The sequence below is a fragment of the Schistocerca serialis genome, chromosome 3 (genome assembly GCF_023864345.2).
Source record: "Schistocerca serialis cubense isolate TAMUIC-IGC-003099 chromosome 3, iqSchSeri2.2, whole genome shotgun sequence".
Taxonomy (NCBI): Eukaryota; Metazoa; Arthropoda; class Insecta; order Orthoptera; family Acrididae; genus Schistocerca; species Schistocerca serialis.
In genome coordinates, this window is record NC_064640.1 from 293,915,696 (window position 1) to 294,037,591 (window position 121,896).

Here is a 121,896-nt window from a genome sequence, read left to right on the forward strand (position 1 = left end):
CTAGCACTTGGTGTCTTCTGTGATTTATCCAAAGCGTTTGACTGTGTTGAACACCAGATTGCAAAAAGCAAAATTAGTAGGAATAAGTAGTGTTGCAGGCAACTGGCTACATTCGTATCTCCAAGACAGAAAACAAAAAGTTGTCTTGAATAGTTCAAGTGGAGTATGTGACGTTTCCTCACATTCTGAATGGAGTTCCATTACATGTGGAGTGCCTCAGGCCTCAATTCTTGGGCCACTATTATTCCTGATTTTTATAAATGATCATGTACAAGCCTGCTGTGTAAATTTACATTATTTGCTGATTATACCAAAATTTTTATGAGCAGTAGAACAGATATTAATCTTGGTAACTCATTAATCACACACTCTCAGATGTGGTTAATTGGTTCAAGGTGAATGGTCTCTCATTAAATTCCAGTAAGACCAGCTTTATTCAGTTATGTACAACAACAGAAAGAGAGAGAGAGAGATAAGTGTGACATGTGGTAATCAGCCAATAGAAAGAATGGAAACAACAAAATTTCTTGGAGTGCACATTCATAAGAAAATGAACTGGTCTTCGCATATTATAGATCTCGGTAAGAGGCTTAACTCTGCTACATATGCTTTACGGGTTGTCACTACATGTGTTGAACCTAACACTGCAAAAGTGGCATACCATGGCTATTTTTACTCACTCGTTGAATACGGCATTATTTGGGGGGGGGGGGGGGGGCAACCAGCCATTAGCAAGGAAAGTGTTCATTGCACAGAAGTGAGCTTTAAGAGTTATATGTGGATTGCGCCCAAGAGACTCATGTAGAAATAGCTTTCGAAAAGTTAAAATATACACAAATACATGCCAATATATTTTTTCTCTCATGTGTTTTGTTTGTAAAAATATAGAGATATTTAAGCCAAACAGTAATTGTAATGAGCATAACACACAGAGGGTTGGGTTGGGTTGTTTGGGGAAGGAGACCAGACAGCGAGGTCATCGGTCTCATCGAATTAGGGATGGACGGGGAAGGGGGCCGGTCGTGCCCTTTGAAAGGAACCATCCCGGCATTTGCCTGGAGCGATTTAGGGAAATCACGAAAAACCTAAATCAGGATGGCTGGACGCGGGATTGAACCGTCGTCCTCCCGAATGCGAGTCCAGTGTCTAACCACTGCGCCACCTCGCTCGGTAACACATAGAGGAAGAATCACATACACAGCGAGCATAGAAATTTGAGCTTGGCGCAAAAGGATGTCCACTACACTGGAACAAAACTCTTCTTTGTAGGGAGCACATTGTGCTCATGTGGGAGCAGTCTAGATGCTTGTAAAACAATAAACTGGTAGCCAAGATCGCAGGAATTCTGTTTATTCCATGATTACCGGTTTCGGCGAAACTACAGCCGCCATCAACGGATCTTAGGACACATACAGTTGATGTTGTAACCTGTATGTGTCCTAAGATCCGATGATGGCGGCTTTAGTTTCGCCGAAACCGGTAATCATGGAATAAACAGAATTCCTGCGATCTTGGCTACCAGTTTATTGTTTTACAAAACTTTTCAGTGCTCTTCTTCCTGAAATAAAGACAGAGAGTCATAACAAGAGTAAGTTTAAGAAAGCACTAAAAAGATATCAGCTAGAAAAATTTTTTTACAGTCTAGATGAGTTTTTAATTAAATAAATTGTAAAATTTTAATATTATATAATACAAGTTGACATAACGCCACTAAGAATGTTATTGAACGTGAGCTCTGTATCTGTGTGTTATCTGTATCTGTTTTCCATAGCGCTTTAATGCTTCTAAGAAAATATGTATTTTCTTTTATTTGTATTGCTGATCAAAGAATTTACTGTATAAATTTTTATATAATTATGTACTCAAATGTCTGTATATGCTATAAGATTATCATATTGTACTTGTAAAATACTGACTCGTTCCACGTCCTAGTGAACCCAACACAGTTGGATCTCTGGAACAAGAAATAAAATCAATTCAAATCAATCCAATGTTCCTATATGACTGTCACAGCTCTTATCACGATATTCCTGTAACACACGCCGACTATTCCAGCAAAGTAAAAGGATATGGGGAGTTTTCACCTACATCGCACCTGGCAGAAAAAGTGGGCAGGATATCTTGAACTATGATGGCTCAAAAATGGAGACGGAAAATCAAACCGGGTGTGCTTTCTTCTGTCCAGAATCTGCAGAAGAAAGAAAGATTCAACTACCAAGTGTTTCTTCCACATTTGAGCCACATGGCTTAAAAATGGGGACGGAAAATCAAACCGGGTGTGCTTTCTTCTGTCCAGAATCTGCAGAAGAAAGAAAGATTCAACTACCAAGTGTTTCTTCCACATTTCTTGCTGAAACTTTCGCTATTATAGAGGCAGTCAAATATGCGACATCTGTCAAACTCCCCAAGGCAGTAATAATCACTGACTCTCAAAGCGTTCTGAAATCCATTAGTTACAAGAATTGGGACAAAAGAACTAGTAAATACACCCCCGATATACTGGATCAATACCAGAAAGCTAAAAAGACTGGCCAAATTATAGAATTTGTATGGACCAAATCACATTCCGACATTCTATACAATGACAAAGCAGATCAACTAGCGAAAGATGCGATTAACAGTGGAAGACATATAGACATTAAACTCCCATGCACAAAATACCTCCTAAAAGTAAAACAAAAAGCGATTCTCTCATGGCAGAAAGAATGGAATGAAAGCCAACAAACAAGAGGTAAAAGCTATACACGTATACAGACATTTATACCAAGACAGACATGGTTTGCGAACTTCAAACATTCAAGGAAAATTATAACGTCCATTGTGAGAATGCGCCTCAATCATGGATCTTTCCCTGCCCGCTTACATAAAATCGGAGTCAGCCTTCTGTCAATGTGAACAGGAAACAATTGGTAACGTAAATCACATCTTATTTCAATGCAGACGCAATGAGAAAGGCGGAGTCGACTTTTTGAAGGAGCTCTTAAGACTTGGTCACTGCCAGCCGCTTTGTACGATCCTAATTCACGGAGACTCAACCGGGATACATATGATACCATATCCCGGTTTCTAGCGAAAGCAGACTTAATAATCTAAAATGAATTGAACTTAACTTAAGAACTTAATTAACAAATGAATTTTTAGCAGCCAACTGTGTTTTGCAATCTGATTACAATAATTTTCATTTGAAAACATAAGAATGTATGCCCTAAACAGTACGTATAACGAAGAAAAAAATTTTTACCTTGTTATGTGTGCCAGTACATTTATTTGTGATGGCGAAAAAGTTTGTATGATAGAAGCTAATTAAAAAAAATTGTAGAGACTGGAGATTATCTTTGTGTTTGTTTGGGTGTTGACATGTGACGTAGTGTGTTTACATCACGTTACTGATAAATGTGTAATTATTTTACAATATGTGTAATTTTTACAAATAATTTAAATCTTTTATGAATGTGTGGTAAAAATGGGCTGTGCTTGTTCAAGAACGAAAATTGCCGTCGGTGGAAAGACGTACACTGTCCAAGAACATTTGGCAGACGGGTATGTTGCCGTAATAGGATTATTTGTACAGTTGTCTGGTACAATAAATGAGAAAATGTACATTTTATATGAGCATACAGACAACGACATGCCGCAGATAATCAACATGCGAGCACCTATGTAAACTTAGCAATGATATAGTTATTGCAGTTTCTTCTATCGTACAACTGTATAAAATCGCTTCCTCTAACGCACAACCAGTTTTGTCCATTGTAAATTGGAAAATACCAGCAGTCTTTCTGTGTATTGCATTTTTCCAATGCCCATATTTTAAATCATGGTTATACATCTATAATCGAAATGTACAAACTGTTGTATAATACAGAAACATAAAAAAACAAATTTTACTCAGTTCGAAAGCACTAGTACTTAAAAAGATAAAAAAAATAATACGCAGCTCGAAACATACTCTGTTCTTCTCACAGATACGTTTATAACACAATGGATTGCTGCAATTTCTTTTCAATGTCGTATACTCTCCTCATCAAGGTATTGTTATCAAAAAGTAAAAGACCAAACCATAAATAATTTGCAGAAATATAATCACATTAATTCAGCACAAATCATAAGTACCTTCCTCTGTGTTATGAATTCACAGTTTGAACAACCCATGAGTTTGTTCTACAATTGCCGTCATTTCTTTATTTGTCTCCCACATTTGACTCATTTCTTGAAGCATATCTTCTTCCTTTCCAGCAACTGACGGGAAAGACTTAAGTGACAAATCATAATATTATGCCTTAACAACTACCCAGGCTCCTCTGTGTTTTAGCTGTGTGTATGCTCTTAATTGCATCGAAAATTGCCACTAATGACTGATTACTAGATTTGCCACAGTTATGCAAAGATCAGCTGACACAATTAATAATTTTGAAAGAATTTATTCATCCTCATGTGCGAGGAATAAATTTTGAATTCCTCTTCATTGCTTTGCACATAAGTTGATATCATATTTTATCACCCATTCTTTCATCAGACTGGACATTTGTTTGCTGTGGCACTCAAAAAATGCAGGCTACAAGTTTATTCACCAGATAAGTATGGGGTGGACACTGGCCATCTTCCAAGATGACAGCAGCTGCATTAACAGGACTGCATGTGTACATTTGTGGTCTGATGAACATTTGAGAATCGCATCATGGGTCTACTGACCCGTCCCGTAGAAAATTCCTGGGCCTCTGTAATAGTGGTAAAATACAGCCTGGTAGCTCTGTGGGTTCTACTCATCTGTGAGCAGCTTCAGCTGGATATAGCATGGCTCTACCTGAAGAAAATTTTGGACTGTATTCCTAGTCGAATGGTGGGCATTATGAGGCCTAGAAATGGTATTAGCATTTTCCCTGGGGACAACTACTTTTTTTTTTTAAAGTGATATGCAAATGCATTTTCTGCAAATTGTAGATGAAATGGTTCTTATGAATGTAGAATAAGTAAAGAAAACTGAAACATAGCCCATTTACTTATATTTATCACATTGCTGCCTGAAAACGCACGGAAGTCAGATTTCACTTAACACATAATTTTGTATTGTTAACAGTATTTACATAAACTGGTTCAGTTTAGGAATTCGTCAGTGGAGTAGAAAGAGTTAATCACCTATAAGCCCAGTAAGCTCCTTTGAAACTGATCTTTATTTATAGACTAATTTTTTATTACTTATCGCAAGTGATTGAAAATGTGTACTCATGAATAATGGAAAGCTTCCTGACCCAAAGTAAATTACTTAAAATCTTTAAGCAGTATTCATAGTATTGGTTCCATGAAGTGAGCTGTTGGCTTGATTAAGAAGTATATTATTTATGCCACATTTCATTAAGCAATAAGTATATTGGTAAGTTATAGTTAGTGTCCTCAATTGCGTGAACATGTCTCTGCGGGACATCACTGATTTCACACTACAAATAGTTTGTACTGCATGCTTTTTGACTTGGAAAACTTTAGCTTGCATTTGTGAGTTACTCCAGAAAATGATCCCATAGTACATTATAAGCAGAACATGCTAGCATTTTTGTATCACCTATGACCCCCCCTCCCCCAATGAACCATGGACCTCGTCATTGGTGGGGAGGCTTGCATGCTTCAGTGATTCAGATAGCTGTACTGTAGGTGCAATCACAACAGAGGGATGTATGGTTTCTGAAGAGAGGCAGCAGTCTTTTCAAACGTCTTGCGGTGCTGGTACTGCTAATGGCTGAGAGCAAGGGGAAACTAAAGCAGTAATTTTTCCTGAGAGCATGCAGCTCTGCTATATGGTTAAATGATGATTTCATCCTCTTGGGTAAAATATTCTGATAAAATAGTCCACCATTTGGAACTCCACTTGAGGCTACTTAGGAGGACATCGTTATTAGAAAAACAAAATGGCATTTTACAGATCGGAGTGTGGAATGTCAGATCCCTTAATCGGACAGGTAGGTTAGAAAATTTAAAAAGGGAAATTGATAGGTTAAAGTTAGATATAGTGGGAATTAGTGAACTTCAGTGGCAGGAGGAACAAGACTTCTGGTCATGTGAATGCAGTGTTAAAAACACCGAATCAAATAGGGGTAGCTTAATGCCGGAATAGGTCTAATAATGAATAAGAAAATAGGAATGCAGGTAAGCAATTATGAACAGTGTACTGAACACACAATCATACTCAAGATAGACACTAAGCCCACACCCACCACAGTAGTACAAGTTTATATGCCAACTAGCTCCGCACATGATGAAGAGATTGAAGAAATGTATCATGCGATAAACGAAATTATTCAGATAGTTAAGGGAGATGAAAATTTAAATGTCATGGGGTGACTGGAATTTGATAGTAGGAAAATGAAGAGAAGGAAAAGTAGCTGGTGAATGTGGACTGGGGTAAGGAATGAAAGAGGAAGCCGCCTGGTATAATTTTGCACAGAGAACAACTTAATCATAGCTAACACTAAGTTTAAGAATCATGAAAGATGGTTGTACATGTGGAAGAGGCCTGGAGACACTTTAAGGTTTCAAACAGATTATATGATGGCAAGACAGAGATTTAGGAACCATATTTTAAATTGTAAGACATTTCCAGGGGCAGATGTGGACTCTGACCATAATTTATTGGTTATGAACTGTAGATTAAAACTGAAGAAACTGCTAAAAGGTAGGCATTTAAGAAGGTGGGACCAGCATAAACCGAATGAACCAGAGGTTGTAAAGAGTTTCAGAGAGAGCACTAGGGAACGATAGACAAGAACAGGGGAGAGAAATACAATAGAAGAAGACTGGCTAACTGAGAGATGAGATAGTAAAGGCAGCAGAGGATCAAGTAGGTTAAAAGACAAGGGCTAGTAGAAATCTGTGCGCAACAGAAGAGATATTGAAGTTAATTGATGAAAGGAGAAAATATAAAAATGCTGTAAATGAAGCAGGTGAAAAGGAATACAAATGTCTAAAAAATGAGATTGACAGGAAATGCAAAATGGCTTAGCAGGGATGGCTAGTGGACAAATGTAAGCACGTAGAAGCATATATCACTAGGGGTAAGGTAGATACTGCCTACAGGAAAAATTAAAGAGAACTTTGGAGAAAAGAGAACAACCTGTATGAATATCAAGAGCAGAGATGGAAAACCAGTTCTAATCAAAGAATGGAAAGCTTAAAGGTGGAAGGAGTATTTAGAGTGCCTATACAAGGGTGATGTACTTGAGGGCATTATGGAAATGGAAGAGGATGTAGAGGAAGATGAAATGGGTGATATGATACTGCGTGAAGAATTTGACAGAGCACTGAGACACCTAAGTCGCAACAAGGCCCCAGGAGTAGACAACATTTCATTGGAACTACTGATATCCTTGGAGAGCAAGTCATGACAAAACACTTCCATTTGGTGAGCAAAGTGTCTGAGACAGGCAAAATACTCTCAGACTTCAAGAAGAATATAATAAATGCAATCACAAAGAAAGCGGGTGTTGACAGGTATGAAAATTAACAAACTGTCAGTTTAATTAGTCATGGTTGCAAAATACTAATATGAATTCTTTACAGAGTAATGGAAAAACTGGCAGAAGCCGACATCGCTGAAGATCAGTTTGGATTTCGTAGAAATGTAGGAATACTGACCCTATGGCGTATCTTAGGAGATAGGTTAAGGAAAGGCAAACCTACATTTCTAGCATTTGTAGACTTAGAGAAAGCTTTTAGCAATGTTGATTGTAATACTCTCTTTCAAATTCTGAAGGTGACAGGGGTAAAATACAGGGAGCGAAAGGCTATTTACAATTTGTACAGAAACCAAATGGCAGTTATAAGAGTCGAGGGGCACGAAAGGAAAGCAGTGATTGAGAGGGGAGTGAAACTGTATATTGAGCAAGCTGTAAAGGAAAAAAAAAGAAAAATTTGGAGTAGGTATTAAAATCCATGGAGAAGAAATAAAAACTTTGGGGTTTGCTAACAACTTGTAATTATATCAGACAGCAAAGGACCTGGAAGGTCAGTTGAATGGAGTGGACATTGTCTTGAAAGGAGGATGTAATATCAACAAAAGCAAAACAAAGATAATGGAATGTAGTTGAATTAGATCAGGTGATGCTGACGGAATTAGATTAGGAAATGAGAAATTTACAGTAGTAGATGAGTTTTGCTACCTGGGAAACAAAATAACTGATGATGGTCAAAGTAGAGAAGATATAAAATGTTGACTGGCTGTGGCAAGGAAAGCATTTCTGAAGAAGAGAAATTTGTTAACATCGAGTATAGATTTAAGTGTTAGGAATTCCTTTTTGAAAGCATTTGTATGGACTGTAGCTATGTATCGAAGTGCAATGTGGATGATAAATAGTTTAGACAAGAACAGAATAGAAGCTTTTGAAACATGGTGCTACAGAAGAATGTTGAAGATTGGACAGCTAGATCACGTAACTAATGAGGAGGTACTGAATAGATTAGGGAGAAGAGGAATTTGCAGCACAATTTGACTAGAAGAAAGGATTGTATGGTAAGACACATTCTGAGGCATCTAGGGATCACCAGTTTATTATTAGTGAGAAGCATAGAGGGAGACTAAGAGGTGAAAACACTAAGCAGATTCAGAAGGATGTAGGTTGCAAGAGCTGCATCAAACCAGTTTGTGGACAACAACAACAACAACAACAATATGACTGCAAATAATGATTTATTTAGGCAGTTCAGCAGTTCTTTGATATGCTCCTCCCCATTGAATTTATTATCAAGCTGCAATCCCAAGAATTTAACACTGTCAACCTCTTATATCTGTTTGCAGTCATATCATAGACAGATATTGTGAGCAAACCTCGTTTGGAGTGTAGGTCTTGGTCATTAAATATTCTGAAACATAAATTCTGTCAAGCTGGCTTTCAGAGTGGCTCGTGATGTGTGTGAAACTAGGTGTTGTCCTTGCGTATTTTCCCAAGTCCCATGTATGAGTTAAACACATTTCATGAATGAAATATTCCAGTTCTGCAGATTTGTTTAAGTTAGGTATCTGATCTCTTGGGCATAGCATGCAATTGAAATCTCTTGCTAATGTTATGTGGTCTTGGTTCTTTCCAAAAAAAAAAAAAAAAAAAAAAAAAAAAAAAAAAAAAAAAAAAAAAAAAAAAAAAGTTTAGTGACAAAGAATTGGCAACAAACGGTTTGTTAATGTAAAAGTAACTAACACCACTCATGCATTAGGCCTTAGGCCTTTTCCAACTGGCCAATGCTGCCCACAAGGCAGAACAAGGAGTGATCAATGACCATGGGAAATATGATGAGCATCTCAATTGCCTCTCCAGCTGCTATTGCCAGTATATGAAGCCTGATGATACTGCTGCATCTTTATTTAAGCAGCTCCTTGTTTGGCCTCGAAGAGGCTGAATGGACTTAGTATCAGGCCCCTGTATCTTGGAAAAAGTTTGAGGAGGCACCAGGAATTGAACTTGGGTCCTTCTACACCAAAGGCAGTGACATTAACTTTTTTCTGAATGAATTTTCTTCTCATTGTAGGGAAATGAGAGAACAAAATTGTCTTTTCCTTCTTGTCTCAGAAGTATCTGTTTGGTTTTCTAGCTAAATTGAATCTCTAGTGCCTTTTAAATTTAAGGTTGTTCCTTCCATGTATGTTATAACAATCAAGGATCTTCTTGATATTAAAATACAGATTTATGGAAAATGAAAATATATAAAAAACAAACACCACCCGAACAGGCTGTTAAGGCCCAATGGTACTGACTGACCACTGTGTCATCCTCAGCCCTCAGGCATCACCAGATGCAGATACAGAGGGGCATGTGGTCAGCACACCGCTCTCCCAGCTGTACTCATTTTTCGTGACTGGTGTCGCTACTTCTCAATCAAGTAGCTCCTTAATTGGCCTCACAAGGGCTGAGTGCACTCCGCTTGCCAACAGCAGTTGGCAGACCCGGACAGTGACCCATCCAAGTGCTAGCCAAGCCCGACTTCAGTGTACCACTTGTACTGAGATGTTAGTGCATAAGGTTATTAAAATATATCGCTTGCACAGTGTTCACAAGATATTGATGGTTTATTGTGTCAAATGCTTTTGAAAAATCAAGTGAAACGAAAGCACACTTGATTTTTATGCCACTGTAGTAGTGATTCCTTCTCTGTATTAACGTAAGAAGTGAAGGATCTTCCTGTCGATGTCTACACTTAAGTGGTACTAACCAATTATTGCATTCATTAGCATTTTAAGTCTGTGGGAAATGATACATGCCATGATTTTATGGTCACTGTTCAGTAACATAATTGGTCTAAAATCAATTAATCTGCTTCCTTGATGTTTAGGGATGAATACAGTGATTCCTTCCATGAGCTCTTTAGGAAGATTAAAATTAAGTTCCAGTAATTCACTACACATACATAATAGCTTAACTTCATTTGTTCACTGGACTCGCATTCAGGAGGACGACGGTTCAATCCCGTCTCCGGCCATCCTGATTTAGGTTTTCCATGATTTCCCTAAATCGTTTCAGGCAAATGCCGGGATGGTTCCTTTGAAAGGGCACGGCCGATTTCCTTCCCCATCCTTCCCTAACCCGAGCTTGCGCTCCGTCTCTAATGACCTCGTTGTCGACGGGACGTTAAACAACACTAACCTAACCTTCATTTGTTGAAATACATTGTAAAATTCCACACTCCGTCTGTTGGGTCCTGGAGATTTATTTTTTGGACTTCATGATACAGCATATTCCAGTTCCTGTTCATTGATTTCCTTTATAAGTGTTTTCGTTTCAGCTGTGCTTGATTTTCCTTGCAGGTTATGTATTAGTTCTTGCTTTATTCCTTCATTGGCATGGTTCATTGTCAGCAGCTCCTCCAGGTGTTCATAGACATTATATTTTATTTTGTTTTGCTGCTGGACTATGGTGTCATAATGTAGCTTTAGATATGTTCTTATTTTCCCTTTTCATTCCTTTATTTTTGCAGATGTCATGTAACATGGATTGTTCCCCTTCCTGTATTATGCTCTGTGACCTGGTTCTTATTTTATAGCCTCCTGACTGCTGTAGCTTAAGTTTTGCTTTCATTTTTTTTATGTGCACATAATTGTCTGTGACAGGGTCTAATTTGTATAAGGCTCTGAAACAAGTAAAATAAAATTCAGATGCTTTCTTTTGCTATGAATTTTTGTCTCTTGCATAAATTTTAAACATTTTCATTATTTTAAGTTTGACATGTTTTAGCCACCATTCTGTTATCAAGTTGTAGTATGCTAAATTCCTTTCACATTCCTTCTGTGTTGTGTTAAAGGTAAGCTGACATTTTTCATCTTGGCGATTAGCATTTCTGAGTTCCTTTGGGTTGAAATGTTTCTTGCTTACTCATGTTTACAGTGCATATACATGCAGCATGGTCGAAGAAAATTGTTGTCCAAACTTTGGAGTGTAGGTCTTGGTCATTAAATATTCTGAAACATAAATTCTGTCAAGCTGGCTTTCAGAGTGGCTCGTGATGTGTGTGAAACTAGGTGTTGTCCTTGCGTATTTTCCCAAGTCCCATGTATGAGTTAAACACATTTCATGAGTGAAATGTTCCAGTTCTGCAGATTTGTTTAAGTTAGGCATCTGATCTCTTGGGCATAGCGTGCAATTGAAATCACTTGCTAATATTATGTGGTCTTGGTGCTTTCAAAAAAAAAAAAAAAAAATCTGCCCTGCATTGCCTATTGCTACTTCCTGATGGAGTGTACACATTGATTATCAGTGTACGGTTAATGGTGACAGTGATCCCTCTGCTGGCTAGTAGTTTTGTCACATCTTTTGTCATAATCCCTTCTTTCGTCAAAAAGGCTGTATGTAAATCTGCTCCACTTCCCAGATTAGTGATAGCATTGTATTCAGTTATTTCTTGAGCTAACATAATGTCTAAATGTGTATAGTTGCAGATAAGGTCAGATCTTATTTATATTCAAAGTAGCAGTTCTACAGACTTAAGGCTGATTCATGTTCTGAGGTGCATGTTGGGAGTTAATGGTCCTTGCTTGCAAGGCAGTCCAACACAAGCCAACGTTCCAAAATCAGTTCTTTGGGAGTATTCTGTTTTGTAGATGATTGGTTCTCTTTTTGAGCTGACAGTGAATCTTCAACAAATTCTGGGATTGCAGCCATGTCATTATTCATGACTGTTTCTTCCACTTCTGCTGCTGCCAGTTCCCTGTTTGTGTGGTCCAGTACAAAGTGTCTTCTGTTTTTTCAGGCTCACAGTGATCTGACATAGGATGTTGATACAGGCTTCCAATAGAGTCATAGGGCACCTCGTGGTATTTACTCATTGTGAGGGTGTCTGTCGCATCAGTGTCCATCGGTCCTGACATAAAGTGGCTTGAGTCAGGATTTTTCTGGGTCAGCAGACTACTAATTTATTTTGCCTTTTCTTGAATTGGCAGTGCTACTTCGTTAGCATCCTTGTGTGCCAGTCTCCATTTCTTTTTTAGATGAGCTCCTTTTGGAATTTTATTTCTTTTCAGCATTCAAATTCGACTGTTATGTCAGGGTTTGTTCCTCTGTTACTTCAGCATCAGATTCAACCTTGGTCCCGGAGGCGTGAATTTCGTAGAGAACATCAGTCTTTTGTGGCCTTTCTCAGTTCAGCACTGTCAGCTCTGCATCATCCATGAGAGTTTCCAAGTTAATATCATCACTTAAAGTGCTGCCTACAATTTGAGATGCGGGTTTGAGTCTAGTGGCTGCTGCTGTGTGCAGAGCCATTTTCACATGGGGGGTTGTGGCTACACCGGCGGGTATCTGCACCACTCAATGTTGTATGCAGAGTGTGCAAATGTGGCCCAGCAAGCCACAGCCAGCAGACATGTGTGGTTGGCCATCATACAAGGGTAATCCCAAAAGTAAGGTATCCTATTTTTTTTATAATTACATAGACCTATTTATTTCTACAAAGGTTTACATCAGTTTACAGCTTGAACATTTAGCTATTTTTCGACATAATCACCATTTCTGTCGATGCATTATTGTAGATGCTGTGGCAGTTTTTGTATGCCCATGTCATACCAGCTCGCCACTCTGCTGTTCAGAAAGTTATGAACCTCTTCTTTCACATTGTCGTCAGAGCTGAATCGCTTTCTGGCCAAATGTTCTTTTAATCTAGGGAACAGGTGATAGTCACTGGGCACCAAGTCAGGACTATAGGGTGAGTGGGTTAGCATGTTCTACTGAAACTGTTGCAGGAGAGCAATGGTTTGCCGAGCAATATGTGGGCAAGCGTTGTCATGGAGAATGTGTACGCCCTTGCTCAACATTCCTCTTCTCAGGGTCTGAATTGCCCGTTTGAGTTTTTTCAGAGTCTCACAGTACCTATCAGCATTAATTGTGATCCCAGAAATTCAGCTTCGATGATGAGGTGAAAAAAGAGGTTCATAACTTTCTGAACAGCATGGCAGCAAGCTGGTATGACATGGGCGTACAAAAACTGCCACTGCATCTACAAAAATGCATTGACAGTAATGGTGATTATGCCAAAAAATAGCTAAATGTTCAAGCTGTAAACTGATGTAAACCATTGTAGAAATTAACAGGTCTATGTACTTATAAAAAAATACAAGACCTTACTTTTGGGATTACCCTCGTATAGTACTATAGCATGATGGCCACGTACTGTGATAAACGAAGATATGTGCTTTAGGAGATCCATCTTAACTGCCTAACTCTGTTAAGCACCAGGAATTTACGTACAGTTGACCACGTTTCTGCAAAATTATCGAGCACCTTGCCTTAGGACAATACTACATTTTTTATCTCCCATCTGTAAATTCAAATGGTAGCTCGAAAATTGTGACTGCAGATGCCAAGTCCTGCATGCATAACTGCTACATCGCTAACATTACCATCTCTGTGTTTGAATTTCAAGACATCTCCTCAGGATTCTATTATTCTGTCACTCATTTCAGAGATTTTCAGTTTAACGTAAACTATGTTGTCCACTGTAGAGTAATTCCACATTCTGGCCCTAGATGGACTAATTTGGCCCAACCAACCATCATGTTTTCCTCTGCCAGTGGTGTCATTGGATGCGGTTCTGTGACTGTATTGGATGCAAATTTCTCGACCTCCGCTATTGGATGGAGAATCGTAGGGTTGCCCTTATTAGGTCAGGGGTGAACTACAGCAGAAAGCAATTACTAAGGTAGCAGAGTACATATGGCATGCACACATGAGTTTTTTAGGTTAGAGGAACCCCCAACTGGAATCAGAGACAAATTGCCTGCCAAAATTGGAGATACATCAGCCACAATGTTCTCAGAGAATGCTTGTCCTCACAGATCAGATATAGAAAAGATTAGTATGATATTAGGAAACTGCCCGGGGCATTCAAGAAAAGATCCCAGAATTAGTGTCACTTACTGAAGGCTATGTGGCTATGTTGCCCAGATGGTAATAGGAATGGAAAGAGCAGAAACCAGAAGTGAGTGACAATAAAAGCCTAAGTTCAGATTGGAGTATTTATCATAAGGATAGGTTATTTACCAATGGTGGCAGTGTATTTATTGCAAAAGCATTTGATAATATCTGGCGAGGTCATCACAGATTCCAAATGTGAACTAATCTGGTTGAAGTTAAAAATCATAGGTCAGCCAAAAATGGTAATTGGATGCTTTTATAGACTGCCTGGTCCAGGAACTGTACTGGTTGAGTTCTTTAGAGATAACTTGCACAGTATCATTAATTACATTCCTGATCATGGCATTGTAATAGGGGGTTGACCTCAACTTGCCAGGTATATATTGAGAGAGTCATGCAGTCAAAACTGGTGCCAGGGACAGATATTTGTATGACCTTATCCTAAATGTTTTGTGTGAAAATTACTTTAAGTGTAACATCTGAGAACAAGTAACAAACAGACCTGAACGTATTGAATCAGTTAACACAGAGGAAAGCATCAGTGATCATAAGGCTGTAATAGCAATTATGACTACGAGGCAAGGATTGTTAAGAAAGGTAGGAAAATATGTTTGCTTAGCAAGTGTGACACGATACAAATTGCAGAATATCTGAGTAGTTAACATCAAATTTTCGGTGCTGGGGATGATGATGTGGACCACAAATGGGAAGAATTCAAAAGCATTGTTCAATATGCCTTAGACAAGTATGTCCTAAACAAGGTCGTAAGGAATGGGAAAGACCCACCATGATTTAATAGCCATGTTAGAAAACTGCTTCCTAAACAGAGAGAGCTTCAACACTGATCCAAATTAAGTCAAACTGTAGCCGACAAACAAAAGCTAAATAAAGCAAAAATGAGCATAAGGAGAGCAATGAGATAAGCGATCAATGACTTAAAATAAAATTTTGTCTACTGATCTGATTTAAAATCCTAAGAGGTTTTGGTCTTATGTAAAATCAGTAACTCGGTGTTGGTCGATACCAAAAGAGAGCAGTGAGAAAAGAATATTGGTGCTAGGTAGTAGCCATGGGAGGGATGTAGGCCAGATGGTGCAGGAAAAGCTAGGAGCAGGGTACCAGGTCACAAGTATTGTGAAGCCTTAGCCAGGTGACAGAGGACATAGGAAAACTGTGCACAGATTTTGGCAAAGAGGATCAGGTTATTATAGTAGGTGGAGCAGGAAATAGCCTGTCTAAGAACAGCAATTACAGCATTAGGCATGACCTGGATAAAATAGGAGTAGCAACTACACACACAAATGAGAGTTTCATGGAGGTCTTGCAGCACCCTGACCAGCCTGGGTTAATATTGCTGTGATCCTTGTTAACTCTGAGTCGAGCAGGTTACTGCTGACTGAAATGGAGTCTCATATGAGTGCAGTGCCTGTTGCTACAATTGTGAAATTGTGAGATGGGGTTATACTAGACATAGCCTGCACCTGAGTAGGAGAGGGAAAGATAGGTTGGCTGAACATGTACGGGGGGGGGGGGGGGGGGGGGGTACCATTACACAATACAAGATTCATGTGGTTACTGGTGTCTGAGGGACACCTTTTTTAGGTTAGAATCAAGTTTCAGACACCCTGTTTTGCAAGAAGGCACTATAACAGAAGAGCCCCACAAGAATGCACAGAAAAGTAAGGTTAGCTTATTCCACCAAAATATTAGAAGATTGAGTAATAAGATAGAAGAGCTTCTTGCCTGTGTGCAAAATTTAGAGGAAGAGAGAGACATCCTGTGCCTGTCTGAGCACCACATAACCACAGGGTTAGATAAGTTACATATAAAGGATTACAGTCTAGCAGCTTACTAACACAGAACTAATATGGGAAAGGGAGGATGTGTTGCCTATATTAAGACAGAATACAAGTTCAAAAGTGTTGACACGTATTTGTAGCGATCAACACATAGAAGTGTGTGATTGTGAATGAATACTGAAAAACAGTTCACCTTTAATTGTGACAGTATATAGATCCCCACTGGGAAATTTTGAATTATTTATGAGGAATCTGGATTCCTTACTGTGCTGTCTGTCAGACATCAGCAAGCAGTTGTCTGTTGTGACTTCAATGTAGATTTTCTAAAGGATTCTGATAGGAAAAATGATCTGGAAACCTTATTTGGATCCTACAATTTGATCTCAATAGCTAACTTTCTAACATGGGTGGATAAAAACAGTAGGTCCATAATTGATAATGTTGTCTTTGATGAGGCACAAAGCAAGAAAATAACTGTTTACACAGTAAGAAATGCTCTCTCTGATCTTGATGCACAGTTGGTCAGGATAAATGACATAGTACCCTACAATGTGGATACACCTCAGTGGAAGTAGTCAGAATCATTAATGACTACAGGGCAAATATTTTTAAGAGTAGTTTACAAGAAACAACCTGGTATGAAATTTATAAAGAATGAAATGCCAATATAAAATTTAATCTATTCCATGATAAATTCATATCAGTATTTGAAAATAGCTTTCCACATAAGCTAATCAGAAGAGACATTAAACAGCCATGTAAAAACCATGGATCACTAAGGAGGTTAAAGTATCTTGTGAAAGGAAAAGGGAAATATGTCTTTTGGCAAGAACAAGTAGAGACCCTGCTCACTACAAAAACTATTCAAAATTACTAAGAAAGATTATGAAAAAATCAAGAAACATGCACATAATGTCAGAAATTGGTACATTTGACAATAGAGTTGAGGCAATATGGAATATAGTGAAGCAAGAGACAGGGCAACCAACCACAGAAGAGGATAACATTACTATTGAATTGAATGGTATGGTCATAAATGACAAGTCACAGGTAGCAAATGTATTTAATAATCATTTCTCAAACATAGCAGAAAACACAGGGACCAACAGTTCAAGAGAAAGATCATAGCAATTTGTTGAAGAAGTAACTCTCATAAAATTATATTTTATGAATGTACCACCAACTTCTACTTCTGAAATCAAGAGGTTCATACATTCTCTCAAGAATAAAAGCTCTTCTGGTTTTGATGATGTTTCCAGTAGAGTACTAAAGATTTGTTCCCATATAATAAGCCCAGTATTGTCCAAAATATGTAATGCATCACTAACTCAAGGCATTTTTCCAGAGAGACTAAAATATGCCATTGTTAAAAGCCTCTTTAAGAAAGGTGATAAGAGAGATGTCAGTTACTACTGACCTATTTCACTGCCAACATCATTTTCCAAAATTTTTGAGAAGGTGATGTATTCTAGAATAGTATCTCACCTTGCCATCAATAATATCCTCAGCAAATCACAGTTTGTGTTTCAGAAGGGTTGCTTTACGGAGAATGCCATTTACATGTTCAAACACCAGATATTACAAGTATTAAATAACAAAATAGCACTGGTAGGTATTTTCTGTGATATATTCAAGGCATTTGATTGTGTGAATCATAGTATACTCCTAAATAAATTGAAGTATTATGGGATTGATGGTATAGCCGACAAATGGATCATGTCATACCTAACCAAAAGAATGCTGAAAGTTGTACTTAGTAGTAATTCAACCAACAGAATCCAGGGACATAATTCTGACTGGGGAGAAATCACTATGGTGTTCCCCGAGGCTCATTCTTATGTAGGTCCACTACTGTTTCTCATATACGGTATGTAAATGATCTACCATCTAATGCACAACAAGCAGAATTAGTTCTTTTTGCAGATGACATCACTATTGTAATCACTCCCAGTATACATACAAAAATGGAAGAAATGGTGAAAAAGTTCTCAAAAATATCATTGACTGGTTTTCTGCAAATGGTCTCACCCTGAATTTCACAAAGAGACATCTTATTCTGTTCTGCACCTCTAGGGATACTATACCAGTGATAAATCTAACACATGGTGATGAAATAATACATATGATGGAAACTTCAAAATTCTTAGGTGTCCATATTGATGAGAATGTAAATTGGAAAAAACACATTTTGGTACTCCTAAAATAATTTAGTTTAGGCACATTTGCACTTAGAATCATAGCAAATTTTGGTGAGAGAGAAATCAGTAAGTCGACATATTTTGCTTATTTTCATTCAGTAATGTCATATGGAATAATGTTGTGGGGTAACTCATCTTTAAGAAAGGAGGTCTTCATTGCCGAAAAATGTGCTGTAAGAATAATATGTGGTGCTCACACGCGATCATCTTGGAGACATCTGTTTAAGGAGTTGGGCATTCTGACTACTGATTCACAGTATATTTATTCCCTCATGAAGTTTGTAGGAAATAATCCACTACAGTTCAAAAGGAACAATGAGGTCCATAATTACGATACTAGAAGAAAAAATGACATTCATTACTCAACATTAAGGTTGTCTTTTGCACAGAAAGGGGTGCCCAACGCTGCAACAAAATTTTTTGACCACTTACTCAGTGATATAAAATGTCTGACAGGCAGCAAGGTAAAATTTGCAAATAAATTGAAAAATTTTCTCCTTGACAGCTCCTTCTATTCCATAGAAGAATTTCTATGTTTGTAAAGAGTAAAAGGTGATGAGTAGGAATTGCTAACTCAATCTGTATATCTTGTTTTCATTTCAGGGGGGAAATTAATAATAATTATATCATAATGTTTAGAGTACAAATAGATGTACAAATTAATTTGCAATATGAATGTAAAATGACTCGTTCCACATCATGATGATTTATCATGCAAAATGATTTGTGGAACTTGAAAGTAACTAAGTAACTAACTAACAAAATTGTTTCACTGTGGGAGAGCATAATACAGTCTTTCATTTCAATCGTTTTACGAACCTTGAAATGGCAGATATTGAGATAACCAATCGCGGAATAGAAAAGCAACAACAATTGCTTAGTAGTGAAATCAGATGACATACCTGTAAGATTCCATAAAACTTGTGTGAAAGAACTTGCTCCCCTTCTAACAGCAGTTTATTGTAGTTCATTGGAGAAACAAAAGGTACCTAGCAAATGGAGAAAATTGTAGGCCATTCCCATTTTCAAGGAAGGTCATAGGACAGGCGCACATAATTATAGGCATATATTGTTCGTGTCAAGGTGTCATAGAATTATGGTACATGTTTTTTGCACAAGAATTGTGACATTTTTGGAGAACGAAAATCTCCTTTGAAAAAATTGACATGGATTCCACAAACAGAGATCCGGTAAAACACAGTTCGCGCTGTTCCTATATGTGATCCGTAGCACGGTAGATAATGGCGCTCAGGTTGATGCCATGTTTCTTGACACCATCACACACTGCCATTTAGTGAAAAAATATGAGTTTACTGAGTATCAGACCTGATTTCCTTGCAGATAGAACTCAATATGTCACTGTTAACAAAACAAAACCAACAAATGTAAAAGGAATTTCTGTATTACCCCAAGGAAGTGTGATATTTCGTTACTGTCCACAATATATAAAAATGATGTAGAAAGCATCAGAAGTTCTTTAAGACCATTCACAGGTTATTCAAATGTCTGTAAGAAAGTAGCAACACCATAAGACAGTGTTGATTTACAGAATGACGAAGTGCTGGAAACAGTATCTTCTGGAAAACATTTAGGAGTAACTACCTAGAGGGGCCTGAAGTGGAATGACAACCTAAAATAAATAGTAGGAAAAGGAGATGTCTGGCTGAGATTCACGGAAAGAATCTTAAGGAGCTCATCCATGAAAGAAGTGGCTTACAAGGTGCTTGTTTGACCAATTCTTGAGTATTGTTGATAAATCTGGGGCTCTTACCAAGCAGGACAGAGAGAGAGAGAGAGAGAGAGAGAGAGAGAGAGAGAGAGAGAGAGAGATATCCAATGAAAAGCAATACATTTTGTCAAAGGATCGATTGGCTGGTGGGGGAGTGTTACAGAGGTGCTCAACAATCTTCAGTGGCAGATGCTACCAGAGAGACATTTTCCATCACAGAGAGGCTTACTATTGAAATTTTGAGAGATTTCTTTCTGGGAAGAGTCGGACGACACATTACTTCCTCCCACATACATCTCACGGAATGACCATGACAAGAAAATTCAAGAAATTTGAGCTAATACCGAGGTATTCTTCTCATGCACCATTCACAAGTTCATTATTCATATTTGTAGTATTGGTTCCATGAACTGAGCTATCAGTTTAATTAACACATTCCATTAAGCAATAAATACTGTATATTAGTAGGTTACAGTTAGTGTCCTCGGGGTTGCTTTAACATGCCTCTGCAGGACATCACTGAGTTCATACTACAAATGCTTTGTACTGCAGGCTTTTTGCCTTGGAAAACCTTAGCTTGCTTGGGTGAGTTACTCCAAATAGTATCCCATAGTACATTATAAGCAGAGCATGCTAGCATTTCTGTATCACTTATGTCTGACAACATCCACATTGCAAATAATGATTTATTTAGGCAGCTCAGCAGTTCTGTGATATGCTCCTCCCCATTGAATCTATTATCAAGCTGTAATCCCAAGAATTTAACACTATCAACCTCTTATATCTGTTTGCCATCATATCATAGACAAATATTTCGAGCAAACCCCGTACAAGCTATGAGCTGTATATAATATACCCTTTCAAAGTGTAGTAACAAAGAATTGGCAACAAACCATTTGTTAATGTAAAAGTAATGAAACACCACTCATGCATTAGGCCTTAGGCCTGTTCTGACTGGCTGACTGCTGCCTCCAAGGCAGTACGGGGAGTGATCAATGACTATGGGAAATAGCATGTCACCAATCACTCCAGCTGTTATTGCCAGTAGATGAACCATGATGATGCTGCTGCACCTTTAATCAAGCAGCTCTTCATTTGGCCTCACAAGGGCTGAGCAGACCCGTACCAGGCTGTTCCAGCTCACTAAAAATCTGAGTAGGTACTGGGATTGAATTTGGGCCCTTGTGCACTGTGGGCAGCGACACTCACCATTTGGTTATGGAGGCGGCCATGTCCTTGAAAATTTCATCAATTGTGCACTGGTAACCTCATCTTTGAGTGCCCCTAACCCACAAACACACACCCATTTCATTAAACACCCTTTCTAAAACATACTTGATTTGCTATTTATCACAATGTTTGTACCATCTGCCAACAAAACATCTTGAAAATTTTGTTGACATGTGAATCCACAACTCGGTATAGTTTTCAAAAGAAAACATTATGTGTTATGGGCTGTACAATTCTCATTTTCTTTGATATTGTCCAGTTTCAGCATTTTTAGTTACTATCAAACATCCTATAAACATACTAAACACAGATGGAATGAAATATTTAAGTAAAAAAAAAAAGCACCAAATTGCAAAATTGTTGGTTAAACATATAATACAGTCTAGTACTTATGACTAAATTGAGGTAACCTCAATGTGGCACACCATAACAGATTTCACATAAAAACCAATTCATCATCCCACATACGGAATTAATTTTTTGAGAAGTATAAGGGTACAGCTGATGTGGTGATAAACACATCGACGATAGGTTGGTTCTATTTAATGGGACCACTAATCAGATTGACTGCAATACTAATGCAACTGCACATATTGTTGTTGTGGTCTATAGTCCAAAGACCGGTTTGATGTAGCTCTCCACATGACTCTATCCTGTACAAGCCTCTACATCTCCAAATAGCTACTGCGACCTACATCCTTTTCTATCTGCATACTGTATTCATCTCTTGGTCTCCTACAATTTTTACCCTCCACACTGCCCTCCTATACTACCCTGGTGGTGCATTGATGTCTCAGGATGTGTCCTATCAACCGATCCTGTTTTTTACTCAAGTTGTGCGCCAAATTTCTTGTCTCCCCAATTGTATTCAGTACTCCATCATTAGTTATGTAAACTACCCATCTAATCTTCAGAGTTCTTCTGTAGCACCACAAAAAAGCACTCCAGACAAATACCTTCAGAAAAGACTTCATAACACTTAAATCTATAATCACTGTTAACAAACTTCTTGTCTTCAGAAATGTTTTTCTAGCCATTGCCAATCTACATTTTATAGCCTCTCTACTGTGGCCACAGTTATTTTACTGCCCAATTAGCAAAACCCATTTACTACTTTTAGTGTCTCATTTCCTAATCTAATTCCCTGAGCATGATCTGATTCCTTTCAACTACATTCAATAACCCTTGTTTTGCTTTTGTTGATGTTCATCTTACATCCTCCTTTCAAGACACTGTCCATTCTGTTCAGCTGCTCTTCCATGTCATTTGGTGTCTCTGAAAGAATTATAATTTCATTGGCAAACCTCAAAGTTTTTATTTCCCCTCCCTGAACTTTAATTCCTACTCCAAAATTTTCTTTGGTTTGCTTTACTTGAATGATATTAAGGATAGGCTACAATCCTGTCTAACTCCCTTTTCAACCACTGCTTCCCTTTCATGCCCCTCAAATCTTATAACTGCTGTCTGGTATCTGTACAAGTTGTAAGTAGGCTTTTGTTCCATGTAGTTTATCCCTGCTTCCTTCATAATTTCAAGTAGAGTATTCCAGTCAAACTTCCTGGCAGATTAAAACTGTGTGCCGGACCGAGACTCGAACTCGGGACCTTTACCTTTCGCGGGCAAGTGCTCTACCATCTGAGCTACCCAAGCACGACTCACGCCCCGCCCTCACAGCTTTACTTCTGCCAGTACCTCATCTCCTACCTTCCAAACTTTACAGAAGCTCTCCTGTGAACCTTGCAGAACTAGCACTCCTGAAAGAAAGGATATTGCGGAGACATGGCTTAGCCACAGCCTGGGGGATATTTCCAGAATGAGATTTTCACTCTGCAGCGAAGTGTGCGCTGATATGAAACTTCCTGGCACATTAAAACTGTGTGCCGGACCTTTGCCTTTTGCGGGCAAGTGCTCTACCAACTGAGCTACCCAAGCACGACTCACGCTCCGTCCTCACAGCTTTATTTCTGCCAGTACCTCGTCTCCTACCTTTTAATCTGCCAAGAAGTTTCATATCAGCACACACTCCGCTGCAGAGTGAAAATCTCATTCTAGAAACATCCCCCAGGCTGTGGCTAAGCCATGTCTCCGCAATATCCTTTCTTTCAGGAGTGCTAGTTCTGCAAGGTTTGCAGGAGAGCTTCTGTAAAGTTTGGAAGGTAGGAGATGAGGTACTGGCAGAAGTAAAGCTGTGAGGATGGGGCGTGTTTTATGCTTGGGTAGCTCAGTTGGTAGAGCACTTGCCCGCGAAAGGCAAAGGTCCCGAGTTCGAGTCTCGGTCCGGCACACAGTTTTAATGTGCCAGGAAGTTTCATATCAGTGCACACTCCGTTGCAGATTGAAAATCTCATTCTGGCTCTATTCCAGTCAACATTGTCAAAAACTTTCTCCAAGTCTACAAACACTACAAACATAGGTTTGTCTCTCCTTGGCGTATCTTTTGGGAGAAGTTGGAGGGAGAGTATTGCCTTGTTTGTTTCTACATTTTTCCAGAATCCAAACTAATCTTTCTCATGGTTGGCTTCATTTGTTCCATTCTTCCATTCTACTTACTGAACAAATAGTTGGATAATATTCACACCTGTCAGCACCTGAATTCTTTGGAATAGGAATTATTATGGTCGCCCTGTAGTCTGAGGGTATTTTGCGTGTGACATACACCTTGCACAGAGGATGGAATAATTTTGTCATGGCTGGTTGTCCCAAGGCTATCAATAGCTCTGATGGAATATCACCTACTCCATGGGCCTTGTTTCGACTTGGGTCTTTTAGTCCGATGTGAAATTCTTTGTGTTGTATCATATCTCCCACCTCATCTTCATCTACATCCTCTTCCCTTTGTATATCATTATCTCCAAGTTCATTCCCCTTGTATAGACTCTCTACATAATCCTTCCTTCCGCCTTTCAGCTTCCCCTTTTTTGCTTAGTACTGGTTTTCCATCTGACTCATAATATTCATACAACTGCTTCACTTTTCTCTAAAGATCTCTTTGATTTTTCTGTTGGTGGTATCTATCTTTCCCCTACTGAAATATGCTTTTAAATCCATACAGTTGTCCTCTAGCCATTCCTGCATAGCCATTTTGCACTTCCTGTCAGCCTCGTTTTTAGAGGTCTGTATTCCCTTCCCTCTGCTTCATTTGGCTGCGTTTTTATATTTTCTCTATTCATCAGTTAACTTCAATATATTTTGTGTTATCCAAGGATTTCTACTAGGCCTTGTCTCCTTACATATTTGATCCTCTGTCGTCTTCACTATTTCACCTCTCAAAGCTACCCATTCATCTTCCACTGCATTCCTTTCCCTTTTGTAGTCAATCATTGCCTAATGCTGTAATCAGACTGAAACCTTCTGGTGTCTCCAAGTCTCTTCCACATATAAAACCGTCATTCATGATCTTTAAACCAAGTTTTATTGATTAAATTATGCCCTGTGCAAAATTCTACCAGGCTGCTTCTTCATTCCTTTCTTTCCTCCCAGTCCATATTCACCTACAATTTTTCCTTCCCTTTCATTTCCTGCCATAGAATTCCAGTCCCGCATCACAACTAAATTTTTATCTCCCGTAACTATCGGAATAATGTCTTTTATCTCATCATACATTTCTTCAATCCCTTCATCGTGTGTGGAGCTAGTTGGCATATAAACTTGTACTATTGTGGTGGGTGTGGGCTTAGTGTCTCTCTTGACTATGATTATGTTTTCAGTATGCTGTTCATAGTTGCTTACCTACATTCCTGTTTTCTTGTTTGTTATTAGAGCTACTCCTGCATTAAGCTACCTGTATTTGATTTAGTATTTTTAACACTGTATTCACCTGACCAGAAGTCCTGTTCTTCCTGCCACCGAACTTCACTAATTCCCACTGTATCTAACATTGACCTACCCATTTCCCTTTTTAAATTTTCTGATCTACCTGCCCCCCAGTTAAGGTCTCTAACATTCCACACTTCAACCTGTAGAATGCTAGGTCCCCCCCCCTCTCTGATGACGATGTCCTCCTGAGTAGTCCCCATCTGGAGATCCAAATGGGGGACTATTTTATCTATGGATAATTTTACCCTAGAGGATGCCATCATAATTTAACCATACAGTAGAGCTGTATGTCCTTGGGAAAAAAAACTTCACAAGGGAACTAGAAAAACCAACATATGAAAGTTATTAATTTTGGACAGTTCTTTTCCTTTAGTCTGAAAGTTAGAGCTTCAATGACTTGCTTTGACAGACTGTCTCGTACTGGATCATTCAGTCCTTGCTGGCAGACTGTTGACTTGTTGCACATCCATCATACTTGCTTCCACTGCTCCCATCTGTGTACTGCATTTCTTCTCTGTCTGACAAATGTACATCAGGCAGTGCAGTAAACAATGGTATCAGGACATCTTCACTATGTGGCATAGATCATCTTCCAAATCTGGGTATTCCCTCGTATGTTTGTTGTACCTATTGAACCGTTTCACATTCACTAAACAAATGTAACAGTCTTCATGGTGGTTTTTGGTTTCTCTCCACACCATTGGCACATCAGATTGTTAACTTTTTTTTGCTCCATTTTTCCGTTCAAACACTCCACACAAAGTCGTTGATATTTTTTATTTGTTTTTGCAGCATATGTTCACTGCATATGTAATAGAAGGCATCTGGCTGGTTCACCCAGACTGCAGGATGAACTCTTTTTTTACTTGCACAAAGAAAAACACAAATTTATGTTTATGTGTATGGGTCTATTTTGTGATAACCAATTACATACGCTTTACACGACAAAAATATCAGTGCTATGCTGTCATATGTTTGCATCTACACAAAACACTGAAGGATTGATCAACATATAAAATGGAGCTAATTAGATAAACCTAACGTCATATTCGAATTCAGTAGCCACAATATATCCTAAAAGTGTTGAAACATTGCATGCAATGAAAAAAAAATTCATTTGTTGACCAGTGTAATTTATGTAAATATGTTTGGACTGTGGCTTATGTAAATGCTCTCCCTATGTATGTGGTGGTTTTACACCCTATTTTACAGTAAAGTATGAATGATTTTATGTAGGTCAGTACCATGTCCTCATCTTTATTGTATTGTATCTGCTTTGAAATGTTTTAAGTCTGTTGTTAAACATTATATAAATGTGAGCAGTCCCGCCCTCCCTCCCCTTTTCTGTCTCCTGTTTCCTGTAACTTTTGTTCCAATCATCTGTAGACTCTTTTGTTTTATTCTCAACAAAGAAACAGTTAATGCAGAATAAGTTGTTATAAATTAATGTTTTAGCTGCATTATGTAATTGGTAATCCTTGCTTATGTACACTTTGGCAAGGTCCTAGAAGTCTTTTTGTTTTACTTGTGGTAACAGCCCTCCTGTCCTATTCCAGCCACGTGGAGTGGCCGCGTGGTTTGAGGCGCCATGCCATGGATTGCGCGGTCTCTCCCGGATGTTCAAGTCCTCCCTCAGGCATAGGTGTGTGTGGCTTTCTTAGCATAAGTTAGTATAAGTAGTGTGTAAGTCTAGGAACTGATGACCTCAGCAGTTTGGTCCGTTAGGAATTCACACACCTCTCCTATCCCTTAATTTTCCCTCCTTAACTGGATTGGTCCACTTTGATCTGTTGTAACACTGATGTGCCCTAAATGGTGTATTTAGATAGGCCTGTATTCAGTTCATTTAATTGTACAACATTGTTGATGTAATTGAAGTTTTATATGTGGGTGCTGTGCTTCTCGTTATAGTGCTGATAGCCTCAGTGTCGAGCCCCTGTAATCTCAAAACATATTCTTCTCATTGTACAGGGAATCTCAAACCTTTTGGATCAAATTTGAACAGGTGACAGTGAGACCACAACCGATTATGTTAAGATAGGGACCCAATGGTCAGAAATACATATTTATTGTATTATAGACATATGCAGTGTACAGAACATAATGGCAATATAACTTATAGTGGTTGTTGAATGTGATGACCACTACTCTCAGTGTATGCTTAGCTATGACACATCACATTCTGCTACATCTTAAAGATCCCTGTTGTCTGTTGTACCAGGAGACAGGCAGCTTGAACCATAGCAAGCAGGCCTTCATTCATTTCTATGAAGTTTTCATACACCAACATCTTGACGTAATCCCATAGGAAGAAATCCAGTCGCACTGGCCACGGGACAGGACTTCCCCTTCCAGTCCAACAATGAGGGTATGTGTTGTTCAGGTGCTCACAGATATAACGTTGAGGTGGGCTGGTGCACCATCATGTTGAAACAGCATCCTTTCATGGACAACAAGGAGTACAGTCTCCAAGAACTGTGGCGGCACATCTTGTAGGAACACCAGGTAATGTGAACCAGTCAAATGGGGAGGCAGCAGACAATGTCTTATTGGCTGATCTTGGACAATGTCCACCCTTATGTTGACAGAGAATTGTTGCTGGTGGCCACCAATTTGGGTGGTGTGGGGATTGTTCTAACTCCAGACGCGGGTGTTGCGGCTGTTGAAAATACCTTCACAGGTGAATGAGCCATCATTCAGGAACAGTACACACTGTACAAAGTTCAACACTACAGCACTGTGGTAGATAATCCATTAACATTCAAGCATTAACCCTCTGACTGCGGCCAACTGCTACAACAGTCCGAGCATGCTGTGCCCTGGGTGCAGATGACTGTCACAGCAGTACAGTGCTGCCATGCCCCAGGTGCTGCCAACTGCTATAGAAGTTCTGAGATATTTGCTTGCCTATTGTTTAGCTGCACTTGAATAAGACATCTGTTTGTTTACAGTGCTACTGGCAAACTCTCGCCACATTTTATTGTTTGCTCTAAGCGCAACAGACAGTGTTTCAATATGTGGAACAGGACTATATTTGAAGTCGACGTCATCGCTTTTATCGGGCCCTTACAGCATTTGTATGAGTAATTTGCTTTAGATACAACAGATAATGCTACTGAGATTTCTGTCGAGCTTTAGTTTCATGCCTTTCTGCGAGACTCTATTCTTGGTTCAGACATCAATCACCTATTATTCGCTTGTGTTTGCATAGTGAATCTACGTATTGTGATGGCGTGTAAAAAGCTCCTCACCTCCAAAGAGATAAGACAGAAGTTGATGGAGAGTGACTCTGAAGAATCACTGTGCTCATCAATAGACAGCAATTCAGATGAAGAAGATTCTCTTACGAATAGTGTACAGTCTACATATGTTTGTGATTCTCATTCATCTTCATCTGTAATTACTAGTGCAAAGCCTACAACATAAAGGGAAGTCCACTGCTGGGTACTTCTATTCAACGTTCATCATCTTCAAATGAAGATGCGCAGCGACCCACTAGGACGACAGAAAACAAATGGAGATGTGAAAACATAAATCCAAAGAAGCATCAGTGAAAATGAGAGCTGCCTCTGTTTCTTTAGACTTTTTGTAAATACAGGCATTGTTGAAATGATTTGCTAGGAAATAAATAAGTATTGTATGTATCAATCAGCCAGTTGCAAACCAACGACAAATTCTAGAATAAACAAGTGGAGTGACACAGATGTCTCAGAAATGTATGTTTTTACAGTGTCTTCCTTTCTGATGGCTAGAGTGAAAAAGTTAAAACTGAGTTAATATTGGTCAACAGATCCTTTGCTGGAAACACAAATTTTTTCCAAACTAACCTCCAGAGACCAATATTTTTTGCTGTTGAATTTACTGCATTTCCACAACAACACTTTGCCCCTAAATGGGGATTACTTGTCAAAAATTAGGCCTATTGTAGAACATTTTTGGAAAATGTTCAAGGAAACTTTCTGTCCTTATGAGGAACTCTGTATAGATGAATCTCTGAGGCTGTTCAAAGGCTGTCTGAAAGTAAAGCAATAGATTCCAGCAAAGAGAAGTAGGTTTGGAATTAAAATTCTTGTAATTTGCGATTGCAAGACAAATTATATACTGGATTTTGTCATTTATGTTGGTGCACAGACAGAAATTGATAATCATGCTATGGTAGTGTCTGGAAATACAGTAGCCACATTACTCCACCCTTACTTGGAGAAAGGACATACGCTGTTTGTCGACAACTGGTATACCAGTCCAGATCTATTTTGTTGGTTGAATGACAAACGTATGTGGTAAAGTTAGGTGAACATGGAAGGAAATGTCAGTAATGGAAGAGAAACTGAAGAAAGGAGAAATAACTTTCCGATCTTCAGAATCAGGAATGCTAGTTGCTCTGAAGTGGCACGACCAGACTGAAGTCTGGATGCTATCAACGTGCCACAAAGGTGAAATGCATCTGACTTCAAAAAGAGATCGGAAGAGTGGTGATCTGAAAATGAAACCGTGTGTGGTAATAGGTTACAATAAATCAATGGGACTAGTCAACCGAAGTGACACACTAATAAAAACAGTGAAAAATACACAGAAGTCATTTAAGTGGTACAGTAAATTGTTTTTCCATATTTTGGACCTGGCAATGTTCACTGCCTTTTGCTTATACTGGAAAATAAAGTACGAAAAGTTTCATCTCAATTTAATTAGAGAAAGTTTTGCAACTTTTTATGTCGATCGCAAGAGAGCAAGTGCGCTAAATGTCAAGTGCACCCTACGCATTTACTAGATCAGTGGGAAAAGTACAAGGCCTGCATAGTCTGTGCTCGAAATGGTGTTAGGAAACAAACTAAGTTGTGCTGTAATGAATGCAATGTAACTCTTTGTGCTTATCCAAGCTTCAAAACCTATCACAAACAATTTCAGAAATAAAAATCTGTTAAACCTTGTTTTAAGAGAATGTAGAAGTATATCACCATTGTAAATGTCATTATTTGTATATACATTATAATAAAAAAGCACCTCACATGGAAATGAAGTGTAAATATTATAAATAAGTTTCCCCAATTCTTCCAGAGCCAGTCCAAAGACCAGAACAAAATATATAAAAAATCAGTGAGTGTGTTGTAAGCATTGCGCGTGGCGAGTGTGCCAGAAGCACTCAGCACCCAATGCACGGCGAGCGGCGCAACAATGCAGCACATGAAGGGCGACTGCCAGTGTTGCACATAGCTGTCATATGGTTAAATGCATGTCTGCCAACTCTCATGACAAGTAACGTTCCATGTTTGACTGTGCCTCATGCATTGTACACAGCAACACACCTAACTATGAACACATCACAAGCTGCCCGAATCAGTGGACAACTGACACCAGGGATAGTGGTGTGCATGTGGTACAGGTTAATGTGCCAGTGTGATTCATGCACATTGACACATGACAAATGTGCTGTGAGCTAAGTTGTGTACAATATTTCTGTTCGTTGTCAGGGGTGTATGCTATTTATCACCTGCTGCCTGTTCTAGTGTACAACAGACACCCAACATCTTTGCGAGAGTGTGGCAGAATTGCAAGCATCAGTATGCCTGTCTGGTGGTCAGGGGTGTACTCTGTTTATCATCCACTGCCTGTTCCAGTTTACAACAGACACCCGGCATCATTGTGAGAGTGCAGCAGAATTGCACGTGCCATTGCAATTCACGCATTGAGACTGATAGTCGACACTTTGAATAATTAGTACGAGCTAAGTTGTTGTTATGCGGCACATGCTGTGCATGTCCGTAACACAATAAATATTCATTTCCAGCTATTGGCTCCCTATCTCAAAATAATCAGTTCTAGACCCATCATCACCTGTTTCAGTTTGACCCAAAAGATTTAAAAACACCATGTATATAATACACAGTTGACAGATTTCTTTAGTTATGGTTTTACAAATAATATTGTGTGTATTGTAATTCAGAAATGCAGCTGTGATAACATTCACACTTTTCCTTTATCCTTAATTTCCTGTCCTTAGTTGGATTGGTGCCCTTTCATGTTTTGTAAACACTGATGTGCATAAATGATGTTTCTAGATACATATGCAGCTCATGCAGCTGAACAATGTTGATTATGGAAATTAGATTTTATACTCCTCTCTGTATGTAATGCACAGTTGAAGTGCCTGTTATAAGGTTTATTTAGGACATTGTAACCAATATTACATGTATTGTATTTTGGAAACGAAGCATGTAATTATTCCCGATCCTTACACAGTGAACAGAGAATACGTAGAGCATAGATATACATTACTGGTATAGACCTGTAATGTCTTTGGCAACATTTTTGCTGTATGTTGCAACAGTTGGTTTTGGCAATAGTTCACATGTGGACATATCAAGAGAATAAGTTGATGATTATCAATGGAATGATGGGGGTTATCAGTGATTTGATGTTGAATATGTCCTTAAGTGATATTGCAAGTGCTTCTCTCACTTGTCTTATAAACAATCTGCTCCTGTTTGATACAGGTCTTGTTAATGTTTGTAACTTGTTCCGCATGTGAGCTAATGAATTGATTTGTATATCACATCTGTTGCTATATGTTGGTTAGAGGTTATCCCAGTGCATGTGCTGGGATTTGGCCTATGTTAAATTGACAACCCTGCCATTTGGCATATTTTTATATAGTTTGTTTTAATATAAGTTACATGTTTCATTGTATCTGTGTTTGGTACATGTATAGGCTGCTTTATAATGATTAAAAAAGTAGAAATTGGCCAATATAAAATAAAGTAAAATTGTGGAGTCCATAATGGACAATGTTTTCTTTTGAAAAACAAATGTGGCAAGGTTCGATGTTGCTGAAGCAACATCTTTAATATACACAAAATCTAATCTGGGCTTTAAGATGGGACACTGTGCTACATCACACGAAGTTAGTTCACTGTTTGAGGACTTATAGCTTATGTAGTACTGCTTCCTATTGACACCCTTCACTTCCTGTCATAGAGATACAATTTGAAACATTTTACTGCATTTCTTATTACACTTTAATATTCTAATTTACTTAAAAATCTGTTATGATTTATAGTCAGACAGCTTTGACAGCGCACGGAATGTACCAGTAGCCTGTAATATGTTGTCTAAAAAAATTAATTCATTCTCGCTGTATATGTAAGTAGCCTTCTTGGTATTGAAACCCTTCAGAAATCCAAACTGTGACTCTGACAGTATATTATTTGTAGTTAGATGGTTAAATTGCCAGTCATATACTACCTTTCCTAATATAATAATGATAATTCTGTCTTCTTTTGCATATAGAGGTTTAACTTCAGAATATTTGAGCCAATTGGGGGAAATGTTCCAGTGATAAATTCCTGTTTACACAAATAACTTCATGTGTTACTGAACCCAAAAGAACACTATAATTAATGTCATTATTATTTTATCATAACCACTAGTTTTTTTTTATTTTAAAGATTTTGTGGTGGACATTACTCCTTTTGGTTTAGTGATGATCATATTTACATTAATACGATCATTTGTAATGGCTGGTATGAGATACACTATGGCAGTATGTATTGAACCTGACAACTCCCATCTTTTCAAGAACAGTTGCAAAATGCATGTTAAAAAGTTTTGCCATTCTGTGAACATCTGTTACCAATGTGTCATTTACTCTTAAAGAAGTGGTGGCTCATGGCCCTATATTCTGGGGAGACCAGGAAACATGTTGGGAAATCCACCTTCCTTCCCTGTTAATGTACACGTATGTAGTGTCCCTAACAACAACAACGACAACATCAACAACAACAACAACAACCACCACCACCAAGACGACAACGGCAACGGCAACGACAACAACAACAACAACTACTACTACTACTACTACTACTACTACTACTAATAATAATAATAATAATAATAATAATTTTTATTTTATGAATGAACTAGTATATTGGTCATTTGAGCATTTTACTTGTAAAACAAAGTTAACTAGGTGATCTTTCTCCTTACTGAATCTTTCAACAATGTTGTCATACCAAGTGTCTCGGCTTTCAGGTATTCACAGTAATGGTTTCTCACTTGAGGTATAAGCAAGAGCTGATAAGTAATCCTGGCCCATACTGTTCCTCAAATATGTTTCTACGTATTTGGCAAGAAAAACTGCTTTCAACTGAAATATTCACTGCAGGAATGGCAGCAGTCAGACAACATAGTCTTGAAACTTCTCAAAGAATTTGAGCCATTTCATTCTCAATCATCCTTTTGATAACATATTCCAAACTAACAGAATGAAATGTTATTTTATGCTGGGAAGAAAGTACAGTCTCCAGTTCTACACACAACGTGAGTGACTGCAGGATGCACCATAAATTTGTAATAATGAATCCACACTGTCTACAGGAAAATGCCGTCCATAACTGGCAAACTGAGTGGTATCGCCTAATTTAAGGAAGAGCAGTTTATCAGTTGTGTTTCAGTATTATCCAATGCTTTGAAGTACACCTGTTTGTATTTTGACATCAATAGATTGTCAATGTATTCATTCATCATTTCAGCTCTATTCATGGAAGCTTCAGCTTGCAAATTAGTTGTGAGTCTAATGGAATTTTAAAAGTTGATCTCCTTATCTTCATTTCTTAAGTTTTTTATGCAAGTGATGCATTCTTAGACAGTATTGCTGCAAAACTACCCATCATTGTTTTTTTTTTGTGAAGAATGTTGAAAACAAGTTCAGTCTTTAAAAATATTCCTTCAAAAGCAGAGAGAAAAAAAACAAAGTGTAGGAGTGTATATTTGAAACCAGAGGCTTCTCTTGTAGTCATTGCACTAGGCTGTGGACTATCAGTTATTTCATTTAAAACCTCAGGTATCCCCAAATGGTTTTCGTGACTGGTAGATATTATTCAGGCATTACAGTTCTATTTCATTTGACTGCTGGAAGGGATGCATTTACCAACACTACTGTTGGGAATTGCTGTGTGCTTGAAGGACCAGTGAAAGAAAGCAGGAATACCCTGAATCCAGGACAAAAAAATCCTTAATGGTTTTATACAAGAACAGCTCTGTTGCAAAACTGAATTTAAATGTTGTGCAAAACATTGAGTAAAAAGAGCTTGGGGGACAATTTCATGGATCTTAGCATGCAGGCCATTTAAGTTTGCTGCCAGAACTGAAGTACGATCAAAAATAAGGTTCTATCCAAACTCGAATGTGTATACCACAAATCTACTCATTTATACTTTCAATTAGTTCAGTCTGTATAACTTGAAAATCCCCATAAATAGTCCATTTCCTTCCTGTGTGCTTTGAAATCTCTGTTTCTGTTTAGCACAAGTTTAAAAATGGCTCTGAAATTTCTGGAATTCAGGGAATTTTCTGTCTCATAATGACCTCTGAAATCTATCTCCCACTTACACAAAAGATTTGTGACATGAATTAAAATTTTCATGATGTGTGTGTTAGCTTTCACTTCTTTGTTGTGCCTGATTTTCATCAGTTTGTGATGTTCATTAAGTAGCTTCAAAATACTGAACACTTGTTTGGGCACTTCTTTATATGAAGTAAAACTACATAGATGATCTTTAGAAGAAGCATACCATACTAATCCTCTGTACAGATTGTTCAAACAGTCAAAACCCTCAGTGGACCATACAGTTTTTCTTGTGCTTATTAGTTAATATGGCCAGAAGAATAATTTTCCTTTTGTAGGGCTAGCACATAAACACTTATGCTGCTCATGCAATGAGCTTTGGAATGCAAGTGTTTTGAACTTATCTTTCTAAATGTAATGCCTGTGTTTAATGTCTTTTCTTCAAAATTTAGTTTCTTTCAGTTTCACGTCTCCTTGAAAATGAAAACTCCTGAAAGGAAGTAATGATGCCCTCACTCGAAAGCGTTACATCAGTGCTTGTATTAGGCTGGGTTTCATCCATTTTCACTGCACATGGGACAGCTAACTTAGGAGAAATCTGGAGAGGCATTACTATAGCTGCTGGCCTCCTGTGCTGTATAAGTGCACTGCAACACAGCTGTGACAGCCTGTACCCCTTCTTCTGTTCCCGTGATGTTGTGGTTACCATGAAAACTGAGCGTTTGCAGGCAGCCTGGCATGTGCCTGGCCTCCTTGCCATGTGTTTCACGCCTCTGTCTGCCATAGGTTAGGGCGAAGCTTTCATTCTTTCATTTTCTCTCAAGTGCTGGCAGTTAAGAAGAAGTAACACAAGCTAACGTTTTTCATGCTCACTGATGAATGTGCATAAAGATCTACTGTATAAATAATTATTGCTAATACTACTACTACTACTACCACCACCACCACCACGACTACCACAGAAAAGTGAGGAGGTCTGGCCTCCCTTGCTGCTTCTGATCAGCCACCACTGTCTTATAAAGTTGTCTGCTGCTCCTCACATCTGGGTTGTGTTTATTAGTTACTGTAACATCAACCAACTGATTTTGTAGAATAGTGTTGTAAGTCTGCTTCTTGTAGTCCATGCCATATTCTGAACGTATTTCAAATAACTTCACTCATCCACACCATAGAACACTGTAGGTTTGTCTGATAAACTTGAATTTGAACCACACTCTCAGTTTACCCATATGCCATAAGTTCATTCTTGGAAAACACAATGGTTGAGCGCAGATCGAATACAGTCATGTCTTTGGACTGGTTTTGTGCAGCCCACCATGAATTCCTCTCCTGCACTAACCTCTTCTTATTTTGCTTCAAGGGTAGCAGAATTCTCTAACTTCATTGACTTCATCAATTTTGATGTTAAGTTTCTCGCTATTCTCAGTTCTACTTCATCTCATTGCCTTCTCCAGTTTGCCCTCAATCCATATTCTGTACTCATTAGACTTTTCATACCATCCAAAAAATCCTGTAATTCTTCTTCACTTTCACAGAGGATTGCAATGTAATCAGCAAATCTCATCATGCATATCCTTTCCCCTTGAATTTTGATCCCACCCTTGAGTCTTTCTTTTATTTCTGTCATTGTTTCCTCAGTGTATAGATGGAACAGTGGGGCAAGAGACTGCATCATGGTGTTGCACTCTTTTTAATCCAAGCTCTTCGTTCGTTGTCTTCAAGTCTTACTGTTCCCTCTTGGTTCTTGTACATATTGTATATTACCCATCTTTCCCTATATCATACTCCTATTTTCCTCAGAATTTCCAACATTTTACACTCTTTTACAGTTGAACACTTTTTCTAGGTCAAAAACTCCTATGAGTGTGTGTTGATTTTTCTCTGGCCTTGCTTCAGTTTTCTAGCACAACATCAAAACTGCTTCTCTGGTGACCTTACCTTTTGTAAAGCCAGACTGATTGTCATCTAACTGATTCTCAATTTTCTTTATTAGTATGTAGCAACAAAATCCAAATTACAGTCCAGGAGAAAAGCACAAAGTGCAGGGCTGTAGTCACAAGATACAATGGAGAGCTTGCTGCATACATCAGCTGGATGACAAGTGAGACCATGGCAGTCTGTGGCAGCCCTTAAATCTGCCACATGGGTGTTCCCTGTGACTTGCTGTTGGCAGATGTATCTTTTGGTGCTGCACTTAGCAGCCTCACCAGGCATGTTCATTATTATATCAAATGATCCATCAATACATCTGGCGAGATTGGGAGATCCCTCCTCCCTTAGATGTGGCCTTTGGGCTAACTGTCTTGGCTGGTGTAGGGGAGGATGATGTAGGTTTGGTCTGTTGTGAAGACTGGGGTGTAGCTTCTGATGCTGTTAGTGCTAGAAGAGCTGTGCCTGGGTCTGTTGTCAGAGATTTATGTATTTATTTATTTATTTACACGTCAAGTTCAGTAGGACCAATTTGAGGAGCAAATCTCCAAGGTAATGGAACGTGTCAGTACATGGAATTACAATATAAAAGTAATAACAGATAAAAATAAATGTTTATGAACCTGAAAAGTCAGTCCATAAGTTTAAGTAAAAGCAATCAACAATACAACAAGAATCATCTTAGTTTTTCAACAAACTCCTCAACAGAATAGAAGGAGTGAACCATGAGGAAACTCTTCAGATTCAGTTTGAAAGTGCGTGGATTGCTGCAAAGATTTTTGAATTCGAGCAGTAGCTTATTGATAATGGATTCAGCAGCATACTGCACACCTTTCTGCACAAGAGGTAAGGAAGTCCGATCCAAATGCAGGTTTGATTTCTGCCGAGTATTAACTCAGTGAAAGCTTCTTATTCTTAGGAATAAGCTAATATTGTTAACAAGAAATGACAGTAAGGAATATATACATTGAGAGGCCAATGTCAAAATACTCAGACTCGTGAACAGGGGTCGACAAGAGGTTCATGAACTTACACCATTTATTGCCCAAACTGCCCGTTTCTGAACCGAAAATATCCTTTTAGAATGGGAAGAGCTACCCCAAAATATAATACCATACGACATAAGTGAATGAAAATAAGCAAAGTAGACTAATTTTCGTGTTGAATGATTACTCGCTTAAGATACTGTTCGAATAGTAATAATGGCAGCATTAAGTCTTTGTACAAGATCCTGAATGTGGGCTTTCCACAACAGCGTAGTATCTACCTGAACACCAAGAAATTTGAACTGTTCAGTTTCACTAATCATATGCTCATTCTGTGAAATTAAAATGTCAGGTTTTGTTGAATTGTGTGTTTGAAACTGTAAAAACTTAGTCTTACTGTGATTTAGTGTTAGTTTATTTTCTACAAGCCATGAACTTAGGTCATGAACTGCACTATTTGCAACTGAGCCAATGTTGCACACAACATCCTTTACTACCAAGCTAGTGTCATCAGCAAACAGAAATACAGAGTGTTTCTAAATGAATATTGGGGTTTTAATGCTTTATAATATTTATTATATTAAACTTACAGTTATAAATGACATCAAATGAAAGAGCAACTCAAACAGTTTTTCCAAGAACCTTATAAATGCGCAATGTGAGCACCATTTGTCACACAGCACATATCAAGTCTATAGCTGAGCGCTGGATAGGCCACTGGGGGCCCAATGACAGGGCTTACTTTGAATGGCCTCCACGTTCACCCGACCTAATGCCATGCGATTTTTTCCTTTGGGGGCTTCATCAAGGATCATGTGTACATGCCTCCACTACCAGCAGACTTCCATCAGTTAAGAAACCGGATTGAAGTAGCTGTTGCTACAATCACTGAAGACACACTTATCAACATTTGGGGAGAACTCGGCTATAGACTTGATGTGTGTCGTGTGACAAATGGTGCTCACATTGAACATTTATAAGGTTCTTGGTAAAACTGTTTGAGTTTCTCTTTAATTTGACATATCATTTATAACTGTAAGTTTAATGTAATAAATATTATAAAGCATTAAAACCCTGAAATTCATTTATAAGCACCCTGTATTTTGAATTACTTGTAATACCTGAGGGCATATCATTTATATAAGTAAGGAACAGGAGTGGCCCCAACACTGATCTCTGAAGCACCACCCACTTGACTGTACCCCACTCAGACCCCACGTCACAGCCATTCTCAACACTGCGAATAATGACCTTTTGCTGTGTGTTACTAAAGTAAGAGGTGAACAAATTGTGAGCTACTCCTCGTATTCTGTAATGGTCCAACTTCTGGAGCAATATTTTGTGATCAACTCAATCAAATTCCTTAGTTAAATCAAAAAATATGCCAAGTGTTTGAAACCTTTTGTTTAACCCATCCAGTACCTCATAGAGAAAAGAGAATATAGCATTCCCAGTTGTTAAACGACTTCTAAAGCTGAACTGTACATTTGATTGCAAATCGTGTGATATGAAATGATCAATTATCCTTACATACACAACCTTTTCAATAACTTTAGCAAACACTGATGGCATAGAAATAGGTCTAAAATTGTCTACATTGTCCCTTTCTCTCTTTTTATAAAGCGATTTACTACTGAACACTTTAATCGCTCAGGAAACTGACCATTCCTAAAGAAAAAATTACAAATATGGCTAACATGTGCAGCGCTGTACTTTAATATTGTGCTAGGTACTCCATGAAAGTCCAAAGTCTTCAGTGATTTAATTATTGACTCCATCTCCCTCTTGTCTGTATCACAGAGGAGTATTTCAGACATCAATCTCGGAAAGGCATTTGCCAAGAAAGTTATATGATTCCCCGTACAAACTAAATTTTTATTTAATTCACCAGCAATGCTCAGAAAATGATTGTTAAATACTGTACATATATCTGATGTATCAGTAACAGAAATATTTTTACTGCGAACTGACTTTATATCGTCGACCTTGTGCTGCTGACCAGACACTTCCTTCTCAACTGACGACGTGGTTTTAATTTTATCCTGTGAATTAGCTATTCTATTTGCTTTCCTCTTTGCCTTCCTAATAACACTTTTAAGCACCTTACAGTACTCTTTGTAATGGGATGCTGTAGCTTGATTGTGACTACTTCTAACATTTTGATATAATTCCCACATTGTTCTACATGATATCCTTATCTCACTAGTCAGCCACCCGGGCTGCCTATTACTGCAAGTACCACGTTTAGAATGTTCTAATGGGAAAAAAAACTCTCAAAGAGCATGAGAAATGTGTTAAGGAAAGCATTATATTTATCATCTATGTTATCGGCACTATAAACATCCTGCCACTCTTGTTCCTTGACAACGTTTAAAAAACTCTCTATTGCTGTTGGATTAACTTTCCTACATAGTTTGTAATTAAAAGTGATGTTTGTTTGAGTACTAAAGGCTCTTAGTTTTAAAAGTTGTGCATCGTGGTCTGAAAGGCCATTCACCCTTTTACTAACAGAATGCCCATCTAGTAATGAAGAATGAATAAAAATATTGTCTATGGCTGTGCTACTGTTCCCCAGCACCCTAGTTGGAAAAAACACTGCCTGCATCAGATCATATGAATTTATGGGATCTACCAACATCCTTTTTCGTGCACAATCATATACAAAATTTATACTGAAGTCACCACATTTCTGGTACTTCCTTCAAAGTGAATCAAGAACCCTCTCTAACTTGAACAGAAATGCTCTGAAGTCGGAGTTAGGGGACCTATAAACAACAACAATTAGAAGTTTAGTTTCACTAAATTCAACTGCCCCTGCCCAACATCTGTTCAGTGCAGTGCCGTGATACGTCTATGGGCTCAAATGGAATACTGTCTTTTACGTACATAGCCCACAACCCCACAAGGAACTCCTTGAAAAACAGCCAGTTAATCTGTATCCTGGTAAAGGAAGCCTCTGAATTGTCAAATTATTTAAGTGGTGCTCTGATATACCAATAACTTCAGAGTCAACATCTATAAGCGGTTCACAAACTTTATCTCTAATATCTCTTATATTTTGATGAAACTCCTTCACTACTTGGAAACATTATACCCTCGGAAGGTGAGCCCTTAGAGGGACTTCCTTTAAGCAGGTATACCTTTCAGCTGACTTCAATCTAAAAAAGATGCAGCTCTAACACCAACTACTACAGGAATTTTTCCATGAGTGATCCCACCACCACTACCCACTGCACTGTCACCTATAAGCTTTGCCACCCTCCCCTTCCCATACCTATTTAGGTGCAGGCCATGCCAGGTGAAACTCAATCTACTGATAGACCCAACTTGCACCACTGAAATGTCAACCATGCCTTCTGCCATCAGTGCCCTCACAAGCCCCATGCTAATGTGCCCAACAACGACATTACAATGAGACCGATCATGACGCTGAAACAGCTGCACGAAATGCACACTAATGCCACCAGTTTGAGTAGCTATCTTTACCAGGTCACCACCTACATCATATTCCCCGTCCCTATCAAGGCTGTTCCCTGCTCCCCCCACCATCACTGCCTGATCCTACTTTGTAAAATTCCTACATAACTTCCCTATACCGTCAGTCACTTGAGCCAACCTTCACAATGCTGGTGTCCTGATACTCACCCCCCCTGCTAGTCTGGGGCTAAGAATAGGCCCGCTGTATTCCTGCCTGTCGTAAGAGATGACTAAAAGGTGTCTAACACATTTTGGCCTTTATGTGTTGGTCCCTTGTAGGGTTTGACCTCCATTCTTCAAAATTTTTCCAAAGAGCGAGCCAATTGGGGAAGGGCACTTTACATGGTGCATCGTGTCCTCTCATTGTCGCATTGCAGTCCCACTCATTCTCCATCTCGTGGGCGAGGATACCTTCCTGGGTATGGTTTCCACCATGCACTATGCAGTGTTGCTTTCTGTGCCGACGACGACCATGGACTTCTTTGCACCTGATATCCAGCATGGTAGGCCAGTCTGTTATGGTGGGGCCACCATGTACCCTATTGTTTGTAGCCCCCAGACAACACAGGGATCGCTCTGTTGATGCCTGCACCGTAAACTCCCCACATATGCCATGGAGTAGATGCTCGTCACTCTGGGACATCGGGACTCTTGGCGATGGCCATCCTGCCAGGTGGCCCTTGCTGCGGCTGGGTGGCACCCATGGTGAGGGCCCTTGGACGGAGTGGGTGGCGTCAGGGCGGATGACAGCGTTCAAGGGCTCAATCCAGTGCGCAGACGTATGACCCCAAATTGTACCCCTCCCTGGCCACACCATGGGAGGAACGAAATGCTAAGGCTGGCACCGACACTTATTCGCCTCGGTACCTAGTATGTATAAGAGCTGATGGGGAGTCTTTCATGACGATGAAGCCTCAGTTCTTCGTAGAGCATTTAGAGGACAAGCTTGGGGAGGTGGAGGGCTTGTTCAAAATGCGCTCTGGGTCAATTTTGATTAAAACAGCATCCTTTGCCCAGTCACTGGCATTACTTGCTTATGACAAGTTGGGGGATATTTCTGTTACCATCACACCCCATAAGAGCTTAAATATGGTCCAGGGTATTATATTCCACGGGGACCTTCTTTTGTAGTCTGATGACGAGCTGCGCACCAATTTAGAGCGGCTAGGTGTTCATTTCATCCAGCCCATTCATCAGGATCCGAGGGATATTCAGGTTGCCACTGGTGCCTATATCTTAGCCTTCGAGGGTGATGCATTGCCTGAGAAAGTCAAGGTGATGGTCTACCGTTGTGACATCAAGCCCTATATCCCTCGCCTGATGCGGAGCTTTCAGTACTGGAAGTTCGGCCATATGTCTTCCCACTGTACTTCCAGCCTCACGTGTCGAGATTGCGGACACCCATCACATCCCAATACTCAAGGTGCGCTGCCTCCCATCTGTGTCAGCTGCAGAGAGCACCATTCACCTTACTTGCCAGACTGCAGGGTTTTACAGAAAGAGACGAAAATCATGGAATAAAAGACCCTGGACCAGCTGCCTTACACTGAGGCTAAGCTGAAGTTTGAACGCCTCCATCCTGTTCGTATGACCTCCTCTTATGCTGCCGCTACAACTGTTCTAGCCCCGTAAGCTCCACGTACCCCAGTCACCTCTCAGAGCCGCTTGGAAGGGGTCACTTGGGTCCCTCCCTTCCCAGGTTTCCACCAGTGGGAAAGGTGACACCTGCCAGTGGCTGAAGTGCCCAGAAGCAGCTGGTTGTAGGGCTTCACGATCCTCCTCTGTTCTGGAGACTGACTCAGTGAAGCCCTCTCAGCCGGGAAAACCGAAGGAGCAGTGAGACAAGTCCAAGAAGAAAACCTCTAAGACCAAAGAACTTGCAGTGGCACCCACCCCACCACTACCTACAAGCTCTGCATCTGAGGATGAGGTGGAGATTCTGTCATCCGCTGAGGACCTGGATCTCGCTGAACTCTCAGACGCAATGGATATTGCATCTTCAGGAAATCAGTCAATGGCAGCAGGTGACACTGAGACATAAATCGCCTCATTGAATGTTGAATGCCTTCCCAGCCTCACGATCATATTATCCTCCAGTGGAATTGCGGTGGTTTTTTACACCACCTTGCTTAGCTCCGACAACTTATCAGCTTTCACCCTTTCTTCTGCATTGCTCTCCAGGAAACTTGTCTGCCAGCAATGCAAACCCCCGCCCTTCATGGCTATCGGGGTTACTATAAGAATCGGGCAGCTTATGCAAGGATATCTGGTGGAGTCTGCGGCTATGTCCTGGGGATTGCTGAGGTGATTTGCGATCACAGGCGGGCCCTCCAACATCATAAGCGGCACTCGTCACTGGACCACACCATTGAATATAAGCGGTTGTGTGCCCAAGCCTGACGCCTTATTTGCCGACGAACGCAGGAGTGCTGGGAAAGGTATGTTTCCACCATTGACATCCGTACCTCTCCATCGCAGGTTTGGGCCAAGGTTAGTCAATTCTATGGCTGTTGGACCCCTGTTGGCGGACCTGGGCTTTCCCTGAATGGAGCAGTCTGTACTGACTCTAACATGATTGCAGAACTCTTAACGGAGCATTGTGCTCAGAGTTCCGCTTTTATGAATTACCCATTGGCCTTCTACTCCGTGAAAGTGCGGTTGGAATGTTGGAGACGGAGCCTTTCATTCCATACGCGCCACCCCGAATCATGGAATGCTCCATTCAGTGAGTCGGACTTCCAAAGTTCCCTAGCCGCTTGCCCTGATACGGCTCCCAGGCCGGATCGCATCCACTATCAGATACTCAAACACCTCTTGGTGAACTGCCAGCAACACCTCCTCGACCTTTTCAATCGTATCTGGGTTGAGGGTGAGTTCTCGTCACAATGGTGGGAAAGCATCATCATCCCCGTGTTGAAACCTGGCAAGAACCCACTGGAGGTGGACAGCTACCACCCCATTAGCCTCACCAAAGTTCGATGCAAGTTGCTCGAACGCATGGTGAGCCGGAGGTTGAGTTGGCTACTTGAGTCTCGGGGCCTTCTGGCTCTGTTCCAGGGTGGGTTCCGTAAGGGCCGCTCTTCCACCGATAATCTGGTCTTCCTGGAGTCTGCCATCTGCACAGCATTTTCCTATCGAAAGCATCTGGTTGCCACCTTTTTTGACATGCGGAAGACATACGATACAACATGAAGACATCATATCCTTACCACTCCACATGGGTGGGGTCTTAGGGGCCCGCTCCCAATTTTTATTCAAAATTTTCTGTTACTTTGCTCCTTTTGCATGCAAATTGCTCCCTCCCATAGTTTCTCCCGAGTCCAGGAGAGTGGGATCCCACAAGGCTCTGTCTTGAGTGTCTGCTTCCTTTTAGTTGCTATCAATGGGCTTGCTGCAGCTGTGGGAACGTCCGTATCGGCTTCTTTGTATACTGATGACTTTTGCCTGTACTGTAGCTCCATTGGCATTGTGGTTGCTGAACGGCAGCTGCAGGGTGCTATCCGCAAGGCGCAGTCTTGGGCCGTATCGTGCGGCTTCCAGTTTTTGGCCACCAAGACTTGCGTCATGCATTCCTGCCGGCATCACACTGTTCACCCTGGGCCACGGCTTTATCTTGATGGTGAACCTCTTGCTGTGGTGGAGATGCATTGGTTTTTGGGATTGCTTTTTGATGCCTAATTGACTTGGCTCCCTCATATTTGGCATCTTAAACAAACATGCTGGCACCATCTTAACGCTCTTCGTTGTTTGAGTCACACCAGCTGGGGTGCCGATCGGTCTACCCTTCTATGACTGTATCAGGTATTGATTCAGTCCCGTCTCGATTATGGAAGCCTGGCTTACAGTTCAGCATCGCTTTCCGTGTTGTGGTTGCTTGACCCCATACTTTATTGCGGGATCCAACTCGCAACTGGAGCTTTCCTCACAAGCCCTGTAAACAGCATACTTGTGGAGGCTGGTGTCCCTCCATTGCAGATGCGGTGCCAACGACTACTGGCTGCTTATGCTGCACATGTTTGTAGCTTGCCCGGGCACACAAATTACTGTCTCCTGTTCCCCAACTCAGTCGTCCATGTTCCAGAACAGCGGCCCCGGTCAGGGTGTACAATCGTGGTTCACGCCCGGGCTCTTCTCTCTGGGATTGAATTTTTCCTGTTCCACCTGTTTTCCAGGCCCATATATGATTATTCCTGTGATGTGTGCCCCGCCCATGCCTTCGGCTGGATTTGGCACAGGGCCTGAAGGACTCAGTCCCTCCTAAGGCCCTCTGCCGCTGCTTTCTTTCCATCCTTGACACATTTCACGCCTCTGACATGGTCTATACCAATGGTTCGATGGTTACTGGTCGAGTTGGTTATGCTATTACTCTTGGGGATCATTCTGAACAACGCTCAGTGCTGGCTGGCTGCAGTGTTTTCACTGCGGAGCTGGTAGCCATCTCTTGCGCTGCTGGGTATATCCTCTCCTGCTCAGGTGGGTCCTTTGTCATATTTAGTGACTCCCTAAGTGATTTACAAACTATCGACCAGTGTTTTCCTCGCTCTCATTTGATGATGGCTATCCAGGAGTCCATCCATACTCTTGCCCGTTGCGGCTGCATCATGGTTTTTGTGTGGACCCTGGGTCACATCAGCATCCTGGGTAATGAACGTGTTGACAGGCTGGCCAAACAGGCTATTAGTGCCCCAGCCCTAGAGATTGGCCTTCCAGAATGTGATTTCCAGTTGGTATTGCTGCAAAAAGCCCTTGGTGCTTGGGATTCTGAATGGCGCACCCTGCCTTCCCCCAACAAACTTCAGTTCATCAAGGAGACTACAGGTGTGCGGTGCTCCTCCATGCGAGAGTGCCCAAAAAACAAGCCATAATGCAAGCTAAATACTGGTCTAACTCAAGGATCCATTCTTGCTCAACTGCTCTTTATATACACTCAGAGAGAGAGAGAGAGAGAGAGAGAGAGAGATGATGCACCACAAAGGAGTTATCCAAATATGACAGAAATCAGTAAATGTGATGTACATGTATAGAGAAACAAATGAGTACAGTTTCAGAAAAAATTGGATGATTTATTCAAGAGAAAGAGCTTCACAAACTGGGAAAATCAATATCACATTGGTCCACATCTGGCCCTTATGCAAACAGCTTGGCTTTGGTTGATAGAGTTTCTGGATGTCCTCTTGAGGGATATCATTCCAAATTGGTCTGGCAAGCATGAAGACAAGCAACAGAAGCCCTTACCATGTGTGGGCAGGCAGTATGTTGCTGAAATGTAAGCCCCAAGATGGCTTTTTATGAAGGGCAACAATAAAGGGTGTGGAATGTCATCACATATCGCTGTGCTGTAAGGGTTACACAGATGACAACCAAAGGGATCCAGCTCTGAAAAGAAATGGCACCTCAGACCATTACTCTTGATTGTCGGACCGTATGGCGAGTGACTGTAAGGTTGGTATTCCACCACTGTCCAGAGTGTCTCCAGACATGTCTTCGCTGGTCATCTGGGGTCGGTTACAAGCTGGACTCATCACTGAAGACAATTCCACTCCAGTCAGTGAGATTCCAGGCATACTCCAGTCAATGAGATTCCAAGCTGAAGACATGTCTGGAGACGTCGTGGACAGCGGTGGGGTACCAACATGACTGTTGCCTACCATGCGAACTGACAGCCAGGAGTTATGGTCTGGGATGCCATTTCGTTTCATAATAGGTCCCATTTGGTTGTAATCCGCAGCACTTTCACAGCAGCTTTCACAGCAGTATGTCAGTGATATTCTATGTCCTGTTTTGTTGCCCTCCATGGCAAGTCATCCAGGACTTACATTTCAGCAAGATAATGCCTACTCGCACACAGCGAGGTTTCTACTAATTGTCTTCGTGCTTGCCAAACCATCACTAGGCCATAAAGGTTGCCAGATCTCTCCTCAGTTGAGAACATTTTGAGCATTATGGGGGGGGCCCTCCAACAAGCTCAGGATTTTGGTGATCTAACCCACCAGTTGGACAGAATTTGGCACGATATCACTCAGGAAGACATCCAAAAACTATACGTGTCATTGTCAGTCTGAATAACTGCTTGCATAAGGGCCAGAGGTGGACCACTGCATTACTGACTTGCTCAATTTGTGAAGCTCTTTCTCTTGAATTAATCATCCAATTTTCAGAAATTGTAGTCATTTGTTTCTCCATAAATTTACATCACCTTTACCAATTTACATCCCATTCAGATAATTCCTTTGTGGTGCTGTAGATTTTTTTTTAGTGTGTATGTATTACCATCTGGACCTGTTCAGCTGCAATTTTGAGTATGTAAATGATTGAATCCAAGATACAAAAAATCAATCTATTTCTGCCACTGAGCAGGCACTGGTGTATGACCAAGCTGGTCTAGGTCGCTACTTCATAAGAATGGAGACTTTGTCCTAACATGACAAAAACTGAAGTGTACTGATTCCACCAGTGCAGTAACCTTGCAAATGCCCAGTTGGACTGTAAAACTTTCTAAACATACTTAAATATTTTAGAGGACTGATTGAATCTACAAACATGTTCGATCTGAAAAGTAAGTGAAATGAAATAAGTTTAAAAGAGTGTGGTACCTCTGGGATGTGACCTATCTCACCCACTGTGAGTTGGATTTGGAGAGCCTAAAAACTGCATGTTGTGCTGCCTCATCAGTAAAATGGGGTATCCAGCAATCAGCTACCAGTGTTTGGAATTAAAAGTGAGAGTGTTGGGCATATTGCTCTGAGTGTCCTATCAGGAGGTATCTAGTTGAGAAAGAATATTTATTTCAACCATGTCACACCTGATGTTTTTGATTTCTTAAAGAACCTGGACTGCTAACTATAATAAACTTTTTAATTTTAGTTGCCATAAGCTAAGTAATAAATAAATCATTCATTGAACAGTAACTGAATCTTATGGTTCTGGAACTATCATTAGTTCATTTTTGTTTATGATTTGGTGTGACTAGCAGAATTTTCGGTGTACCATTGGTTTTCTGCTTTCATAGCCTGCTGATGTTCTCCATATCTTTTGTGTTGGTCTGGTAGTTGGTGCCTTTTAAGCAAGTGCAGCCTTGAAAGTGCTTTCTTCTGCTGCCATTATTTGGTTATGTCTTACTGGAAACATTGTGCTAATGAACACAGAATCCATTATTTGATCTGCTACATTACCACACTTTCCAGAAATTCCCTGTCCTTTCTACACGTGCATACTGTAAATATAATGTAACTGTTGATTGCACCACATGGAATACGACCATAGTTTATGGTACAGGAAGCCTGGCTTTCCTTACATGAGCATACTGTTCACTTATTTCATTATATATTCTTACATCTGCAACTCCATCCTCAGGCCATTCCTTTTGTCACTGCAGAGCACAGAATATTTGCTGAAATAAAGTATATTGTATGTTTCAGTAATGAAAGGATACTCAACTTCCATTTAGGAATATATTCTGTTTGCCAGTATGCTGATATTTCAGTCAGATACCCATTACAGAGTCTCTTATGGATTTGAGGCATTTTGTCATTACACAGAATATGAATGACAAAATGCCTCAAATCCATAAGAGACTTTGTATGTGTGTGTGTCTATATATAAAAAGAAGAGCTACCCCATTGTCCCCTTCTCTCCTTTCACTATAAGATACACTTTATGATGTAAATGGTTTCTGTTGCTTTAAACACTTCCACGGTATTCTTTTAGTTTCCACAAGAAGACTACATATGAATTTTTGTTGTTGATTGGGTGCTATTACTCAAAGACAGAATGCCCACCTCATTCAAAGTGTTCTAACTGTGTGAGAATAGATCCATTTCACCACCATGAGAAACTAAGGAATTACTAGTTGACTCAGGCATTGTCCTATGTAGCTTAACCAGCCAAATAAAACTGGGATGTGCCAGATGTCCCATAGGTTGTCAACTAACAACTATTTTGCTTCAGAAGAAATCCATCCCATTGGGACCTGGCTCACCTTGTGGTGAGAGGTATTTATAGAGGTTTGTACCATTCTCACTATCCAAGAAGTTAAATCTCATTTCCTGTATTACAACACTCTGTCAGTACAACAAACCTTGGTTGCTAAAGTGTACCTAGAGACCACAGTAACAAGGGGCTGGCAGTGCTGACCAGCACTCACCTCTGGGAACTAAAAGTTTGTCAAGTCCAAACTCATTCATTCCTTACTGAGCTCCCTGAGAGGCTTGGCACTTGGAATAACACAGGAGCCATGTGTAGCATGTCAGATGCAATTAACATGATTAGTGGAGCCCATATTAAGATAAAAAAGCATTTTAAACTATATTTTAGTGAAATACAAAAGAAGGCCAGAAGCTCTTTAGGCCTTCACTTCTATAAGAAAATAGCAGTACCAGAAGATGCTTCTGATTTGAAAATTACCTACAGAAGATGAATGGTGAAATCTCTGGCAGTTGACCCTAAATGTAAATAAATGTAACATACTGTGTATACATAGGAAAAGAAACTCAGTGCTGTACAACTACACTATTAATGACAAACTGCAGGAAACAGCGTATATCAGAAAATATGTTGGTGTAACTATTCAGAATAGGCTTAAGTGGAATGACCACATAAAACAAATAGTGGGAAAAGCAGATGCCAGACTGAGATTAACAGTAAGAATCTTAAGAAAATGTAACTCACACGCAAAAGAAGTGGCTTCAAGGCACTTGTTAGGCCAATTATTGAGTATTGTTCATTAGTCTGGGACACTTGCGAGATAGGACTGATAGAGGAGATAGAGAAGATCCAACGAAGAGCAGCGCGTTTTGTCACGGGATCGTTTAGTTGGTGCGAGAATATTACAGAGATGTTCAACAAACTCCATTGACAGATGCTACAGCAGAGGTGTTGCGCATCACAAAGGGGTTTGTTATTGAAATTTCAAGAGACTACTTTCCGCAAAGTGTCAGACAGCATGTTTCACGAAATGACCACGATGAAAAAATTCAAGAAATTATAGCCAGTACAGAGACTTATTGACAATTATTGTTCCCACATGCCATTCGTGAGTGGAACAGGGAAGTGGGGATCAGTTAGTGGTATCAGAAGTACCCTTTACCAGAAACCCTCAGATATCTTATAGAGTATTGAGGTAGATGTAGATGTTCATTATACTGTGTGTAAACAGATCTAAGAATAGTGCTCTTTTGGTGTGATAATTTGTGTATCAAAATAATTCTTGATCTGTTACTTAGAGCTGCTTCTCATTCTGAAAACAGTAGGATGAATACAACTTCATAATGAAATTCATGTGTGCTCTTATTTCATCAGTTATCGACAAGTCATTTCAGGGGTAAAATAATCTACGCTACATTCTTCTACTTGTTCAAAGCAGAGGGGATATTATTTCTGCTGCCAGACCATGCAGAAAATGAAACTGAGTTAACTAAAGCAGAAGAAAGTGTGGCTTGCAGTTGTCCCTGTTAATGCATGTTGCCGACCTTCTATAAGCTGCCACATTTTCATCTTGGCATTTGGTCATGGGTTGGTTGAAGAAAATGTGACTGAAAGTGAGGATCATTAAAACTGAAATCAATGAAATGAAACAATAGTTAATTGCACATCTAGTTCCAGCCTCACAGTCAGTACATCAAGCACCCATTATGGTCTTCATGTAGTACTCTGTGCAAGTAATAAGCCTAGGTAGAATTTGTTATGATGGATGTACTATGAGTAGTGCATCAAATTTTCACACTTTCCCCCTTCAGCTCAGTGAAGAGGCCAACCCTCCATGTAACTTGAGGACAATTTATTGTTTGTGTTAACTGAGCAAGGTAGCATACTAGGCTCACATCTTTGTTTTTTAAGTATGTAGAAGAGACTTACCGTATATGTAACCTGAAGGCTCTGTGACCCACCTAGCATATGTGTACCATCTAGTGCATGCTAGTGTAACAGTGCTCAAACCATAGGTTATGGGTTAAAATCTTGGTAGTGGTAGCCATGTTCACCACCTTGTTTTGTGGTTAAAGCTTTTGACCACTAGAGTGTTGTCCAGTGATTGGAACTGAACTCCTAGTCTCTATGGAGTGTCTCATTCATTGTAGGTTTGTTACAGTGTCAATGTGCTGCCCACTTTGGTGCTGTTTAACTGGAATGAATTATGTATTTTCATTGGATTTCGTCCTATTTCTCACTTTCATTTCATCAAGCAAGGTGGCACAGTGGCTACCACCCTGGACTAGCATTCAAGAGGATGACAGTTCATATCCATGTCTGGCCATTCAGAATTAAGTTTTCCATTATTTCCCTAACTTGCTGCTGGAAAACACTGGGATGATCCCTTTGAAAGGCCACAGCTGATTTCCCTCCCAATCTTTTAAACAGCTGTGATTGTGTTCTGTCTCTAATAACCTTTACCTCTGCAGGACATCCACTGTATGCTTCCTTCCTTCCTTCATTGCTTTCATTTTGATAGTCTTCGATAAAAATGCAAACATAATGCTACACTTTGAAGATCTAATCAGGATGATGCACATGAACATTTGGGACACCACACTGGGATACAAAAGGGACCACACCTAAGTAAAATGCAGTGACATGCAAATCTGTTAAAAGATACTCAAATCCAACATCAGTAGATAACAGTTCTCTGTATTATTTGGTGGAGAAGGTAAAGCTTTCTGTGTCTGACATTTGATAGCCACACGTAACTCCTGGGTCATGCCAGATAGTGAGAAACTCTGGGAACCATTCCGGTTTTGGCTAGGTACTGATTTGGTAAACCTGAAGTTCCTGACCTAGAGATAGCAAGAACTGTCAGTGCTCTCTATCTGTAAGCACTGTGCATGCTTCAGTAACTTTCATGTTGTGCAGTGGTGGAACACTGCATCATAGGGACTGGGGTTCTTGGCTCAGCTGCTTGGATTTTGAGGATGGTGAATACCACAAAATGTGCTGTATGCTAATGAGACTATAATAATGGCTGTTGATACAAAATGCTCTGGTGCATCTGCCACACATCAGTTGTGTAATGAATCAATTTGTGTTCTCTCAGGTATTTTCAGCATGATTCATTAATGATGATGTACTTCCAGGTTTTCAACCAATTTTGTGTTTCCATTTTTGTACAATATTTCGGTGATTGAGCCAGTCTTCTTATTCAGGTGCTACAAGTTTTGCTGTTATGTGAAAATGGAAATATAAAATATACATCATTGATGGATTAGTTTGTACTTCCCAGCTCCAAGTAGTATCTTAATGATTCTGATCTTACAAACTAACAAAACCTCCAATGGTATGGGAGTGCCATTTGGGAGAATGGGAGAATAAAACCAAAGCAACCAAGAACTCAATAGATGTTTGAAAGATGCCCTCCAAGAATGACAGTGGTCGAGAAGTAAATGAATGGTAACAGAATGTGTACTGTATCACAGTGTTTTTTCTGATATTACAACATGATGAGAGGTCTTACCTTTTTATATTCAAATTGCTTTCCATTGTGTGGTAGGAATCCTTAAGTCAGTTAAAAGGCTTGGAAATGGAACATTCCTTGCAGAAGCATGTATGTCTCTGCAAGTCACAAAATTAAAAAAAGGGGAGGGAGGATATTGCTTGGTGAATACCCTGTAGCTATAGAGTTTCACAACTCTCTTAACCTCAGCAATTGTGTTTTGTTATGAAGAGACATAATGGGGATGGGTATCAAAAGAGTTAAAAGATGACTAGAAAGAAGTGTTATAGCTGTAAGAAACATAATACAGTTGCAACTTCAATACACCAATGTTACCAGAATATGTCAGATCTGGTTTTATCCATCTTGAGGTGTGACTATGTATCCAACCTAATGAGGCATCTTAAAATGTCAACCATATGGCCACAACACTGCAAACTGTAAGCATCAGGCAACATAGTGTGAATCTAGAACTCTGTGCTCATTGACACTATTGTGTGTAAATGTCAGTAGGTATCATGTGATCTGGTTTCACAAGTCTTCAGCATTCAGTCAAGAAAGGAAACCCTAGGAAATCAAGCTCACAGAGTGAATCCATTTTGTCCTATACTGTGAAGTGCTGCTGCAAACTGACCCTTCCCATAAAGTTAACAGCGTTAGCAAAAAAGTGCTATGAGTAGCAGAACTGAAGCATAGTGTAAGCTTAAATTGTGATTGGGATAAGTACTAGAAGCATATTCTGGAGTCCAGTGGTGACAAAATGTTTATTATAATAAACAACTCCATCATATTTAGTGATAGTGGTACAGGTTGCAAATGAAGAGTGAAAACGTCAAACATTCTGAGTGCCAGTTTTTCACAAAACATGTTGTCAGTGCTATTGTGTACTTGGTATTCTGTTACATATCCCTAGACTTATTCCAAGTGCCAAATCATAGAGAAAATGTTACAAACATTCATTACCAGATGGCACACGGTCTTTGTGCCAAGCAGTGCATCCCTCTGGAATTCCAAGTGTTATGCATCGAGGTCTCTTCCATTTAGTTGATAGTAAGCAGACTCCATTAAGCTTTTATTTGTGTCAGTAAAACACCTTTATGACAGAAGGAGAGAATTTGGGTTTCTAAAATAGTAAAAAAAGTAAAAAACAGTATGATCAAAGCATCTCATCCATCTCAAATATCTAATAACAATTCTTATTTTATAGCAGAAGAACTGAAAAATGTAAATGTATTCAATAGAGAAAGGATGATGGCAGATTATGCCATCCCATACTTTATTTGAAAGACGACCCATGTTTACCAGTTCCAAAACAGTAGACCTCTTGAAGGTGTTGCCTTTTCTTCCTCAACAGCACAGGAAGTTTTACAGTAAACTTTGCAACAGCTGATCCCATTAATGGAGTTGTGTAAGAAATATATGTCAATACTGAAAGGTTTTTTTTTTTAAATTTAATTTTATTATTCTCGGGAAAAAATTTAAAATCAGTGAGAAATGGTTTTTGTTGACAACAGTTCTAATTGTTAAAATATTATTGCTGTATTTCTGTTCTTGTATCACACATAAAATGTAGTGTCTCAATATTAATGGCACTTGAAACATAAACTATCTTATTGGCACTTAGAAGCAGTCAGTTCTCTGATATGGCATCTGGAATGTTCTTAATAAATTATTTATTTTCTAATTTGTCTCCTTATTTTACAGTGATGAGGTGAGCAGCATAATTCTATGGTATCAGAATACGTTCTCAATTTTTTTGGATATGAATAGATTGTGCACAAAAAGAGGTACATTGATTTTTTTTATTCTACTGACAAATATGAGATTTGGCACTTAGAACATTTGACTTTCTAGTGTTCAAATGTAGAATAATTTGGGTGAATGTAAGTGTCAAAAGTTGAGTCAAAAATGACAATTGTACGCTAGACCACTAACTTGCAGAATGATCCAGGGAAAACTTGGAGAATGTAAGGTGTAAATTTCCTGCTCACGCTGTGGTAGTAAGGGCAGATTTCAGCTTATCAGCTATAGACCGTGAGGCACACATTATCAAAGCAGGTAGTAGGGATGCGGATTTTCATTATATTATACTAATCATCATATCTGAAAATTACCTTGAGCAACTATAAAAGTAGCTTTTGAGTAGCAGCATCATAGATCATCATTTGGCAAACAGACGTAAACTATCTGATTCATTTAATGTTTAGGAGGCAATCAGTAACCATAAATCTCTTATAACATCAATGACTACAGGTTTTAAAATAGACATTAAGAATGGTAGGAAAATATTTGTGTCAAGCAGATGTATGACAAAACAGCATACACTAGGTTACATGAGTAGTCAACATCGAACATTTATATTGTACAACATAGTTCAACTGCCAAGAGCTGCTAATAAATACTTCTTTATCCACTACTGGTTTCAAATTTCATATCATAGCCAGGTATCCCAAAGTCATTAATAATACCTTACATGGCAATATTAAAACTTTGGTATCAAATAATATAAGGTGCATTCTGTGTCAATGCTGTCAAACAGTACATCACATTGTCAATAATAAAATGTTCCACAAATCTTTATGTACGTATTATACTCAGGTTAAGAAATTCTGTGTGTGTTCAATTTGCAAGTGGAACAGGGACCTGAGAAAAGGACAATGATACAGAGGTACTTGCAGCTGCACAGTGTAAGGTGTCTTGTGGTGTCTACACATAGACATACAGGATGAGCCAGAACTCTACTGGCGAACTTTCAGCTGGTGTTCGGGGATATTTTCTGAGTATTTTGTTTTAAGGAACCTTTGGACTCCAGTGGGTCTTTACAGAGTAATTGTTTCATCAAATTTCTTATCCCCATTTATCTTTGCACAAGTATTGCACTGAAAATCTCTGCACAGCAGTACAAAATTTTAGTGGTATGCCCTGTGTGTCTTGAAAACAAAGTTGTTCCATTTACTCATGATACTAGCTTTTGATAACAGTAAGGCACACTTTACTCTTCACCTTTTTCACTTTTCACTTTTATTCAGATATGTTGTGGATTAGTTTTTATTGAACTGTTATTTGTCCAGTTACAGTGATACACAGCAATACAGATAGGTCTACTGATGAAGTGGTGGTTGATGTGCACCTCGTGTATGGGTTTGTTGAATGCAGCGCAAGAGTGACACAATGATGGCATGCTGAGCTCATGTTGCAGCAGTGACAACCACATCGCAGACTTTTTGCAGGCGATGGTTGTTGTATTATGATGTATTTGTGTTTTACATTTTGGCGACTGCATATTTCAGTGTTTTTCAGTATTGAGAAGATATTTTCACGTAACTGACGGTAACTGGGATGACAAAATGAATGAATCGTAATCGTATTATTGCTCTGTACAAGCTGTCAGAGACCATGGTTCCCTTATACCAAAATACTCAGAACGTATCCCTGAACAGCCTCTGAAAGTTTGTCGGTGGAGTTCTGGTTCAGCCTGTATATGCCCTGAGTTTGGAACCTTTCTTTGATACCCTGTTTTTAAAATATGTGCTCTTTTAATGTGTATCCAAGTATTTTAATTCTCCGCTTAACATTTCTCATTTCTGAATTTAATCCACATATTCATAGAACACATTATAGCGTCCCTTTCCAATGTGTATATGCATATATATTTATCCATGCCTTTTTTTTTTTTTTTTTTTTTTTTTTTTTTTTTTTTTTTTTTTTTGTTTCAGTGGGTTTAGTTCAATTTATCTTGTCCAAGACAGTAAATCACACAGATTGTGTGTTTTGAAGAAAATTGTCTGCCATGCGAAAGAAGATCAAATGAAAGCTTTGCAGGAGGTTGCATATTATGGACTCATTAAGCATCCAAATGTTATTGAATGTTTAGATTCTGGTGTGTCTGGTGAAGCTGATGCTTTTTCTAATTATACCAGTGAAGTTTGCATTTTATTACCATATTATAAGGTAAGCAAAATTTTAAGTAACCCAAAATAAATCATAACTTTTAGCATTGTAATGAGCACATGGTGCCATTTTATTTAGGGTGCAGTTTGTTACCAGCCACACACTAGAAAACTATGTAATGGTAATACCATTAAGTGCACTAATGTGGTGATGAACTTATTTATGCTATTGAGCTTCAGAAACTAATTTACGCTAGTTACACACTGTGCTGACATACAGCATTTTCAGTTTATATCAAATTACATGCGTCAGCTGCATGAACATAATTAGAATGCATCCTTTCTTTTTTTTATTTTTTTTCCTTCCACAAAAGGCCTGTTTTGGGCCATGACTGAATTGACTGTTATTACTCTGTACAAAGTTACTTAATAGCTCAATCTGAATTAATTAACATAATTCCATCTCCTCACCACCAGAATATTAGGTGACCTTCCAGCGGAAGTTCAAGTGTCTTCATTAAGCTCAACAGCCAAATAGCTCACTATATTGTGTGTGTACCAATGTCTCCATTCTCCCCTAGTATTCCTCAAAATTCATCCTGGGTACATCCTTGTGTTACTGAGGTCAGTTTGAGTTCTTTGTCTTGTTCATCAAATTATTTGTTAGCGACTTTGATTATTCAATGTGATACACTCTTTTTTTCACATTGAAAGGAATACACCAGTACTAAAAACTCTCCATTCTGAAAACATTCCTGAATAATGCTTAGTTTACCAATATCTCACAGAATCTGCAAATTCCTGTTTGACTATACATAATCTTGTCCTCAGGTGCAGCCATTGTGTATTATTACTATTGACCTACAAACCACCAACACACACAAACAAACAAACAAACAAACCCTAAATAGCAACATTATGTGTTGTTGTGATGAATAATACAACAGTTATGATGTAGCAGACATTGGCACAGTAGAGTAATAATAATAAGAGTAGGCCTCCGGTATGTTCTGCCAGTCATAGAAGGTGATGAAAATAACAAACCACTAATAGGGCTAAGCCCCCTTTTAGTGTGATTAGTTGGTTCAGGACAGAACTAATGAAGCCTCGGACAAGCGCTGTCATGGTCGGGGACGTCGCTTGAACCCTATGCCCGTCCACAATGGTAACGACACTGCTAGCCACACGGAAAATGATTTAAATCCAAATAGAGGTGTTTTGCAGGATATGCTTCCTGCAACCACTCTAGAAGGAAAACAAAGACAGAGGATGAGATGGTCAGATGAACTTAACCGACACCTCATGTTCTGTTATTACCAAGCAAAAAACTTAGGAACCAACACAACTGGATACAGATCACGAGTATACACAACATTTATTACCAGATACCCAGAATTAAAATTTTTAACAGAACAACGACTAGCTGATCAGATCCATGTAATAATAAAAAATAACAGGATACCCCAGTCAGAATTAGAAAACATCAAACAACAAGTACAACAAATACTGGAACAAAATAATGTGCAATCAGAAGAAGAAGAAAATACAGTAATGGACTCAAACAACCCAGAGCAAACAAACAAAAAACAACACGCATCAATTAAACAATCAGAGGAAAATGAAATCTTAAGACAGCCTCCAGAAAAAGCACAAATAGAACATGAAGTGACACACATGTTAGATATCGAAGAAAAATTTCAGCTGACATATATAGAATACAAAGACACAAATACAGACATTAGACCATTCTTGCATAGACCCCAAAGTAACTCACAAGTCGAAACAACAATAACAACTATCAACACAATCATACACAACAAAATAAATGAAAATACAACTATGGAAGAGTTACAACTACTGCTTTATATAGGAGCACTCACTACAGTAAATATATGCACTAGGCAAAGATCAGAACCAACCAACACACAGAAGAAACCCACAAAACCAGCATGGCAACACAGGCTACAGATCAGAATAGAAAAACTGAGAAAAGACATCGGACAGCTAACACAATTTATAAGAAATGAAATATCAGACAAAAAACAAAAAAGGTTAGGTAAAATCTCACAACAAGAAGTGATAGAGCAATTAGATGAAAGGAAGCAGAAATTACAAGCATTGGCCAAACGACTTAGAAGATACAAAAAAAGTGAAAATAGAAGGAAACAAAACCAAACATTCAACACAAACCAAAAGAAATTTTACCAGACAATAGATAACACACACATTAAAATAGACAATCCACCAAACATAACAGACATGGAACACTTCTTGAGCAACATATGGTCAAACTCGGTACAACATAACAGATATGCACGGTGGATACAAGCAGAAACAGACACATACAAGATGATACCACAAATGCCTGAAGTGATAATTTTGCAACATGAAGTTACCTGAGCAATTAATTCTACACACAATTGGAAAGCCCCTAGAAAAGATAAAATAGCAAATTTCTGGCAAAAGAAGTTCACCTCAACACATTCACATCTAACTAAATTATTTAACAGTTACATTGCAGACCCTTCCACAGTCTCTGATACACTTACGCAAGGAATAACTTATCTGAAACCTAAAGATCAAGCAGACGCAGCAAACCCAGCAAAATATCGCCCCATATCATGCCTACCAACAATATACAAAATATTAACTTCAGTCATTACACAGAAATTAATGACACATACAACACAGAACAAATATATAAATGAAGAACAAAAAGGCTGCTGCAAAGGAGCACAAGGATGTAAAGAGCAACTGATAATAGATGCCAAGGTGACATATCAAGCTAAAACTAAACGAAGGTCACACACTACACATACATTGATTACCAAAAAGCTTTTGATAGTGTACCCCACTCATGATTACTACAGATATTGGAAATATACAAAGTAGATCCTAAATTGATACAGTTCCTAAACATTGTAATGAAAAATTGGAAAACCAGACTTAATATCCAAACAAATTCAAATAATATCACATCACAGCCAATACAGATTAAGCGTGGAATATACCAAGGATACTCATTAAGTCCTTTCTGGTTCTGCCTTGCTCTGAACCCACTATCCAACATGCTAAATAATACAAATTATGGATATAATATTACTGGAACATACCAACAAAAATCACACATTTGCTATATATGGATGATCTAAAACTACTGGCAGCAACAAATCAACAACTCAACCAATTACTAAAGATAACAGAAGTATTCAGAAATGATATAAATATGGCTTTCGGAACAGACAAATGTAAGAAAAATAGCATAGTCAAGGGAAAACACACTAAACAAGAAGATTACTTATTGGATAACCACAGTGACTGCATAGAAGCAATGGAAAAAACAGATGCCTATAAATATCTAGGATACAGGCAAAAAATAGGAATAGTTAATACAAATATTAGAGAAGAACTAAAAGAAAAATATAGACAAAGACTAACAAAAATACTGAAAACAGAATTGACAGCAAGAAACAAGACAAAAGCTATAAATACTTATGCTGTTCCAAGATTGACCTATTCATTTGGAGTAGTGAAATGGAGTAACACAGAACTAGAAGCACTCAATACACTTACACGATCACAATGCCACAGATATAGAATACATCACATACATTCAGCAACAGGAAGATTCACATTAAGCAGAAAGGAAGGAAGAAGGGGATTTATCGACATAAAAAAACCTACATTATGGACAGGTAGACAATTTAAGAAAATTCTTTATAGAATGAGCAGAAACTAGCAAAATACACAAAGCAATCACTCATATAAATACATCGGCTACACCACTGGAATTTCATAACCACTTCTACAACTCTTTAGATCAAATAACATCAACAGATACGAAGAAAGTAAATTGGAAAAAGAAAACACTACGTGGCAAGCACCCGTATCATCTAACACAGCCACACATCGATCAAGATACATTCAACACATGGCTAAGAAAAGGCAATCTATACAGTGAGATGGAAGGATTCATGATTGCAATACAGGATCAAACAACAAACACCAGATATTACAGCAAGCATATTATTAAAGATCCCAATACCACAACAGATAAATGCAGACTTTGCAAACAACAAATAGAAACAGTAGATCACATCACAAGCAGATGTACAATACAAGCAAATACAGAATACACCAGAAGACATGACAATGTAGCAAAAATAATACATCAACAACTTGCCATACAACATAAACTAATAAAACAACACGTTCCCACATACAAGTATGCACCACAAAATGTACTGGAGAATGATGAATACAAATTATACTGGAACAGAACCATTATAACAGATAAAACAACACCACATAACAAACCTGACATCATACTCACCAATAAAAAGAAGAAATTAACACAACTAATCGAAATATCCACACCCAATACAACAAATATACAGAAGAAAACAGGAGAAAATATTGAAAAATACATCCAGCTGGCTGAGGAAGTCAAGGACATGTGGCATCAGGATAAAGTTGACATTATACCAATTATACTATAAACTACAGGAGTCATACCACACAATATCCACCTGTACATCAATGCAATAAAGCTACATCCAAACGTATATATACAACTACAGAAATCTGTAATTATTGATACATGTTCAATTACCCGAAAGTTCCTGAATGCAATGTAACATATACCGTACAGTTAAAAGGAAGTCACGCTTGATCAAGGTCCGCGTCACTTTCCATTTTTAACCAGACATAATGTCTGAGAAAGTAAAGATAATAATAATAATAATGACTTATCTTCAGCTATCATACGAAAGGATAAAGAATGCACTTCTGTCATATTTATTTCTCAAAAAAACTGCAAAAACTACTGATATGAAGTAAAATAATGGCATGTGATTAATCACACAAATCCACCAGTCTTACTCACAAATTACAAAACAGATGTCCATATATTTATATGTACTAACATAATTGTGTAAATGTCTCTGACGAGACTGCAAACATCTCAGTTCATTACCAGGGGAACAACGCCCGGCATGGTAGGCTTAATATAAAGGGAACGAAGCACTGGGAATGTCAGAAGACTACCTCGTCAACATTTATGTATCCTTTTGTTATTTACTGTATTATAATTAGTATCATACCAGGAGACAGTATAGATCTACTGGCTCCTATTATTGTAGTTTTGACCATTGTATGTCATTGGGTCTCACCTGGCTGATGCTTGTAATTATTATTTTGATTAGTAGGTGAAACTACTACCAACAAAAGTGGACAAAAACTCAATTTGTTGAAATCTTCTGCATTTCAGCCCAAAATATACTCACCGCCCCTATTTGAGTATCCTAGGCAGCTGCCTAGTTCACCAATATCGTAGAGTAATCCCAGCCTGTTTATTGGCTGAACTTCAATGAACACTTTTATATGTGACTGCTCCATCTTTGAGGAATATTATTATCAGGATCCTAGCTAGTTATTTTCATATTAAATTTATTGGAGAAATAAAATTTCTTAATGAATATATAACAATTATTACGGAAATTTTGTAATCCCAAATTTTTTAAATATTGAATGGTGAAGTTTAATAAGCAAGTGAATCAGCTTCTGATCTTGAGGTTTGAATTATCTGTCGATCTTTCCTATCTCAGGAAGGAATCTAGACTACTTTCTTGAACATCTATAAGCAGTGCTAGAAATTCATGTCCTGAAGGAAAGTTCTGGTAGCCATTCTGGCTCCTTGTAATTTTATAGTTTGCTAAAGTGATACTTTCAGTTATGAAAAGCATAATCATGTCCACAGCTGCAACAGTAGTAGTAGAAACTATCTCAGTCACTCACAACTGAAGCTGTTAGTGACTCAGAAAAGTTTCCAATATGCATGTACAAAATCTTTAACCTCTTATCTAAAAATATAACAGGTTATAAAGCAGAATTTGAATATAAATTGAAATATTTCTTCTGAACAATTCATTTTATTGTATATGTGTATTTTTAATTAAAAACTTGTAACACTTTTTCTATAGGATTTTATGGTAACATGAGCAGTGTCTGGGACTGGTACATCCATTTTTGTTTTTCAGTTTAAGCCACCATGGTGTTTAACAATCTGTAATTGGCCAGAATATAGTCAACACAGAAAATTGTTGATATATAAATAACTTACAAATTGAGTCCTTCCCCATAATTTGATAGAAATCATGCAAATGATAATTCAAACATGGAATTAACTAAATAACTTCTGTATTCATTGTGATATGGGGAATTATTCGAAAACCATGTAGATTCAAGTAGTGCATCCTGTGCCTCACAGTTTTTTATAGTGTTCCATTCCACAGCATGTGAAGCTGAAGCTGCTCTCTCAGCACTTTAATACATGATACACAAATACAGAGACTAGACTACAGTATTTTACTATAGGCCCATGCCTTACAATAAACAAATAAACGGTTAACGTTGAATCAAACTAAATGTGTAGTTAATAGTAACCCTTTCAGGTATTATTTTCATGTGTGTGAAAATGTGACTCTCACAATGTTAAAGTTTTAACTGAAAAGTGCACCTTGGAAGAGAGAGTATTTGTGTATTGTAGATGAAAAACATTCATCATATAGAATGGACCCTTAGAGTCAAGTGAAAAGTGGAGCAAAATCTATGAAACTTTTTTCTAATGTTGTTGTTGTGATCTTCAGTCCAGAGACTGGTTTGATGCAGCTCTCCATGCTACTCTATCCTGTGCAATCCTCTTCATCTCCGAGTAGCTACTACAACCCACATCCTTCAGAATCTGCTTGGTGTATTCATCTCTTGGTCTCCCTCTATGATTTTTACCCTGTACGCTTCCCTCCAATACTAAATTGGTGATCCCTTGTTGCCTCAGAACGTGTCTTACCATCTGATCCCTTCTTCTAGTCAAGTTGTGCCACAAATTCCTCTTCTCCCCATTTCTATTCAGTACCTCCTCATTATTTACGTAATCTAGCCATCTAATCTTCAGCATTACTCTGTAGCACCACATTTTAAAAGCTTCTATTCCTTTCTTGTCTAAACTAGTTATTGTCCATGTTTCACTTCCTTTTATTCATTATTAAACCTACTCCTGTATTACTGTTATTTGATTATGTATCTATAACCCTATATTCACCTGACCATAAGTCTTGTTCCTCCTGCCACCGAACTTCACTAATTCCCCCTATATCTAACTTTAACCTATCCATTTCCATTTTTAAATTTTCTAACCTACCTGCCCGATTAAGGGATCTGACATTCCACGCTCCGATCTGTGGAATGCCAGTTTTGTTTCTGCTGATAACGACGTCCTCCTGAGCAGTCCTCACCCAGAGATCTGAATGGTGGACTATTTTACCTCCGGAATACTTTACTCAAGAGAATGCCATCATACTGTAAAGCTGCATGTCCTTGGGAACAATTACAGCTGTAGTTTCCCCTTGCTTTCAGCCTTTCATAATACCAGCACAGTAAGGCCATTTTGCTTGATGTTACAAGGCCAGATCAGTCAATCATCCAGACTGTTGCCCCTGAAACTACTGAAAAGGTTGCTGCTTCTCTTCTCTCTGGCCTTTCAACAGATACCCCTCTGTTGGAGTTGGACCTCCAGTATGGCTGTCTGTATTGCTGAGGCACACAAGCCTCCTCACCAACGGCAAGGTCCATGGTTCATGGGGAGAGGTTTTCTGATACAAAACTAAGTAATGCAAACTGATAGCATTTGAAAGAGCAACAAGGGGTTGCTAAAGTTATTTGTATGAGTATCGTACTGCAATATTCACTGATTCCTTGTATCTAGTTTTAAAGGAGATAGGCACCTTGTAATCTGTGCCCAGTATTTCAATTCTGACACAGCCATTCACCGTCACAAAAGTTGTGTGTTACACTCGAGGTCTAAAGGTGGCTCTTTAATGGCCAGTACCACTCCCAATTACTTCTTGCAGTTGTGACTGAAATAAGTTATTAGTTATATGAAGATAATAGCTGTGCAGCAATTGCCCATACTTTAACAGTTGTAGCCCTGTAATCAGGTGGAGAGAAATACAGCTGAAACATAAACAGTCTAGTCACTGAGGGAAATCCCGTGTGAGCCGTAACACCATTGCAACATGGTGGCAGATAAGATATCAGATAATGTAACCATTTAGTTGCTGTTATTGTTTATGTGTTGCCTCTTGAATTTGTTAGGCACATCTTGCTTGCATGGGACTAAAAAAAAAAAAAAAATTGTCTTACACGTAGGCAATAGGCATCTGCCTATTCCATATTAGCAAAGTCTATTTCTGTTGTGTCATTGGCTGACCTATGTATGTCCTTTTCACATTGCAGTTCAGGATTTTCTTGACTAGTCTTTTATCTCTCTCTCTCTCTCTCTCTCTCTCTCTCTCTCTGTCTCTCTCTCTCTCTCTCTCTCTCATATATTGTTTCCATCTCTCTTTGTATTCATTAGTTGCAGGTACAATTCAAGTCTTTCATGCATTTTTAATTTAATTTCTTCTTGTTCAGCTCTTCATTCTCCTAATAAAAAAATAAAAAATAAAATAAAAAAAGTCACCTCTCTCGCTCGTTTTTTTGCTTTTATCTTTTTGTTGCAGTGATCTAGCACTCACTTCCACCCAATAGTAATGGTATTACCATAGTTCCAGAATGAGATTTTCACTCTGCAGTGGAGTGTGTGCTGATATGAAACTTCCTGGCAGATTAAAACTGTGTGCCCGACCGAGACTCGAACTCGGGACCTTTGCCTTTCGCGGGCAAGTGCTCTACCATCTGAGCTACCGAAGCACGACTCACGACCGGTGCTCACAGCTTCACTTCTGCCAGTATCTCGTCTCCTACCTTCCAAACTTTACAGAAGCTCTCCTGCGAACCTGCAGGTTCGCAGGAGAGCTTCTGTAAAGTTTGGAAGGTAGGAGACGAGATACTGGCAGAAGTGAAGCTGTGAGCACCGGGCGTGAGTCGTGCTTCGGTAGCTCAGATGGTAGAGCACTTGCCCGCGAAAGGCAAAGGTCCCGAGTTCGAGTCTCGGTCGGGCACACAGTTTTAATCTGCCAGGAAGTTTCATTACCATAGTTGTATAAAATTTAATTTTTGTATCTTCTTGGGTTTTATACTTAAATATTTATGTTTATTGTTTCACATTTTACTTCAAACTTTTGGGACTTTTTGTCTGTGACAGGACTTCAAGAAGTAAATTACACTTATTAGATTACACTTATTAGATTACACTTATTAAGGCAGGCCAAGTAACTTTTATTGAATGCTGAATTACATTCCATAGTGCCACAGATACATGACATTATTTTTCAACATAATCACCAAGTCTCTGTTATCAATGATTAGAAATTTCTACCAATCATTGAATTCCTCAGTGATAGAAATCCACATCTTGGTAACAGAACCATTCGACACCCGCTATGAGAATGTCCTCATTGTTGGAAAATCTGCTGCAAATGCTGCGAATCATTTCCACAATTGCCAGGCCATTTTTGTCTGTGGTGAGTGCTAATGATCTTAATTCCCAACCAGCATCAATCACAGCTGTGCAGCTGAGGTCATGTTGTTGGCATCATTTGATTATGCATTTGGTCCGTATTTATGGTGAATATGTGTGCAATGTAGATGTAGTGCCCAGAAAATTTTACTGGCCAGTGTACTTCAGCTTTGGAGTAATTTTTCAGCTGTCACGCCATTTCACTCCTGCTCTGTGATGCACCTGTTATCTATACCACAACAGAACTGTGTGCTACCCCTGTTGCGCAGTTGTCTTAGTGAGGGCTGACATGTGTAACTTACTTTTTGAAGTCCTCTTATGTGCAGTTATCATAATCATTACTCAAGTCAAAGCCCAGCTGTTTAAAATGTGACACCTGTTTTCAATTAATATGTTGTTATTACTGTCTTCGATCATCTTATGTGTGATATTTTAAGATTATATTTTGTATATAGTTGATTTAACTCATGTACTGCTAAATGTAGATAATGTTTACCCTCTCATATTATTACTTAAGCATATGCGGATCATAATGCCTGTAGATTAGTATTTTTATTTGATTTAATTCCTAGGTTTGATTTCCGATATTTATGGACATTGTTAGTATAAATAAAAAAATGTGTGAAATGCACACTCCCATCTCTTACCGTGATTGATTATTATCTCAGCTATGCCTTTCTCTCTTGCACTTATACTATTTTTGTTTCACAGTATAAGGTACTGAATGCCCTTCTGAGGTGTGGTAGGTAACTACTGTTGCTCATTATTGCCCCTAGTTTAATTCTGATCAACTCAATTGAAAGCTTTTACAAAAACTATAAGACTTATAAACATATTACCTCTACAGGATAGCCTTTTCTTAATCCACTTTGATCTTCTAGAAGACATATTTTATATAATTCTTGAGCTATCGGTGTTTTGTTAATTTTTTGCTTTTTCCACCTGGCCAGGGCCGGCGCAAGCCCAAGTGCCACCCCGTGCGAGCTGCTAAATTGCCACCGCCCCCCCCCATTTTTTTTCTTTTTTACAAAACGTTTGTGGAATTTTATTTAAACAAATCTGTAGGAAATGTCAGCAATCATTCGCAATCTTTGTTTTTGTTTTTACTTTCTAGATCTACCTAGTTTTCAGGCACTGAGTGGCCAGTCTCAAGGCTTTTAATATGTGCTTACATGTAAAGCTTCATGTTGACAGTTACGTTCAGCATGACGGTATAGATGTAAACATAACTTAAAGCATTGAGAATAGCCACACTGTGCCCGAAATCTATGTAGATTTGGAAAATAAAAACAAAAATTGCTACTGATTGGTGACATTCTCTACAGATTTGTACAAAACAATCTCTGGGCATCAGCTCAAAAATGGAGTCAAACCTGATTGAAGAAATCTAGCTAATTTTAATAAGCCTTATGAATTTACTAAAATTTTCAAATGTGTGTGAAATCTTATGGGACTTAACTGCTAAGTTCATCAGTCCCAAGCTTACACACTACTTAACCTAAATTATCCTAAGGACAAGCACACACTCCCATGCCCGAGGGAGGACTCGAACGTCCGTTGACACAAGCCACACAGTCCATGACTGCAGCGCCTTAAACCGCTCGACTAATCCCGCGCGGCATGAACTTACAGTTAACGTAAATACACATCTTTCAGTGGTTGTGAACAGATAATGTATTCAACGGAATACAAAATATATTTACAATTTAACGATAATTTGGTTTGAAAAATAATATTTACAATAACTATTTGATGTTGAACAAAAAGAGAAACAACACAGTAAATAACCAAGGCACTGATGATAATATAAAAATTTAAAAAAATACTAGACAAATTGAACCTTCCTGGCTTTTGCTTGTGCAAACTCTTTCACACAATCTGTGTAATTTAAGTCCTCTGCAAGCTCATGCTCAATCGATATTGTTGCAAGATCATTCAAACGAGTTTGGCTCATTGTTGATCAGAGGTATGTCTTTATCAATTTCAGTTTTGAGAAACTCCTCTCTCCACTCGCAACTGTCACTGGGAGTGTTAGGAGGATTCACAGAGCAATGTTAACATTAGGGCAAAAATTATGTCTTCCTATAAACTTCAGAGTCTCTTGCGAACCTATTCCAGGTTTCAACAATGTTGAAAGTACTTTTAGTTCTTCCCTCAACTCCAGTGCATCAGTGTCGCTTGACTCATGATCCTTCAGAATCGCTGTGAAGTTTCTACACTTTGTGTCCAGGCTGTCAGGAGGTGCATTCTTCAGCTCGCCTATGTCCTAGGGAAAACCAAAATAATCACAATGAGATTTTTGTTGTTTGAATCTCTCATCCAAAGATGTGGTTACTGCATCTAAAGGATAATAGTAGAATTGAATCTTGTAACGTTTTGTTGGGTCATCTATTGTCTCATCCCTTCCTTCATAGGTAAAATGTATTGGCTTCTTACTTCGTCGCCGGGAAACACTTACCCATGGTAACTTTAGATCTTCTAGCTCTAATTCTGTAACCAATTCTTTGGAATCCATCAAGAAAGACACAAACTTTTCTTTTGTTCTGCAGGTTTCAAAATATGCTTTTGTTTTTCAAGCATTTCCACAGCCTCAGAAACATTTATGTCAGTGGTCTTGGAGGGTCCTGCTGACTACACTGATATGAAGCAGAATGTCGTACCAGATTACCAGAAAAGTGAGAAAGGTGTAATTTTTTATTTGGTTCGCAAGTGACGCTGCTTTGTGAGCGGTCATGCCATTGAATTCTTCTTATATCTGAACCAGTGCATCATAAATGCCTCCAATTTGAAACCTCAGGGGAGTAAGTGCACCGATGCGACTTTCCCACCTAGTATCGCTCAGTGGCTTCAGCGACAGGTTAGGCAGATACTTCTTCAAGACATCCCAACATTGAACGGAGAACGAGAAGAAGTCATACAAGCTTTTCACTGTTGAAAACATGGAAACAGCATATTTAGAAGACATAGCGGCATTGTTTACAACAAGATTCAATGAGTGACTGCTACATGGTACATAAAATGCTCTCTTGTTCATATCTGAAATTCTTTCCTGGAGACCAGACTTCTTTCCTTTCATGTTTGCTCCATTGTCGTAGCTTTGCCCTCTCATATTACATAATAGCATTTTTTTATCTTCCAAGAACTTGAGTACGACCTGCGTCAAAGTGGAGCTTGAAGAATCGGGCACTGGAAGAAATCCCAGGAAATGCTTCCAAATTCGGACATCGTATACCCAGTTGAGTCTTGTCTCATGGACGAAATGTAACACAACTGTCATCTGCTCAACTTTTGAATTATGTGGTGTGCAATCCAGAATTATACTGTAATACTTTGCAGATTTCATCATTAATAGAATGTTGTTGGTTATAGATGATCCAATAAGATGAATTATTTCATTCTGTGTTTCTTTTCCAAGATAATGATGATCCTTGTTCTCGCCTTGCTTTGTTCTGTGCAGGTGCTCCATCATCACAGTGTTGAACTTTACGAATAATTCAATGAGTTTCAAGAAGTTTCCGTTGTCAGGCTGAAATAGTGTATCTGTACTTCCTCTCAAAGACAGACATTGCCGACCCAGGAAATGAATTATTGCTATTAAGCGCTCAAGAACATTTTTCCAATGTCCGCTTTCAGTATTCAGAAGCCTTTGATGATGGGTGTCGACAGTTCATGACTTTTTCAGTCCCTTGGAAAACGTGATACACTTTTTATGTAAATTCAAATGGTCGGTAGACTTCCCGTGTCTTCCGAGATACGAAGCAAGGTGCTGCCAGTTGCTTATACTGTTCTTTGCAATTTTTACTGTAGATGACGAAAAAAGTTTGCAACAAAAGCAGTAAACAGCATCCTTGCTCTTTGAGTACACCAACCAATGTCTATCTGCTTCTTCTAAATTCTTCAAAGAATAGGTGTAGTGCACAGGGCTCAAACGCCAGTTGTCCGCATTTTTAGGACATTCTTCAGCTTCCTTATTGTGGTCGGGAGGACCTCGCATGACCAAAGTCGTTCGAATGCAGTCGATAATAATTTCCGGCTATCTTCCAGGATCTGAGTCAATTGTGTCTTCCAGTTTAGACTCGTCTTCAATCCCTTCTCCTGTAGTGAGTACCTTGGCTGATTTTCCTCCAGTATTTTCCGAATCTAGTCACTTAATTTGAGTTCTGCCTGATGTTTCGTTCTCGGAGCTTTCGTCACAAAGCAGGTCTTGAGTCTAGACGAGGTCTGTCGAACATGTGGGTGGCCCACCGTCAGCATTGCTACTGTATGCGATGGTCACAGTACTGTGTTCATCAACTTTCTGGTCATGTTCTGAAGATAAAGATGTAGCTTGAGTAGCTCCACTAATTTCTGTATTTTCAGGATCTATTTTTCCACCCTCGCCGCTGCTAGGTCGTTCTCTCTTTGACTTGAAATATCGTTGTAGTGCATCCTTTTGCTTCTTATCGTCATCTTCCTTCAGCGCCCGTCTTTTCCTATATTCACTGCCAGACAGTCTTTTTCTACCGTTGGACATGTTTTGATCCATCCTGTAAAGAACGATTACGCGAAACTAACTGTTGATGTCAGTGTGCTAACTTTATTTGCAACACACTTCGCAGACAATTTCCTGATATTCCACTGCACGTAAACGGAAAATTGTATTACTGTAGGATACACTGTTCAGGAGATGAAGTCATAAGAATTGAGCCACGTGAAATTGAATTTCAGGCCGAATTTCACTACAGACGCAGGTGAAACGGTCAAAGAGTGGGGCGGAAGACAATGGAGAGAAGAAGAATAAGGAGATGGAGTAACATAATAATGCAATAAATACACACCCGGGCATCGACGGATACTAATGCTAGTCGAAATATATTAACTCACTGCACTGCGGTTGTTCGTTTCAAAGAACTGACTCTCGACATCTGTCGTAATTTCCATGTGTCACTTCTTTCGTGTCTGATTATGGAATAAGGGGTAACAAATTAGTCATCACCGTATCACTTCACTTTTTTTCGCTTTATTTTCATTCTAGCTATTGGGACGACGCGTGCTTATTTGCCGACTTGCCAATTTTTGAAGTAACAGATCATAAGAAAAATAAATTTTCCTATTCTGCAATCTTGAAGGAGAAAAATTCTAACTTATGAGTAACGTGCGTGAGCAATACTAATTGTATGTTACACTCCTGGAAATGGAAAAAAGAACACATTGACACCGGTGTGTCAGACCCACCATACTTGCTCCGGACACTGCGAGAGGGCTGTACAAGCAATGATCACACGCACGGCACAGCGGACACACCAGGAACCGCGGTGTTGGCCGTCGAATGGCGCTAGCTGCGCAGCATTTGTGCACCGCCGCCGTCAGTGTCAGCCAGTTTGCCGTGGCATACGGAGCTCCATCGCAGTCTTTAACACTGGTAGCATGCCGCGACAGCGTGGACGTGAACCGTATGTGCAGTTGACGGACTTTGAGCGAGGGCGTATAGTGGGCATGCGGGAGGCCGGGAGGACGTACCGCCGAATTGCTCAACACGTGGGGCGTGAGGTCTCCACAGTACATCGATGTTGTCGCCAGTGGTCGGCGGAAGGTGCACGTGCCCGTTGACCTGGGACCGGACCGCAGCGACGCACGGATGCACGCCAAGACCGTAGGAACCTACGCAGTGCCATAGGGGACTGCACCGCCACTTCCCAGCAAATTAGGGACACTGTTGCTCCTGGGGTATCGGCGAGGACCATTCGCAACCATCTCCATGAAGCTGGGCTACGGTCCCGCACACCGTTAGGCCGTCTTCCGCTCACGCCCCAACATCGTGGAGCCCGCCTCCAGTGGTGTCGCGACAGGCGTGAATGGAGGGACGAATGGAGACGTGTCGTCTTCAGCGATGAGAGTCGCTTCTGCCTTGGTGCCTATGATGGTCATATGCGCGTTTGGCGCCGTGCAGGTGAGCGCCACAATCAGGACTGCAAACGACCGAGGCACACAGGGCCAACACCCGGCATCATGGTTTGGGGAGCGATCTCCTACACTGGCCGTACACCACTGGTGATTGTCGAGGGGACACTGAATAGTGCACGGTACATCCAAACCGTCATCGAACCCATCGTTCTACCATTCCTAGACCGGCAAGGGAACTTGCTATTCCAACAGGACAATGCACGTCCGCATGTATCCCGTGCCACCCAACGTGCTCTAGAAGGTGTAAGTCAACTACCCTGGCCAGCAAGATCTCCGGATCTGTCCCCCATTGAGCATGTTTGGGACTGGATGAAGCGTCGTTTCACGCAGTCTGCACGTCCAGCACGAACGCTGGTCCAACTGAGGCGCCAGGTGGAAATGGTATGGCAAGCCGTTCCACAGGACTACATCCAGCATCTCTACGATCGTCTCCATGGGAGAATAGCAGCCTGCATTGCTGCGAAAGGTGGATATACACTGTACTAGTGCCGACATTGTGCATGCTCTGTTGCCTGTGTCTATGTGCCTGTGGTTCTGTCAGTGTGATCATGTGATGTATCTGACCCCAGGAATGTGTCAATAAAGTTTCCCCTTCCTGGGACAATGAATTAACGGTGTTCTTATTTCAATTTCCAGGAGTGTATATGAAAAGCACTTACCTGTTACATCCCAAGTTGCAAGAAATTTGGATCGGAAGGAGTGAAAACTGTCTCTTAAAAAAGCATTAAGTGCAGTTTTATCAGCCTTTTTAAATAGCTATACTTTATGTTTTTTTTTTATGGTTGCGGGTGTTACAGTATTCAGCCCAGCAGTAACTGCCTTGTGGTCGCTAATCCCTGTTTTCATCATGATACTCACTATTTGTCCAGGATTATTTGTTACTAAGAGGTCAAGAATGTTTTCGCAAACATTTGTGCTTCGAGTGGGCTCATGAACTAATTGTTCAAAATAATTTTCTGATAATGCATTCAGTACAATTTTGGATTGACATTTTATGCCAACTGCTGGCTTTAAACGTATAATTTTTCCAGCATATTGAGGGTAGATTGAAGTCACCACCGATTATAATTGTATGAGTGGGGTACCTGTTTGAAAAGAGACTCAAGTTTTCTTTGAAGTGTTCAGCAACTGTATCTTCTGAGTTGGCGGGTCAATAAAACAATCCAGTTAATAGTTTAGTCTGATTACCAAGTATAAACTCTACCCATAGTATTTCGCAGGAACTATCTACTTCAATTTCACTACAAGGTAAACTACTTCTAACAGCAATAAATACTCCACCACCAACTGTATTTAATCTATCCTTTCTGAATGCTGATAGAGTGTTTGAAAAAATTTTGGCTGAACTTATTTCCAGCTTTATCCAGCTTTCTGTACCTGTAACTATTTGAGCTTCAGTGCTCTCTATTAGTGTTCTGTTTTTGTTCCACAAGAAGGCTTTGGCTATGTTTTAATATATGTGAAGTTGTGTTTGGTTTTGCAGAAATTTCGTAATGTATTTGTTGAACCATGGTGGATGGTCCTTACGATTAATCAGTGTATACCTGTCTAAGGTGTACTGTACAGCCATCTTAAATTTTGTCCATTTATACTCAACATTTTCAGTCTCGGAGTTGGATATTTGATGTTGACTTTTCAGGTAATTTGAAATCTGTTTATGGACACACTAGGCACAAATTATTCCTACCATTCTTTACTTCAATGACTCAAAAAGAGCCTGTTTGAAACAATGAGATCTATGTTACACTCATGATTTGGTTCTATGATTAATAGCTCAGGATAAGTCTTTGATAAAGCATTTAGAATAATACCACATGAATCCTTGTTCCTAGCAGGCAAGTGGAAATTTCTTCCTAATAATGTAACTTGATCAGAAAATTTACGCACTACCTTCCCCCAGTTAACCCTGAAATGTTCTGCCACAATGACCCCTAAAGAAGGGAATGGAGGGGTTCTATAAAGCAATCAGACTACCATGTTTGATTTACTTTTAACACTTATCTTCACCCAAATGGTTTTGCATTCAGAATCTGTATTAACCTCACTAAATATTATTCTAGTCTACAGCTATAAACATGCATCATCCACTGACATCTGTGCAATCTTTGGATATACATTCCAATCAGAATTTAAAATATTTTTGCTAGTTGCTTCTGATTCCAGCCAGCATTCTATTTCTAGTGTTTATGGACAATGTTACCATTTATAAGCAAGATTATTTCTGATTCCTTTCCATTTATTGATATGCAGTGACAAATGCTGTCCTCTGTAGTTAATAGAGATGGTGATATCTCCTTTCAAAAATCAGAATGTAATTTATCAGGCTAGTGGAATGACTTCTCTGGCTTGAGGATGGGGCGGGGGGAGGGACAAAACATATTGGAAGGAGCTGCAACGTCAGATATTCCTGAGTGACAATAGAGGCACTGGTTATGCCACAACTTTCACTGCAGGAACCACAATGCCATCGTAGCCTAGATCAGTATTCTGAAATCTGGCAATCGTGGCCAGTGCAGTTTCCAACTATATCCAGACAGTGAGTAATTTCCCTTTCATAGACTACAGGTACTGTACCTATCCATCATTACCTGCTTTCAGCAGTACAAACAGAAATATATTAGTAACCCAAGCACGCATGTTCCTACAACCTGTGCACTGTTACATGTTTTGAGAGCTATCCACAAGTTGGTTAAGACAATGCTGCTGAAGCACATCCCAACCTCTGACAGCAGCTATCTTGAGGTCATCCCATGTATGGTAACAGTTCCTGCAATGACACACTTCAAGTTTCAGCTGGTCCAAAGCTTACTCAATCAGTTCTTGTCTGCAGATACCACAGGCCATTCCATTTATTTGATTCCTGCCATGTGGAGGAAGGGGTTCATGAAGTACAGCATGCTCTTTAATTGTCATTGTAAAAGATGATCCCACCAATGAAAGCTGGACAATAGGTCAGAGGATTCTGTCTCGATGCTGCACAGCTCTCAAATTACCATCACCGGCAATTAATACATGCAATATTCATACATGATACTGACCCAAACATGACGGACCTTTCTTCCTACTGAACATGTGGGATTGCAGGTGTGAGATGTCCACTGATACCTGCCCACCTCCACAGTCTTCCACGACAGTCTTCAAATGTTAGATAGATCAAATCTGTACCTTTCATCAGGTGTCAAATCTTGCATTCGATGAAGGGAACTCCGTGCCACAGGTCCATGTCTTTTGGCAGATACTGCATCTGGTCTACATGGATTTCTTAAGCACCTTATAGACTTATTTGTTTATTTTTTAATTCCTTTCCCCAAGTTTTTCAGTATTTGGAGGTGTTATTTTTTTTTTCCTTTCATACTCGGCAATCCACCATATAGTGCGTGGTGGAGGGTACCTCGGACCATAACTAGCATCTTCTCTCCCTGTTCCACTCCCAAACAGAACGAGGGAAAAATGACTGCCTATATGCCTCTGTACGAACCTTAATCTCTCTTATCTTATCTTTGTGGTCTTTCCGCAAAATGTAAGTTGGCAGCATTAAAATTGTACTGCAGTCAACCTCAAATGCTGGTTCTCTAAATTTACTCAGTAGCGATTCACGAAAAGAACGGCTCCTTTCCTCTAGAGACTCCCACCCGAGTTCCTGAAGCATTTCTGTAACACTCGCGTGATGATCAAACCTACCAGTAACAAATCTAAATTTTTGTGTTCTCCAGAACTTGAATCAGTCCTGTAACTGTATTCTTTGTTTTCATTTTTCCTATTGTTACAACATGCAATTACAACAAAGGAAATCACTGTTATTTTTCAGAGAGGAACTCTGGCAGATGAACTTTTGCGGCGAAGTAGAAATTGTGATCATCTTCCAGCCATGGATGTTCTAACAATGTTCCTGCAAATTTGTGAAGGTGTCAAGGCATTCCATGAAGCATTGCCAGAGCCTTTAGCTCATCGGGACCTGAAGACTGCCAACATACTTATTGGAGAAGGCAACAGACCTATTATTATGGATTTAGGTAAGGCAAAAGTTCAGTCTTACATATTATTCTCTTCATTCAGTCTCATAGTATTTGTTTGTATATGTAATTATTTGTGGATCGAGGTGTCCTGCAGGGTCATTATTTGAATACTCTACATATACTACTTTCAGTAAACTGTTTTTTCCTGAAGAGGGGTGGGGTAATTTAGAGGTAATGTTTTTACAACTGTTTTCAGGAAATCTACTATATAGAGTTTGTTGAGGAATATGTTGTCTCCAGTAAATTATAGCATTCTGGTTTGCTTTGTTATGTGAAGGTGTAGCTCTTCAAAAGATAAGACATCTTTCTTAAACTACTTGTAACTTGAGTAGCTGCCAGGGGGAAAAATAATCTTCAAATATAATTACAAGCAATAGTATTGTTTACGTAACATGCAAATGCAGTCTTCCTTGTCAAATTTCAATTATGACATCTTCTGAGGTTATCAGCAAATAACATCATTGTACCAGTGCAATATTTTGACGGTATTATTTGTCTGATAATCCCAGAAAATTTCATCCCTGCACTAAAAACAACATCAGTATCGAGATTCTTGGAAATGAAGTTTTCTGCAAGCTAGTAAGGAACAGTAGAATGATGAAGTAAAATATTTGTTAGCTTTCAAGATGATAGGCTGTAATTGTGAAGAATGAACAAACTAAATAAATAAAAATGTCCAGCATTGGGATGACATCTAGATTGCTGCACTGTGGTCCATTTATCTACTGTTACAGTCAGTGACAGTTGATGGCATCACGTATTATGAACACATTTGCCCACATCAGTTACCCGTTTGTGGTGAGGGTTTCTTGGAATTGTGTATAAAATGAGGGTGGGTTGCCGGCCGCGGTGGCCGAGTGGTTCTAGGCGCTTCAGTCCGGAACCACACGACTGCCATGGTCGCAGCTTTGAATCCTGCCTAGGGCATGGATGTGTGTGATGGCCTTAGGTTAGTTAGGTTTAAGTAGTTCTAAGTTTTAGGGGACTGATCACCTCTGATGTTAAGTCCCATAGTGCTCAGAGCCATTTGAACCATTTTTGAGGGTGGGTGTTAGCAGAGTAACTAAGTTACGCACACCTAATTTAGTGGCATTTAGCATTCTTATTCACTCAGATGACACCAGTGACACACTAGTGGCAGATGAAAAGCCCAGGGCTTGGACAACCTCTGGCACCCACAATCTGGTTGCAAACAAATTAACTGATACATAAAATGTTGCTGAGCCTGCTCTTCATTGTAGTCTGATGGCCATTACCTACTTTTAGGAGTACTCTCTCTCCAGCACAGCATCTATCTCTGATTCGGTTGTGCATTAATGGACATCCTTGCAAGCATAGTTTTCTACAATGACAAATTATGCATTTGAAGTAAATCTATGCTCTATTCATCATTAAATTATGAGCAACGCTTCAGTACCTTTGAAAGATTTGGTGGAAATAAAAATAAAAATGATGAAAGAACTTAATTTGTCATAAGTCTGTCCTTTCTAGTTGTCCAAATAAGTTTTTTGACGATAATAAGAAGAAAGGTAGAATATAATGAATTTTCTTGAGACAGGAAAGCTTCTGCCCTCTAGTAAGCACAGATTTAAAAAATATCGCTCATGTGAAAGTCAGCTTGTCCTCTTCCCACATGATATCCTGCAAACCACTGATGATGGGCAATAGCCATATTCCATATTCTTAGATTTCTGGAAATCATTTGACACGATGCCCTGCTGCAGACTGTTACTGAAAATCTGAGCATACCGAACAGATTCCCAGATATGCAAGTGACTTGAAGGCTTATTGTTATTAAGTAACAAAACCTAGTACATTCTCCTCGATGACGAGTGTACATCAGAGACAAGGGCCTCACCATGAATGCCCCAGGGAAGTGTGATAGGACTGCTCTTGTTCTCTATATATAAGGGACAGTCAAATGAAAATGAGGCAGATGGAAAAAATTAATTAAACTGTTTATTATTTCAAAAGTAAGCACCATGGCTGTTAATACGTTTACCTCACTGTGAGACAAGATGGTCACCTTCATGAAAAAATGTTTGTGGATGCCTACAGAACTATGATTGTACCCAGCCATGCACCTCTTTATCTGTAGCAAATTGATGGCCACGAATGTCTTTCTTCAGGACCAGAAAAATATTAAATCACGTGGGAAGAGATCAAGAGTATATGGAGGATGTGTGACAGCTTCCCAACAAAACTTCTGCAGTGTTATCAAAACAACTTTGGCAAGATGTGGACAGGCATTTTATTAGCAGGTTGTCCTGAATGCTCTCCATGTGTTTTCTATATTTTTGGAGCCCTGAAGAAAGACATTCATGGCTATTGAGGTGCATCAGGCAAAGAGTTTCACGCCTGGGTACAATAATGGTTCTGTTAGCCACTGCAGATATTTTTCCAGGAATGCATTGAACATTTTATCTCAGTGTGACATCTGTGACAATTACTATTGAAATAATAAGTAATTTACTTACTTTTTTCCATCTGTCTCTTTTTTGTTTGACTGTCCCATATAGATAAATGATCTGATGGATAGCGTAAGCAACAGTATGCGGCTGTTAGCTGGTGATGCTGTAGTATACAGGAAAATATCATTGTTGAGTGTTTGTAGAAGAATGCAGAATGACATTGTAGAAGAGTACAGGATGCCTTGGACAGAATTCCTTTTTAGTGTTGCTGTAAATGTAGAAAAATGTAAGTTAATGCAGATGAGTAGGGAAAAAAATCTGTTTTGTTTGCCTACAGTATTAGTAGTGTGCTGCTTGACACAATTGCATCAATTAAATGTCTGGTCATAATGTTGCAAAGCGATATGAAATGGAACAAGCATGTAAGGACAGTTGTAGTTGACTTCAATTTATTGGGAGGTTTTTGGAAAGTGTAGCTCATCTGAAGGAGACCATGTATAGAACACTAGTGTGACCAGTTCTCGAGTACTGCTTGAGTGATTGGGACCCCTATCAGGTCAGATTAAAGGATGACATCCAGCCAATTCAGAGGCAGGCTGCTAGATTTGTTGCCAGTAGTTTGATCAACATGTGAATATCATGGAGATGCTTAATGAACTCAAATGGGAATCCGTGGAGGTAAGACAATATTCTTTTGATAAAATACTATTGAGGAAATTTAGAGAACTGTCATATGCAGCTGACTGCAGAACAATGCTATTGATGCCAATGTACATTTTGTGTAGGGACTGGGAAGACAAGATAAGAGAATTATGGCTTGTATTGAGGCGTATAGATGGTTATTTTTCCCTTGCTCCATGTGCACGAAGAACAGGAGAAGAAATGGTTTTAGTGGTAAAAAGTACACCCTGCCATGCACCATATGGTGGCTTGCAATGTACTATATGTGGATGTTGATGTAGAAGCTGGAGAATGTAGCAAAGCATGCTTGTATAGTTAGTACAATCACTCATTAGTAGGCTAAATTCTGAAAGACCATTTCTGTAAGGTAATGTAATGAGCCACACCAGTAGTTTTGTTTATATTTGCACCCTGCATACTACTGTCAGTTATGTTCTTCTGGTGCATAGTGTAATGCATATCATACTAAGGCACTCACAGTATGAAAACAGTGTTGTACTTGGAGTCCTCAGAATGCTTGGTGCGTGATGCGAATAATTGATGGAAGGGGAAGCTGTTCATGGGAGCTGAGTGGCAGTTGATTGGTCAGAATTTAAATCTAGAATACTAAAAAATAAAACCTGGGTGGAACTTATGAGTACAGACAGCCATTCACAATTTATCACCACACACAAATGTGCCGTGTATGTGCACACTCTCTCTCTCTCTCTCTCTCTCTCTCTCTCTCTCTCTCTCTCTGTCTCTCACACACACACACACACACACACACACACACACACACACACACACACAGAGAGAGAGAGAGAGAGAGAGAGAGAGAGAGAGAGAGAGAGAGCAAACTCAGAACTTTGAAAATTATCCATTTTGGTAAGAAAGCATGAAAAATCACATCTACATAGTTATGACAGTGAAGATAACTTGGATACTTTCACAGGTAGGCTTGTATATATGGTTGTATATGTGGTAGCCTTCACAGGTAGGCTAATATATATGGTGTACCAATGCCAGGACTGGAATCTAATGTTCTGGAGGGATGCATGGGCCAGATCTAGTGCATAAGAGTTTAACACACATGATCCATTTATCAGGCAACTGTGAGTAGGAGTGGCAAAATATGGATCAGGATTTTAGGTAGGCTGAACCAGGTGATGGAATACAATATTGAGAGGGTTTTTGGGAGGACACTGTTCATTTTAGGGCAAACTTAATGGTAGTGTGATCCCTTCAGAAGGATCTGGTTCAGCTGTTTCTGTCCTGGAATGTGTATAATATAGGCAGAGGTGCTTGTAAGAACTGTATCACATCTGCTGCAGTGGCTTCAACAATTTTTAATCATGCCCCAGAAATAAGAAATATCCTTCCCAAAATAAATCTTATCTCAATGTAAACACACAGTTGTCTATCGCAGTGAAAAAAAATACTACCTGCTGGATGCAAGACTTGAACTCTAAGTCCCATGTGCTAAAGTTGCGCATGTTAAGCTATACTAGCACTGACTGTTCAAATATTCTGTAAATTGGAAGCTGATATACAACAAAATGATTAAGTATCAAATTGGTACACTTCGAAATATTTCTAAAACCGAACATACTTGACCACATGTGGCTCTCTGGCTACTCAATCTTACCAAGAACTTTACCCAACCATCTACAAAGATCAGAAGACCATAAAGCATGCTCTGCTTGCCTCTTTCTCTCTTTCGTCATGTGAGTGACTACTGAGGTCTGGAACCTTGACCGCCATTCCATTGGATATAAGCTTTTTGCAATTTTGAATATTTCAAATACACATAATATACATGTTTAAACAATTTTCAGATAGATATTACTTCATTAAAATTAAACATTATAGGATAATCAACTTTAAGTTATATTTTAAATTTCGCACGAAACAGAATGGCGAGGAGTAGTCAAATGTACTATTTTATTCAGCTCGCTGCTTCCTCACTACATTACTCAAACTGATATCTTATAAACATTGTTTTAAAAATTTTCATATTAAACAAACATAAACAAATGGAAACAGTAGTATAAATTTTTCATGTTGAAGCTAATCATTTGTTTTTCTGTGGAGAACACTTCATCACTCAGAAATTATTTATGATGTTGATCTGTCTGTCCTGCACTCTAATAAATATACTTATTTTATAGCTGATGTCAAGCCCTATCAGATGATTTGTAGTGTGTGTGTAGCTTATGTTGTTACTGTTATAAAAATTTTACACATAAATGTTAATAACTTTAATAATATTTGTTGTATAAATATGGTAATAATTTTATTAAACTTGTCCCTGTTTGCGATTTCAGTGCTATCTTAAGACTTTCTGCAGCTTGTTTGGAAGTTATTTTAGTGTTCGTGATGAACATCTCACCATACTGCGTAGTGTCCACAACCATGCAGGGACAAAGTTCCTTTTTGCCGCTGCGGGATTTCCAGGCAGCTTCCATCCCACCTATTCTCCTGCTTTCCACATCAACTTGGAGCTCACCCCAGCATTTATGTACCTACCTTACCTAACTGCATCACAGCGATTTCTCAGCCATATCATGCTGAAATAAACCTCCAGTTCTTTTATTAATTTATATATGTAGTAAACAGACTGCTTGTAATGCTACAGTGTCACCCATAATACATTTACAGATGCGGTAGCAAAGTTGCAAGACCTAATGAACCTGTTACTAGCTTCAAACCAGTACTATTCCTGACATCTGACAGGCCATTTTATGATGGAAAATTTGAATACCATTTACTCAGTAGATCTAAGTTGATCAAAAGTGTCCCACCTCAGAAAAGTACCTGTTGATATAATGTTGTATTGCACACAACCTAAATGTTGCCAAACATTCTTAAAAAACTAGACTGCCCCTCCAGTTCCTATATGATGTATATTCATGAATTTTCCTTAAGGTAGGTCCCCACATTTGAAGTTAATTAATGTTGATTAAATTTTCTAATTATGATGTAATTTTTCACTAGAGTGTGACATTTGTAATTGCTAACAAATGAAAGGATAAGATGTTCCATCTGCATGAATATAAATATAGTATATAACAATTGCTTTTATATATCATACTATTACACTCCTGGAAATGGAAAAAAGAACACATTGACACCGGTGTGTCAGACCCACCATACTTGCTCCGGACACTGCGAGAGGGCTGTACAAGCAATGATCACACGCACGGCACAGCGGACACACCAGGAACCGCGGTGTTGGCCATCGAATGGCGCTAGCTGCGCAGCATTTGTGCACTGCCGCCGTCAGTGTCAGCCAGTTTGCCGTGGCATACGGAGCTCCATCGCAGTCTTTAACACTGGTAGCATGCCGCGACAGTGTGGACGTGAACCGTATGTGCAGTTGACGGACTTTGAGCGAGGGCGTATAGTGGGCATGCGGGAGGCCGGGTGGACGTACCGCCGAATTGCTCAACACGTGGGGCGTGAGGTCTCCACAGTACATCGATGTTGTCGCCAGTGGTCGGCGGAAGGTGCACGTGCCCGTTGACCTGGGACCGGACCGCAGCGACGCACGGATGCACATCAAGACCGTAGGATCCTACGCAGTGCCGTAGGGGACCGCACCGCCACTTCCCAGCAAATTAGGGACCTGTTGCTCCTGGGGTATCGGCGAGGACCATTCTCAACCATCTCCATGAAGCTGGGCTACGGTCCCGCACACCGTTAGGCCGTCTTCCGCTCACGCCCCAACATCGTGCAGCCCGCCTCCAGTGGTGTCGCGACAGGCGTGAATGGAGGGACGAATGGAGACGTGTCGTCTTCAGCGATGAGAGTCGCTTCTGCCTTGGTGCCAATGATGGTCATATGCGTGTTTGGCGCCGTGCAGGTGAGCGCCACAATCAGGACTGCATACGACCGAGGCACACAGGGCCAACACCCGGCATCATGGTGTGGGGAGCGATCTCCTACACTGGCCGTACACCACTGGTGATCGTCGAGGGGACACTGAATAGTGCACGGTACATCCAAACCGTCATCGAACCCATCGTTCTACCATTCCTAGACCGGCAAGGGAACTTGCTGTTCCAACAGAACAATGCACGTCCGCATGTATCCCGTGCCACCCAACGTGCTCTAGAAGGTGTAAGTCAACTACCCTGGCCAGCAAGATCTCCGGATCTGTCCCCCATTGAGCATGTTTGGGACTGGATGAAGCGTCGTCTCACGCGGTCTGCACGTCCAGCACGAACGCTGGTCCAACTGAGGCGCCAGGTGGAAATGGTATGGCAAGTCGTTCCACAGGACTACATCCAGCATCTCTACGATCGTCTCCATGGGAGAATAGCAGCCTGCATTGCTGCGAAAGGTGGATATACACTGTACTAGTGCCGACATTGTGCATGCTCTGTTGCCTGTGTCTATGTGCCTGTGGTTCTGTCAGTGTGATCATGTGTTGTATCTGACCCCAGGAATGTGTCAATAAAGTTTCCCCTTCCTGGGACAATGAATTAACGGTGTTCTTATTTCAATTTCCAGGAGTGTATATCTGTTAGGACAGTAGGTAGATGGAGTGCAGTTACCCTTGTGCAAAATGTGTTCTGACGAAATTGATATCTTTCCATCATACATTACACTTAAAAAATAAAACAATAGTATGACCATCATATTAACAAAAATATCAGTGTTGTTTTTCCTGGAAAGACTGGAAAACTGTGGCCTGGCATAAGTCCCAGTTTCAGTTGGTAAGAGCTGATGGTAATGTTGGAGTGTGACTCAGACCTCGCAAAACCATGGACCCAAGCTGTCAACAGGCACTGTGCAAGCTGATGGTGGCTCCATAATGGTGTGGGCTGTATTTACATGGAATGAGGCGAGTTCTCTGGTCCAGCTGAACAGATCATTGACTGGAGATGGTTATGTTTGGCTACTTGGAGACCATTTGCAGTCATGTGTGAAGGAATTTTTATAGATGTCAGTGAACTATGTCACCAAACCACAATTGTTCGTGATTGGTATGAAGAACATTCAGGACAGTTTGAGTGAATGGTTTGGCCACCTACATCGCCCAACATGTATCACATCGAACATTTATGGGACGTAATTGACAGGTCTGCTCATGCACAAACTTCTGCACCAGCAACATTTTCACAATTATGGATGGCTATAGAGGCAGCATGGTTCATTATTTCTGCAGGGGCTTCCAGTGGCTTGTTGAGTCCATGCCACATTGAGCTGCTGCACTATGCCAGACAAAAGGAGGTCTGCCATGATATTGGGTGGTATCCCATGACTTTTGTCACCTCAGTGTATTTCACACATGGAGTGTTACACCCCTAGCATTCTGCAGAAATTGAAATTTTTGTGAGCAATCACACCACCTCCAAACTGACCATAATTTTGTCTGAATTGATTCTGGTTTATTTATGCCCACAAACATTTCAGCATTTGTAATATGATGACCCCAGAATCAGTTATTGCATTTAGTAACATGATTAGATATTTCACCAGTGTGTAGGTTGGAGAATCTATAGCATTAACCACAGGTTGCCATTGAATGCCTTCTTTGTGGATTTTAGGCACAGCCTTGGCAGTGTAGGATGTTGTGTTTGCCAGTTATTATCACATTTTCTGGTAGACCAGAATTGTTGAATAGCATCCTCAGTTTTCTGTTAAGTGATAAAGTAGCATTGTGTTTAATAGTTTTGCACATACTATCTTCCAAAAGTAAAGAAACTTTATCATTATACCCTGTGGAATTAAGCACAACTGTAGCTTTTGCCCAAGTCAGTGTGCAGCACAACTAGATCTTCTCTCTCCACAAATCACAGATTCCTTCTGCCTCTTACATTATGACTTGGGAGGCTTGACTAATATATGATTTGTAGGGAACCTTATCTCATTCACCATGTCATGTGAAAGATGCTGCACTGCCTATTGCGCTCTGCTGATATCCTTTCTTCAGAGCCACAACAAACAAAATAGACAGTCCTGTGCAGACACATTATTCAATCAGTTTTCTGAGCATCCAAGAAAATTAAGGCGATGCTAACCCCGGTAAAGGTAGCCTTGATTTCAGTGTTCCTAGAATTGATAAAATTCGATGTGATTATGGTAGCAGCTACATTGGTCAGTCAGTACACACAGTTTCAGAATGCTAGACAGAGCAATGATGCCACATTAAATATGACTATTTTGGCAAATCTACTGTTGCTGAACACAGCCTCATAAACAAACATAGGATTACGTTTGAAGAAATATACCATGCATCTACCTGCTGGGATTCTGTCATCAAAGAAACCATTGTGGTCAGACTGTGCAGCAGCAGCTTTAACTAGGACATTGGCTGTAACATTAGGGGTGCACGGAAATGGACACTTGATACTGAAAGGCAACAGAGAAATAAACTGAGTTATCCCCCATCTAACAAAACCATCATAGATATATCAACATAACCTCTGGTGGCATATGGAAGTTCTGTGACTGTTATATCTCCATGATGTAATTCGCCCAACTGAATAAAGCACAGCCTGACAATGGCAACAGAGGAAATCATCGAAAGCTTGAGATTACATACAAATCTGACATGACAGGAAATATGTGAAACATTTCAAAGGAAATACATTCTCAAGTTAATGTCAATGTTTTTTTTTTTTTAAATTGCCTTTTGCTGTAATATTTATGAAAGAAGCCTAAAAAATCATGCAAGTCAGTTGATTTGTGATGTCATATTGATTGCATGTTATAGTGTTTCATCAGTCTGCAGTTAGTTTTGATGCTTTGATGTGCTGCTGCACTTTGTAAACAATTAAGAGTTTAAAATTGGTACCAGTGAGAACCAATGCCTACCTACTTAGAAAAACTGACTGAAGTAGCACACTGGTGAGACACCGTATTTGCAGTCAGGAGAAAGGCAATTAAAGTCCTGTGTAGCTTTCCTGTGGATTCCCTAATGCCAGAATGGTTTCTTTGAAAATAGCCAGTTTCCTTTCTTGTCCTTCCCCAACCCTTGCTGGAGCTCCATCTCTAATGACCTCATTGTTGTCAGCATATTACACCCTAATCTTCTGCCCTTTGTTTACTTGGAACACAGAAGGTCAACCCATAATACATCCAATGTCTGGCTCATGGCTATAGGTCTTTTAATTAGTGTGGCTATAAAGTTTTTGCAGTAATAACATGTAATTCTCATTTTTTTTTGTTTTGTTTTGCTTGAAGAACTCGGTTGTTGTTGTTGTGGTCTTCAGTCCTGAGACTCGTTTGATGCAGCTCTCCATGCTACTCTATCTTGTGCAAGCTGCTTCATCTCCCAGTACGCACTGCAGCCTACATCCTTCTGAATCTGCTTAGTGTATTCATCTCTTGGTCTCCCTCTACGATTTTTACCCTCCACGCTGCCCCCCACCCCTCCCTCCCCCAATACTAAATTGGTGATCCCTTGATGCCTCAGTTCTAGCTCGGTATGTTCACTTATTTTATTGGTTTGTTTCTTCCATTGATAAGGTAATAAAAGTTTTCTTGTTACTATTAGCAGAGTTGTGTTGAGAGCAGTAATTTAATTGTGTGATGTCCAGAAATTCGACATGCATGTTTATCTCTTTACTTTTCTGTGTATGCAAAATAGCAGTACTGTTATTAAAAGTTTCTGATGTACGCAAACAGTGCATCAGACTAAGATAGGAAATGACATCTGAACCTTGGAAATATGTGCTCTGTGAGATAGTTTCATTTCAGTGCATGCTCTACTATAGGACAGATTTTTCATTATAGAACCTGTCAGCCTCAGTCATTCTTTTCCTCCTCAGATTGTTAGTCCAGTGAAGTATGCAGGAGAGCATTTGTAGAGTTTGAAAAAGTTAGCAACAGCTGGTGACAGAGTGAAACTTTGGACTGCCCGTTAGTCATTCTCTAATGTCTTAGTGAGGGAGAGCATTTTAGTTGAAATTTTAGTGTAGTACATCTTTTTAATTTCTAAGGAAGCAGCATTTCTGAACACTCTCCTCTGGGAAGTTGATGTATGATTCTGAGATAATATTACCGTTTGTGTCAGTCGCAATAACTGTGCATATGTTTATGTAATTAAGTTATTTGTGATTGTGTTGCAGGTTCCATGAGCACAGCCCGAATTAAAATATGTGGAAGTTCAGAAGCCCAGAAACTTCAGGACACTGCCGGGGAAATGTGCTCCATGCCGTATCGGGCACCAGAACTTTTCAATGTTGAGAGCTATTGTATGGTGGATGAGCGCACAGATATATGGGTATGTTCAGACACTAAATGGGTATGATTTTTATTGACTTAGGAAATACTTTAATGAGAAATTCGCAGTACATCTTGGTGCTTGAATATATGACAAGAAAAAAAACCTGAAGTACTTCAACTAATAGTATAAATTTTAAATGTATTCTTTCTGTAGATCCTTACTAGATTGGTAAAATAAAATCAGACTATAATTTTTTTTCCAAACATTCACTCACTTATTTGATTATATGAACTTCATCACAAGTGTTGTAGTCAATAATAAATTATACAAATGTGATTATGAGCATATCAGTATGCGTTTTTGGGGGTACTTCAGATTGTTCTGGCTTTTTGTTTGTCGATAAGAAACTCATTCCAGACAACAGTCTTAATTTTCTAGAGATAATTAAAGAAGTTTTTTCTTCTGAAGAATGCTCTGGACACAGTGAGGTCCCTGTGTGGGGTGATGGTGTAAATGCCTGGCTTCTGTTTTGTTCCATTTAAATATACCTTATATGGCAGTATAACCATTGGTCTGAACTATATCCACCAGCACAAAGGATCAATTAACCCATATTCATTTTGATGACTTGCCATCTACCTAACATCACAAGGGATCAACTGTTTCATGGTCATTTGATGACTTGCCATCAGTGTGTGCTAACATGTACCACTTCTTATCAGTCCAAGAGACCTTTCTTGTCCTTTGAACACACAACAGCATTAGTCCTGCTTTCATGTTAGTGATTGTGCTCTGTAGCTTATAGTGACACTGGATTTAGCATTCTCATATGTTGTTGCCTGGCATTTCGCTGAATGCTACTTTGTGCTGTGGCCTGACGATATGCTTGTTCATGGTGTGTGTAATTGTCACTCAGATGGGTGGTAGATTTGACCAGAGAATATAATATGAACAGCATTCCTGGTGTAATCCATGTTTTAACTTGTGGATCACACCCACTATAAATCTGTTGTTACTATATAAACTGCTAAAAAACACTTTTTCGCCACTAGCATCTAAAAAACACTTTTTTGCCAGTAGCATATCAGTGAATGTGTTCAGCTTTAGGTTTGTAGGGAGCAGATAGCAGAGCTACAGGCCTTAAGAAACTAAATTAAAAAGTAACTGCCAGAGAAAAATAAAACTGTAACTAAAATAAGGCAGTTTGTCCAAAGGTGCACATTTTTGCCATTTGTAAAATCCAAATCACTACTGGGTAACATTCAATACCATGTTGCTCCTCCTATATGGTATCACATTCTTGGGCTCTTCCTGGTATGCTTACCAGAGAGTGGGTGAGGCAATGATGCATGAGCCTGTTTCACTATTTGGTAGTGAATGCCCCGAGAATATCTATTATGTGAGGTCAGTTCCTGCAATAATGCACTGCAAGTTTCAGCTGCTCCCAAGCATGATTAGTTTGGGTTTATGCCATCAGATACTGCAGGCCATTCCATTTAGTGGATCCCTGTCTGTTGGAGGAATGCGTTTTTGAGTTTTGGCGTTGAGCACTCGTAATATAAACTTGAAAGACACACGCATCATCAAAATATTGACTGTACATTTAGTATGGTACTGGTAATGAAATAGTATGTCATATGATGCTGTATGGCATGCCCAGTTTGAATGTCATGTAAAATATGAATGATCTGGTTGTAAGTCTTAGTTTTGTAGAATGATACTGTCAAAATGTGTGTACACAAATGCTGTGAACCTTCATTGTAGTTTATCACTTGATTGATAATGAGCTAGCGGTAAGATTACCATAATGATTTATAATGCTGATATGTGGCTTTTAAATAAGATGTAGTTTCAGAAGTGTTTAGAGCCTCAAGGCATGTTACCCAAATGTTTTTTTTTTTAATTTTTTGTTTATTTTAAACATTCGAGTGCCCATGTCCTGAGGTAATGTAATCTCTTCAGATAGGACAACCTCCAGTAGTTTTCTTCATTAATGATAGCTGCCATTCCTTGCCTCTTTCACTCACTACTGATCCTTACACAATTACAGAGATACTGAATTTATTTAAAATAATTTTTATTGTCTCCCCTAGTTGTTCCCAACATGCCCACTCCCGGATAGAAACTTCCTCTGCAGTTTTCGATGGATTATAATTTTTAGCTGTATGCATCCATGTTGCTCATGCATTTCTAAGGTCATCTACCCATCTTCCATTAGGCTGTCATTTCAGTGTGTTATTAGCTCTTGGAATTCAACTCTGTACTTCCTTGGTCCATCTACTATCACTTCACTTGGCTACATGACCCACTCACATCAAACGTCATTTTCGTTGCACTCATAACTACATTTTTCAGTACAGTCTGTTCCCTGAGCCATTCATTTTGTTTTTTGTTTTCTTGTCTTGTCTCGTCTAATTATTCCTAACATACCTCATTGCTTGCTGAGAAACCCTCAGATTTGGAATGGTTTTTCTCATTAAAAGTCTGTTCCTTATTGTTGTAATTCAAAACTGATTACACACACTGACCATAATCTTTAATTTTTAGAAAATTGGAAGCTTAGTTTTGAAAGCCCTGTATATTTTACCAGAAGCACTTCATACTATTTTTACTCTTCTCTTTATTTCTTTTGCTATCCGTCTTGCTAAATACAAAACTAATCAGATGTTCCAGTGACTTCATTGTGAATCTGAAGTTTTTCTGTGATATATAATCTGTGAATGCCATTGGCAGCACAAAATGTTTCAAATTCCTTGGAGACGAACTGGGGGCCATTTTCGGAGACAAGCACTTCCGGCAGACCCTCTAGACAGAAAATCGACATCAACGTCCGTATGGTACTCGTCGAGGTAGTGGAAACCATTGGACAACAAAGGGGAAGTTGCTGTAAGCATCGATAACAATCAACCAGCGGGCGTCCCCGAACGGACCCGCGAAATCAACATGGAGATGCTGCCAATGCGCATTAGCAGTCGGCCACGCAAAGAACTGTTGCCAGGGAGCAGGTTGATGCTCCGCCTGACAAGTAGCGAGCAAATCTTCAATGTCCCAATCAATACCAATCCAGGTTCAATGGTGTCGAGTGAGCTGTTTCGTCCGCACAATACCCCAGTGATCAACATGGAGAAGGTGGAGAATTTCCAACCGCAAAGAACGAGGTACCACGACATGGGATTGATCATTTTCCATTCGCAGTAAAAGAACACCGTGGTGAACTGACAAACTATGGCGTTGTGTAAAATAACGCCGAACCAGGGGGTCAGGAATTTGTGAAGCAGACGGCGGCCATCACGTACGGATGTACTGCAAAACTAGGCGTAGAGAAGCGTCGGCAGCCGTCGCGGAAGCAATACGACGGAAGTCGACCGGAAAACCATTGGCAAACTCTGCACCTTGCGACTCACTGTAGGGGCACAACACTTCGGAGGAGTCAAAGGCGTGGTCCGGACCAATAGGAACACGAGACAACACGTCGGCATTGCCATGTTGAGCCGTAGGCCGGTACAAAATTTCATAATTGAAGTCTGACAGAAACACTGCCCAACGTTGCAATTTCTGCACCGTATGGGCTGGAACGGGCTTGAACGGGTGGAACAACGACGTCAAAGGCTTGTGGTTGGTAACCAGATAGAACTTCCAACCGTGCAAAAAATTGTGGAACTTGGCGACTCCATAGACAATAGCTAGAGCTTCCTTTTCTATCTGAGAGTAGTTTTGTTGTGCCGAATTGAGCAACTTGGAGGCAAATGTGATCGGGCGATTGACCGAATGTACATGGTGCGAGAGAACCATGCCGATGTCGTGCGAAGATGCATCGACAGCCAAAACCACAGGCCGGGAGGGATCAAAAGGAACCAAACATCAATCACCAAGCAACGCAGATTTGAGCTAGCGGAAAGCAGCGTCACATTCCGGAGACCACACAAAAGGCACATTCATACGCCCTAGGCGATCCAAAGGCGCTGCTATCTGAGTGGCGTTAGGAATGAAGGGAATATAGCAAGTAATTTTTCCCAACACAGATTGGAGTTACTTCAAGTTCGGAGGTGCCGGCAAGTCTCTGATCGCATGGAGATGCAATGGGGAGGGGTGGCCTAAGTATTCTATCTCAGTCCGAAAAAACTTGCACTTGCTCTTGTTACATTTGAGACCAGCATGTGAAAGGACACTAAACAAAGTTTTCAAGTTCTGCAAATGTTCTTCAGTGGTGCGACCTGACACTACAATATCATCTAGATAATTAGAGCCTCCTGGAACCGTAGTACACAATTGCTGCAAATGTGACAGAAAAATAGCTGGCGCCGAAGCACAACTGAAAGGAAGTCGGCGAAACTTGAACAGTCCCAAGTGAGTGTTTATGACAAAGTAACGCTGCGACGAGTCGTCGAGCAGAATCTGGAAGTACGCGTCTCTCAAATCAATCATAGAAAAATACTTTCCTGCATCCAACTTATCAAATATGCCCTCAGGGCGCAGCAAAGGAAAAGTAGCAGCAACAGTCTGGGGACTCACTGTGGACTTAAAATCTGCACAAATGCGGAGTCGACCATTAGGTTTCTTAACACACACTATTGGTGACGCCCATGGTGAGACAGACACGGGTTCTAGGACCCCAACATCTTTCAAATGCATGAGTTCTGCAGCTAGTGCGTCGTGTTGCGCATGCGGGTCCGGGCGAGCGCGCCGGTACACAGGTATAGCATTGTCTCTAACTACAACATGCGCAGCGAAATTAGAAGTGCAGCCCAAGCCATCGGAGAAAAGTTCACTAAACGACGCACAAAGGGAGTCAACACTGTCATTATGGTCACTAGCTGAGATGGACAGGACATTGTTTTGCACCGAGAGACCAAAAAGTTCAAATGCATCCAGTCCGAAAATGTTTGTACCATCACACGATTGAATGACGTGGAAAGTCACTGTTCTGGTGGTGGCACCGTACATGGCCTGTACACTACACACACCAAGCACCGAAATTTCTTGTCCTGTGAAAGCAGTCAGCTTGGAAAGCGAGCGGCGGAGCAGCGGTGAGCCAAGCAATGCATGTCTTGTGATTCAATAAAGAAACTGAAGCACCAGTATGTAACTGCAAACGCACAGCACGTCCAGCAACGCAGAGAGTCACAAACAGTTTGCGTGCACTGCGCTCAATACGATTGAGAGTGTCTGAGGAAGTGCGGCTAGGCACCTGACTTGTGGGAGACACACGTGGCATAGAAGCCCATTCAAAAATAGCATTAACATCCATAGGTTGCTCAAAGTCAGTTTCACGGCGAGAGCCATTGTGACGATACCGCTGCGAATTACAGGAACCTGACACGTGTATGGGGTGAGAGTTCCGTTTAGAACACACGGCTTGAACACGACCTGTTTTGTTACAGAGAAAACACTGAGCCCGACGGGAAGGGCACTTGTCCTGGGGATGAGCACTAAAACACTTAGGGCAAGATTTGAGGCTAGGCGCGGAAGCATGGTTAGCAAATTGTTTACGCGCCTGCTTGCAGAGCGGCGGAGCTGGCCGTGGCAAAGCGGAGTGCAGGGTCCTGTTGTGGGAAGCACTAAATGCACACACGCCTGGCGTTGCATCGAATGTGGAATTTACCCTGTCCAACGTGTCCTGGCGATCCAGCAAATCTAACACTTCTTGCAAAGTAGGGTTCTTAAATTTGAGGATCTGTTCCCGGAGATGATGATCCGTCACATTTTGCACGATACCGTCTCTGACCATTACATCTGCATAGGACAGTTCGCAGGCACACTGAAAGTCACAGTCGGACGTAAGCCCTTGCAAGTCTGCAATCCACAAGTGGTTAGTCTGACCAGGTGCATGTCGCAGGTGAAAAAACTTACAACGCGCAGTCACGACATTGACACTGTCCTTGTAATGTGTGTCCAACTTGCGGAGCACGTCGTCATACGACTGTTCTTCTGGGTGGGAGGTGGGGAAGAGTTTCACTAACATGCAGTATAGTTCCACACCAGCGTGGGAAATAAGGAAAGGCAGCCGCGCATTACCTGCAATTTTGTAGGCTGCGTAGTGTGCTTCAAGCTGCACCCGGTACTCGTCCCAACGTTTCGTGTCAGGGTTGAAGCGTCAGAAAGGCGGTGCTGGTGTTGGTGGTGGAGGCGCTGGGGGTGCCGGCGGCAGCGTCGTGTTTGCTTGCGCCACTGTAGTCTGCATGACCACTAGTCCTTGCATTGCTGCGAGCAACTGCATCATCTGCTGCATCAGAAATTGTAAAAGCTCGGGCAGCAAAGGTTGTTCTCTTTGCAAAGCCATGGTGCAACCATCAGGAAGCAAGCAAATTCATGAAGTGGGTAGCAACTACCATACCGCAGACAAGGGCAAACCAGAAAAGTGAGCAAGGAAGTGTCCGCAGGGCGAAAGCACGTCGCCAACCTAGGCGAAACTAAGTGGACAAACATGGAAGCAAAGAACCAGAATCTCAGCTAGTTTAGTGAACTCGGAAATAAGGGACCAGACTCGGTGCCATTTTATTTATTGTGTCTCAATGTTTAGAGGCACAAAACACGTGGGTGTTTTCAGCTCATTACTAAATGCAAATAAGTAGGAGGCCGAGTTGATAGGAGCTGAAGGAGTCCAGGTTGCAATAATATGTGGTACGGCACACTGTTAGAGAGAAGGATTATTATTCAAGAAACACATAGTATAATGAAAATTACTTATCTTCAGTATTTTGTAGGACTGCAGCTACAGCTATAACTAACACAACATATTCTCAGGGACTAAGCCTTTTGGGCCCTCCTCATAGAATCAATGCAAACAGAACTGGCTGAGGGCTGATTATGAAAGTGCGTCTGCCTAGGTTGAAATCTAGCTAAGAAGTGAACGAGGCACACTCCAGTTCCGTCGAGCTGCACAGCCCGCTATAGTGCGCTGTACTCAGCAAACGATGGGCTGCCAACCTTGCATTGGCGCCGCGTTGTAGTAGTATCTGTGGCAGTGATACTACACTCAGGAATCAGGAAACATCTATTACAAGTATTATTTGATCTTGAAAAGTATGATTGTACAATGTAGAGGAGCAAATCTACACTCTGCCCATTACTTCTCCCTTGTACAGACCACTGTACAATTCTGAAAGAGATCACTCAACATTACAAAGAGCTCTGAGATACCAAAGTTCAACATTCTATGACTGTACAATGAGGACTGCACCTTCCAGATCACCCAAAGAAAAAAAATCTACAAAAACAAGGGTGGCCCAGCCTACAAAAAGCTCTGCTGGGTGTCACAAAAGATGCTATCCCTGCCTCATCCAACAAAGTTAACCATCCTTGGTGGACCATAGAGTGTGACTAGGCCACAGATGAAAGGTGCAGACATGGATCGAGTGGAACCAGTATAGAGATGAGCACAACTGCCAGGCATTTTTAACATAAAGAAAAATAACTGTGGACATTTTCTGCAATACCAAGAGAAACTGCATCTGGTCACTGAGGCAACAGGCAGCAGAAGACTTCAGGAAGAAGAATTCAAGAGACCTGTGTAGGGAACTCAAGAAGCAGAGCATGCCATACACAGTCCCACTCTTCAGCTTCCTGGACCTGATGAGAAGCTTCATTTAACAGAGGAACCTAAAAGGAGACTCAACTTCCATGTGCCCCAGTCTACGAATCCAGACTCCATACCACCAACTGTGGAAGAAATAGAGGAGATTATCAAGAGCATCAAGAAAAATGCCTCAGGTGAAGATGGCATAGTATCAGAGATGTGGAAACATACAGGTGAACAATTTGTACAGAGCATCCACCAGATAATACAGGACATATAGGTAATAGAGACTTTACCAAAAGGATGGACCTCAACTGTGATTCATCCTCTTTACAAGAAGGGTAATAAGACTGACCATGACAATTACAGAAGCATATGTCTTATATCTGTTACATACAAGATTTTTGTAGAGTCCTGCTAACTAGTCACCAAACAGCTTAACTCCCAACTTGGTGAGTATCAGACTGGCTTTCAAGCTAGTAGGCTAGTAGATCATACACACAACATATACAAAACCTAATGTCCATCCTTACATACAAGAATTGCAGTCGACATCCCTGGTTAGTCATCGTAGTGGACTTTCAAAAGTCATATCATTCGATACACACACACACACACACACACACACACACACACACACACACACACACTCTGATCACCCTGTGAGAACTGGGCTAGATGAGAAGACCACTGTATGGACTTGCGGAGTATGTATGCAGATATAGATGTAGTTCAGGAATACTGCCTCCAATGTCAAATTTAGAGGTGAACTTTCTGAGAGTTCCACCATTCAAATGGGAGTTAGACGAAGAGATGGCCTCTCCTGCATACTTTTCAATTGCATACCAGAGAAGATTGTTAGTGAGTGGACTTGCACACTACCATTGGGAAGTGGAATGAAGACTGAATACAGGAAAGATAACCTCAATGTACCCTGCCTAGCCTTTTCAGATGAGCTTATCATGTTAGCCAACAAGATGGAGGAGGCTACTCCCCAACTACAGAGCCTCTACAGCATAGCAGCTAAGACCAATTTGAGGATCAGTATACAAAAAACAGTTCATGACTAACATAAAGGGAGCCCCATCTGCAGTGCCATTAGAAGGCACCACCATTTGTAAAGTCCCTGCAGTCAAGTATTTAGGAGAAAGGAGTTCAGAAAATGAGTGAGAATTTGCCAGTAGATACCAGATGTTTCCGTATGGAGAGAGTCTACCACACCTGCAACAGCATTTACATCTCCAAGTACCTCTCCAATAACCTTAAACTCAAACATTACCACTCACTAGTAAGGCACTCCATATTATACTACTCTGAATGCCTCTTAATGAACAAGAAGGGTCCACTGAGGAAACTAGAGCTTACGGAGTGAAAAATCCAAAGAGAATACTAGGGCCAATAAGAGAAGTGGATGGTACCTACAGGATCAAACACAACAATGAGCTTTATCATCTCCAAGAAAAAATAATCACTTCTGTGAGGAAAAGGTGACCAGCTTTCTGTGGACACTTTATCCAAATGAACCCTAGCAGTCTCACCAACAGGATCTTCACCACAACAGGTAGAAGGACAGCCTCCAAGAACAAATGGATCACCCCAATGAAATCAGACCTAGAGAAACTTGAAATCCCCTAGAAACCATAGAGGTCCAAATTCCAGATCATCACTCTTCAAGGGATATTCCCAGTGTGTCTTACCAGATAAAAGATAACAGACCAAACTGGACAAAGGAAAGGAAGCTTGCTCACAGCCAGAAAATGAAAGCTTTCTGGGCTAAGAAGAAACAGAAGATCCATGTAAAAGAGCCAAAATGAGCCCCATGGTCCTAAGTAGGCTCAAACGAAAGAGAGAGAGAGAGAGAGAGAGAGAGAGGGGGGGGGGGGGGGGAGGCTTGTATCCTCATACACAACTACATGAATAGGACTTTCTGAGTGTATTATCATACTTATATTGCCAATAGTTGTTTTAGATATCAAGTTTGTAGTGTCCTGTGAAACTGCATTGAACATTATGCTTGTGCCATGTGGGTACTGTTTTAAGTGTGACATTTTTGCAACCAAATCCAAGAGGTGGCCCAGTTCAGCACTCATTCGTGATGGCTTTGCTCAGTTACTGCCGCCCCTCAGTCTTGCAGTGACTCAGCTACAGCTGAGTGCTGACTGGAGAAATGAACAGGCAAAATTCGTGTATTTTTGAGCTAGAAATCTGCATTTCCTTTTAAATCATTCCTTTTGTTTCATATATTCAAGATCTTTGAGTGAGGATCACAATTTCAAGTTTAAGATTGTACTTAGATAATGGCTTTGTGTTAATGGAATGTGCTGAACTTTTACTGTTTTTTGCAGACTTTCCTTCTTTCTTTGTGATAAGTTTCGGAAATGTATTATCAGGTCGAAACTACAATCAGTCCTAATCTGAAGGCAAGGTAGTCAGTGAAGTACAACACGTAGAACTTAAAGCACATTTATTACTGACACCAACGTACAGGCAGAACAGAACTGAACTCCTGGATAGGGAGTACCGCTGTTTATGCAAACATCAAGTATTTCAGAATATACAATCATTACAAACAAAATATTTCAAGAACATTCCAGAAACAATAAATGTTAAATAAAAAATAATTGCTGGTATTTGTGTTTGAACCGGTGACTTGCAGCGTGCCCACCAGTGACACTAACCACTACAACACACTGCTTACACCATAGCTTGTGATATTGCTCCTTCTGGAGAAACAGCAACCTGCTGTTTCAGAAATTCTCATTGGCATGTAGTACAGCACCCAGTATCTAGATCTTGTCAGTGGTCCTCTGTATGGAATCACTAGCTGATCCTCACATTCTGTTCGTGTTGTAATATCCTACTCACTGCGATGAGCATCAATGATAGCCCCTCCCATTGAAGCTTCACAATAGTCGAATGTGTCTTCAGTTTCCTGGAACCTCCCATCCCTGATCTGCAGTTCTGGACTCTAGTAGGGTTTCACATGGAGGACATGGATGATGTCTCTGTGCTTTTGTCATCTTGATCATGGGTCGTAATGCTCAACTTCATACGTAGTATCCAACAAGGAAAGGATACATTTTGGACTAAAATACCATTTAGTACCTTTTCCCACGGCCCCACTTTCCGCAGAGGTGTAAAAATCCGTAACGAGTCTCCTGGGCTGTATCTCATATGCCATTGCTTGGCGTTATGGTACCCTTGGTCTTTCCCCTGGTTGTCCAAGATCCATATGGTTGTCCAAGATCCATATGCAAGCCAGCTGTCTTGTTCTTCAGTCCCAGTGAGGAAATTTTTTACTTAGTCATACTAAGTATTGTCTGGTTGAAATGTGAGACCATTTGTATGTGGGTGGTAGCAGTTGTCATCCTACGGGTGGTGTCTCAAAGTGAGATTACTTCTGATACTAATATCGAGTGGAAACTTTTCGACAATCAGTGTTCAGAGATCATCATACAGGATACTCCATGCTTCAGAATGATGTTTTCTACATGGAACTTTGCAATTTTCGGAGCACAGCTTTAGTGACAGCATAACTGGCTAGGTAGTCACTGCATATTCATTGATTCCCATTTGTTGATTTTGAGAACCTCCCCAAGAGGTTGAGTCCAATTCAGTGAAGTGGTGCAGCTGAAGGTGGGATTGGTTCCAGATGCCCTGGAGGTAATTGAGGCGTGTGCTTCCATTCTTGGTATTCCTTACAGACGGTCACATAGTGTCAAATGGATTGGTAGATACCTGGTCAGGTATATACGATCTGTTTGAAAACCATGTGAGCCGCTGTAATATCTGTGTCTGATTCCGTCTAGGATCTTCACGAATTCCAGGTGACCAGATGTTGGAGCATCACAGAAATACTTCAGTATAGTGGCCCATAGATGAGCTGAGACAGAGAACAACAATTTCTGCTCTACTGGATCATAGTACCTCTTATACAATGCTTTGTTAGTTAATTGGAATTCTCCTTTCATCAGTTCCTACTCCTTCAAGGCTTCTGTGGTTTTCAGCAGTGCTGGATCTTCCTTCTGTTCAGCATCAGTGACTGACATTTTTTCAACATTTCTGTGTTCCAATATAGGATTCCTTGAATGGCAGTTGCTGTCCTTGTTTTTGCACCTGCTCTTGTGTACCACTCTGACGTACTCATGAAGCCTCAGTGCCGATCTTACCAGATAACACGATGGATGCTTCAGCCTAATCAATCAGCTGAGAGACTGCTGATCTGTCACAATGGTGAATGGTTTGTCAAATAAATACAGCCAGAACTTGTTGATGGCTCAAACAACTGCAAGGCGTCATGTCTTGGTTGTAGAGTTGTTCATCTTGGCCTGCCCCTATTCCAAAACTGCTTGTGTTGGTGTGAATTTCTGCCCCCCACATTCTTATCTCACAATGCAGAAGATGTTAGCACCTCCTTAAGCACAAGGAAATATCTTTCTTGCACCTCCTTCAAGAAAATTTGGCTTCTCCCAGCAGTAGTTCTTGCAAAGTACATGCCTTGGTACTTTATGAATCATGTTAATAAGAGCACATTCTGAGACAATGTCTCACACCACAAAAATGCTGAAGGGTCAAAAGATCTGTGTAACAGCTCTTATTTTGTCTGGATCAGGATGGAATCCATCACCATTAACTAGATGCCCCAAGATTTTTATTTCTTGGGTGACAAAGAGGCAGTTTTTCGGATTCAGGAGGAGACCTGCAGTCTGAACACACTTCAAAGTGATTGTTAGGTGGCTTAGATGTTCCTCAAAAATCTTTGAAAAGTGGCAATGTCATTCATGTGGCAAAAACATGTCATCCATTTAAGGTGTTGAAGCAGAGTGTCTGTCCATCATACATCTGAAAGTGACTGAAGGATTACACAGTTCAAACAGCATAAATTTAAACTCATAGAGGCCATCATGGGGTATGAAGCAGTCTTCTACCTCTCAGTCTCATCAACCTCGATTTGCCAGTAGCCTGTCAGCATGTACCTGGTTGAGAAATGCTTTACTCCTTTCAAGCATTCTAGGGTGTCATCAAGGCGCAGCAATGGATACGCAATTTGTGATTTTGTTCAGTTATCAGTAGTCAATGCAGGAACACCATGTGCAGTCCTTTTTCACAAGGACCATGGTAGTGGAACAAGGGCGCTCTGAAGGTTCAGTGATCTTGCATCTTCTTCTCCAATTTCTCCCAAATTACCCGTCACTCAGTCACTGACACCCTATATGTGTAATGGCCAATTGGTGGATGATCCCCAGTGTTGATACAGTGTTTTACCATGGAATCTGTGGTCTGTCTCTTCTCCACACCTTATTTGAAAGCACCCAAAAATAAATACAGAACGGCTATCACTCAAGGCCGTGTTTCCTCAGTCAGGCCAGATCCTATTGGCCGTTTCATAGTAGCTACCTCTCCTGCATTATCCGCAGGGGTATCAGAGCATAATTCTTCATCGATGACACGAAGCTGCCCTTCGTGGACTGGTTTAGCTCTCCCTATGCCCATGCCTTGAGAGATGAGTTGTGGCTGCTCATGACAATTAGTGGTTCAAAGTTCTCCTTGACCACCTACAATGCTTATGGTCATCACTGGCAAGTACATTTATTTTGTGAACCTAAATAGCTTTTCGCATTCGACAAAAGTTTCACAGGTTAACTGACCATTTCGATTGACAACTGGAACTGATGTTATTGATGACTGCGTGATAACATCATCTTCAACAGCAAACAATTGCTCAGAGCAGTCTTTGTTATGTGTGGTTGCGGGAAAAGCTTCATTGGTCTGGTGCTCTGATCTTCCACAGTTGGTGACTGCTTGTGATGCCTACAAGAAGTCCCATCTGAGAATAACGTAACGACTACTTTCTGCTAAAATGACGAGTTCGAAAGGTTACATTCTGTAGTTGATAGTTATTTTTGCGATACATGCTCCTTTCAGCTGGACATATTTTCCATTTGCGACCTTCAGCACACTCACTTTTGTATCACAGAACATAGCCTTCTTTAGCTGATGACATTAAGCATCCAGTGTTACAGAATAAGAAGCCCCTGAATTGACTATTGCTCAGATAGGTTGGCCGTTGATGAAACATCACTGACATTTCCTGACACCTCGGTGACTGATGTCCGTGTAGGATTTTCATCCATGGCAGCCACACTTCCATAGATGGTCACCTCACTTAGATTTCCTGATTTTGGTGGCAAGGCGAGCAGCTGGTACCTCTGTACAGTGATGGAAAACAGCAGCGGCATGTTGGGGACCATAATCATCTGCAGTCAACTAATGTGAACAGGTCTGTTGTGGTGGTTGATGTCTCACAGCATAATCATCATAGGGGTCTGTTGTAGTGATTGATGTCTCACAGCATAATCATCATAGAACCTTTGTCTTCTCACTGCTGTAGCATACAACATGCAGAGGGTGACCACAGTGAAAACATGCCAGCGTGTTGTTCTCCGTCCTCTAAATGTCAGTTTTTCATCAGTTCATTGTACTTGTTAGAGGAGTGGGTTGTACCTGTATTGGTTGGCTGCTGACGTGTCATTTGTTGGTTGCGACAAAAGTTAGAGTTGGCCATGTCCATTCTTTGATACAAATCTTCGGCAGTATTTGTTACCTCCTGATGTACGAGTCGACATTTATGGCTGCTCTCTCTTGTGTACTTGATCTGATGTTTCTGGCTGCCATACACTGCTGTATCTCTTACCTTACTATCTGAAATATGAGAGAGACGAGCTCATGGTGGTCTTCCACAACAGATGTAAGGGCCACATTCAGCGGTCTGTCATACCTCTTTTGTTCAGTTCTTTTCTTTCATATTTCCTCTATTTGCAGGCACCACTTGATGAGTTCCTTTGTTGTTGTAACATCCTTCACCAGAACAGCTTGGTACCTTTCTTCTGTGACTCCTTTAATTAAGTGTGAGATTTTGTCAGCTTCTGTCATAATGAAATTTATGATATGGCATAAAGCCAAAACATTCCACATGTCATAGGTCCCTGTCCTTCAGTTATTCTTCCACTAAGCAAACTTGCTGCTGGTTGTCATTGTACATTTTCTTCAGGTTGGTGTAGAATTTGTCCCAGCTATGGAGAATACCTTCATAGTTTTTGAATCACTACTGGGCTGTGCCATCCAAGTAAAAGTGTACATTTGCCAAACATATCATGTAATTCCACCTGTTGTATTTGGTGACTCGGTCAAATCCTTTCAACCATTGGTCAGGTTCCTGACCAGTATCTCTTGAAAACACTGATGGATGCCTAATATGCAGCTGACGTACTGTTGTTTTGGAATACATCTGTGTCCTGAATATATGCATCTTAGGAACCATGTACTGTTTGTATACCATTTCCTGTCTTGTGTAGGAATGGCTTTTATGTTGCCTAACTGGAGCCACAGTGATGTAGATCTTTTGAATTTCTTTGTGCCTCCAACAAACAAATATATGCATATACGAGGATCGAGTCCTAATCCAGAGGCAGTGTTGTCAGTGAAGTACAATACATATGTCTGAAAGCAGATTTATTACTGACACCAACATACAGCCAGGCAAACACTGAATATTCCAGAATCCTGATAATTATACAAACATTGAATATTCAAGGCTATACAAACATAATATATGTCAAGAACACCCCAGAAATAAAAAAAATAATAATAAATAATTTCTGGTGGCTGTTTTTGTACTGATGACCTGCAGCATGCCAACCAGTGATGCTAACCCCTATGCCTTACTGTATGTGCAACAGCTTGCAGCAATATCGTATGAGATAGAGGAGAAATGTTGAAACACGTTAGGCAATACTGACCTTACGACTTATCTTAGAAGCTAGATTAAGGAAAGGCAAACCTACATTTCTAGCATTTGTAGACTTAGAGAAAGCTCTTGACAATGTTGACTGGAATACTCTCTTTCAAATTCTAAAGGTGGCAGGGGTAAAATACAGGGAGCGAAAGGCTATTTACAATTTGTACAGAAACCAGATGGCAGTTATAAGAGTCGTGGGACATGAAAGGGAAGCAGTGGTTGGGAAGGAGTGAGACAGGGTTGTAGCCTATCCCCGATGCTATTCAATCTGTATATTGAGCAAGCAGTAAAGGAAACAAAAGAAAAGTTTGGAGTAGGTATTAAAATCCAGGGAGAAGAAATAAAAACTTTGAGGTTCGCCGATGACATTGTAATTCTGTCAGAGACAGCAAAGGACTTGGAAGAGCAGTTGAATGGAATGGACAGTGTCTTGAAAGGAGGATATAAGATGAACATCAACAAAAGCAAAACAAGGATAATGGAATGTAGTCGAATTAAGTCGGGTGGTGCTGAGGGAATTAGATTATGAAATGAGACACTTAAAGTAGTAAAGGAGTTTTGCTATTTGGGGAGCAAAATAACTGATGATGGTTGAAGTAGAGAGGATATAAAATGTAGACTGGCAATGGCAAGGAAAGCGTTTCTGAAGAAGAGAAATTTGTTAACATCGAGTATAGATTTAAGTGTCAGGAAGTCATTTGTTAAAGTATTTGTATGGAGTGTAGCCATGTATGGAAGTGAAACATGGACAATAAATATTTTGGACAAGAAGAGAATAGAAGCTTTCGTAATGTGGTGCTACAGAAGAATGTTGAAGATTAGGTGGGTAAATCACGTAACTAATGAGGAGGTATTGAATAGGATTGGGGAGAAGAGAAGTTTGTGGCACAACTTGACTAGAAGAAGGGATCGGTTGGTAGGACATGTCCTGAGGCATCAAGGGATCACAAATTTAGCATTGGAGGGCAGTGTGGAGGGTAAAAATCGTAGAGGTAGACCAAGAGATAAATACACTAAGCAGATTCAGAAGGATGTAGGTTGCAGTAGGTACTGAGAGATGAAGGAGCTTGCACAGGATAGATTAGCATGGAGAGCTGCATCAAACCAGTCTCAGGACTGAAGACCACAACAACAACAGAGGAGAGATTTAGCCATTTAAAGTTTGTTACAGAAAGCAACTCATGTAGCACAACATTATCTGTGTATGCACAAATGTTACCTTTGGTTCTTTGTTTAAAGGTAGTCATGGTGAGGGTGCATCACCATTGGCCCAAAATATGACAGCTCTTGTTGTGAGGTCATCGCCAGTGGTTCATAACATGCAGAGTTTCATGTTTAAAGTATTAACTCTACATAGTCATACAAGTGTTCAAAATGTGCTCAGTATCTCAGGCACCCATATATCATACTGTTGCTTCTCCAATCATTACTCTACTCAAAGGACTTTCTTTTAGAAATGGATGCGACAAGCAGTAATGTTTTATGCCAGTGTTAGTGTAAATTTCATGCTTGGCTTCATAGATGCAGAATTATTTTAGACTTGGCTAAGTTAAAGAAATAATACACTTTTTAATGTAACTTAATTTCTTGTTTTATAGAATTCTGGGTAAGGAAAGCAACTTTTACATGACCTATCTTGGATAAACCCATTGGCTGCACATTTATTTACTCAAGCATTCGTGATCCATTACTCAGAGGAATTTACTGTATGTGGGTGGTGAGGGGGGGGGGGGGGCGGATTCCAGAAGTAATTAGGATTCTTTTCCTGCAGGTGGAAGTACAGCAGTGGTGGTTTCTCTTTCTGGGCACCTCAGTTTCTGACCTTTATTTCAGAATGTATTTGTTGTAATGAAGAGAGTCGAATGTACTTTAAAGAAGCTTGTCCCCTTTTATGTTAAAAAAACTGTTGAAGGTATAGCATATACATTGAAATCTGTTAAATGGCTTCAAAATGTTACTCTACAAGTCTGACAGCAACGGTACATCGGTCATCAGAACAACAGAGTACATGTACCCTTGTGTGACACAGCATACAATTCAGTGGATGAAGCACAACATAACAAATTATGCTAAAAGTGCTATCACATGTTGTGGTGTAATGTCAGTCAAAGTGGCAAGAGTCTAGATCAGGGCCAGTGTCATTACCTACATGGTTTAGCAGAGTAACGTTGCCAACGATCGCCATAAGGTGTGATGAGAACACGAGGGGGAATACCAGCAGTTTGATCTAACTAGCTAGTAAGGAGCAGTGGGTGGATGATGTCTTGGGTCACAATGAATAGGAGGAGTCATCATCACAAAAGTTAACAAGATAATTTACATAACAAAGAAAAGTGAAGTCTGTGGCACTCAACTCGTGAACAGGTTTCTGGCCTGACCGCAGGTGGAGTGCAGCCATTCATCCATCGTTGCACTAGGAGGCAGAAGGTGGCAAGCCCATTGCCCTGGCTGCCTTTTACAACTGGGAAAGATACTTGGTACTCAATTTGGTAACAGGCTAAGTTACCTGGAGCCATCCTGTAGGGACCAGATGGAGAAAAAATCCCTGCCCTGACCCAGGATCTCCAGGGCTGGAGTCTAATGCTCTACCCACTAGACCAGCATGGCCACACTAATTGCCATAACAGTAAAAATAAATTTGTGGCACATCATAAAATGTACATGCTGTAATGACAGTGCAGAGTAATGTGAGCTGCACTTAACCTTTGATCACAGACATTCTATTGAATTGTTTGATAGGTGTAGCCAGACTTCTTGTCATCATAGCACCTGTATTGGCATCACAAATTCATGGCTCAAACCATCACCTTCGTCCTAACCTAGATCTTGGACTATGGAACGGATAAATCTGTGACCACAACCTTAATTCCAACAAATAACTTTTTGTGATATGATATTTATTGGCTTCACCAAATCGCAACCAAATTGTCCACTGTCATTCTAGCCTAGACTTCAAGCTAAGCTATAACAAGTCTAACATCACAGACTTCATTCCAAACAAGTAGTAAAAAATTCTCACCTCACTGGTTCCCTAAAACTATCTCCCATTGGTTATGCAAAACTAACATGTTGCCAATATATATGTTGTAGGAGGACACTGCCCTTGTTTTGTACTTTAGCGGTCAGCATTAATGAATTGGGAAAATGCAATAGTAATTGATGTTAGGAATATAAAGAAAGTGAGTTAACGGTGAACTGCAAAGAGCACATTTACTTTTCAAGGCAGAATTTCTTTACATGAAAGTGCATTCCAATATTCTTAAATTGTTATAAATCAAGAAAAATTCAGAAACACAGCAAGGTCAGCAAAGTAGGACTCTACATGGCACATCACTAAAGGCTTCATAAACAGGAATCTGACAATGGCTTGCTGTACCACCTGATTTATTGTGCATAGCATGTCAGATGTCCTGTCCGTTGAATTCACGTGTGGTAGCAGCCTGTGCCAGTATGAGACTTCCCAACCAAGCACCTCACCTGCTAACACAGTCTAGTGCCAGCTTGAATTATTCTATTTCTCCATCATTGTCCAGTGATGATAACAAACTTCCATTGATTAATGCTCCCATCCTTTGCTAATCTTGAGAGACATCAATGCTGTCTGTCTGAAATGAGTAATTATTGAGAGTCTCATTCATGTCCTCAGTATCAGAAATATAGCTGATTCCAACACATCTTCAAAGTGATTCTCCAATTTCTTCTATATGATGCTCAATATGGTAACCACTTTCCTAATTAGATACACTTGCAAAGAACAGAAATCTACAAAATCATGTCTCCTGAATGTTTACTTGATATTAGAGCTTGACACTATTGCCAGATGCCTGTGTATGAATGTCAACACAGCCTGCAGGCTGCTGCTGTTGCATCCATACTGAAGTCTCCATACTGACTAGGAAGGCAGCCTGTCCATTGGTGTAATTATGATTGCCACAGTGAAATTAGGAACAGGTAGGCCACACTGAAAATTGTCAATCCAGACCATCAATTGCATTTTAGTGATGAGTCCTCGATTTCAATTAAATGAACAATGAGTTACACTAAAATACCTAAATGTGCCATGAGGATTTCCAATGAAGAATCCAGGTTACTAATTCAGCTGTACATGTGCATCTACATATATATCTACATACACACTCTGCAAGCCACCGTACTTCTAGTATTTGCCTTCCTGTTCCACTCATAAATAGAGCAAGGCAAAAATGACTATCTATATGCCTCCGTATGAGCCCTGAGTTTGTTATATTATATTCATAGTCCTTACATTAAATTTATGATGGTAGCAGTAGGATCGTTCTACAGTCAGCTTCAGGTGCTGTTTCTGTAAATTTTCTCTATAGCATTCCTCAAAAAGAACATCACTTTCCCTCTGGGGCTTTCCATTTGAGCTCCCAAACCATCTCTGTAATAATTGCTTGTTGATCGAACCTAACAGTAACAAATCCAACAGCCCACCTTCCTTTAATCCGACCTGTCGGTGATCCCAAACACTCAAGCAGTACACAAGGATGGGTCACATTAGTGGTGCCCTAAATGTGTTCTCCAAGAGATGAACCACACTTTACTAAAACTCTCCCAGTAAATTGAAGTCAACCATTCACCTTCCATCTCTATGATCCTTACATGCTTGTTGCATTTCATATCACTTTGCAACTTATGCAGTAGTTTATATGATGATAAGTTGCTGGTGTCGCCAAATAGTTCATACAAATTCATCTGATTCAATTGTTTACTGGTGCTACATGACTAATGTTACTCTTTTAGATGTTTTACACCAGCATATTTTATTTGTGGTTAGTACAGTCCAAATTATTAGTTCCAAATTTTTTTAAATATATTCTTGCTGTAGGTTGATATTAGCGACATGTATACAATATATTTTTATGTAAAATTGCAGTGACTTTTTTTGCCACTTGAATATTCTTTTCTGTTTTTCAGTCCTTGGGATGTGTGCTGTATGCCATGTGCTTTTTCAAATCACCATTTGATGTTGTTTATGAACGTGGAGATAGTGTGGCATTAGCGGTGATAAGTGGTACAGTGTCATTTCCAGACAGTTCTCCTTATGATCAGGTAATATTACATTACATTGCAGTTAACTCAGTTTTTTCTACAGATAGCAGATGAGGAAAAAGTTAGAACATTGCACATACACATACATCATTGAAAGACTAGAACTCATGATAAGTATCAAATACAATACAGGGCCTTATTGCTTCTTGAGAGTGGCATTGTAAACCTCTTGAGAAATACTACACCATTTTTCTTTTTTTTCTGTAACTGCTTGAGACAATGTTCCAGCATTTACAGATGTGAGATCTTAAATAAGAATGAATATTTGTTCAACTTAATACAAATGCTGACTTGATTAAATATTGGGCATATGAGGCGTTGTTTGAGATTTTACCGACTATCTCAAACCAGATTTGAAAATTCCTTTTCTGTGAATGGATGTATTATCTTCATGTAATATACCACTGTTTTAGAGCATTTAAACTTTAAGAAAGGGTGCAAATAACCTCCAGGTATTCATTCATAGAAGTCATTATTAACTGACCTGTGAAGGCAAATTGAGTGATCCCTGCCACCCCCAGTTAAAATGCACCATATAACTTGTAAACCCCTGGCACCAGTGATTGAAGCAGGACATTGTGCAGTGATTAAGACCAGGCATGCATACAGGCTCTATGGACCACTCGGCTGAACTTGTACGGGCTGTACCAAGGAAAACGTTTTGATAAATAACCAGCAAAAAACAGCATTTTAGAGCAGTTTTCAAGTTAAAACCCTATATACTAGCATTTATGATGTATTGTTTAATTGTGTGAAATTTTATTATATGAGCTATGATTTAATGGCTTGATGAAATAACAAACATAAAAGAAATTTCTTTTTGACTTCCATTTTTACATTTTTCTTTCCTTTGAAAAGACATCATTTTTATTTCTGGCAATCTATAATAACAGATTACACGAAAGATATAAAAATAATCTTATCACAATGTTAGTTTTACATTTGCTTTTACATTATTGTTTTTCACCTACAGTAACTGATACAGCTGCCGCGGAAGCTGTATGTATCATGTTATGGTGACAGATACAGCCATCATAACACTGTGAAACGGGTGTTGACAAATTTTTGGAGGTGTTTCCAATTGGTGGTGGTAGAGTTATTACAATGAAAAAAATCACAAAAATAGATTCACATTTGTTTGAGTTCTGTATTTCCTACTAAAATGCTCACAGTACTCAAGTGACCTAGCTATGACACCACGAGTCAGTATATTGTCTGTCGCATGCAGTGGATTTTAATATATTGTTTACATTTCCCCCAATATCTTGTTAATGAATACTGAAAATAATTTTCCCTGGTTTCGTCAGCTCAACAGTCTGCCTCTGGCAACAATAAATAAAACGAAAAGAAAAAAATTACTGGTCTTGGCAACAGCTCAACAATCTGCCTCTAGTGTGTGTGTGGGGGGGATTACTAGCCTTGGCTTGAATGAAATGAGGTATGGAAGAAATATGCTTTCCACAAAAATTAAAAACTCATTTCAAACTACCAAAATTTTGCTAACCATTCTTTTAAGCTTCATTTTCCAACTATTCCATATAATGATCAATACAATTACCAATGCCTCAATTTTACTTTAAACAATTCTCCAATCCTATTCGAGGTGTAACTTACCTCATGATCAACTAATTATCACTGTTTATTCCCTAATGTAGTATTTCATTGTCTGGATTAAATCTTAAGTATAACTCAGCTACTGGAAACAGCAAGATACAACCAATTTATCCCAAAGGTAATTACTTTCCTGTTACCATTTAAATTATCACACACTGCCAACAAGTTCATTCAGTGGTCTACAAACACAAACTCGACAGACCTAAAGAATGTTTCTGATTATCAGCATTAACTATTTAAAAAAAAAAAAAAAGAACAGAGGTATTCATGCTTTTTAACAATGGTCGATTGTGTTTTGTGGCTGTCACTTAGGTGTGTAGTGATCAGCCTCTATGCTGTGGGCATTCTTTAGCACCTTTAATGTGTACATCAGCATTTCACAGTTCAGACAAGTTGGGAGGTCCTTCCTCCCCTCTAAACTTCAACAACATTACAATAAAATTTTCACATTGATTCACAATATACAAACATCACATTTTACATAATTTCAACAACAGAATTTTCATTAGTATTCAGTCTAATGTTTATCTGTACATAAATTTGTGTGACACTGTACTTACATGATGGGCTATTCTCATTTTGGTCTGTCACAATCTCTACTCAGCAAGCCACTGTGCAGTGCAATCTAGAGAATAATTAATACCAATGTTAGTGATGTGTTATTCTAACCCACTTGTGTGTTGGACAAGGGAAAAATTACTGTCTATACGTCTCTGTGCATGCCCTGATCTCTGTTATTTTCATGTTCCCTACCTGAGATATACAGTCATGGGAGCAGAATGGTCATACAGTCTTTCCGAAATATAGGTTCTCAGTATTCACCCAACATGGTTTTACAGTAACTATATCTTCTTTCCTCCAAGGACTGCCATTTAAGTTCTCAGAGCAGTTCTGATACACAGGATGGGGTATACCACACTGTTGTCCTAGCAGAACAGCTGTAAATTTTGGAAATATCAGGAATTCCATTACACTAGTTTTATCTTATTTTTACGCATTGGAGATCCTTTTCTATATTTTGTTGATGGTGGGTAGTTTCAGAAGGTTTCTGTATTCCACTATACAATAATTGTATAATTATTATCTTCTGTTTTGTAAAATGAGAGAGTAATTGTGGATAAAAAAGTACTTAAATATTTCAGTTGTTGGTTACTTTTACTAATGCTTCTTTGCAGAAGAATTTACGATATGTAATTGTGGCCATGGGTTTGATTCAGTGTCACTATGATGATTAGTCTTAATATCTGTTTTATTGTAATTCTTTGTAACTCAGTGAATTGTAATTTACAGGATCTGCATGACCTGATTCTGTACATGCTGAAAGTGAATCCCATGGAACGCCCATATATCTATAGTGTTATTGAAAAAACACATGATGTCATTTCAAAACTGCAGTGTGTCGCATAACAGCTTGTCCAGTATGTGCATGGAAGCACATATAAAACTGCAATGCATTTACTGTGATACTTATTTGTGCAAAAGACGTACATATGAGAATGTGATGATAAAATCACACTCTTTGAGTGTGTGAGTTGACATACTACAAGCAACAACTCACTCTGAGTTATTGTTTTTATATTTGGTGTAATTTGTTCAGAGAGTGAAGACTACTGTTTAGATATTTTAATATTATAGAATTCAATTTAAGTATTTCATATGAAGTATAGCTCTTTGTTCAAATTTTTGTGACAGTGAAGTTTTATTATGTAATAAAGTTCCTGTGGAAAATTTGGATGCTTCATCTTATAGTACAAAATTATGGATACCAATAAATTATGGCTATCAAACGTTAAAAAAAAGCTACTAGATGAAAACACTTTGCTGCATTTTGTATTATTAAATGGCTTTAAAAAGACTATTCCTGTCTATGTGAATATGTTGTTTCATAACTGATGCAGGAGAAAATCTACTTCAATTTTTCTAAATCAATCCATTAGTTAATTTTGTGTGGTCTAGCTGATTCAGCAGAGTATAAAAGTAATGAACACATTTCTCAGTTCTATACTAAATGACTATGGATGAGTCTGTTGGCATACTGTGGCCTTGAAAGTGTGCATTTTAGTTAGAAAACCAGACCATACACTCATTCACCTGAAATTGTGTAGTTATTATCACTGAGAGTAGTAAAAAGATAATCAAAATGTTATAATAGTCCTCAGAAGACATACAAATGTAAAATATACTGGCAAGGCTCAAATCACAGGATGAAATAGTCCAAAAGGTCCCTGTGTTAGACAGAAGTAATAGAAGGAGAATATTAAAACTGATCCAGAACTCTGTTGAATACTTCTCACACAAGTATGGATATCTACACCTATAATCTACATGCAGGGTGACTGAAATGAATTTAGCCCATAAAGTGTGTTTAGCATTTCAAAGAATACCTTGCTACAGTTGGAGCAACAGGCAGAAGATGAAAATGTTTTTTCAGCAAGATGGGGCAATATTCGAACACTGTAACTGCGATGGAGTTGAGCGAGCAGCAATCATTCCCCATCACTCGCTGCCCACATGGTTCGAACTCACATGCTGTCAATCTTACAATTGGTTCACTGGAAACAATGACCACTTTCATCTTAAAACTCATTGCATTCGAAACTAACCACAATGATTAACAGGTCTCAGAAATATATATTGTTGCTCATATATTAGATGAGACTTCATTCCTTCACATCTAGGTCAACAGCAGAATAAAATTCAATCTCAGTAGACTGTTAAACTGACCAAAAAGGGCAGGGTGACAAGTTTTGGGTCTAACAGAGAAATGGCATCAATGAAGTCTTGCTTCTTGTTATGTCGATACATGTTATACTATAAAGTTAAAGGCATGTGTCAACTTTATATGCCAAATAATTTCCTGTGTATGACTTTACAGTTGTTTTGTGTGTTTTGCTCAAAAATAAATTAGAACAGAGAGTCATCATACAATACTTTGTCATGGTTGGTTTATTATCAACAAAAATTCATTCAATGTTTATGAAGGTTTATATGGAGACTATTCCTTCATTCTAAACAACAAATAAATGAGCATCTGGTTTCAAAATGGCAGTATTTGTCTTCAAATTGATATACCGAGTGAGGTGGCGCAGTGGTTAGCACACTGGACTCGCATTCGGGAGGACGACGGTTCAACCCCATCTCCGGCCATCCTGATTTAGGTTTTCCATGATTTCCCTAAATCATTTCAGGCAAATGCCGGGATGGTTCCTTTGAAAGGGCATGGCCGATTTACTTCCCAATCCTTCCCTAACCCGAGCTTGCGCTCCGTCTCTAATGACCTCGTTGTCGACGGGACGTTAAACACTAACCACCACCACCACCAAATTGATATGTGAAAGATGTTGCAAAAGGTGCAACAGATGATGACATCAAGGAAGTTCATATTGTTGCATGGGGCAGCTGGTAATTAAATGTGTATGAAACAAGCTGATTCCATAAGCATATCAGAAGAAAGAGTGCAATACATTTTACACAAAGAATTTATTATGAGAAAGCATAGTGTGGCACACTTGTTGAACACTGATCAAACATAAAAGTGAATTTAAGCAGTTCAATATGGTACTTGTAGTATATACATGAAAAAATACTTAGTATTGTAGACAACACTGAAATATGATTTTGGCCGTACAGTGTAACAAAATGCTAGTAAGTAAGCACACTGAGCAAAAAGTTGGTCATCCCCAGGAGACATAATGTTAATACCCTCTAACAGCATTTCCAGCCTTGATAATGGTCTCAGTTCTGCAAGGAAGATAGTCCATAAGTTTCTTCTGATACACCATATCCAGCTGTATTCACTCATTGATAATTAGATCCCATAGAGCTACCAAATCATGGGGATGGTGATTGCTGTATTTCACCTATTGTTCCGTATAGTCCCAGACATTTCCTGTGGGATTAATGTTGAGTCATTAAGTGGGCTAGTTGAGGTGCAATAGGGTATCTGAGCGTTTGTCAAATCAGGAATGTTTGCATGCAGCCCTGCAAACACGGCTGTTCACAGGGAGACGAGTGTGTCCACAGCACACTCATCATGAAGGTATACCAGGTGTGTTTCCTAAGAGCTTTTCTCTGAATTTGAAGGGAGATATTTCCAATTTAGCTTTTGCAGTATGTAGCTGGAGTCAGCCCAAACAAATATTGCTCATCATGTCTTTTATGCAACGCCCGGTGACGACACTGAAGAAACTTCAAGCTCGACTGAGTCATGTTCAACCACATTGGCAAAAGCAGGATGTTTTGCGGTTGTACGACAATGCACGGCCACGTGTCAGTCAAAAAACCATGGAAGCGATCACAAAACTCGGATGGACAACACTGAAACACCCGCCTTACAGTCCTGACCTGGCTCCATGTGACTATCATCTCTTTGGGAAAGTGAAAGACTCTCCTCGTGGGACAAGGTTTGAAGATGATGACTCCCTTGTGCACGCTGCCAAACAGTGGCTCCAACAGGTTGCTCCAGAATTTTACCGTGCGGGTATACAGGCGCTGGTTCCAAGATGGCATAAGGCAGTTGAGAGGGATTGAAATTATATGGAGAAATGAAAATATTGTTCCTAAAGGATGTATGTACACACTGTAAAACTTTCAAACATGTAGAACAAAAGATGGATTTAAAAAAAAAAATTGTGTGCATTTCTTTTGGAGTGACCCTCGTACATCTCATTGGGCCATTGGTATACTCAACGCGTTGCATCATTGCATCATGCCTCCAGTCAGCTATTGTCCAGTATCTGGGTTTGGCCCATTGAAAGCATGTAGTTTTAAATGATGCTGTTTGCGCAATTAACTTATCCAAGGAACATGACACCCAATGGCCATCAGACGCAGATCCTTTCGCAATGCTTGCTCAAAAACTAGTTGGGACGAACCTGTGTTCACTGAAAGCAGCAGTTCCTGTTTGCTTTGAAACCAACTCTCATTGTCAAATGTGATACTTTTCTCTGGCTCCTTGTCAGTTACAATATTTTATGACCACTGTTCTTGTGCCATTTTAAATGACTGCAAGTGGTAGGCCATTCCTTGTACCACTGACAATCTGTGTAGATAAACAACTTATTGGGAAACTTCATTCATGGTACGATCATGGGTCCATTCAAAAACAATGGCTCTTTTTTACCATTCTGTCACATCTACATGTTGACATGTCAACCTATCATACTGTGCTGATTCCATATAATCATCCTGGCACATACACACCACTTCAGTGCCATGACTTGGTGTCACACACTGTTACTCAGCCCCTCTGTGGTCGCCGGAAGTTACCTGACTTTGTGCCTCTCCACAATGTAAGCTACGTAACAATACTGTGTGCCATAACAATAATTAGCCATTGCGGATATGGCATTGATCTATGTGCTTTGTTGTGCTTAGTGATCGTAATATTGTTTACAGAAATATGTGAAGACACTGTATTTGCTCTTTTTAGTGACTTGCCATCAACTTTTGTGTCACAATACGCTGGATGCTCTGGGAGGAGGAGGCAAAGTTTATCTTGGCAAATCAATGTGCTACTAGCCGATTACAAGCTCCTGCTCCCAGCACTCTCCGGTCAGGGGCTAAATAATAGTGTCCAATCAGTACATCAGTATTGGAGGATCACATGACCAGCTCTACACCATCTACAGTGCTATAAAGTGACAAGTGTTCTCTTTTAAGGAAAGGCTAATATTTTATGTGGTGATGATCACATATCTTATCCATATTTTGTGTCTGCAGTTGGGAAATATGAATGTTTGGACCATTTTAAAATGCATTCAACTTGTACACTGATGTAGCAAATGCCATGGGATAGTGGGGCCCAGATGATGCAGGTGTGTTGTATGTGCATCACATGCCCCATGTTCCAGCTGCTGTTGTAACGGAGACTTTCTGAGAAGTGGTTGTGCAAGTGATTTGAATAATGTGCAATGTCGTCATGAGCTGATGCCACTCAAGCGGGGTATGGTAGTCAGTGCCTGATGGATGTGAATTTTGATTTTAGCAATGGTGCAGGAATTTGGCTTCACACATTTGAGTGTGTCGGAGTGTATCATGAATGGCTGAATGAGCGTGTCACAGTACACAACAGACAAACTGCCAGCCATCTGGTTACCCTTGAGGATCGTGACTAGTGACATCTGAGATGGATCATCAGAAGTGACAGAAGGGCAATAGTGCAACAAAACATGGCTCAATTCGATGCAGAATGTGATAGACAAATCTCCCAGTGGGCAATCCGTGGGAATTTGGGTACTGTGGAGTACAGGAGCCAACACTGCACATGGGCACGATGGCTTGCATTTGTCTCCAATCACCAGGGCTAGACACTGGAACAGTGGCATAATGTGATATGGCCAGACAAATCACGATTTCAACTGCATCATGCCGATGGGCTGCACCATGTGTGGTGCAGACCACACAAAATGATGGATCCCGCCTGCTAAGAAGGTGCCCCATGATGGTCTGGGGTGCATTTTCCTGGTATGGAATGGCACCCTTGTAGTTCTGGAAGGGACTTTGAATGGTCCTTGGTATTTTGAGCTCCTTAGGGACCATCTGCACGCATTTTTGGCCTGCCGACACCCTGGTGGTTCTGTGTTATTTTGAGATGATAACACATCTACATCTACGTGATTACTCTGCTGTTCACAATGAAGTGCCTGGCAGAGTGTTCAATGAACCACCTTCAAGCTGTCTCTCTACCGTTCCACTGTCGAACGGTGCGTGGGAAAAATGAGCACTTAAATTTTTCTGTGCGAGTTCTGATTTCTGTTATTTTATTGTGATGATCATTTCTCCCTATGCAGGTGGGTGCCAACAGAATGTCTCCACAATCGGAGGAGAAAACTGGTGATTGAAATTTCATGAGAAGATCCCGTCACAACGAAAACGCCTTTATTAGACTTTCCCGGCGATTTGATGACATCTCGTGGAAATCGGGTTTTCTGCCGGATATCAGTGTCTTCCAAACACGATATTTCGACGTCATTACTTGATGTCATCATCAGGTGTTCCCTGATGATGACGTCAAGTAATGACGTCAAAATATCGTGTTTGGAAGACACTGATATCCAGCAGAAAACCTGATTTCCACGAGATGAAAACACCTTTGTTTTAATGATTGCCACTCCAATTTATGTATCATGTCTGTGGCACTATCTCCACTATTCCACTATAATACAAAACGAGCTGCCCTTCTTTGTACTTTTTCAAAGTCATCTGTCAGTCCCACCTGATGAGGATCCCACACCACGCAGCAATACTCCAGTACCGGGAGGACAAGTGCGGTGTAAGCAGTCTCTTTAGTAGACCTGCTGCACCTTCTAAGTGTTCTGCCAATGAATCACAGTCTTTGGTTTGCTCTGCCCACAACATTATCTATGTGATCATTCGAATTTAGGGTATTTGTAATTGTAATCCCTAAATTTTGTTGAATTTACAGCCTTCAGATTTGTGTGACTTATCGTGTAATTGAAATTTAGTGAATTTCTTTTAGTACTCATGTGAATAACTTCACACTTTTCTTTATTCAGGGTCAATTGACACTTTCAGCACCATACAGATATCTTATCAAATCATTTTGCATTTTTTTCATCGACGACTTTACAAGATGGTAAATGACAGCATCATCTGCAAAAATCTAAGACGGCTACTGAGATTGTCTCCTATGTCGTTAATATATATGAGGAACAATAGAGGGCCTATAACGCTTCCTTGGGGAATGCCAGATATTACTTCTGTTTTACTCAATGGCTTTCCATCTATTACTACGAACTGTGACTTTTTTGACAGGGAATCACGAATCCAGTCACACAACTGAGGAGATATTCCATAGGGACGCTGTTTGGTTAGAAGACGCTTGTGAGGAACGGTGTCGAAAGCCTTCTGGAAATCTAAAAATATGAAATCAATTTGACATCCCCTGTCGATAGCACTCATTACTTCATGAGTATAAAGAACTAGTTGTGTTTCATAAGAATGATATTTTCTGAATTCCGTGCTGATTATGTGTCAGTAAATCATTTTCTTTGAAGTACTTCATAATGTTAAAATACGGTATATGTTCCAAAACCCTACTGCAAATCGACGTTATTGATATGGGCCTGTAAATTACTGGATTACTCCTACTTCCCCTTTTGGGTATTGGTGTACACTTGAGCAATTTTCCACTCTTTAGGTATGGATCTTTCTGTGAGCAAGCAATTGTATATAGTTGCTAAATATGGAGCTATTGTATCAGCATACTCTGAAAGGAACCTGACTGGTATACAGTCTGGACCAGAGGCCTTGCCTTTTTTAAGTGATTTAAGCTGCTTTGCTACCCCGAGGAGATCTACTTCTACGTTTTTCATCGTGGCAGTTGTTCTTGATTGGAATTCAGGAATATTTACTTCATCTTCTTTGGTGAAGGAGTTTCGGAAAACCATGTTTAATAACTCTGCTTTTGTGCCACTGTCATCAGTGACTTCACCATTGTTATTGCACAGTGAAGGTATTGATTGAACACACCGCTACATCGCTCCCACATCACCTGGGAATGATTCTGGGAACATGGAGAGGAGGTCCAAAGACTGAGATGGCCACCCTGGAGCTCAGATTTGAACCCCATCAGGCATATCTGGGATGTCATGGAATGCACGCTCCGTGTCGTGAATCCTGCACCCTTGAACAGATCAGAATTGGCTGCCACTCTGCTAATGACTTGGTGTCAGCTGCTTGCAGAAGAGCACTAGAGACTTGTAGACTCACTTCCCAGTGTCTCACAGCAGTCTGCAGGGCCGGAGGAGGCCCCATGCGATATTAGGTGCCTATCCCATGATATTTGCTGAGTCAGTGTATTGTGTCTCAGTTTGTTAGTGTGTATGAGATTTCATTCCAGAAATGCAACATTAATCAAAGCAGTGTACTGAAGCTGGTGGGCCTGTACCAAAAAAGAAAGTTGATTTTATTTGCACAAAAGGATGGTCAGTATTCTATGGATAGCAAAATGAAATCATCTTATTGAGTATCTTGCAATGGGTTTAACAGCTGGGAGCTAATATGATACAGAACTACATGAGAAAAGGTTTGGGTTTCCCTGTTACTAAATTTACTGGAGGTGGCAGAGATTTTGTGAGACGTAACAATTTTAGCAGATAAGCCACATTGCCCAACACCGATAGAAAAAAAAAATCCCCCCTCTCAGAAGGAATTTGGAAAAATATAAAAGGAACTAACAATCTGTATTCCTGTTTTCAATAGGTAAAATCAGAAAATGATGTTTCTTTGTAAAACAAGAGCACTGATGTACTGGGTGGCTTATCATCTAAAATTGTCAAGTATGTCTCAAAATACTTCGTAAAATTTCTGTCACTTCAAATAAATTTAGTAATAGGAAGGAATTTTTCCATATTACTTGAAGAGGAGTAAGGCAGTGCCCATACATAAAGGTGGAGACACATGGTATTTAAGAAACTATGGACCAACTCTGTCATAAATACAAGGGCTATTCAGAAGGTAGGGAACGTTTCCGTCAGACGCCGCTAGGTGCGCGCTGATCGCATATATTTTGGAATGTGTGTGTTCGGCTGCTCAGTCAGCATCCACCCGTGACAGCAGGAACGTCTCTGCACATCTGGTTTTTTCGATATTCAAATTTGAAATGTGCGCTGCAATCGAAAATCCCGCCAGTTGTGAGGTGCAGTCTGTGATGCGGTTTTTCTTCGCAAAAAACCTAAAACCTATAAAAATTTATCATGAACTGTGCAAAGTGTATGGAATTAATGTAATGAGTGAATGTTCTATCCAGAAATGGTGCATTTGACGATCTTGTCGGTAAAGTTGATGAAATGGTTCTTGAAAACCGTCGCTTCACAATAACGGAGCTTTCGCTTTCTTTTCCACAAATCTTACGGACTTTGTTGTTTGAAATTGTCACTCAAAAGCTAGGCTGCCACAAATTGCATGATGGGTGCCCAAAATGCTTACAGAGCACCGTAAAGAACAGCAAATGGGGGCAACATTGACATTCCTGAATGCCTACCACAAACATGGTGATTCATTACTGCATCAAATCATAACCGGTGATGAGACTTGGGTGAAACACGTCAATTGCAAGATAAAATTACACTCCATGGAGTGGGGGCACACAAGGTCCCCACAAAAAACAAGAAAATGTTTGCAAACCTTGTCAGCAAGGAAGTTGATGGCAACAGTGTTTTGGCATAGGCAAGGTGTGCTTCTTATTGATATTCTCAAATGTGGAGCAACCATAAATTTTGCCCGGTGCTGTCAAACTTTGCACAGCCCTATGGAGCAGTTTAATACAAATGCTGAGGAAAGCTGACTTCCAAAATTTTGTTTTTGCACGACAATGCCCAACCTCACATGGCAAACCGCACTAAAGAACTCCTTAATTCATTCAAACAGTAAATTTTTCCTCATCCACCTGACAGCCCTGATCTTGCACCAAGCAACTTCCACTTGTTTCCCAAGATGAAGAACTGGCTTGCAATGCAGCACTTTGATGACTACGTGGAACTCCAGGTGAGTGTAACTCATTGACTGAAGTCTCAGGCAGCAGAATTTTACGACAAAGGTGTTTCAAAGCTTGTCCAACGCTATGATAAGTGCCTCAATGTGTTTGGTGACTATGTGGAAAAGTAGTGTGTCAGTCGCTCTTTCAGATGTATATAATAAAATGTATTTCTTGTCTTAGTTTACTTTTATTTATTTTTTTTTTAATGCCAAAATATTCCCTACTTTCTGAATAGCCCTCGTACATTATCCAAAATTATTTCAATAACCACTAGAAACAAAATCCTAAAGTTCATTGAAAGATATAACTTATGAAATGGATCTCAGCATAACTTCAAAATATGTGTAGATCCTCAGGTTACTTACAATTAAAATCAAAACTTGTTTGGAAGTGGAAAGAGCTAATTAACATTTTAATGTGAATAATGTATCCGTAGTGACCCAGTAAAGTGACAATCATAAACTTCTTCACATATATAATCAGAATAATGAAAGAACAAGCAACTATATGTGATTATGTCTAAATCTTTACAAATCTTTTGATTGTGTATGTCACTTATTTGTATTACAGAAATTATATCATTATGGTATAAGAATGGTAACTTTCAGCTGCACATAACCTTTTATTGCAAGCAATGTGTGGTGATACAGCACAAAAATGTAAAAACTAGAACATTTTTACTCCAGTTTTAAGTCGAAGAATTATATGTATTACACAGTTAACTGTTAGCACTACTACTTTGCTATAATAGAGGCAATGAATGAAAATGTGGTAATTTGTGCACACAGTGTACACAGTAAGCAGTAGATCCTCAGGTTATTTACAAGTAGAATCAAAACTTGTTTGGAGATGAAAAAGGGTGATTAACATTTTGCTGTGAGTAATCTATCCATAAATGGAGAGAAAACAATTTACATGCATATATGGGCAAACAAAACATCTGGTATGGAAAATATCAGCATTATTCTTGAGGAAGCTGAAGTTTAGAGTATGTAACGGCTTTCTGAACTGATGTCGGACACATATATGACATAGAAATCCCTATCAGATAAAGTATAGTAAAAATTGGGAACAACACATATCTGATCAAGAAAATCATGACACTGGAGTCCCACATAGATTAAATATGTTAAAAAGTTAGATGTAACATATTTCTGATGAGAAATATTACCCAAACTGTGGACAGTGAGACACTGCTAAAAATGTATTATCACCTTATTTATTCTCACCTGTCATACTGTATACCTGAAGTGCAGCAGCTGTTCACTTATGTTTACTGTTGAGGCTACAGAAGAAATCTGCCAGAGTTATTGGAAACTTATTAACAATCAAGCTGGCTCAGTGCTTAGCTCACTGGACTCACACTGAAGAGGACAGCAGTTCAAATCCATGCACAGCCATCTAGATGTACGTTGTCCATGGTTTTCTAAATTGCTTAAGATAAATACAGGAAAGGTTCCTTTGAAAAGGGCACTCACAGTTTCTTTCCCCATCCTCCCCCAGTCTGATCTCGTTGTGCTCCATCTGAAATGATCTCATTGTCAGTGGGGTGTTAAACCCCAATCTTCCTCCCTATAGACAAATATAGAGAATTCTAAATATTAATGCTATTTTTCACTCATCATATATGAAAGAGTGATGTATCTAAAAGTACCTTGTCAGTCCTGTACAACAAAAACATACATGACTCCAGCACCAGATCACAAAATGATTACCACATTAATCGTAATTTAAGATCCAGTAAAATCTGGGAACATAGAATGTAATGTCAGTATTCCAGTACATGTTGTTACATGCTCTCATAGTGTAAAGGAGCTCTCAAGAGGCACGTGAACATGGTGTGTGCATTATGTTCATGTCATAGACTTCAGTCGGAAGGTTGCTCTGATGCAGCCTTCCACATTACTCAATCCCTTGCAAGCCTCTTCATTTCTGCATAATTAATGAAACATATATCCTCCAGAACCTGCTGACTGTATTCACCTCATGATCTTCCTCTACAATTTTTACCCCTCCTCTCTCTCTCTCTCTCTCTCTCTCTCTCTCTCTCTCTCTCTCTCTCTCCCCCCCCTCTCTCTCTCTCTCTCTCTCTCTCTCTCTCTCTCTCTCTCTCTCTCCCTCTCTCTCCCCCCCCTCCAATACTAAATTGGTGATCCGCTAATGTTTCAGAATGTGTCCTATCAACTGAACCCTTCTTATAGTATGAAATTATGCCACAAATTTCTTTTCTCCCCAATTCAGTTCTGTATCTTTTTGCTGGTTACATGATTCTTCTGCAGCACCATATTTCAAAAGTTTCTATTTTCTTCTTGTCTGAACTGTTTATTGTCCACATTTCACTTCCATACAAGACTACACTCAGGCAAATACCTTTAGAAAAGACTTCGTAACACTTAAACCTATATTCAATGTTAACACATCTTTCCTCTTCAGATATGTTTTTTTGCCAGTTCTCATTTTATATCCTCTTATCCTCTGTAATTGATCCTTTGTCAGTTACTTTGCTGCCCAAATAACAAAACTTACCCATTACTTTT

General features: G+C 39.8%; 1 protein-coding gene across 2 annotated transcripts; it reads left to right on the plus strand.

Moving 5' to 3' along the window:
* The first annotated feature begins 3,331 nt into the window (after positions 1-3,331).
* On the plus strand, positions 3,332-110,559 carry LOC126470083 (serine/threonine-protein kinase 16). 2 transcript variants are annotated; one of them, XM_050097594.1, is made up of 7 exons: positions 3,332-3,540; positions 26,707-26,792; positions 56,018-56,252; positions 75,400-75,604; positions 86,760-86,914; positions 107,110-107,244; positions 110,149-110,559. In XM_050097594.1, exons 1-7 carry the CDS (start codon positions 3,451-3,453, stop codon positions 110,263-110,265), a joined length of 1,023 nt encoding a protein of 340 aa, XP_049953551.1. In that variant the 5' UTR covers positions 3,332-3,450; the 3' UTR covers positions 110,266-110,559. The 2 variants fall into 2 exon arrangements, with proteins under 2 accessions (XP_049953551.1, XP_049953552.1); XM_050097595.1 differs by lacking the exon at positions 26,707-26,792 and having other exon boundaries at positions 3,335-3,540; positions 110,149-110,555.
* Positions 110,560-121,896: the final 11,337 nt, after the last annotated feature.

Coding starts and splice junctions, on each gene's coding strand:
- LOC126470083 (XM_050097594.1), top strand. CDS start 3,451: ATGTGTGGTAAAAATGGGCTGTGCTTGTTCAAGAACGAAAATTGCCGT. Junction 56,253..75,399: donor TTTTATTACCATATTATAAG/GTAAGCAAAATT, acceptor GTTATTTTTCAG/AGAGGAACTCTGGCAGATGA. Junction 107,245..110,148: donor ACAGTTCTCCTTATGATCAG/GTAATATTACAT, acceptor TGTAATTTACAG/GATCTGCATGACCTGATTCT.